General features: G+C 44.8%; 1 protein-coding gene across 3 annotated transcripts; it reads right to left on the bottom strand.

Moving 5' to 3' along the window:
• Positions 1 to 38,618: 38,618 nt before the first annotated feature.
• LOC147750577 (16 kDa beta-galactoside-binding lectin-like) lies at positions 38,619 to 122,345 on the bottom strand. 3 transcript variants are annotated; one of them, XM_086966997.1, is made up of 5 exons: positions 122,010 to 122,345; positions 103,782 to 103,861; positions 102,789 to 102,960; positions 44,635 to 44,689; positions 38,619 to 38,961 (listed from the first exon to the last, which is right to left on the bottom strand). In XM_086966997.1, exons 1-4 carry the CDS (start codon positions 122,028 to 122,030, stop codon positions 44,678 to 44,680), a joined length of 285 nt encoding a protein of 94 aa, XP_086823123.1. In that variant the 5' UTR covers positions 122,031 to 122,345; the 3' UTR covers positions 38,619 to 38,961; positions 44,635 to 44,677. The 3 variants fall into 3 exon arrangements, with proteins under 3 accessions (XP_086823123.1, XP_086823112.1, XP_086823117.1); XM_086966986.1 differs by lacking the exon at positions 44,635 to 44,689; XM_086966991.1 differs by lacking the exons at positions 38,619 to 38,961; positions 44,635 to 44,689 and adding an exon at positions 90,656 to 90,863.
• Positions 122,346 to 144,179: the final 21,834 nt, after the last annotated feature.

Below are 144,179 nucleotides of genomic sequence, written 5' to 3'. Positions count from 1 at the left end.
GTAGGGTAGGATTTTCCTGACAGTCTTAATAATGTTAAAACAGGAGGAAGTGACTGCATTAATTTGCTCCTCTGAGGATAATTTAGTATCAAAGTAAACCCCTACTTTTTTTGCCTTTGAGACTGGAGGTGGGATTTCTCCCAGGTCCTGTGGCCACCAGCTTGGTTCCCAAAAGAAGGTGTCACGACCAAAAAGAAGCACCTCCGTTTTTCCTATGTTTAGCTTCAGGCAGTCTTGGGACATCCAGTATCTAACCTCACTCATGCAGTCATGGAATCTCGATGTGGTATTGGTCGCCTCTCCTGCAAAGTATGCCACAATTTGCGTGTCATCGGCATTTGACACCATCTTAAAGCCAAAAGACATTATGAGTGTTCATCGGGGAGTGACAGAAAGATTGAAAAGGGTCAGACTCAGTGAGGAGCTCAGCGGCACCCCACAAGGGAATTTGAACAGAGGGGACCTGTGTCCACCAAGCTCCACCAATTGATCCCTATCACTAAGAAAGGACTTAAGTAGGTCCAAAGCTCTGCCCCTGATACCCACAGAAAAGAGTCAACTTATAAAAAGACTGTAATCAACCATGTTGAAGGTCGCCAAGAGGTCCAACAGGATCAACGCTGTCTTTCCTCCTTTGTCCAGGACCTTTCTAATTTCCTCTAAAAAGTTGATCAATGTAAGATCAGTGCTATCTTGAATTCTAAAGTCATATTGAGAGCTGTCTAGAAGTTTATTATCGTTTATAAACTGGGTTAGCTCTATATTCATTGCCTTATCTACGATATTAGCTGGAAAAGTAAGTGAGGAGATTGGCCTGTAGCTGTTTGGATATTTATTGTCCAGATTAGGTTTTTTTCAGCAGTAGGAGAACAGATCCCCTCTTCCATTGTAATGGGAAATACCTATCGGACAACATGCAGTTGAAGATATCTTTAAGATACCTGGCTAAGACCACAGGTGCCAAGTGGAGAACTTCAAGGGGGCATGGGTCCCAGGGTGATTTTGATCTTGCCTGACTGAGAATCATTATGACCTGGGCATCGGAGATGGGAATGAATGAATTAAGATGTACGGCCCACGAAACTGGCGACAAAAGAATTAATTGGAATTGAATTTGGCAAAACCTTCTGCATGTCCATAGTTGGATACAATTTAGCCATGAACCTAAGCATTAGAATCTTATCTGGGAATTTCTGTTCCCTGTGCAAAGGCGCGTCCCATGCAGGTAAGAGCAGGGGGGCAGATTCCACTTACTACGACAAGGGAAACTTAAATTTAAAAAAAAGAAAACCGTGGCTTCTTATTTTTTATTTAAGTTTCCCTCATCCTCGTATGTTGAGTTCTCACCCACCTTATCCACCCTCCCCACCACTCTTACCTGCATTGGCTGCACCTGCCTGTGCACCACCCCATGATACCTGGATGCACAGGGAAAACCATTTGTGCTGACTGCTGGAACTGATGCAAAAGACCAACACCTGAGGAAGAAAGTTCATAGGATTCGGGAGATTCCACATACTGAAACCCCATATTATGCTTCACATGCTCCAGAAGGTAAGGAAGTAAGTCTTTACCAATGTACTTCCCCCTTTACTCATCCAGGACTGCAGTTTGCTCCCCATCAGACAAAGAGGATACGTCAGCTGAACCATTGCCAAATACCTATTTTAGAGGCACTTTTACCACATTAAGCTCCAGCAGTGTCTCTGTTGTAAGTAGATTAGGTAGGCAGCAAGTCACGTCTTCATGTTATTAAGATAGATTTATTAAGTTAGCACAGCAGAGCAGTACCTCACAGCTGACCAGACCATCAACTGCCAAGGCTGGAACCTTCACATACAAGATAGAACACTCTTAGGTACTATGGGAGGTTGGGACGGTAGGAACACAAAGAAAGGGCTACTGACACCAAGTAGCCATATTGAAGGTAGTACAAATATACAACACATCTTCTCCCTTTACAGATAAAACAAAAATGAAAGACTCAAACACATAGTAAGAGTTAAAGCATGGAAAACAAGAAGAAAAAACACATATAACACGTAGGAGGTCAGCGACCTCTTGGACTTCCAGATCACGCAGGCAAATGGACAGGATCAAGACGAGGATCATGATGAGGATCATGATGACCCCCTTCTCCCCTTCCATTGACAAAAAACAAGAAGAGACAGTCCACTCTCTTCAATCTGTCATCGTGGCCAGCAAAAACGGGAAGAGACAGTTTACTTTTCTCCGATCAGTCTTTGTCCGCTCATTGTTGAAGATAGAACAGTTCAACAAGGGCCTCCAAGGCTCAAAAATTTCTGGAAGGATGTTCCCGAAGAAAAAGTTGGAGCCAGTTCTCTTACAGTCCAAGTTGAAGTTCTGGACCAGGTGTCTCGGTTCTGGTTCTTTTTCTCGAGTTATGGGCCTCTGGTTGTGGTTCTGCCCTCTAATTCACCTTTAAACGTTATTTCTTTTGTGAACAAACTGTCTCAGTACTGTGGGCTATAAGGCCCGGTTCAAATCGCAGGACATTTATCCCGGTTCAGAGAACCACCTTGTCACAACTTTCTGTTGTGGTACTATAACTCTTGTCTGTCACGAATCTCGGTTGTGAACTCTCCCGGTCCTGGGACACACTTTTTCCACTCCCGGTGCTGATTCTGGGACATCCATTGTCCCCTTCTAGTTCTGCCAGTCCTGGGACTCCCTTTGTCCACTCCCTGTACTGATTCTGGGACATCCGTTGTCCCCTTCTAGATAGGTTGGAACCTTTGTTCTCTCTCTCTTTTTTTTCTTCTGGAACCTTTGTCCCCTTTGTGGGCTCTCTGTTCCAGCTCTCCGTTGTGGTTCTGGGACTTTTGCCCACTGCCACCTTTACCCACTGCCCAATATGGGTCCTTTGTCCCCTTAGACCACAGGACTCTCTATCTCGGTCTACGGACACCATGTCGTGGCACAGGATGTTTTCCCACGCCTACATGTGCCAACTGCCGGTTTTGGAACTTTTGTGGGCTCTCTGTTGTGACTTTACGCCGTAGTTCAAGGACCTTTGCTCACTACCACATTCGCTCACTGCTCATTATGGGCCCTTTAACCCCTCTGACCACAGGAACCTCCATCAAGTTCTTCTGTCATGGTAGTGAGTTGACAGCTATAGTTTTTACAGTCACTGTCCCAGGAAGAATTTATAGGCTGTGATGGGATTTTACTGCTATGAAGGTATTACTGTTTTTTGTTTTTTTTGCAGTCTCCTTTGGTGCTTCAAAACTGTATGCAATTAAGCTTCTTCACATATAAATTCCAAGTAATGCAGTAATAAGTTTTATTTCATTTCAAATCTTGCTCTCACTTCACTGATGCTGCTTGAGATTCGTTTTGATTATAATAAGAGATCTAAATTGTGTACTTGCAATTCCAGATTTCATGAAGATAAACCATAAATCAAAATAATATATTGACCACAAGGTGGCACTCCTGTCAAGGGTTTCAAACAGTTACTGACTTTAAAAGCACTTACGAGTGAAGGCAACATCAAAACTATGTGGTTCAAGTTTTCATTTTCCGACAATAAAAAAATTTGATTTAGGTCCAGCAAAAACACTTTAAAAAGTTAGATCCCTTGACCAAACATAAGGAAAAAACGAACGAACGGTTTCTCTCTTCTTTTTAGGTGTGCCTGTTTGATGATGTGAACATGAAACAATCAGGCCTATGCATCAAAGTAAATACCGGGAGCAAATGGCTAGATTCTCAGAATCTGCCCCTTTGCTCCCGGTATTTTTGCATTTGGGATGCATCATCCCAAATGCAAAAATCGCAATTTAAGGAATCTCTAAATTGAGATTCCTTAAATTGCGATTGCATTTAAGGAATCCCAAATTGAGATTCCTTAAATGCAATTGATGAAAGTAAAAAAAATAGTGAATTCGCTAATAGGGGAAGCAAATTACCATGAAGTTGGACTTCATGGTAATTTGTAAAAACTTTGAAAAAAGCACTTTTGTGCATTTTTCAAAGTTTCATGTTGTGCACACACATGCCCTTAGGGCATGTTTGTGTGCAACATATGTGCATAGATCTACTTCAGGGGTGCAACAGGGTGTCATTTTGACACCCTTGCACCCTTGAAATTGCATGAGCAATTTGCGAGTACCTACTGGTACTCGCAAATTGCTCATGCAATCTCCAATACATTCCTATGGGCCTGTAGGCCCATAGGAATGAATGGGACAGCATTCCTTATTTGCGACTAGCAATTTGCGAGTAGCAATTAAGGAATGTGTAGGAATCGCTATTTTAATAGCGATTCCTACATGCATAGGCTTTTGCTATTCCTAAATAGCGATTCCTTAAAAATCGATATTTAGGAATAGCAAAAGGCTACGTTGATGCATCTGCCAGATAATTCCTTAACAGCGTGATTGTAAACTGGGCAGTACTACCGATGCTTAATGCACATTCTTTTCCCTTTCCAAATACATGCGCATAATACCGGCAGTGCATGCCCTTTGTGAGTCTTCTTAAAACACGCATCAATACATGTTGGCAGCGTGATTGTTATGTAAACTGCTGCTGATGCTTGAAGCGGATTCTTTTTCCTTACAAAATACACTTGCAAAATGCAGGCACTGCTTGCGCTTTGTAAGTCTTTTTTTTTTTTTATCTGAGTCCACTTACCAGCATCGGAGACCGGCACAACTGCGTGTGAGGCACAACTGCGTGCGAGGAATTTGGGGGCATATTACCAACAAGTAGCGATATTTATCGCTAAATAGGCTTAGCAATTATTTTTTTATCGCTGAGCATCGCCGGAATTTATCGCTGAGATAACGTGATATTAGCAACGTTTATCTCCAAAGCGATACATTTTCCGGCGATAGCGGCAAAATACGTGAATATCGCTGAGAATACAGCGATATTCATGCATTAGCGACGAAATGCTCTTAGCCATGTTATCCACCTCCCATTGGATAACATGGCTAAGAACTGATCTCGGCAAGTTTTAGTATTTGGAGATATTTGCGCTTAGCGCAAATATTTCCATCGCTACACCTGCCTTGCTAGTAGGCGATGGCGATGTTAGCGACTGTTTTCAGTCGCTAATAGTTTGAGTACGCCCACTTTGTATGTCATTAGCGATAAATATCGCTAACATGCAAAGCGGGCCCCAAACCGCTCGCTATTACCTAAAAGCTGTCGCTAACTGCTGTTAGCGACAGCTTGCTAATAGGGCGATAGAATTATCACCGCTTAGCGGCCGAAAACGGCCGCTAAAGCGGCGGAAATTCCCTATCGCCACCATTGATAATATGCCCCTTAATCTCTTCACTCAATTATGTTCAGTGTTGCCATAACTAAGGGAACGAGGCAACAAGATGGCTGCCAGACATGGCTTCATGACATTTAACCTTGAGTGATGACGTGCCGAAGAGACAGTCACTGCGCCAGTATCTATGAACATTCTACGAAGTCATCAGTGTGAGGAAGACAGCAATATGAAAAGGATCTCTCAGAAGAACAATGGTAAGACGGAGTTATGGACACGCCTGCATTTATCTTCACCAGACTCACCGATGCTGAGTTCCCTCACTCCTCTGTTTTACAAATGAATAATGTCATTCTTTACGCAAGTCACAAAATGTCTTTAAGATAGGTCTCACCGCTTGCCTCAGACAAGCATATCGGTTACTGCAATATGCTGTTCCAAACATGGGTTGGCTTAAGTTAATCCAGTAAAGCTTTGTGAAAACCCTTGCTTTATAATATGTCCATTTCCATTATACATATACTTTTCACACTTACTAACCACTTTACTGACCTTTCAGATAGAGTCAATATTCTTTTGGTGAAATAACTTCATGTCTGCGCTTTAAAGAGTAATTGTCTGTCATAACTGGCAAGTCGTCTTAATTCAGGGTTGAAAAACAGTGGACAGGTTTCTTGATATTTTCTAGTTTCTTTTACCAAATTCTTCTCACGTTACTCGGGTTAGCAGTTGCTAATATTACTGTTTACCAGTTTCTTTTCTTATAAGAGTTTTTCTTTGAGATGACAGTTTCTTTACTTCAAGGTTCTTGCTAAAGTGGCACATGATGTTTTGTTTGGGATTGTCGGTTACATGCAGCTAGTTTCTTCTTCCTTCTTACTTGCGGCAAATTTCTTGTGATTCTCGCGTTTCACAGGTTTCTGGTTTCATTACTTCATGTTTCTGACCACAATTTGGTGGGTTCTTGGTTGTGAGGTCTTGCTCGTGCTGCGCTGTTCTTCTTGGTCTTCTTCTATGGTCTGCCCCTCAGGTCTGGTCAGCGCAGAAGGCCACCAGAAATGTTGTAAGTAGATTAGGTGTGCAGTAGGACACGTCTTCAGGTTATTAAGTTAGATTTATTAAGTTAGCACAGCAGAGCAGTACCTCACAGCTGACCAGACCATCAACTGCCAAGGATAGCACCTTCATATACAAGATAGAACACTCTTAGGTACTATGGGAGGTTGGGACGGTAGGAACACAAAGAAAGGGCTACTGACACCAAGAAGCCGTATTAAAGGAAGTACAAATATACAACATATCTTCTCCCGTTACAGATAAAACAAAAATGAAAGACTCAAACACATAGTAAGAGTTAAAGCATGGAAAACAAGAAGAAGAAAACATATAACACGTAGGAGGTCAGTGACCTCTTGGACTTCCAGAGACGGTCATCATCCACCCCCCTGGCAGGACGCTTTAATGGAGGGGAGGCTGAAAGGGCCCTGGAAGAGAAGGCTTCAGCATGCCTCCTTTTTCTTGAGTGCTTCCCCATTGCAGCAAAACACAGCACTCCATGAAGAATCAAGAAATCACTGGTAGCAATCCACAAACACAAATCACCCAAACCCCTATGCCGATTTACTGTATTCCACAGCTTTAAGTACTGGCTCAGCCCTGGAAGAAGCCTAGCTCCTTCCATGATACCAACTTCAAACAGACGATTTGTAATCCATAATCCACTATCAGTGAGGCTGCTATACCCTTCTAAATCCACATGATGAATATCCACCTGAGGAGCCTAGTCCTGGAAGAGGCTACGTCGGGTGAGTACAATTTTCCTAAAACTGCCTTCTGCCTGACAGGAGTAGTATGTCCTTAGTTCCTGTTTCAAGAAAGACAGAAAAAAGAACAGTAGGAATGCTGGGTAAAGTTGCTAGGCTATTGCCAATTGGGGAGGGACACCTTTTCAGCATTTTTTTTTTCTATATTTGGAATATGGGTTGACCTCATGAGTAATGAATTAAACAGGAACTAAAGGACGTAGAGATAATAGGATTGAAGATGATATTGAAGACTGTATGATCACGAGTGTGTGAGTGCACAGAAGGGAGCATTAGTGAAGGTGAGTGGATTGAGTGCTTGAACACATAGTGCAAGAGGTGTTGAATCTAATTAAACACGTTTAGGCTAAAGAAAAGAGTTTGTTCTTTTCTGTGCAACCATTTTGGAGAATAAGAAATGTATTATCTATAGAAGATGACGTAGTGTGTCCTAATATTAAGCTAGTACGTCCTACGTATTTAAGATGCAAACATCTGGATCTTGACCATGAAGGAAATATTGGGAGACCATTAACTAAGGAGATAATGTGCCAACTGTTTTGGGGCATAGAATGGATTCAGAAGTCAATAGTTTTGTAATAGGTTAGAATAATTGCACATCTGCTGATAAGACCTTTAAGTCTCATGAAGTTCCGCTACTGTCTGTAGAATTTCCCATATTACCATGGCATACTTGTGTATTGATTTTGTAGGTCCTTTCACAAGAGTTAAGCCTGAAACAAGACTAAAATTGCAGTATTTGGTTATTACATAAAGTGGTTTGATTGGAAGTTTGCAGAATAGGCCAATAGTGACTGAATGTTTGGAAGGTGTTTTTGTCTGCGATGGTTGATCCTCCATTATCAAAAGCGATAATGGTGCCCAATTTCGTCATCCACCATGAAAGCATTTCATAAGGAATATGGGATTCATCACAGGCAAACTGCCTTTTAGCGTCCATAAGCTAATGGCATAGTTGAAAGACTAAATCACATTTTAAAGCAATGTATACAGTGGTCGATGACCAACAAAATTGAGATTACTAAAACATTGAGATTAATGACATTCATTCATAGGAACACTTCACATTCTTTCTCTTATTTATGAGAGGGAGATATTCTCAATCTTCATTATGTCCATCATGGATACATACGTTTTATAAGATGCATGAAGATGATGACAAATGAGTAGTTTGGTCCAAAACAGAAACACTGAATAAGGAAAAGCATAAAGGACACCGGGATAAAACCTGGTATTGTTAAACTTGATATCAAATCCTAAAGATGTAACCAATTCAAATATGTAAATGTTAGCTGGTTTTTGAGGCCATTCAAAGGCTCTAAAGTGGGAACAAATTCTGCATGGTTGGAAGATGGAGAATGAAGGAAAGCTAAAAGTTCATAAAGTGACAGCTAATTTGGCTTGTAATAACAAAACCATTTCAGAATAAGGGAGTTATGATTTCATTGATGATATGTACGTAAGCGAGCAAGGGGAGAGTGGTTGTGTAAGTTCTGACATTTGTGAAGAAGTAGAAGGAGGTGGTGTAGGTGCGCCCGATGTTGTCAATCTAGGGCAGATATATCTGAACCAAGTTTTACCCGTAGTGGAAACATGTTCAGGTTCCTGGTAGTCTTTGTAAGTCTGTCTCCAGTTGATTTCCAAGCTGTCTCCCATTATTTTTACGTAATTATGTTATGTACTTATGCACCATGCATTAGTTTGAACAAATTGTTGACATTTTGAAACTGTATCCTATTTATTTCTTATTTTTTATGTATAATATGTTAACATTTCTAGTGCCTCCTGAATGTTTTATAAGAAAATGGGTTGTGTCATAATGTAATTTTACTTATAATGGGAACCTTAAGCTCCGGATGTTGTGATGCATTGGGCCCCTCCTGTATAAAGTAGTTTGTGTACGGTTGGCGTCAGGTACTCTGTGCCCTGTTGCTGATCCTTTCACTGTCGTTACCTGATTGTAATACTATCAGCTGGTGTGTGAGACCAGTCTTTCAGTTTCTGTGAGCTGCCTGCACTCACAAGATAACACTGTAGCACTTCAGCCTCTGAGAAGGTTGTGTTGATGGAGTGTCGTGACTATGGTGCTATGGCGGCGGCTCTGTTGAAGATGTGAGGCAGGCAGGGGTCTGTGGGGGCTCCTGAATGGGTGCTCTTCATGGTTATGGTGGTATCATCTGTGGTGACCGGGGTCCAAGTGGTGATTGTGGGCTGACTGTCCTTGCTGGAGGGGATGGTAGTTTCTTGAACCTGCTCGCTGAATTTGTCGTAGAGTGTCTTTATTTTCAGGTGGAAGTAGGAGCCGAGCTTGTTGCAAAGGTCCTGGGAAGGTGTGGCGTCCATGGCTTTGCCGGGGGGTTTGGTGAGTTGCTGGATGATGTTGAAAAGTTCCTTCGAATTGCTGGAGTTGGTGAAGATTTCTTCTCCATGTCATGTGTCATGGGGCAGCTTTGTGTAGTCGGTGTTCATAGGCCTGAATGGTTTGTTTGTTTTACCAGCCGCCTTGCTTGTTGTTTGACCATATGCAGGGCAACCATTTTGTTCATCCAGCCAGTGTGTTTTTGCCATAAGCCTGTATTGTTCTTTGCTGTCCATGCCTCCTTGCTTGGTGTTGTTGCCAGTCCACGTAGCCACTTGACAAATCTCAGCAATTAACACATCCTTCGTCTCAGCCCAGGAGGAGGAAAGACTCCTATTGGAATGCCCCTTAACAGTACCCAGAGGGATAGTTAAGGGGGATGTGGATAGAAACAGAATAAGCCAAGAAAATGGCCTGTTTAATCCATCTACAAATGGAAATCAGGGAAGCTTTCTCACCCTTACGAGATGCCCCAAAGGAAACAAAACGGGAGTCAGATTTCCTAAAAGAAGGAGTCCTATCCAAATAAACTCTCAAAACCTTTTCACATCTAGCAGATGCGACCTCATCTAGGCAAAGGACCACACCATCCTCAAAAAAGTGAGAAAAGGCTCCCTAGCCTTAAGAGCCACCAATTCCCCAATTCTTCAGGCCGAAGTGATGGCCACTAGAAACACTGCTTTTAGGGTAACAAGCTTAATATTAGCCTGCTCAAGAGCCTCAAAAGGGGCAGGAGTAAAAGCGTTAAGCACCAATGAAACATCCTAAGAGACAGAAGTTTATTTAAAGGACTGGAATGAGAAAAACCTTTCAGTAAGCGAGATACCAAAGCATAAACATCTCCAAAATTGTTCCAGGGAGCACAAGAAGCTGGGATAGCAGCCAACTGAGTTCTAAACATGGACACTGACAAATGCTTTTTATACCCATACCAAAGGAATTGCCACACCTCCAGAAGGGGACAATTCACGGGAGAAACAGAATGTCCCCAAACCAAGGCTGTAAATGTACCCAATGCTGCCCAAAAGAGTGCAATGTGGAAGGTTGCTGAAAATTCTCCCTTACACTGCCAAACCCTCCTTTCAACCTCCAAACAAACAGTTGCAGCCTCTGGGATAGGACCATTGTTGGAAGTCAGAGAGGGAAGGGGGAGAGAGGAACGAACCAAGGATCCTGAAGGGCCAAGTACATGAGAATTGGAAACCATGCCATCCTTGGCTAAAAAAGAACCACAATGGTCATGAAACTCTCCTCCCTCATGAAGCTGTCAAAATGTCTGGGAATAACAGGAAAAGGAGGGAATGCATGTTTGGCCAAGAAACCAGAATAGCATCCACCCCGTGCCCCTCTAGTTGAGCCAGTGTACAAAACCTCCGAAGTTGGGCATTCACTCGAGAAGCAAAAGGATCTAGAAAAGGGGCCCTAAACCTCTGACAAATTTCCCTGAAAACAAACACCTTCAGAGACAGTTGCTGCGAGGGAGGGAAGATTCTACTGAGAGAGTGGGCAATCACATTGTCTACCCCGATGTGGACAGCAGAGATAGAAAGAAGGCTGATCTCTGCTCATGCCATCAACTCCCTGGCGACTAAATTCAGGGATCTTGAACTGGTGCCCCTGATTGTTTCTTTAGTTAACCATAACCATGTTGTCTGTCCTGACCAATACATGGGGTCCAAACAATACCACCCAAAAATGCCATAGAGCCCACGTGTCTGCTATTAGCTCACTCAAGTTTGACAACAGCTTGCAATCGGTCAGAGACCAATGAGCCGGAGTGGAGGACATCCCCAGAGTTGCCCCCCGCCCGAATCACTGGCATCTGTCGTTGAACCACCTTGGGGCCATTTGTAGCTCCACCCCTCTGGACAAAGACTTCAGCTAAATCCACCATGTGAGATCCTCTTTGATCTCTGGAGACCGTGGAACCATCATAGCATATTCCTCCGAAGATGGAAACCAAAATGCATGAAGATGGCTCCACTGGGGGCGAAGATGAAATCTGGCCTAAGGGATAGTGTACACAGTGGCCATAATATGACCCTGAAGGTGCAGCCAATGATGAAGAGAAAGAGAGGGGCTCTGAAGTGCTTGAGAAACCACTCCTCTCAGAGAACTGGCTCTTAATTCTGGAAGAACAACTTTGTCCAAGTCTGTACTGAAACAGGTTCCATAGAAGCTCCTTTCCTGCGATGGTTGGAGTTGCATTTGGTCCAATTGAACAGAAACCCATGTTCCTGGACCTGCAACAGCACCTTCTCCATGATTCGCAGAAGCTGGCTCTCTGAGGGGGCGTGGAGAAGACAGTCATCCAGATACGGGAACAGGCAGACACCCTGGAGATGGGAAGAAGCAACCAGCGGAGCCACCACCTTGGTGAAGACCCGGGGAGCCGATATCAGACCGAAAGGCTGTACACTGAACATGTAATGACTGTTGTTGATGCTGAAGCACAGATACTGCCGGTAGGACGAGTGGATTGGCACCTGGAACTACGCATCCTGAAGATTCAAGGTGAATTAAGATGTACGGCCCACGAAACTGGCGACAAAAGAATTAATTGGAATTGAATTTGGCAAAACCGTCTGCATGTCTGTAGTTGGATACAATTTAGCCATGAACCTAAGCATTAGAATCTTATCTGGGAATTTCTGTTCCCTGTGCAAAGGCGCGTCCCATGCAGGTAAGAGCAGGGGGGCGGATTCCACTTACTACGACAAGGGAAACTTAAATTTAAAAAAAAGAAAACTATGGCTTCTTATTTTTTATTTAAGTTTCCCTCATCATCGTATGTTGAATTCTCACCTGCCTCTGCACCACCCCATGATACCTGGATGTACAGGGAAAACCATTTGTGCTGACTGCTGGAACTAATGCAAAAGACCAACACCTGAGGAAGAAAGTTCATAGGATTCAGGAGATTCCACATACTGAAACCCCATATTATGCTTCACATGCTCCAGAAGGTAAGGAAGTAAGTCTTTACCAATGTACTTCCCCCTTTTACTCATTCAGGACTGCAGTTTGCTCCCCATCAGACAAAGAGGATACGTCAGCTGAACCATTGCCAAATACCTATTTTAGAGGCACTTTTACCACATTAAGCTCCAGCAGTGTCTCTGTTGTAAGTAGATTAGGTAGGCCGCAAGACACGTCTTCAGGTTATTAAAATAGATGTATTAAGTTAGCACAGCAGATCAGTACCTCACAGCTGACCAGACCATCAACTGCCAAGGCTGGAACCTTCACATACAAGATAGAACACTCTTAGGTACTATGGGAGGTTGGGACGGTAGGAACACAAAGAAAGGGCTACTGACACCAAGTAGCCATATTGAAGGAAGTACAAATATACAACAAATCTTCTCCCTTTACAGATAAAACAAAAATTAGACTCAAACACATAGTAAGAGTTAAAGCATGGAAAACAAGAAGAAAAAAACATATAACACGTAGGAGGTCAGCGACCTCTTGGACTTCCAGATCACGCAGGCAAATGAACAGGATCAAGACGAGGATCATGATGAGGATCATGATGACCCCCTTCTCCCCTTCAATTGACAAAAAACAAGAAGAGACAGTCCACTCTCTACAATCCGTCATCGTGGCCAGCAAACACGGGAAGAGACAGTTTACTTTCTCCGATCAGTCTTTGGCCGCCGCGGCTTCCCGCTCATTGTTGAAGATTGAACAGTTCAACAAGTGCCTCCAAGGCTCAAAAATTTATGGAAGGATGTTCCCGAAGAAAAAGTTGGAGCCAGTTCTCTTACAGTCCAAGTTGAAGTTTAAGACCAGGTGTCTCGTTTCTGGTTCTTTTTCTCGGGTTATGGGCCTCTGGTTGTGGTTCGGCCCTCTAAGTCACTTTTAAACATTATTTCTTTTGTGAACAAACTGTCTCAGTAATGTGGGCTATAAGGCCCGGTTCAAATCGCAGGACATTTATCCCGATTCAGAGAACCACCTTGTCACAACTTTCTGTTGTGGTACTATAACTCTTGTCTGTCACGAATCTCAGTTGTGAACTCTCCCGGTCCTGGGACACACTTTTTCCACTCCCGGTGCTGATTCTGGGACATCCATTGTTCCCTTCTAGTTCTGCCAGTCCTGGGACTCCCTTTGTCCACTCCCTGTACTGATTCTGGGACATCCGCTGTCCCCTTCTAGATAGGTTGGAACCTTTGTTCTCCTTCTGGAACCTTTGCCCCCTTTGTGGGCTCTCTGTTCCAGCTCTCCGTTGTGGTTCTTGGACTTTTGCCCACTGCCACCTTTACCCATTGCCCAATATGGGTCCTTTGTCTCCTTAGACCACAGGACTCTCTATCTAGGTCTAGGGACACCATGTCGTGGCACAGGATGTTTTTCCACTTCTACATGTGCCAACTGCCGGTTTTGGAACTTTTGTGGGCTCTCTGTTGTGACTTTACGCCGTAGTTCAAGGACCTTTGCTCACTACCATATTCACTCACTGCTCATTATGGGCCCTTTAACCCCTCTGACCACAGGAACCTCCATCAAGTTCTTCTGTCATGGTAGTGAGTTGACAGCTATAGTCTTTGACAGTCACTGTCCCAGGATTAATTTATAGGCTGTGATGGGATTTTACTGCTATGAAGGTATTACTGTTTTTTTTTTTTTGCAGTCACCTTTGGTGCCTCAAAACTGTATGCAATTAAGCTTCTTCACATATAAATTCCAAGTAATGCAGTAATAAGTTTTATTTAATTTCAAATCTTGCTCTCACTTTACTGATGCTGCTTGAGATTCGTTTTGATTACGATAAGAGATCTAAATGGTGTTCTTGCAATTCCAGATTTCATGAAGATAAACCTTAAATCAAAAAAATATAATGACCACAAGGTATCAATCCTGTCAAGGGTTTCAAACAGTTACTGACTTTAAAAGCACTTACGAGTGAAGACAACATCAAAACTATCAGCCTGATTCATCAAGCCGAAATCGGCTCGCCAAGGGCCAGATTCTGAGAATCTGGCCCTTTGCGAGCTCTATTTTTGCATTTGGGATTCATCATCCCAAATGCAAAAATTGGTAATAGCGATGTCGCAATTTTGCAAGGAATTACATTTAAGGAATCTCTAATTGAGATTCCTTAAATGCAATTCATCATCCATTAAAAAATTGCGAATTCGCAATTTCGGCCCGCTATTTACCGCGAGGTCAAACCTCATGGTAAATAGCGAAAACTTAGAAAAATGCTTTTAAAAGCATTTTTCTGAGTTGCATGTTGCACACACACATGTCCTTTGGACATGTGTGTGAGCTACACCTGTTTCAATTTGCATTTAAGGGGTGCTACAGGGTGTCCTTTGGACACCCCTGGCACCCTTTAAATCGCTATCTTATTCGCGATTAGCAAATTGCTAATCGCAAATAAGGAATACTCCCTATTCATTCCTATGGGCCTTTTGGCCCATAGGAATGAATGGGGAGTTATTCCTTATTTGCGATTAGTAATTTTCTAATCGCAAATAAGGATTGTGTAGGAATCGCAAATCTTTTTGCGATTCCTACATGAATCCCGTTTTGCGAGTCTGTAATAGCAATTCCTTATGAATCGCTATTATAGACTCGCAAAACGGGTCTATGATGAATCAGGGTGTATGTGGTTCAAGTTTTCATTTTCCAACAATAAAACAATTTGATTTAGGTCCAGCAAAAACACTTTAAAAAGTCAGATCCCTTGACCAAACATGAGGAAAAAACTAAAGAAAGGTTTCTCTCTTCTTTTTAAGTGTGCCCGTTTGATGATGTGAACATGAAACAATCAGGCATATGCATCAAAGTAAATAGCGGGAGCAAATGGCCAGATTCTCAGAATCTGCCCCTTTGCTCCCGGTATTTTTGCATTTGGGATGCATCATCTCAAAAGCAAAAATCGCAATTTAAGGAATCTCTACATTGAGATTCCTTAAATTGCGATTGCATTTAAGGAATCCCAAATTGAGATTCCTTAAATGCAATTGATGAAAGTAAAAAAAAATAGCGAATTCGCTGATAGTGGGAGCAAATTACCATGAAGTTGAACTTCATTGTAATTTGCAAAAACTTTGAAAAAAGCACTTTTGTGCAATTTTCAAAGTTTCATGTTGCGCACACACATGCCCTTAGGGCATGTGTGTGTGCAGCATTTGTGCATAGATCCATTTCAGGGGTGCAACAGGGTGTCATTTTGACACCCTTGCACCCTTGAAATTGCATGAGCAATTTGCGAGTACCTACTGGTACTCGAAAATTGCTCATGCAATCTCCAATACATTCCTATGGGCCTGTAGGCCCATAGGAATGAATGGAACAGCATTCCTTAATTGCGACCAGCAATTTGCGAGTAGCAATTGAGGAATGTTTAGGAATCGCTATTTTAATAGCGATTCCTACATGCATAGGCTTTTGCTATTCCTAAATAGCGATTCCTTAAAAATCGCTATTTAGGAATAGCAAAAGGCTACGTTGATGCATCTGCCAGATAATTCCTTAACAGCGTGATTGTAACCTGGGCAGTACTACCGATGCTTAATACACATTATTTTCCCTTTCCAAATACATGCGCATAATACCGGCAGTGCATGCCCTTTGTGAGTCTTCTTAAAACACGCATCAATACATGTTGGCAGCGTGATTGTTATGTAAACTGCTGCTGATGCTTAAAGCAGATTCTTTTTCCTTACAAAATACACGTGCAAAATGCAGGCACTGCTTGCGCTTTGTAAGTCTTTTTTTTTTTATCTGAGTCCACTTACCAGCATCGGAGACCGGCACAACTGCGTGCGAGGCATAACCGTGTGCGAGGAATTTGGGGGCATATTACCAACAAGTAGCGATATTTATCGCTAAATAGACTTAGCGATGATTTTTTTATCGCTGAGCATTGCCGGAATTTATGGCTGAGATAACGTGATATTAGCAACGTTTATCTCCAAAGCTATACATTTTCCGGCGATAGCGGCAAAATGCGTGAATATCGCTGAGAATACAGCGATATTCATGCATTAGCGAGGAAATGCTCTTAGCCATGTTATCCACCTCCCATTGGATAACATGGCTAAGAACTGATCTGGGCAGGTTTTAGTATTTGGAGATATTTGCGCTTAGCGCAAATATTTCCATCGCTACGCCTGCCTTGCTAATAGGCGATAGCGATGTTAGCGACTGTTTTCAGTCGCTAACAGTTTGGGTACGCCCACTTTGTATGTCATTAGCGATAAATATCGCTAACATGCAAAGCGGGCCCCAAACCACTCGCTATTACCTAAAAGCTGTCGCTAACTGCTGTTAGCGACAGCTTACTAATAGGGCGATAGAATTATCACCGCTTAGCGGCAGAAAACGGCCGCTAAAGCGGCGGAAATTCCCTATCGCCACCATTGATAATATGCCCCTTAATCTCTTCACTCAATTATGTTCAGTGTTGCCATAACTAAGGGAACGAGGCAACAAGATGGCTGCCAGACATGGCTTCATGACATTTAACCTTGAGTGACGTGCCGAAGAGACAGTCACTGGGCCAGTATCTATGAACATTCTACGAAGTCATCAGTGTGAGGAAGACAGCAATATGAAAAGGATCTCTCAGAAGAACAATGGTAAGACGGAGTTATGGACACACCTGCATTTATCTTCACCAGACTCACCGATGCTGAGTTCCCTCACTCCTCTGTTTTACAAATAAATAATGTCATTCTTCACGCAAGTCACAAAATGTCTTTAAGATAGGTCTCACCGCTTGCCTCAGACAAGCATATCGGTTACTGCAATATGCTGTTCCAAACATGGGTTGGCTTAAGTTAATCCAGTAAAGCTTTGTGAAAACCCTTGCTTTATAATATGTCCATTTCCATTATACATATACTTTTCACACTTACTAACCACTTTACTGACCTTTCAGATAGAGTCAATATTCTTTTGGTGAAATAATTTCATGTCTGCGCTTTAAAGAGTAATTGTCTTTCATAAATGGCAAGTCGTCTTAATTCAGGGTTGAAAAATCGGTGGACAGGTTTCTTGACATTTTCTAATTTCTTTTTCCAAATTCTTCTCACGTTACTCGGGTTAGCAGTTGCTAATATTACTGTTTACCAGTTTCTTTTCTTATAAGAGTTTTTCTTTGAGATGACAGTTTCTTTACTTCAAGGTTCTTGCTGAAGTGGCACAAGATGTTTTGTTTGGGATTGTCTGTTACATGCAGCTAGTTTCTTCTTCCTTCTTACTTGGGGCAAATTTCTTGTGATTCTCGCGTTTCACAGGTTTCTGGTTTCATTACTTCATGTTTCTGACCGCAATTTGGTGGGTTCTTGGTTGTGAGGTCTTGCTCGTGCTGCGCTGTTCTTCTTGGTCTTCTTCTATGGTCTGCCCCTCTGGTCTGGTCACGCAGAAGGCCACCAGAAATGTTGTAAGTAGATTAGGTGTGCAGTAGGACACGTCTTCAGGTTATTAAGTTAGATTTATTAAGTTAGCACAGCAGAGCAGTACCTCACAGCTGACCAGACCATCAACTGCCAAGGCTAGAACCTTCAAATACAAGATAGAACACTCTTAGGTACTATGGGAGGTTGGGACGGTAGGAACACAAAGAAAGGGCTACTGACACCAAGTAGCCGTATTAAAGGAAGTACAAATATACAACATATCTTCTCCCGTTACAGATAAAACAAAAATGAAAGACTCAAACACATAGTAAGAGTTAAAGCATGGAAAACAAGAAGAAGAAAACATATAACACGTAGGAGGTCAGTGACCTCTTGGACTTCCAGAGACGGTCATCATCCACCCCCCTGGCAGGACGCTTTAATGGAGGGGAGGCTGAAAGGTCCCTGGAAGAGAAGGCTTCAGCATGCCTCCTTTTTCTTGAGTGCTTCCCCATTGCATCAAAACACAGCACTCCATGAAGAATCAAGAAATCACTGGTAGCAATCCACAAACACAAATCACCCAAACCCCTATGCCGATTTACTGTATTCCACAGCTTTAAGTACTGGCTCAGCCCTGGAAGAAGCCCAGCTCCTTCCATGATTCTAACTTCAACCAGACGATTTGTAATCCATAATCCACTATCAGTGAGGCTGCTATACCCTTCTAAATCCACATGATGAATATCCACCTGAGGAGCCTAGTCCTGGAAGAGGCTACGTCGGGTGAGTACAATTTTCCTAAAACTGCCTTCTGCCTGACAGGAGTAGTATGTCCTTAGTCCCTGTTTCAAGAAAGACAGAAAAAAGAACAGGAGGAATGCTGGGTAAAGTTGCAAGGCTATTGCCAATTGGGGAGGGACACCTTTTCAGCATTTTTTGTTTTTTTTTTCTATATTTGGAATATGGGTTGACCTCATGAGTAATGAATGAAACAGGAACTAAAGGACGTAGAGATAATAGGATTGAAGATGATATTGAAGACTGTATGATCACGAGTGTGTGAGTGCACAGAAGGGAGCATTAGTGAAGGTGAGTGGATTGAGTGCTTGAACACATAGTGCAAGAGGAGTTGAATCTAATTAAACACGTTTAGGCTAAAGAAAAGAGTTTGTTCTTTTCTGTGCAACCATTTTGGAGAATAAGAAATGTATTATCTATAGAAGATGACGTAGTGTGTCCTAATATTAAGCTAGTACGTCCTACGTATTTAAGATGCAAACATCTGGATCTTGACCATGAAGGAAATATTGGGAGACCATTAACTAAGGAGATAATGTGCCAACTGTTTTGGGGCATAGAATGGATTCAGAAGTCAATAGTTTTGTACTAGGTTAGAATAATTGCACATCTGCTGATAAGACCTTTAAGTCTCATGAAGTTCCGCTACTGTCTGTAGAATTTCCCATATTACCATGGCATACTTGTGTATTGATTTTGTAGGTCCTTTCACAAGAGTTAAGCCTGAAACAAGACTAGAATTGCAGTATTTGGTTATTACATAAAGTGGTTTGATTGGAAGTTTGCAGAATAGGCCAATAGTGACTGAATGTTTGGAAGGTGTTTTTGTCTGCGATGGTTGATCCTCCATTATCAAAAGCGATAATGGTGCCCAATTTCGTCATCCACCATGAAAGCATTTCATAAGGAATATGGGATTCATCACAGGCAAACTGCCTTTTAGCGTCCATAGCTAATGGCATGGTTGAAAGACTAAATCACATTTTAAAGCAATGTATACAGTGGTCTATGACCAACAACATTGAGATTACTAAAACATTGAGATTAATGACATTCATTCATAGGAACACTTCACATTCTTTCTCTTATTTATGAGAGGGAGATATTCTCAATCTTCATTATGTCCATCATGGATACATACGTTTTATAAGATGCATGAAGATGATGACAAATGAGTAGTTTGGTCCAAAACAGAAACACTGAGTCAGGAAAAGCATAAAGGACACCGGGATAAAACCTGGTATTGTTAAACTTGATATCAAATCCTAAAGATGTAACCAATTCAAATATGTAAATGTTAGCTGGTTTTCGAGGCCATTCAAAGGCTCTAAAGTGGGAACAAATTCTGCATGGTTGGAAGATGGAGAATGAAGGAAAGCTATAAGTTCATAAAGTGACAGCTAATTTGGCTTGTAATAACAAAACCATTTCAGAATAAGGGAGTTATGATTTCATTGATGATATGTACGTAAGCGAGCAAGGGGAGAGTGGTTGTGTAAGTTCTGACATTTGTGAAGAAGTAGAAGGAGGTGGTGTAGGTGCACCCGATGTTGTCAATCTAGGGCAGATATATCTGAACCAAGTTTCACCCGTAGTGGAAACATGTTCAGGTTCCTGGTAGTCTTTGTAAGTCTGTCTCCAGTTGATTTCCAAGCTGTCTCCCATTATTTTTACGTAATTATGTTATGTACTTATGCACCATGCATTAGTTTGAACAAATTGTTGACATTTTGAAACTGTATCCTATTTATTTCTTATTTTTTATGTATATTATGTTAACATTTCTAGTGCCTCCTGAATGTTTTATAAGAAAATGGGTTGTGTCATAATGTAATTTTACTTATAATGGGAACATTAAGCTCCGGATGTTGTGATGCATTGGGCCCCTCCTGTATAAAGTAGTTTGTGTACGGTTGGCGTCAGGTACTCTGTGCCCTGTTGCTGATCCTTTCACTGTCGTTACCTGATTGTAATACTATCAGCTGGTGTGTGAGACCAGTCTTTCAGTTTCTGTGAGCTGCCTGCACTCAAAAGATAACACTGTAGCACTTCAGCCTCTGAGAAGGTTGTGTTGATGGAGTGGCGTGACTTTGGTGCTCTGTTGAAGATGTGAGGCAGGCAGGGGTCTGTGGGGGCTCCTGAATGGGTGCTCTTCATGGTTATGGTGGTATCATCTGTGGTGACCGGGGTCCAAGTGGTGATTGTGGGCTGACTGTCCTTGCTGGAGGGGATGGTAGTTTCTGGAACCTGCTCGCTGAATTTGTCATAGATTGTCTTTATTTCCAGGTGGAAGTAGGAGCCGAGCTTGTTGCAAAGGTCCTGGGAAGGTGTGGCGTCCATGGCTTTGCCGGGGGGTTTGGTGAGTTGCTGGATGATGTTGAAAAGTTCCTTCGAATTGCTGGAGTTGGTGAAGATTTCTTCTCCATGTCATGTGGCCAGGGGCAGCTTTGTGTAGTCGGTGTTCATAGGCCTGCATGGTTTGTTTGTTTTACCAGCCGCCTTGCTTGTTGTTTGACCATATGCAGGGCAACCATTTTGTACATCCAGCCAGTGTGTTTTTGCCATAAGCCTGCATATGTTCTTTGCTGTCCATTTCTCCTTGCTTGGTGTTGTTGCCAGTCCACGTAGCCACTTGACAAATCTCAGCAATTAACACATCCTTCGTCTCAGCCCAGGAGGAGGAAAGACTCCTATTGGAATGCCCCTTAACAGTACCCAGAGGGATAGTTAAGGGGGATGTGGACAGAAACAGAATAAGCCAAGAAAATGGCCTGTTTAATCCATCTACAAATGGAAACCAGGGAAGCTTTCTCACCCTTACGAGATGCCCCAAAGGAAACAGAACGGGAGTCAGATTTCCTAAAAGAAGGAGTCCTATCCAAATAAACTATCAAAAACCTTTTCACATCCAGCAGATGCGACCTCATCTAGGCAAAGGACCACACCATCCTCAAAAAAGTGAGAAAAGGCTCCCTAGCCATAAGAGCCGCCAATTCCCCAATTCTTCAGGCCGAAGTGATGGCCACTAGAAACACTGCTTTTAGGGTAACAAGGTTAATATTAGCCTTCTCAAGAGCCTCAAAAGGGGCAGGAGTCAAAGCGTTAAGCACCAATGAAACATCCTAAGAGACAGAAGTTTATTTAAAGGACTGGAATGAGAAAAACCTTTCAGTAAGCGAGAAACCAAATCATCAACATCTCCAAAATTGTCCCAGGGAGCCCAAGAAGCTGGGATAGCAGCCAACTGAGATCTAAACATGGACACTGACAAATGCTTTTTATACCCATACCAAAGGAATTGCCACACCTCCAGAAGGGGGCAATTCACGGGAGAAACAGAATGTCCCTAAACCAAGGCTGTAAATGTACCCAATGCTGCCCAAAAGAGTGCAATGTGGAAGGTTGCTGAAAATTCTCCCTTACACTGCCAAACCCTCCTTTCAACCTCCAAACAAACAGTTGCAGCCTCTGGGATAGGACCATTGTTGGAAGTCAGAGAGGGAAGGGGGAGAGAGGAAGTAATCAAGGATCCTGAAGGGCCAAGTACATGAGAATTGGAAACCATGCCTTCCTTGGCTAAAAAAGAACCACAATGGTCATGAAACTCTCCTCCCTCATGAAGCTGTCAAAATGTCTGGGAATAACAGGAAAAGGAGGGAATGCATGTTTGGCCAAGAAACCAGAATAGCATCCACCCCGTGCCCCTCTAGTTGAGCCAGTGTACAAAACCTCCGAAGTTGGGCATTCACTCGAGAAGCAAAAGGATCTAGAAAAGGGGCCCTAAACCTCTGACAAATTTCCCCGAAAACATACACCTTCAGAGACAGTTGCTGCGAGGGAGGTAAGATTCTACTGAGAGAGTGGGCAATCACATTGTCTACCCCGATGTGGACAGCAGAAATATAAAGAAGGCTGATCTCTGCTCATGCCATCAACTCCCTGGCGACTAAATTCAGGGATCTTGAACTGGTGCCCCCTGATTGTTTCTTAAGTTAACCATAACCATGTTGTCTGTCCTGACCAATACATGGGGTCCAAACAATACCACCCAAATATGCCATAGAGCCCACGTGTCTGCTATTAGCTCACTCAAGTTTGACAACAGCTTGCAATCGGTCAGAGACCAATGAGCCGGAGTGGAGGACATCCCCAGAGTTGCCCCCCGCCCGAATCACTGGCATCTGTCGTTGAACCACCTTGGGGCCATTTGTAGCTCCACCCCTTTGGACAAAGACTTAAGCTAAATCCACCATGTGAGATCCTCTTTGATCTCTGGAGACCGTGGAACCATCATAGCATATTCCTCCGAAGATGGAAACCAAAATGCATGAAGATGGCTCCACTGGGGGCGAAGATGAAATCTGGCCTAATGGATAGTGTACACAGTGGCCATGATATGACCCTGAAGGTGCAGGGAATGATGAAGAGAAAGAGAGGGACTCTGAAGTGCTTGAGAAACCAATCCTCTCAGAGAACTGGCTCTTAATTCTGGAAGAACAACTTTGTCCAAGTCTGTACTGAAACAGGTTCCAAAGAAGCTCCTTTCCTGCGATGGTTGGAGTTGCATTTGGTCCAATTGAACAGGAACCCATGTTCCTGGACCTGCAAAAGCACCTTCTCCATGATTCGCAGAAGCTGTCTCTCTGAGGGGGCGTGGAGAAGACAGTCATCCAGATACGGGAACAGGCAGACACCCTGGAGATGGGGAGAAGCAACCAGCGGAGCCACCACCTTGGTGAAGACCCGGGGAGCCGATATCAGACCGAAAGGCTGTACACTGAACATGTAATGACTGTTGTTGATGCTGAAGCACAGATACTGCCGGTGGGACGAGTGGATTGGCACCTGGAACTACGCATCCTGAAGATTCAAGGTGACCATCAAATGACCCCTGCACACCATCGGAATGATTTTTTGAAGTGTTTGTTCAGATATTTGAGATTCAGCACCATTGGGAATCCTCCTATAGCTTTCTGAACCTGAAATGTGCCGGAATAGAAGCCCCGATCTCTGGACAACAGGGGTACCTCTGAAATCACTTCCTTCTGCAGTGCCAAGCCTGTTCTCCTTGCGGGATGGCCAAGGGGTTGGTCTTATACTGGAATCCATGGGAGGAGTTACAAACTTATCCTATAATCTATCCTGATGATCTGGGTCACCCAAGAGTCTGAAGTAGACTTGCTCCAGGCAGTCTGAAAGAACCTAAGCCTGCCTCCAACCACATGGGGCAGGTCATCCTCTATATAGTCAGGAGCGCTGCATCTTTGATGACTTTTGCTTCTTCTCCTGCTTCTTCCTGGGGTGAAACATGTCCTGTCGGCCTGAATTCTGGTGATAAGAGGGCTGATAGACTGAAAAAGCCTTAGTCGGAGGAGGGAAGGAGGATTGTTTGAAGCAAGAAGAGTGCCTTTTCTCCTTAAATAATGTGTGCAATTTTGACTCTAGCTGAGCTCCAAACAGATGGAACCTTCAAAAGCCAGACAAAGCGCAGAAGTCCTTTGTCCAGAATCAGTGTTGCAATCTTTTAAGACCAAGTTGCGGCAGGCAGACCTAGATGCCCCAGCAGACAGGGCAGTGGCCGGACCACATTGAAAGAAATATCAGACATGTATTCCACCTGGCTTTCAAAACCCTCTATCAAGGAAGAGAATTTGGTCCCTTCTTCCACAGCCTTAAAAAGTTGTTTGAAATCACAGATCAATGATTGCAAGACATAAGTGCCATTGATATCATCTGGGAAAGCAAGATGTGCTCCAGAGTACACCTTATTCAAGGAAGAATCAACTTTCTTATGAGGCTGATCCCTAATTACAGAGTTCTCTGTCAAAGATGAACTAAATTTAAATTTGTAATGCGCGCTAATACCCAAGGGTGTGTAGACGTGGCGGCTCTGAAGAGATGGCTAAAACCAGAGGGGATGACGGTTTGTTGCAATCCGGCTAGTTATTAAAGAATCTGGTTTTAAGGAGCATGAGGAACACCAAGAGATAGCTTTCCATCTTGAATGCCAGGGGAGTGAGTTCTACAGTCTAGCTCTACCTACGACAAAACTTCTCCCCCCCTCCCAAATCAGGCAGTGTTGACCCTAGGGATTACCAAGTTTAAGAAGGCTGCTGAGCGGAGCTGCCGCTCTGGGACATACCACTTGAGACTGCGTGTAAAATAATCAGGGCCTAGACCATGCAGTGCTTTAAACGAGATGCAGAGGACCTTGAATTTGATTAGTCTTTTGACTGGTAACCAGTGCAGCAACCGTAGTGCATGAGCCACTGATTGATGATTCGGGATGGCAAGCAGCAGCCAGGCGGCTGCATTTTGGAGGATCTGCATTTTATTAAGGAATCGTGATTGTATATTAAGGAAAAGCCTGCTGCAATAATCAATTTTAGACAGCATAGGTGCTGCAACCACCGCTTTTTGAAGCTCCATTGAAATGTAGGGTAGGATTTTCCTGACAGTCTTAATAATGTTAAAACAGGACGAAGTGACTGCATTAAATTGCTCCTCTGAGGATAATTTAGTATCAAAGTAAACCCCTACTTTGTTTGCCTTTGAGACTGGAGGTGGGATTTCTCCCAGGTCCTGTGGCCACCAGCTTGGTTCCCAAAAGAAGGTGTCATGACCAAAAAGAAGCACCTCCGTTTTTCCTATGTTTAGCTTCAGGCAGTCTTGGGACATCCAGTATCTAACCTCACTCATGCAGTCATGGAATCTCGATGCGGTATTGGTCTCCTCTCCTGCAAAGTATGCCACAATTTGCATGTCATCGGCATTTGACACCATCTTAAAGCCAAAGGACATTATGAGTGCTCATCGGGGAGTGACAGAAAGATTGAAAAGGGTCAGACTCAGTGAGGAGCTCAGCGGCACCCCACAAGGGAATTTGAACAGAGGGGACCTGTGTCCACCAAGCTCCACCAATTGATCCCTATCACTAAGAAAGGACTTAAGTAGGTCCAAAGCTCTGCCCCTGATACCCACAGAAAAGAGTCGACTCATAAAAAGACTGTAATCAACCATGTTGAAGGTCGCCAAGAGGTCCAACAGGATCAACGCTGTCTTTCCTCCTTTGTCCAGGACCTTTCTAATTTCCTCCAAAAAGTTGATCAATGGAAGCTCAGTGCTATCTTGAATTCTAAAGTCATATTGAGAGCTGTCTAGAAGTTTATTATCATTAATAAACTGGGTTAGCTCTATATTCATGGCCTTATCTACGATGTTAGCTGGAAAAGTAAGTCAGGAGATTGGACTGCAGCTGTTTGGATATTTATTGTCCAAATTAGGTTTTTTTCAGCAGTAAGAGAACAGATGCCCTCTTCCATTGTAATGGGAAATACCTATCGGACAACATGCAGTTGAAGATATCTTTAAGATACCTGGCTAAGACCACAGGGGCCAAGTGTAGAACTTCAGGGGGGCATGGGTCCCAGGGTGATTTTGATCTTGCCTGACTGAGAATCATCATGACCTGGGCATCGGAGATGGGAATGAATGAATTAAGATGTACGGCCCACGAAACTGGCGACAAAATAATTAATTGGAATTGAATTTGGCAAAACCTTCTGCATGTCTGTAGTTGGATACAATTTAGCCATGAACCTAAGCATTAGAATCTTATCTGGGAATTTCTGTTCCCTGCGCAAAGGCGCGTCCCATGCAGGTAAGAGCAAGGGGGCGGATTCCACTCACTACAACAAGTGAAACTTAAATTTAAAAAAAAGAAAACCATGGCTTCTTATTTTATTTTTTAAGTTTCCCTCATCATTGTATGTTGAATTCTCACCCACCTTGTCCACCCTGCCCACCACTCTTACCTGCATGGGCTGCACCTGCCTGTGCACCACCCCATGATACCTGGATGCACAGGGAAAACCATTTGTGCTGACTGCTGGAACTGATGCAAAAGACCAACACCTGAGGAAGAAAGTTCATAGGATTCGGGAGATTCCACATACTAAAACCCCATATTATGCTTCACATGCTCCAGAAGGTAAGGAAGTAAGTCTTTACCAATGTACTTCCCCTTTTACTCATCCAGGACTGCAGTTTGCTCCCCATCAGACAAAGAGGATACGTCAGCTGAACCATTGCCAAATACCTATTTTAGAGGCACTTTTACCACATTAAGCTCCAGCAGTGTCTCTGTTGTAAGTAGATTAGGTAGGCAGCAAGACACGTCTTCAGGTTTTTAAGATAGATTTATTAAGTTAGCACAGCAGAGCAGTACCTCACAGCTGACCAGACCATCAACTGCCAAGGCTGGAACCTTCACATACAAGGTAGAACACTCTTAGGTACTATGGGAGGTTGGGACTGTAGGAACACAAAGAAAGGGCTACTGACACCAAGTAGCCATATTGAAGGAAGTACTAATATACAACACATCTTCTCCCTTTACAGATAAAACAAAAATGAAAGACTCAAACACATAGTAGGAGTAAAAGCATGGAAAACAAGAAGAAAAAAACATATAACACGTAGGAGGTCAGCGACCTCTTGGACTTCTAGATCATGCAGGCAAATGGACAGGATCAAGACGAGGATCATGATGAGGATCATGATGACCCCCTTCTCCCCTTCAATTGACAAAAAACAAGAAGAGACAGTCCACTCTCTACAATCCGTCATCGTGGCCAGCAAGCACGGGAAGAGACAGTTTACTTTCTCCGATCAGTCTTTGCCCGACGCGGCTTCCCGCTCATTGTTAATGATAGAACAGTTCAACAAGTGCCTCCAAGGCTCAAAAATCTCTGGAAGGATGTTCCCGAAGAAAAAGTTGGAGCCAGTTCTCTTACAGTCCAAGTTGAAGTTCTGGACCAGGTGTCTCGGTTCTGGTTCTTTTTCCTCGGGTTATGGGCCTCTGGTTGTGGTTCGGCCCTCTAAGTCACCTTTAAACGTTATTTCTTTTGTGAACAAACTGTCTCAGTACTGTGGGCTATAAGGCCCGGTTCAAATCGCAGGACATTTATCCCGGTTCAGAGAACCACCTTGTCACAACTTTCTGTTGTGGTACTATAACTCTTGTCTGTCACGAATCTCGGTTGTGAACTCTCCCGGTCCTGGGACACACTTTTTCCACTCCCGGTGCTGATTCTGGGACATCCATTGTCCCCTTCTAGTTCTGCCAGTCCTGGGACTCCCTTTGTCCACTCCCTGTACTGATTCTGGGACATCCGTTGTCCCCTTCTAGATAGGTTGGAACCTTTGTTCTCTGTCTCTTTTTTTTTCTTCTGGAACCCTTGTCCCCTTTGTGGGCTCTCTGTTCCAGCTCTCCGTTGTGGTTCTGGGACTTTTGCCCACTGCCACCTTTACACACTGCCCAATATGGGTCCTTTGTCCCCTTAGACCACAGGACTCTCTATCTAGGTCTAGGGACACCATGTCGTGCCACAGGATGTTTTCCCACGCCTACATGTGCCAACTGCCGGTTTTGGAACTTTTGTGGGCTCTCTGTTGTGACTTTACGCCGTAGTTCAAGGACCTTTGCTCACTACCACATTCGCTCACTGCTCATTATGGGCCCTTTAACCCCTCTGACCACAGGAACCTCCATCAAGTTCTTCTGTCATGGTAGTGAGTTGACAGCTATAGTCTTTACAGTCACTGTCCCAGGAAGAATTTATAGGCTGTGATGAGATTTTACTGCTATGAAGGTATTACTGTTTTTTGTTTTTTTTTGCAGTCTCCTTTGGTGCTTCAAAACTGTATGCAATTAAGCTTCTTCACATACAAATTCCAAGTAATGCAGTAATAAGTTTTATTTAATATCAAATCTTGCTCTCACTTCACTAATGCTGCTTGAGATTCGTTTTGATTACGATAAGAGATCTAAATTGTGTTCTTGCAATTCCAGATTTCATGAAGATAAACCATAAATCAAAATAATATAATGACCACAAGGTGGCACTCCTATCAAGGGTTTAAAACAGTTACTGACTTTAAAAGCACTTACGAGTGAAGACAACATCAAAACTATGTGGTTCAAATTTTCATTTTCCGACAATAAAAAAAATTGATTTAGGTCCAGCAAAAACACTTTAAAAAGTCAGCTCCCTTAACCAAACATAAGGTAAAAAAAGAACGAAAGATTTCTCTCTTCTTTGTAAGTGTGCCCGTTTGATGATGTGAACATGAAACAATCAGGCATATGCATCAAAGTAAATACCGGGAGCAAATGGCTAGATTCTCAGAATCTGCCCCTTTGCTCCCGGTATTTTTGCATTTGGGATGCATCATCCCAAATGCAAAAATCGCAATTTAAGGAATCTCTAAATTGAGATTCCTTAAATTCCGATTGCATTCAAGGAATCCCAAATTGAGATTCCTTAAATGCAATTGATGAAAGTAAAAAAAATAGCGAATTCGCTAATAGGGGAAGCAAATTACCATGAAGTTGGACTTCATGGTAATAAGTTTCATATTGTGCACACACATGCCCTTAGGGCATGTTTGTGTGCAACATATGTGCATAGATCTATTTCAGGGGTGCAACAGGGTGTCATTTTGACACCCTTGAAATTGCATGAGCAATTTGCGAGTACCTACTGGTACTCGCAAATTGCTCATGCAATCTCCAATACATTCCTATGGGCCTGTAGGCCCATAGGAATGAATGGGACAGCATTCCTTAATTGCGACTAGCAATTTGCGAGTAGCAATTAAGGAATGTTTAGGAATCGCTATTTTAATAGCGATTCTTACATGCATAGGCTTTTGCTATTCCTAAATAGCGATTCCTTAAAAATCGCTATTTAGGAATAGCAAAAGGCTACGTTGATGCATCTGCCAGATAATTCCTTAACAGCGTGATTGTAAACTGGGCAGTAATACCGATGCTTAATACGCATTCTTTTCCCTTTCCAAATACATGCGCATAATACCGGCAGTGCATGCCCTTTGTGAGTCTTCTTAAAACACGCATCAATACATGTTGGCAGCGTGATTGTTATGTAAACTGCTGCTGATGCTTAAAGCGGATTCTTTTTCCTTACAAAATACACGTGCAAAATGCAGGCACTGCTTGCGCTTTGTAAGTCTTTTTTTTTTTTTTAATCTGGGTCCACTTACCAGCATCGGAGACCGGCACAACTGCGTGTGAGGCACAACTGTGTGCGAGGAATTAGGGGGCATATTACCAACAAGTAGCAATATTTATCGCTAAATAGGCTTAGCGATGATGTTTTTTATCGCTGAGCATCGCCGGAATTTATCGCTGAGATAACGTGATAGTGCAACGATTATCTCCAAAGCGATACATTTTCCGGCGATAGCGGCAAAATGCGTGAATATCACTGAGAATACAGCGATATTCATGCATTAGCGACAAAATGCTCTTAGCCATGGTATCCACCTCCCATTGGATAACATGGCTAAGAACTGATCTGGGCAGGTGTTAGTATTTGGAGATATTAGGGCTTTAGCGCAAATATTTCCATCTCTACGCCTACCTTGCTAATAGGCGATAGCGATGTTAGCGACTGTTTTCAGTCGCTAACAGTTTGGGCACGCCCACTTTGTATGTCATTAGCGATAAATATCGCTAACATGCAAAGCGGGCCCCAAACCGCTCACTATCACCAAAAAGCTGTTGCTAACTGCTGTTGCGACAGCTTGCTAATAGGGTGATAGAATTATCACCGCTTAGCGGCCGAAAACGGCCGAAAACGGCCACTAAAGCGGCGAAATTCCCTATCCCCACCATTGATAATATGCCCCTTAATCTCTTCACTCAATTATGATCAGTGTTGCCATAACTAAGGGAAAGAGGCAGCAAGATGGCTGAAAGACATGGCTTCATTACATTTAACCTTGCGTGATGATGTGCCGAAGAGACAGTCACTGGGCCAGTATCTATGAACATTCTACGAAGTCATCAGTGTGAGGAAGACAGCAATATGAGAAGGATCTCCCAGAAGAACAACGGTAAGACGGAGTTATGGACACGCCTGCATTTATCTTCACCAGACTCACCGATGCTGAGTTCCCTCACTCCTCTGTTTTACAAATGAATAATGTCATTCTTCACGCAAGTCACAAAATGTCTTTAAGATAGGTCTCACCGCTTGCCTCAGACAAGCATATCGGTTCCAAACGTGGGTTGGCTTAACTTAATCCAGTAAAGCTTTGTGAAAACCCTTGTTTATAATATGTCCATTTCCATTATACATACACTTTTCACACTTACTAACCACTTTACTGACCTTTCAGATACAGTCAATATTCTTTTGGCAAGATAACTTCATGTGTGCACTTTAAAGAGTAATTGTGTTTCATAACTGGCAAGTCGTCTTAATTCAGGGTTGAAAAACAGTGGACAGGTTTCTTGATAATTTCTAGTTTCTTTTTCCCAATTCTTCTCACGTTACTCGGGTTAGCAGTTGCTAGTATTACTGTTTACCAGTTTCTTTTCTAATAAGAGTTTTTCTTTGAGATGACAGTTTCTTTACTTCAAGGTTCTTGCTAAAGTGGCACATGATGTTTTGTTTGGGATTGTTGTTAACATGCAGCTAGTTTCTTCTTCCTTCTTACTTGCGGCAAATTTCTTGTGATTCTCGCGTTTCACAGGTTTCTGGTTTCATTACTTCATGTTTCTGACCACAATTTGGTGGGTTCTTGGTTGTGAGGTCTTGCTCGTGCTGCGCTGTTCTTCTTGGTCTTCTTCTATGGTCTGCCCCTCAGGTCTGGTCAGCGCAGAAGGCCACCAAAAATGTTGTAAGTAGATTAGGTGTGCAGTAGGACACGTCTTCAGGTTATTAAGTTAGATTTATTAAGTTAGCACAGCAGAGCAGTACCTCACAGCTGACCAGACCATCAACTGCCAAGGATAGCACCTTCATATACAAGATAGAACACTCTTAGGTACTAGGGGAGGTTGGGACGGTAGGAACACAAAGAAAGGGCTACTGACACCAAGTAGCCATATTGAAAGAAGTACAAATATACAACATATCTTCTCCCTTTACAGATAAAACAAAAGTGAAAGACTCAAACACATAGTAAGAGTTAAAGCATGGAAAACAAGAAGAAGAAAGCATATAACACGTAGGAGGTCAGTGACCTCTTGGACTTCCAGAGACGGTCATCATCCCCCTCACTGGCAGGACGCTTTAATGGAGGGGAGGCTGAAAGGTCCCTGGAAGAGAAGGCTTCAGCATGCCTCCTTTTTCTTGAGTGCTTCCCCATTGCAGGAAAACACAGCACTCCATGAAGAATCAAGAAATCACTGGTAACACAAATCACCCAAACCCCTATGCAGATTTACTGTATTCCACAGCTTTAAGTACTGTCTCCGCTCTGGAAGAAGCCAAGCTCCTTCCATGATTTCAACTTCAAACAGACGATTTGTGATCCATAATCCACTATCAGTGAGGCTGCTATACCCTTCTAAATCCACATGATGAATATCCACCCAAGGAGCCTAGTCCTGGAAGAGGCTACCGTCGGGTGAGTACAATTTTCCTAAAACTGCCTTCTGCCTGAGAGGAGTAGTATGTCCTTAGACCCTGTGTCAAGAAAGACAGAAAAAGAACAGGAGGAATGCTGGGTAAAGTTGCTAGGCTATTGCCAATGGGGGATGGACACTTTTCAGCATTTTCTGTAGTTTTTTTCTATATTTGGAATATGGGTTGACCTCATGAATAAGGAATGAGACGGAGACTAAAAGACGTAGCGATAATAAGGTTGAAGATGATATTGAAGACTGTATGATCACGAGTGTGTGAGTGCACAGAAGGGAGCATTAGTGAAGGTGAGTGGATTGAGTGCTTGAACATATAGTGCAAGAGGTGTTGAATCTAATTAAACACGTTTAGGCTAAAGAAAAGAGTTTGTTCTTTTCTGTGCAACCATTTTGGAAAATAAGAAATGTATTATCTATAGAAGATGACGTAGTGTGTCCTAATATTAGGCTAGTACTTCCTACGTGTTTAAGATGCAAACATCTGGATCTTGACCATGAAGGACATATTGGGAGACCATTAACTAAGGAGATAATGTGCCAACTGTTTTGGGGCATAGAATGGATTCAGAAGTCAATATTTTTGTACTAGGTTATATTAATTGCACATCTGCTGATAAGACCTTTAAGTCTCATGAAGTTCTGCTACTGTCTGTAGAATTTCCCATATTACCATGGCATACTTGTGTATTGATTTTGTAGGTCCTTTCACAAGAGTTAAGCCAGAAACAAGACTAAAATTGCAGTATTTGGTTATTACATAAAGTGGTTAGACGGGAGGTTTGCACAATAGGCCAATAGTGACTGAATGTTTGGAAGGTGTTTTTGTCTGCGATGGTTGATCTTCCATTATCAAAAGCGATAATGGTGTCCAATTTCGTCATCCACCATAAAAGCATTTCATAAGGAATTTGGGATTCATCACAGGCAAACTGCCTTTTAGCGTCCATAAGCTAATGGCATGGCTGAAAGACTAAATCATATTTTAAAGCAAGGTATACAGTGGTCTATGACCAACAAAATGGAGATTACTAAAGCATTGAGATTAATGACATTCATTCATAGGAACAGTTCACATTCTTTCTCTTATGTATGAGAAGGAGATATTTTCAATCTTCATTATGTCCATCATGGATACAGAAGTTTTATAAGATGCATGAAGATGATGACAAATGAGTAGATTGGTCCAAAACAGAAACACTGAGTCAGGAAAAGCATAAAGGACACAGGGATAAAAACCTGGTATTGTTAAACTTGATATTAAATCCTAAAGATGTAACCAATTAAAATATGTAAATGTTAGCTGGTTTTCGAGGCCATTCAAAGGGTCTAAAGTGAGAACAAATTTTGCATGGTTTGAAGATGGAGGATGAAGGAAAGCTAACAGTTCATAAAGTGACAGCTAATTTGACTTGTAATAACAAAACTGTTTCAGAATCAGGAAGTTATGATTTCATTGATGATATGTACATAAGCGAGCAAGGGTAGAGTGGTTGTGTAAGTTCTGACATTTGTGAAGAAGTAGAAGAAGGTGGTGTAGGTGCGTCCGATGTTGTCAAGCTATGGCAAATATATGTGAACCAAGTTTCGCCCATAGTGGAGACATGTTCAGGTTCTTGGTAGACTTTGTGAGTCTGTCTCCAGTTGATTTCCACGCTGTCTCCCATTATTTTTACGTAATTATGTTATGCAGTTATGCACCATGCATTAGTTTGAACAAATTGTTGACATTTTGAAACTGCTTCCTATTTATTTCTTATTTATAATATGTTAACATTTCTAGTGCCTCCTGGATGTTTTATAAGAAAAGGGGTTGTGTCGTAATGTATCTTTTGTTATAATGGGAACATTAAGCTCCAAATGTGGTGATGCATTAGGCTCCTCCTGTATAAAGTTGTTTGTGGACGGTTGGCGTCAGGTACTCCGTGCCCTGTTGCTAATCCTTTCACTGTCGTTACCTGATTGCAATACTAGACTTGCTGACTTGTAACAAAATGTCCCCTTGTGTGAGGGGTGGTGAAGGGCCATGGATGGGTGGGACCTAGTGCTGAGCACACTGGGACGTCTTCCCACCTTTCCACACCAACAAAATGTTTCTAAGGCTGCTGCTGATGTCCTGATTAGGTTTCACTCCCCTTCATCTGCTGTGCAGGACCTCTGAACACAAGCTGGAACCTACACTGTGAAGGGGTTTCCAGATCATCTTTTGTTCTACCCTGTGATGCAGTGTGATGTCGGCTCTTCACCAGAAGACCGTAGGAAAGTAGTAGATATCGTGTGTCACACAGTGGCATCATGTGAGATGACAGGTCTGCAATAGGAAATCCAATCGCTCTATCCCCATCAGTATCCTCCTATGGCATGTGTTTTTCTCAGTCGGCCTTTTCTTTGGGAAAGTGGCTCCAGAGAAAACTATGTTGACAGCCCAATTTGTAAAAACCACAGTTGATGGACAGAATGCAGAACAATGTCATACATTCACCCCAGTACAGAGATCTGGGCCCAAATCCATCATTTTTTTGCACTCCACAACACCCCAGTTCAGACATGGCCATATGCAAATCAGTCTGACCCTGTGCCTCATGGGAACAATCCAGCCCGAACTGCCAAGCCATGCCTTCCCTGTGCCGGAAACAAGCTTCCGAGGAACGGTTTCTGGCATTCCAGCCGTCTTTAGCCCAGCTTGCTTGAATCCAGTGGTGTGGAGTGCATGGGACTCACGTCTGAGCATACCCTGCCAACTCGGGGTGGCAGCCCAATTTGTGCCTTATGGCAGAGAGAGGTCCTGCATGGGATCCTGGCTCTCAATTGCAGGGGAGGAGGCAGTTCTCATGGGCGTCCTAATTTCACGGGTGAGAGGCTACTCAATTAATCTCTTTCTTTTTCCTACAGATATTTGCACATTAGTTTCAACTATTATACATTTAGAACTACAAGTGCACAATTCAGGGAAAAACCTGGACTGCATGAACTACTCAAGCACTGAATATGAAAATGTGACACCTCTGTGGCACTTATAGGGCAGCCTGTGCCTTCTTCCAGAGGGACACCCTCATAGTGGTGCGTTGAGCATTGGCGACATCTCCTGCTCGATAAGTATATAGCTTAGCATTTACCACCGTCCTGCAAATAACATGCTCATAGGGACCTAGGAGTTAAATGGGATCATTTTAGAATCCACCTGAAGTCAGGTAGAAGCACAAGTGATAAGGAAAGTGGAAGTAGACGCTATTGAGGCAGTAGGGCAGAGAGTGCAGGCTTACTTGTGGTCTCCAATCACATTGTAACTCACACTTGGCATACTACTGGCACATATTACTGGTACTGGTATAATTGTGGTAATTCTTGCCAGTAGGTGAGGAAAATCCATGGCATTTTGACACACACTTTATCGTCTTGGAAATTTAGTGTACATGCAGGAGTTTTGCAGTTCATGCATCCTAGACCATGAACTTGTTGACCATACCGAGAGGGGGTGTCATTAAATGTGGTAGTTATAAATAATGGTTACTTGACAAGGTGGTAATCAAGTGCTTAATATTTGTTTATTTCACAGTGGCCCCTGAAGAAGGGACAATAGGTCCCGAAATGCATATGGCATCACACAATTAAGTGGAACATGAAATAAGAAGACTGTACTTTATTTTCATATTTTTGTACCATGTATCAAGTGTACTAGAATATATGGTGTAAATCAATTGAAATGGTTTTGAAATTTGTTTTGTTCCTGTGAAACAATGAAAATATTCCTGGACATACATTTTTGACGATGCTGTTTTTCTGTATGAACATTGTTTATCATCGTGATAATTACAGCTAATATTGAGATAAAAGAGTTAAACATTGTTCAAGTAGTGCACACAGTTATTATCTCAGGCAACTTTACTGCTTGATTCACTTTTATACCAATTATGACACCCACACCATGTTTACTGCTGTCTTTGACATAATGGTGACAATTCTTCTTATATTGTAGGTATCCCTGGTGCAATGGTGACCAGACCACCCCTCAGATACTCCTGGCCCTTCCATAATTACAGTAATTCACGGTATTGTGGGAATCCATAGCAGGAAACCGATTGCCCCATCATAATGGTCGGAAGTCCTTGCATATTGTAGGCATCCCGTGGTATAGTTTGGCCTCAGCCTGCCTAAAAGAACTACACTGGCTGCCTATCAGACAAAGAGCCGAGTATAAGCAATGCGCACAAAGCACTGTATAAACGTAGCCTGAGAATAGCGCACAACAAATTGGAATTCTATGTCCCCTCTCGCGACCTTAGGTCAGGCAGTCACGCTCTAGCCAAAACCCCACACATCAACGAGTTAGAGCAGGGGGTCTTTCCTTTACCTATCTGGCAGCTACCCACTGGAACAACCTCCCGTTATAGCTTCTTCTCACTGAGGATCACAAGAGTTTTCAAAAGAAGCTGAAGACATGTTTTTTTTCAGGACTCAAGTAGTGATGCTCATGGATTATGGCTCCAGACCTGATGTCTTTAGCATTTACCATATTTTCACTCCAAGCAGGTTCTCCGTCTATCCTAGCACTGTGTGCTGTCCCTTGGGATGAATGTTGCGCTTCACAAAATACAAATACAAATAGTTGTGCCCAACAAAGGAATAATATCAGCCCTAGCAACTATGGTGGTAATTGTTAGCATGCTCTTAGCCGCCATGTTGTGACAGTACACATTCCTGGATTAATGCTTGACCAGGTAGATTGGTAGTAATTATTGTCACAGTGTAGTCGCCTGTGGTTTTGTATACATTTCTTAGGTCAATCTGTCCTGTAAAGGCAGTTTTTGAAACCGTTTTCTGGAGGCAGGTGGACATTCAACACCCCTGCGGACTGTCAACTTTACTTGCCACATCTTGAAAGTATTGGAATTTTTCATAAGTGACACCTCGGAACCTATCAGTTTTCTGTATATGTATGTGACAGAAAATACTGTTCTAAAATGATCTTTTGGGATCCAGTTTTTCAAGAGCTTTTTTTAGGAGTACCCCACAGAAAGCACCCTTCAAGTAAGTCAGGTTTAGTCACTGCTTGGTGTCCAGATGGCATTTACACCACACCAATTTCAGATATCACTAGCTACCAATAAACAACACTGCATTGTCCCATAATGTTTTTTGTAACGACGTTCATGTGGGCCCTCGCTTAAACTTGCTCAAAGGGCAATTCTTTTCTCTTGCTGTCATCTGGGTCAGAAGCCACCTTATCTTTTCCACTCACTTTTCGAGTCACATTTCTTCCCATATGATTTTTTGGTGATGCCACTGTCAGGCCAAAGGTCAAGTAATACAGTTTCTAGTGATTTAGGGCCTGATTACGATGGCGGTAGTACAGCCACCGTCAGGTTGCTGGTGGCTGTCCCACTGCCATCCAGCCCATCTGATCTGACCGTCGTATTATGTTGCAGGCGGTCGGATCATGACTGATGGGGGAAAGACCGCTGTGTCCGACAGGATCAAGGTTCACATCAGTGCGGCGGCTGGAATGCTACTCCATACAATGGGCGGGCCTGAGCAGGGATTAGGATGTCCCTTTGCGGCGGCCATTTCATGGCGGTTAACCCGCCATGAAAAATAAGGCAGAAAGTGACTTGGGGGCCCCTAGCAGGACCTCTTCCCCCTTTACCTCCGCTTTGGGCTCTGGGGGGCACCTATGGGGAACCCTACATGTCACTTCACCATGTGGCCAGCACCAAATGAGGCCTACAACATAGTGCAGGGATATGTAAGATGTGCATATTTTGTAATGCGGCGTGGGCTGAAGTTCGCAGCACACGCCGCAAGGCAAAGTATACACATTGTGATAGCCGTTAAGGCGGTCTCTTGTAATGCAGGCAGTGGGACCGCCGACTACTAGTTGGGCCGTCCTGCTTCTACCACAGAACTGGTCAGATGTAAGTCTGACCGGCATTGTAATCAGGCCCTTAATCACAATGCAAATTATTTTTCTGAACCCTGAAAAATCCTGCGCTTTTTGTTCACAGAGTGTTAAGAACTCTGATGCAACCATTGCCTAAGTCACGTGCCCTCCTTCTCTGACATGACGCATCTGTGAATTGCTGAGTATACATGTAAGAACTCACAAACAAGATACTAACTACATCACAACCCAGGCTCCTTCTCCTCTGTGTCACTGACGTCCTCACTGAGTGAGACATCATGGGAGGACACTTCCTGTAATGACACTTCATGTGACAGTAATTCCTGCAGGTATCACATTTGGCTAAGGTAATGTTTAGTGAGTAAATGAATAATTGAATAATATTGTCACTTATTATTAAACTTAAAAGTTGGAACAATCAGAACAAAGCGCAAAAAAAGCTTTTCTGTCTTTCTGCCATTTGCAGATGCGAAATTACATCGTAGAGACCTTTTGCCAGACCAGAATCCATTTTATAAAGTGAATATGGCATCCCAAAAATAGATTTTTCAACCATGGCCAGGCAGCACATTTGCAAGGATAGTTGTAAGAGCAGAGATATATTTTTTAAGGTGTTGCCTTTTTAACGGTTACAGAAATAGATGGAATAAATAACTCTAGAAGCAACAATTTAATAAAGAAAAGAAAACTTTATTCAGAATACATATTCGTATACAGAGGACCTTATTAGAAAGAGATGACACCCCATGGGATAAGCTCAAACTCCACAGCCTCTCTAGATAACCGGGCCGACTTCCCACAGTCAGGGAGTTTCTGTGGCGTGTTCTCTAGGCTGTCACCACAGGCTTCAGCATTCTCCCGTAAGAATTGTAGCCACACTGTAAGAATGCAAGTCAAATCCAACAACAAGCAGAGAGTTGACCACATCCAGGCACAGCCGGTTTGGAAACTTAATCTTTACAGTATCCTGCAAAGTGATCAGCATTTGATCCATGTCGTATCGTATGGTTACCTGCAATGAATATGAAAAAGTAGAGTTCACTATTAGGGTAACATGCCATGCTTCAGTTTCTGCCAACCTGGATCTTGCCAGCATCTCAAACCCCACTGATTGCATCAGTCTCTTCCTCCAGCCCCACCCTTCTCTTCACCTCCACCCCAAAACCTCTACTAAGTGCTCCTCTAACTTTCTTTGACTCCTAGGTTCAATCAGGGCTCTATCATTTCCACCTGCTACCAGTTTTCACTAGAATTATCTTGTAATCTGTCCCAATTTTACTTCTAAAACCCCTTGCATAAGACAGTAGGAGTTGCAAATGCACAACCCTTCTAGAAGAGGATTGGAATCTTGTAAATACATGTCCTGGTAGAGGAGCACATGGGAAGCCCATAAACACACATCGCTGGTGAAGGAAGATATGGGAAGCTTGTAAATATGTGACCCTCACGGGGATTGATGTTTTCAAATGCTTTTCCCTAGTGAAAAAGGGGTGTACAGACAAAATATCGACTCCAAAATATCGACTGGACATAATATCGAGTTTTAAATATAGACTGGACAAAATATCGACTGGACATAATATCGACTACAAAAATATCGTTTTTCAGGTAAGTGAAGTAATATCGACTGTATAAAATATAGATAGCAGAAATATCGAATTTTTAATAATATATAATATTTTATAGTGTATTTTTATGTAATAATATGTGTGAATCGTGTGTATTAATGTTATAAAATATTTTATTAAATGAATTTTGTTTTTATAATAATTGCGTAATGTAATTCTGTAGCGGGTTGTGGGTTTATAGGGGAATAGGGTGGGAAGTAATTTAATAATAATCAATTAATTAATATATGTTTGTTAATATTTTTAATTAATAATTAATTGATAATTAATTAATATTAATTAGTTAATTAATTAATATAATTTTGAACATATTTTGTATTAGTAATTAATTGTTAATTAATTAATTGTAATTAGTTAATTACATTAATTAGAGTACATTTTTAATATATATAATTTTGTGTTATTTTTAAGTAATTAATTTGGAAAAAATAATATTAATTATTAAAATAATTACAGCTAATGTTCTAATATATTTACTTTATTGTTATTGTTAATTAATAATTAATTGGTAATTAAATAATATTGATAAATTTTGGGTAAAGGAGCATTTTTAGGGTTCAGGGTCAGTTTTCAGTTTTAGGGTAAAGGGGTATTTTTGGGGTTCAGGGTCAGTTTTCAGTTTTAGGGTAAAGGGGTATTTTTAGGGTTCAGGGTCAGTTTTCAGTTCATGGGTAAAGGGGTATTTTTAGGGTTCAGGGTCAGTTTTCAGTTCATGGGTAAAGGGCTATTTTTAGGGTTCAGGGTCAGTTATCAGTTCTTGGGTAAAGGGGTATTTTTAGGGTTCAGGGTCAGTTTTCAGTTTTTGGGTAAAGGGGCATTTTTAGGGTTCAGGGTCAGTTTTCAGTTTTTGGGTAAAGGGGTATTTTTAGGGTTCAGGGTCAGTTTGGGGTTTTGGGGTAAAGGGGTATTTTTAGGGTTCAGGGTCAGTTTGGGGTTTTTGGGTAAAGGGGTATTTTTAGGGTTCAGGGTCAACAAATAAGATTGTAAAACATTATTTTTATTATTTTCATCTATTATTTAATTATTATAATTTAATTTAAGTAGTTTTAAGTATATTTTAGTCATTAAAATTTAATATTAATTTAATTTAACACTGTTTTTAATAAAGTCGATATTTTTTACATCTATATTATTGTTAACGATATTTTGTACTCGATATTTTTGTACTTACCTGTTTGTAGATACAAACTCGATATTTTGACTGTCGATATTTTGTCCACGATATTTTGGCAAGTCGATATTTTGTCCCTCGATATTATTTCAGTGATCCTGAAAAAGGACATCGGCAGGTTGTAAATACATATGCCAGTTGGAAGAGAGCTATGGCTGCTTGTAAATAAATGTTGCTGGTGGTGGAAGATAGGGGATAAAATAAAAAGATAAATGCATGCATGGTGAAGGGGGATTGTACAAGTGTTTAAATACATGTTCACATGACTGTGGAAGCTGTTAAACTGCATGTCTCTGATGGAGGTAGATTGTGGAAGCATGTAATACAAGCCATTGATGGTGGGGGACTTGTAAAGCTTGTCCATTTGCATGAACTATGGTGCAACCACTGGGATCTGAAACCTAGGTCTAAGGTGCACATTATATTTTTTTCACTCCATATTTTCATTGTAGGAGAGTAGGGTCTGCAATCCTATGATCACCCAGATTTTTTGCTTTTGTTTCACTGGTTTACGACTTCCTCTGGCTGTGGGCCTGCCAATCAGACCCACAGCCTGGCTGTTCTCTTTCTAAATTACGAGATGTGCCCTAGGTGCATTTACCAATTGGTACTGGGCCACCTTATCAGACCCCGTAACGCAGGGCATAGGTGTACCCAGGGCCGCCAGGGACTGCAGCATGTATTATGCCACCCCTGGCTGGCCTCCTAAATTTGACACAACTGGCTGCACGACAGCTGGGGCGAAGTCATGTAATCACCCTTCGCTTTAGGTATAGTAGCTCTATATCTAACCATACAATGGACACCCGAGTCCCTATCAGTCACTCCTATGGCAGGCCTTAACAATCCTGAAGGCAGAGTGCGTGGACTCGTGTGAGCTAGGTTCAGGCCCGAGCCGAGCCCGGTTGCAGCTTGCGGAATCAAGACCCAATGGCTGTTCCATGATAACGCGTACCACATCGGTAACTTCGGTGTCGCGTTATCAAAACATGTCGAGTAAGGTGTCATACGAATCGGGATGCGGCCCCCTCACCAATTCTGGCGACGAGGTTAGCATTCCGCCCTTCTAGAGGGACACGACATGTACGTAACTGTGAACCCCGGTTAAAGTTAACTAAAGCCTCAGCTCCACAAAATGGATGCTGCCACCACAGACACGAGTCTGACCTCCTGCTGCTGGGAGTCCTTCTAGCGAGGAGAGCTTGGACAAAGGGTTTCCTGTCGAGGGCGGTGTTCGCACCGTCCCAGACAGGGTTTGTGTATTCTGGGTAGGTAGGGCTTTTGCGAGAAGGTGACTGCGGAGTGGCACCCCGGTGCTCACTACGCATCTGCCGGCCAGAACCAGTTCCAGGGGCGCCAGCCCTGGCCTGGGGAAAGCCCGGCAGGGGAGAGGGGTGTAACTACCCCCCTTCCTGGTCCCACCCTTAGGGCAGGACCTAGTCATGTACCCACCCCTTTCTTTAGAATAAAGGCCGGAGCGGGGACCCTTCCAAATTAGATCATCTTTGAATCAAGAACTACTTTCTACGAAAGGACACTCAAGACTCTTCTCAAGATTTCTCCCTTGTGACTAAGGAGTAGTCACCCTGCATCAGCGGGCACCATCTAAGAACTCTGCGGTTTGCTGTAAGTCCTTCCTCAAGGAATCCGACGGTCCAGCTCGACGAGAACCGGCTTCCCTGGCACCTCTGACCTCTACCCACGCCATCAGCTCAGCTGTGATCTGTGGGTGCGACGAGACTTCGAGGGACCGGCCATCATCAGAACCTGCACGCTCTTAAACCAGCACGACCATCGAAGCGATTCCCTGGTGAGTGCTCTGGGGTCCGAGAAGCCCCGACCCTGAGCCGCTCTAGCACCGAAGTGCAGTCTCCCAGCATCTCCACGATCTGCGTGGGGCCCTTCTGCTCGCTGCTCAGCCCGTTGTCTGGTCACTAGCCGCTGGCTTGTGCCCTTCCTTGACGACGACCGACAAACAACTCTGCTGGTCTGGTTGCTCCAGACTGGCCCTTGCTTCCATCTTTGCGAGGAGCACCCCGGACCCTCCTGGTCCACTCAAGACGCCATCTTAGGCCCACCACGTGGCCCTGAGATTTGCCAAGGCTTGTTGCCCCATCCTGGGCCCAGCGACGCCGACAGCATCATTCTTCGTGGGACAGCTCGCACCTCCACCGTGGTCGCCGACAACGCCTCCTGGTCCGTGAGACTGCAGAGCCTAGCGTCGCCCACTCACCTAGTCGAGGTGACGGCCAACCGGTGCCCTCCGGGTACCCTCCGACTACTGGCTAGTAGTACGAACTTGGTCCCCTCTGCTTTCAGGTGTCATCAATCTTTGATCCAGGCTTGGATCTCTACGAACTATTCATCACTGGTCGCCGGCCAGCAACTCCTTTTCTTCCGGCTCCTGGCTCGTCAGCGAAGACCCCGACGCCTGTAAGACTTGTGCAGCCGCAGCCCTCGTGGCTAGGTAACTCGGCATTTCGGTGCCTGCATAGCCTCTTTACTCTAGGGTCCTGAGTCCCTCGCTTCCGACTTGCCTTATCGGGTCCGCCCGAGACCTTAAACTTTCCGTGTCCTCGGACACTTGTTTTAACTGTGCACTTGAAGTATTTTCCTAAGAGATTTGGTTTGTGCTTAGTACCCTGTCCACATAAAGAGTACAGGGCTGTTGTGATTCTTAATAAATATCCTGTTTATTTTCATAACACTTGTGTGGTGTCCTTTCACTTGGTGTTCAAGGGGTACATGTGTGGTAAACAGCTGGCTTAACACGCCCTCTCGAGTCTTTAGCCTTAGACTGCTCGTATCCACGCTACTAGGATAGCTGGTCTATAGGTTGACTTACAACCAAACACCATAAGGGTCGTTGGAACGATACATAGCGGTCGCTAGAATAGCGAACGTTGCATATCGGGCCAACTTCTCACATTCATCCCTCTGCATTGTAAGTTGCACAACAGACAGGCCTTCTCACTGAAGAAACATTACATTTGTATTCTGACATCCACAACACAAGTAAGGCAGACAAAACTATTTTTGAAGAGGAAAAAGTTTAGACCAATTGCAATAATACAATTAAGGAAGGAGGACAAAAATAATCCATGTCACATTGCCCTCAGGGATCCTCTCGCTGCCCTTCCATATAAAAAGAGACGTGTCTGTCTAGGAGTATGCGAAATTCACGTAATTTGCTTTGTATAGTTTTGCAAAATGTAGACAAAACATGTGCAATTACACTTAATTATGCAAAATGCAAGGTCATCTTTTAGTGATATATTTTAGCATGAAATACGCCACATATAGAAAAGCACCACAAACAGCCACTCACGTTCAGATGTTCCGGTGTGCAAAATCGAAAGCACCCCAAATAACAGCCACTCAAGTTCCGTTCCATTTGTAGCACATTTTGAAGAGGCTTGCCTAATAACTGTGTCATGAAGTTCCTGAAATGACACCAGCTAATTTAAATTTAGCTCAGCTCTAGTCCCCTCGCTGTCAAAAAGGCCTATTCAAGGTGCAGTTGATAAGATCTGCCTTGAGGCTAAGTTAATGGACTTAGATGTCCAGAATCCACAATGTCCCTGCAGCTCAGCTAGACAGAATAAAAACTGAAGACAAAGCTAGGCCTGAAGTACAGCAGTTACATCTATTGTTTCCCCACCAAAATGTGTTTTGAGCGTAAACCATGGCCATCCTTCCCGGTTCTACAACCTCCATCCGGTCCCTTTGCTATTTTCTCTTCAAGCCTATCACTTAAAGCTGTACTTCATTACATGTGGCCAATTGTTTTGGTCTCAGGGCAGTTGATCTCTCCAGCCCTTAAGAATATGTAGATGATATCCTTTAAAGCTGTGATTAGACCAAAGACATAAATCCCATTTTTTACCTCAGTCGAGCTAGCCTTTGGCATCCACCATCCATTCGCTGTTTTATTGGAGCCCCTGGTATGGAAAGAAATTTGACTAAGATTACTACATTTTGAGATATAGACTTCTGAAATATGGTCTCTCCAAGGGTCATCAAAGTAGGTAAGGGATTCATTGAAGGCCCTGTTAACAGGATACTGAGAATCTGTTGGCAGTCTGAATATCACATGTGTGAGACCTTTGTTTGTTTTGTGGTAGTTTTTTAGGACATGAAGTTTTAGAATTGCTTTGACTGATATCTTAACATTAGAGTTTCAATCCACTGATTAATCTGGGCTGCCATCAGAGTCATTATATCAGCGGGAACACAGATCACATCCAAAATATACACTTACCATTTTTCTATCAAGCACAACATTTTAACTATTTACAATTCACAATAGTAAACTGAGGAGGCCTGACCCTTTTTGTGATTGTCTGCACAATGCCTCATAAGATAACACTAGGCTAGTGCTGAATGATATCTGAAAATGCACTCTCTAGCTTGTGAAACCTATAACCATATTTTTGGTTCTATCTCAGCTTCTGAAGGTGCCAGGCTCTGTGTCAGGAATTTTTGTGAGTTTCTATATCTATCCTATTTCTATTGGTCCTTTTCTGCTTATCTGTTCATATAGTATTATTATATGTTAAGTATTGGAATGTTGTATGACAAAATATTGTGAACAAAAATATCATGAGACGTGAATATTGTGTCAAAATAGTTTACCAAAATATTGCGTTTAAGTATTTATAATAGAAATGACAAAAATAGTGCGTCAAAAATATCGTAGAAGAGAATATCAGTCAAAAAAGGTAACAATATTGTTTTTATTAATAAATATTGACTTCAAAGTAATTTATTTAAAATAGTTAATTCTTTCAAGATAATATAATGTTAAATAGTTGAAATCATTCATTTAATTTAAATATATATATGTGTTAATATATATATATATTAATAGATATGTACATTAAATATATAACAATAAATAAACATTGTACATGTATTTAATTTAAATATTAACATTAAAATGAAGTGAAAATTAGCAAACATGTTAAACCAACATCAATAGCATTAATATAGTTTTATTCAATACTTTACACTAAAGATACAAATAATATACAACTATATATATATTTTAAAAAGAACACAATAACATTATTTTAATAATTTATACATTTACAAAAATAGTAATAACAGAAACCAAAAAATACTTACAATAATATATTAAATACAAAAATTAAAACATAATATACCCATACAAAACAAAATATACATTGGGAAAAATAAAATTAAACAACAAAATAGAAATGAATATAGATCCACTCTAAACAAAATCGGGGAAACTGTTTTGAGGGGTTAGATTTACTATTTCCACTCAAATCTAAGCCACGTAAGGGAAAGCAATGGACTTCGGTGTGGTTAAAGTTACTATTCTCACTTAAATCTATTCAACAGTAAGAAAATGGTTTTCATAGGGGTTACATTTACTAGTCCCATTCCAGTCTGCAAAGCGCTCGACTTCGGAGAGGTTAGATTTGCTATTCCCACTTCAATCTAAGCAACATTAGGGAAAGTCCAATTACTATTCCACCTCCAATGTATGCAACTGTAGGGTAAGTGTTGAAAACATAAATATTTTCTAGAAAACATTTAAATTCCAAACAACAAAACAATTTTAAATCATATTTTATAAAAACAAAAGCTGCATACAACATAAACCAAAACAATAAAAATACAATCATCTAAAAAATTAGTTAATTGATATTAAATTAAAGTAACTTCTTTCCCTGTGACCCAGAAAAATCACAAACACCAAACATTAAATAAATTAACATTTACATGAAATTATTACTTAAATAATACAAAATGAAAACTTAAAAATACCCTGGGCGTAGTGGCCGTAGTGGGGCTACGCGAAGCTTCGTGAAGTGGGCATGAATCTACGCCCACCCACGCGCTTTACGTAGCCCCACTTCACGCCGTCCGCCTCCCTCCCGCCCTCTTCTACAACCCTAATTTGGATTTTAAATAGGTTAAAAAGTAAAGAAAAGCACTTACCTTTTATGCGGCGTCCCGGGGCTTCATCTTCTTCTTTGCGCCGGCTTCTTCCAAACCAAATGCGCATGTGTGGGGGCCCGCGCATGCGCATTTCTCGCAAGAAATGCGCATGCGCGGGGCCCGCGCATGCGCATTTGGTTGGAAGAAGTTGGTGCAAAGAAGAAGATGAAGCCCCAGAACGCCGCATAAAAGGTAAGTGCTTTTCTTTACTTTTTAACCTATTTAAAATCCAAATTAGGGGTGTAGAAGAGGGCGGGAGGCGGGCAATTTCGCTCCGTCCACGGGTGTGCGTAGTGTTGCCTACTATGCCTACTTTGCGAATTGCGTAGTAGGCAACACTACGTGCACTCTGTGGGCAGAGCGAAGCACTCTGCCCAGGGTTACTTTAAAACACCTTTTACAAATATTAATTAGACAAACATGTAGCAATGAATTCGTCCTAACAAAAAACAAATAATTTAAATATTAAATAAAAATAAAAATATACTAAGTTAATTATCAGTTACAAAAGACCTGATTAATAATTAATTAGAAAACTATTATTTAATATAACAGTTCACTACTAAAATATAAATTACTAGCAGCCCGTCCCAACGTTGTCTGGGTATGAAATAGAATGTGTGTAATGTGTGTATTTGGCAAGGGCAATTTATTTTAAAATCTCGTGGTAGGCAAAAAAAATTGTTTCATTAAAATCGGGACGGAGAAGGCCCAGCTGCAGCCCTGGTTGATGTTAGCAGGCGCGTGTAACTGGTGTAGTGATCCGCCGCCTGAGCCCGGCTACAGCCCTGGTTGATGTTAGCAGGCGCATGTAATGCCGTTGAATGAGAGAGTTACCAGCCGTGGGTAAATCCTTTTAATGAGAGTTGAGTGACAGCGAGTAGGAGAGGCTGCAGTAATTGTCCCCGCAGACACGGTCATTTGCGTGTTCCACTGCTTGAGGCCCAGATGCAGGCCTGTTTGATGTTAGCAAGAGCGTGTTCCCCCGCTTGAGGCCCAGTGGCAGCCCTGGTTGATGTTATCAGGCGCGTGTATTTAGTGTACTGATCCGCAGCCTGAGCCCGGCTAGAGCCCTGGTTGATGGTAGCCCCTTGATGCGGCACAATTGCGTTGACATGACATGAAGGTCAGACACACGCCCCCAGCGTGCCCCTTCATGCTGCGCAGCAACGTAATTGGCGCTTGTATGTATGACTAACATGGCATGAAGGGCGGACACACGCCCCCAGCATTAGTCACCCCCCAGTCCACGCCCACAGCACAACGCAGAAACGCCCACAAGGGACTGCTTTGCTGGCACGGTTCTTTTGCCTTTTAAATGTATATGTTGGCCGTCTGCGTAGCCTATGTCCTTCTGCTGCAACTGCCCTTTCCAACGCTGTATTGGGTGTTGAGGTTGGTGCTTTGGTTACTGAGATTACCCGCCTCAAAGGTTTGGGCTCTCTCTTTTCATGATATTAGTATGGACTACATATATTTTAATTTACTATATGTGAGTATTGATGTATATAAGTGATTATACGTGAGAGTCTGAGAGATTGGAAGAGTTCCTGTATAAATAAGTATGTGTTTCTATAAGAGATTGTTTAAGAGAGTAAGTATGTGTACGTTTCTGTAAAAGTAAGTGTTTGATAGTTTATTTGCATGTGTGAGTATGTGAGTGAGTAACTGTATGGATGAATATCAGTGTGTAACAGGATGTATAGGTGTATAAGTACATATGATGAGTGAGTACATATATGAGTGACTATATAGAACTGTTGGTGAATGAGTGGATGTGTATGTAGATTTTAGAATTACTGAATAGGTTGTTCTAACTGGTATTGGTATCTCCATTTTTTTGAAAATTTTAGTTTCTATTTTTGAAGGTGTGTATCAAAGGTTATATTACGCTGAGAGGAGGTCTGCCACTCTTTCACAAGGATGATGTCATCAGTGATGTCATTTGAGATGTCATGAGAGATGTCACTGACCATGTCATGAGTGATGTAATATGTGACATCATCAGCAGTGCATTGCGGGTGCGCGAGTTATAGTTAGCTGAACTAACTATAACGGGGGAATTTCAATGGTTTTGTATGAGTGAAATCTCCAGCTAACTATAACATGTGTGAAACCTATGGTTTTTTCAGTGAATTTCTAAGGTTTTTTAAATGCTAATTCCCAACTATAACGTGGCTGAAACCTATGGTTTTTTCAGTAAATTTCAAAGGTTTTGTAAATGATAATTTTTAAATGTATTAATTGTTAATTTTTTATACTAATTTACTACATTGTTTTAAAGTATTTATTTTTAGATATTTTATGTTTTTAAATTACATTACATATTTTTAATATAAATTGGAAAAAAATGTTTTTAAAAATATTGAAATTGTAATAGTTTTTTATATAATTTTTTAATGTATATGGTGGCCGTCTGCACAGCCTATGTCCTTCTGCTGCATCTGACCTTTCCAACACTGTATTGGGTGTTGTGATTGGTGCTGTCTCTTTATAATATTAGTATGGATTAATATAAATTAAAATATTTCAATAAATCAATTACAATTTATTGATCTTCCCATCCTATTACCATACAGACCAACTACTACATTATAAATTAATAAATAATTAAAAAAAAACTAAATTACACATTTAAAATTACAAACTGGAATACAATACTAATATCTTAAAGTAATATACTAATGTATGTTAAATTAATTTAACAAACTACATATATTACAGCTGTATTGAAGTAATTGATATTAAATGCAACAATATTTACAACATTATATACCAACAAAATGATGGTATATCTATTACCTTAGATATTCTATTCTGCGATATATTGGTATTCACAATATTTTTGACATGATATTCATGTGACATGATATTTTTACTTTAATATTTGTGCCATTTACCTCATAGCAGTGACTGAATATTGAGTTTGGGTGTCATTCTGTCATTGGTGCTGTATTTTCGTTTCTAACCCCTTGTAGACTAATGATCTATTTTTAAAGTGTGGCAGAGAGGGTACTCCATCACAAACACAAAGGAAAAACCTGAACCCAAACCGTTGGTCTATGCACCTCATTTAAAGTTAGCACAGCTTCCTCTGATGGCTCAATTGAGTAGAGGATGTCAGAGGAAGGATAATGCACCACCCTTGCTATTTAGGGTGGACAGTGTAATGTCTTTTCTTTCTGCCTACCACTGCCAGATAAACCTGGTGGTGAGGGACAGAAAAAAAGCAGTAGCAAATTCCATATTTGGGAGAAAACTGCCAGAGTGTGAGAGTCATTAGTTCTTTGCTTTACAGAAACAACCTTCCACTAGGGGGGTTTATTTCTGAATAACAAAAACTTTTAAAAAGAATGGTAACTAGACATCAAAGCTGACGGTGGCTGTCCACCAAACTTTTTAAACATTGAAAATAACCACTTTAACAGCGGTTCCTTTCAAGGTATAGAAATGACGCTAGCTGGCGATCATTTCTAAATGTGGTGACTTATAGTCCATTAGGGTGGCAGACGTAATGCCCTCCACCACCCTGACAGATTGATTACAGTTTGTCACACCTTAAATTAGGCCCTAAATCTCCAATGCTCGACTTTGCTACCCCTGAAGAATGTGCTGAAAAGGAGTAATATGATGGCAGTCTTGAAACTGCTTAACTTCACTGCCCCTAGGGAGAAGTGCAGAACAGGAGTAACTTGATTACACAATATAAGTGCAAACAGAATAACTGGCAAGGAAACGCCACTGTTTAATGACTGTACACACTTAGGATAGTGAAGTTATGGCACATTGACCCAGGCCCCTATCAAAAGACTATCCTTGATGGATACGTGGCGGGGGTTACTAGATTTAAGACTTTAGAAGACACTTTATAGAGCATAGACATTCTATTTTGTCTGTCTCTATGAATTTACCTTGTTAAAAGGATTTGTGACATTAATGTATGATAATGACAAATGTGTGTTAGGTTACCAAGTTTAAAAAAAATGCACAAATGAAGCTTGATTTAGATACTGCATCATAAAAGCATTCAGAAAGATTGGTGTGGGTTTCTTATGACATTTACTCGTTGATAAGCTAATGTGAAGTTTAACAAAAAGATTAACATATGTTTTCTTTATGCATACATGAATGTAAACAAATGATAACATAGACATTTCTATATAAGAAAAGCCATTTTGTGTGTTAGGAAAATGGTTAATAACACTAGAATGTGTGATGTGAGCACTGACATTGACAGGAGAAATAGATGCTACGCAAGGTGATGTTATAATTTGTGCTTCGTAAAGATTTATTTTAAATGTGCCTATCAAATCCTGAATGATATATTAATCTATAATGTGTTGAGAGATTTACAAATTATATGCAAAATTATAGTGAAGTGTTAATATTTCTTTTATGGGCACCTTATACTCATATGATATAATTGCAAATCTCTAGTTTACCTAACTGAGGAACTAATGCCTGTTGTAAATAATGTGCAGTTCATATTTCAGCACAAATTCATCGTGCCCAAGCTGTGTTTCATGAAGGTCTCAAAAACTTGCTTTTCTTTCCTAGTAGGAACTGAATCGTCTGAAGCCTATGGGAACCTTCTGTAAAGTTTCTACTTGTCTGGTAACACTCAATGATTATTTCCACGTTTGTAGCTTACTTGACCAGTCTTGCAACAAAATTGGTACTTCCTAGAGCACATGCTTGGGAAAGAACTGACAAAGGATGAGAACATAAACTCGCCTACGACTTAAATCTCACAACCAATCGTATGACTAAAGTATAGTGGTGTTAAGGAAAATGCAAAGTAATGGATTACTTACTTAATTCTTACTGATTTGTAGACTTTAAATTACTACATCATCTCATCCTATCGAAACTGACCAATGGGATAGACTGGTCTGAAAATTTTGGTGATGTCAAAGGGTGTAAGCCAGAAATCGATGGAGCATAATTGCCTAAACTCTGGGCAGGGGTGGTTCCTATCTTGTCCATCTTTTCTCTACCCATCTTGTGGTGCAGAGGCTGATGACTGGTGAACACTGCGATATACTGAGTTTGCTGCCGGGTGGTATCTTTACAGCTGGAAGGGTTCCTACAAACAGCTGTGGCATTGACACTGTAGTATGGACAGGGGCCGACAACCTGTCCATGAACTGGAACTGGTCATTCCGTGACTTACGGAACTTAAATAAATAGGCTTTGTGTGAGAGATAACTGATTTCCTAAAATATTTTCTCTCATATGATAAAATCTCCCTAGGCTGAGGAAGATAGCTCTCTTCAAAATTGTGTCTCACAGGCTTGTTAATGCTTATTAAATCAGTTCAATTTCTAAAATTAGGTTTTTATGCTAATCATTTGTGTTTTGATAAAAAAACAAGTTGAGGTAAAATACTTTGCTGATTCCATTTCATTATTTGGCTGTGGCCAAATTAATCAGCCTTATAATTAACTGATCTAGAGACAGAATTACCTGGAAAATTCCATCAGTAATAAATTAAAGTTAACAATAATCTTATTCCAGGTCCTCATATGATAATTGTTCATCCCCTAAGTATCAGAGTCCTTTTCAGCACAGAACAAGATCCATCAGAGGACCTAAGAGATATAGTATGGTAGCTGAGGTTATTTTTTTGTTTAGAGTAACAAGCTCCTTATAAACATTTATAAGGTTCAGCACATTTACGTTACAATACACTAAATACCACTTAATAAAGTTCTGGACATTAATTGTAAGTGGCCAATTGAAATGGCAGATACAATGCAGGATGCCAGAATCATTAACCTGTAACAAAGTAATTCATGATCTTGAATAAAATATGATGGAAACAATATCTATGACTAGTGGATGGTTTGGGATATGACACAGGCGTGCTCTGCAGAGGCTTGTGGATTGATAAAAGGGTTAAGGGGTGTCTTTCTCTGAAGTAAAAGGAGAATTGGTGACAAACATAATAAGACATTTTGATGCTGAGTAGATTATCAAAGGGGAGAAAGGTAATACATGATCGTGGATAACATCAGGACCTTGTTGATGAGGATGTATGACATTACAACGCATGCTTTTACCATGCATGCTTTTACATCGCAACTTTTACAACTCATGCCTTTACAACGCATAGTGTTGAGGGGTGCTGGATAGTGAATAGTTTAATTTACTATTCCAACTCCAGTCCCCGTGGATAGTAGGGAAGGTGTTGGATAGTAAATTAAATCTATTCCCTATCCTAGAGCGCCCCCCAGCGCAATGCGTTGTAATGGTTTGCGCTGTAAAATTTGCGATGTAAAAGCACTGCGTGGTAAAAGTTGCGTTGTAAAGGATGTTTCCCTGTTGATGATGTTGAGGTATTGAGTTTCTTGGGTATTTATGTTCTCATGGAGTTGTGTACAAGGATATTTAAGGAGGTCTGTACTAAGGAACTTGAAGAGCTGGAGGTGAACTCTGTGTTTGAAAAAGGTTAACCCTGCAGCCACTAAAAGAGGTCACTTCATTGTCAACATCCTGGCCTGCTAGTTCAATCGAAAATGGGAGCCCTGACACAGGGACCAAAGGTAATTCTGATACTATTGACTCACATTAGGGAGACCGCAAACAGACGCCTGCATCCTTTGAACCCGGCCCCTGGCCCAGCCGTGCGCTCGCACATTGGCGCTAGTCCCTGGAGGGACCTTAAAACCAGCACGGCTGTCCCACAGGGCTGGAGACCGCAAACAGATGCCTGCATCCTTTGAACCCGGCCCTGGCCCAGATGTGCACTAGCACTTTGCCGCTGGTCCTTGTAGGGACCTTAAAACCAGCGCGGTGGTCCCGCAGGGCGGGAGACCGCAGACGCCTGCATCCTTTGAACCCGGCCCCTGGCCCAGCCGTGCACTCGCACTTTGTCGCTAGTCCTTGGAGGGACCTTAAAACCAGCGTGGTGGTCCCGCAGGGCGGGAGACCGCAAACAGATGCCTGCATCCTTTGAACCCGGCCCCTGGCCCAGCCGTGCACTTGCACTTTGCCGCTAGTCCCTGGAGGGACCTTAAAACCAGCGTGGCGGTCCCGCTGGGCGGGAGACTGCAAACAGACACCTGCATCCTTTGAACCCGGCCCCTGGCCCAGCCGTGCACTCGCACTTTGCACTAGCCCTGGAGGGACCTTACTTATGAGAATGGGTACAGTTTCGTTCACTTTCGGCATACACCATACGGTGACTCTCTGAATGATATAATGTTCACGTTTGATCTAGGTTTTGTCAACAGTCTGTGTTCACCCATGGTTCCTTTCTGCCCTACTTTTAATGCTCGTGGTACATTTTCTACCATAGATTTTATTTTGTCTTCATGCAGATATTCTTCGTGTATTAAAAATGTTAAGACACATGAGATTGCCTTAAGCGATCAGTTCCCTCTAAGTGTAGACGTGACAGTGCTTAAACAGAGCACTAACGCTAGAACTATATCCATAGACAAAGTTGACAATATTGCCATGAGAAGGCAAAATGGATATGTACTTAAATGGGCTACTGTAGACACCAAGGAACTTATTCCAAAAATTGTTCTTAATTGCAAAAACATGTTCCTGTCATGTCTGGATGAAAACACACCCAGTCAAGAGATTAGGGAAAACTTTTTGGCTATCTCAAATTACATAAAGAAATGACTTTTTGTTGAAACTAAAAGGAATGCTACTAATAATCAAGGATGGTTCGATTCAGAATGAACAAAGGCATATTCCAATCTTAAAAACTGTATACATGCCACAGTAAAAAATATCGACCATATTAGGGAGACAAGACGAAATTATAAAACTGTACTTAAAGCTAGAAAGACCATTTTAAAACAAGATACATGGCGGGCCTTACACGACGCTGGTGAAAGCAGAGACTTTTCTTCTTTCTGGAAAGTGGTGAATTCCCCTTTTCTAGCTAACAATGAGATGGCAGCCATGGAAATTGCCATCTTTGAATCAGAATGGATAAAACAATATTCAAATTTGTATAATAATCCGAGTGCAGAAGACCATGGCACTATAGCTAACATGGAGGCTCCAGTACAAGAACTAAGAATTAATTTTACACTCAATGAGATTACTGCAGCAATTAATTCTAGTTTGGGTGGCAAGGCCCCAGGGCCAGATGGCATTCCTGGGGACCTTTTTAAAACGAATCTAGCATTATGGGCCCGCTATTAACTCAGGTCTTTAACGCATGTAATAAAAGCTGCTTTTTACCAACTTGGCACAAATCTACGACTGTGCCAATTTTTAAAAAGGGAGATAGGATGAACCTGGCTTGCTATCGCCCGATTTCATTGTTAGATTCTACAGCTAAGATCATAGGGTGGGTTTTATTAGATAGAATGCAGGTCTGGGCAGAAGAACAAGATGTTATCAGTGATATACAATATGGGTTTCACAAGGGTCTGGGTACAGTTGAGCAGGGTCTAAACCTGAATATTTTATTGGACAAGTACACAAGGGCAAAAAAGGGTAGACTATTCATGACCTTCGTGGATCTAACGGCAGCTTTTGACTGCGTCATCCATGACAAGCTGTGGTTGATCTGAGAAGAATTAGGTGTGGATCCCTTGATAATCGCATTTTTAAGGGAGCATTACTCTGGGGCTAAGGCTAAGGTCAGATACCAGCGAGCAGGACAATGCATGAGTTACTTTAGAATTTGGAGAGGGGTGCGGCAAGGCTGCGTCCTTGCTCCATTTCTTTTCACATTATATATAAATAAATTAGAATCTATTTTAGTTAAAGAGTGCAGGAATTTACCGAAGGTTGCAAAGCTGTCTATCCCTGCACTCTTGTATGCAGACGATGCTGTTTTAATGGCCCGTACACCACTCGGACTCCAAAGGGTTGTCAACTCATTCTCTGGCTTCATGTCGAATTTGGGACTTACAATAAATTGTACCAAAACGTATACAATGAATTGTGGAGTCGGATCGAACAAGAGGGTCAAAACTCTATACATAGATGGAAGACCTACAGACTGTAGAAAAATATTTTCATACCTAGGGATTCTATTTGATAGAACAGGATTATGGTCTGAGGCGGTCAAAACCAGATGCCTGTTATTTGTCAAGGCATTAACAGCCTTATCAAATTTTAGTTGTAAATTAGGAAAGCGTCTCCTGGCAGAACTTCTACATATTTACAAGGCCAAATGTGTATCCACAACTACTTATGGAGCTGGCATATGGGGCTATGCAGACATCAACACCCTTCAGATTGCGGAAAATATTTTTCTTAAATTTCTTCTGGCTTTACCACAAAGTTCATCAAACTACATTTGACATCAGGAACTAGGCATTCCTTATTTGGAAGATGCTATTAAGATCCAGCCTGTCCTTTGGCACAGAATTTGGCTGTCAGATGAAACCGGTTTTAACCGCTACCTATTGGCAGATGCACTGAAGTCTAACGGGGTCAAATACATTAGATGACTGGGGTATGTGCAAATGTTCCTCACAAAAATAGGACATCCGGAATATTTCACAGAGCCTTCTGTGATGTGAGGTATATCTAGAAAAGATCTTAAAGCCATCTGTAGGTGTCTTCTGGATGAAATCAGAACCACAAATAAAATGAGAAAGCCCATGGCACAAGCCCACTACTTAACCCTGCTGACTCCATCAATCCAGCCGTACATATCCTTAATAGATCGAGACTTTGATCGTTTTTTGGTGACCCGTTTTAGATTAAATATTTTATTCAGATCCCTAAGTTTTCCCATAATGAACGACTGGTCTAGAGATCTGTGTAAGTGTCCGTTCGATTATGTTTCATCACAATCAACTATCCATATCATGTTTTTCTGTAAATATTACGCTGCATTAAGAAAGAAATGGATTGTACCTGTTTTAAAGAATTTTGGACTGAAACGCTGTTGTCCAGCATTTTTAGCATTGCAATTTTTAGAGAATGAATTTGTTATTGCATCTATTACCGAGTTCCTTAAAAATAATTTTAGTTGGGGGCGTGACCGAGCGGCACCTAAGATGGCCGCACTCTAACGAGGCTCCCATGAGGAACTCCCCCCGGCCCCGTAAATCTGTCACTTATCCTTTGGCCTGACTGTCCTAGAGGTCGGAATTGGGTGCAACGTGGGCTCTGGTTTCCGTGGACCCCTCCGCGGAGCTCCCGGTGGCGTGGGGACGCCGTGGTGATCATCGGCGATTAGAGGCCTGCCGCGGCCCGCTCCGTGGTGGTAACAACGTCAGACGCCAGGGGAACGGCCAGTCCAGAGGTGTGGAGTGGAGCCTGGGACGACCCGGGGAGTGCCGGAGTGGGCGTGCCCCTCCCCCGGGTGACAGCGGAGAGTGGAGACCCTGGGGCTGCGGATTGCGACGCAGGGGGAGCAGCTGCAACCGGTGTGGGCTCGGAGGCCTGGACCGGGCTCGGAAGTGGATCCGCACTCGTCGGCGATACCCCCTGGTCATCGGGCTGGGGGGGGCCACCTTGCTACACATCCTGACGCCCTGTGAAATGGCCATGGTGGCGGCTGGCTGCTGGATGGATTAAGTGGTGACGCAGAGAGGGAAAGGGGCCCTGCACCGGGGTGCGCGCCGGCATCTACCGACTGAGCTGACAAGGCGGCGAGGGCTGAGCTGGAGTGCAAGAGATCATCTGGTGAGCAGCGGAGGAAACCCTGACACCCCAGGCAGGGAGTGTTGGATAGCGGAGGGTAGCCGGCCCAGGCTACCTGTGCAGGCGGAGGACTTGGAAAAGGTGCTCCGCGTCCACATGCAGGTGGTGTGAGATCCTTGGATGAAGCCCGCCTGGTGAGTGGGTTGGAGGAGCGTCCGTCGCAAAGAAGGAGGTGGAGTGGACAGAGGGACTGATCGTGGACCTCTGGCTGGGCCCGCGTGGGATCTCCCGGGGACACAGGACCGCCATTTGCAGTTTGGGGTGCCGCTGTGCTCCCGTGGAGGACCAACATATCATCTGACGCAGCCATGAAACCCAATAAATTCACGACCACCCAGGCCAACGCTATAGACAACTACACGGCCACCGCCAACGGTGGAGGGGACGTGCAGGCCGGGTCCCAGGAGGGCGCACAAGAGCCATCCTGGCATCGATCATGCAAGCAATACAGTCGCTGGGAACCATGCTGGAATCGAAAATAGACAAAGTGTCCATTGAAATGACACTACTGAGTGCGGACTTAAACAAAACTTTGGAAAAGGCTACCCAGAACGCAGGTGACATTGCAGAACTCCGAACTACCGCTAAGCAGATGCAACAACAGGTTCAGCGCCTATCACAGCAACAGAAGGTGGTGATGGCTCTGCTCGAGGACCAGGAAGGACGGGCCCACCAGAACAATATATGCGTGGTAGGGGTGCCGGAGAAGATGGAGGGGCCAAGCGTGGATCTGTTTCTCGAGGACCTCATCCTCGAGCACCTGCAGCCCAAACGCCTCTCGAAGTTCTTCGTAAACGAGCAGGCTCACAGAGCACCGGTCCCCCCGCCGCGTCCAGGTGCCCCGCCATGGACAATAATCGCACAGATCCTTAACTATAGGGATCGCTACGCCATTTTGCAAGCAGCTCGCCAACAGGGAGATTTGAGGTTGGGCAATGCCACCATCAGGCTCTTTCCGGATTTCACGATGAAGGTACAGCGGGAACGTAGATCCTTCGACGGAGTTAAAAAAGTGCTTCGGGAAAAGGGCATAAATACATGTTTTTCCCAGCGAAACTTAAGCTTCTCAGGGGCCGGAAATCCTTCTTCTTCACCTCCCCGGAGGACGTTCACTCATGGCTGGAGGAGCACGGGGATGCGGCTGGCCCTGGATCAGAGGGAGGCTGGAGGGACACGGCGCCACAGTCTCCGACCTCCTCGGTTGGTTCTCTGGGGAGAGGGCAGCGGCGGCGGGGATCTCCTTTGCCTGCCAGCAGAAATCGGCCGCGGAGCCTGTCGGCCTCGCCGTATATGGGGTGAAGGAGCCCAGACTGGTCTGCTGTGAAGACGTTGACAGAGATTCATGTGACGTATAATATCTCCTATACGTCCCCTGGGACTGGGTGTCAGAGGTGATGTTGGATACTGTTTCGGGGGGGGGCCTTGCGGAGAAGCTTCTCGAGCAATTGCACTGTTTGAGATCATACTTGGACAGGATGTGGCTATTACCAGACTATGAAGTGGGGCCGAGGGAAGCCCTTAAGTTGCAGGGCTAAGTAGAGGTACTCACCCCCTTGGTTTCTCATTTGAAGGGCTACAGGCACTCTGCTCATTGGGGGATGTCCGGCCCTTTTGGGTTGGAGTAGCAGGGAGGGGGGTTAGGTCTAGGGGTAGAGGGGGATGGGTTTGTTTCAGTCTAGTTCCTTGTGTTTCCTTTATGATGCATCTGTTTTGGCACCTAAGGCACTATCGGTGGGAAGGCGGGATTGGGGGGGAAGGGAGGGAGCAGGCTTGCCTCCCCGATTGATTGTATCAGTTGTCTATCATGCCCATATCACATGCTAGTCACATTAGAATAATGTCCTGGAATGTTAACGACCTACAGAATAAGATAAAACGAACCATGGTACTCCAGTATCTGCATAGGCACGCACCGGATATTGTCCTGCAACAGAAAATACATTTGCTGGGAAACCATTGTAAGGCCCTAAATAGATTTGGCTATACGCTACGGGCACACGCAGGGTTCACCACAGGCTCAAGGGGGGTGGGGATACTCATTAGGAACTCCATGCCACTGGTAATTGGGAGACAGTGGCTAGACCCCTTAGGGCGCTATGTGGCATTGACAGCCCGGTGGGAAGGTAAGACTATTAATTTGTGTTCGTTGTATATACCTCCGCGACTACACAGCACCACCCTCCCAGATGTCGGTAAACTGTTGCTAGATATGACACCGGGGATTCTGATCCTAGGGGGGGACATGAATGCAGTAATGGAGAGGTACTTCGATAGGTCACAGATTCGATCTGCAGGGGGAGGGACCTGTCACCTCTAGGACTTTGTGCATGCTATGGGGCTGGTGGATCTTTGGAGGGCACACAACCCCCTGGTACCACACTTCACACACGTATCGGCGGCTCATGGGTCAGGATCTCAGATTGACTATATATTCACGCAGGTGGGCAGCATGGGACAGTTCCAGGGTGGGTGTCATAGAGCCAGGGGGATATCTGATCATTCCCCAGTGGAAGTGCAGCTCCGAGGCCCGGTCCGGATTTGGACTAACCCCCACAGACTTGACACGTTTTTATTTAAGGATTAAGAGTTCCAGGACGCATTCAGGGAACGAGTTGACCACTACTTCGCCGATAACATTGGCTCTGTCAGCTCACATAGTATAGTATGGGAGGAGTACAAGACAGTGGCCAGGGATATTGTGCAGGCGGAGGTTGGGAGACGCCGTAAAGACAAACTGGCGCACGTTGATTAACTGGAGCGCGTGTCTATGATTTGGGGGATAAGGCCAACAGAATGATCGCCTTGCTGGAGTACAGGGATCGGGACCGGAAATGGGTCCCGGGGATTGTACTATCGAACGGATCTATGCGCACCATGGGTCAGGAGATAGCGGCGGAATTCGCGGGATATTATGAGACCATTTATAGATCGCACACTCCCAGGCGAGAGCAGGAATGTCGGGACTTCCTGGCTCCCTTGCAGCTACCTGCGTTAGAACAAGCAGATATAGACATCCTTAAGTTGCCCATCACAGTTCAGGAAGTTGAGCATGCCATGGGAGATCTGCAGAAGGGGAAGGCGCCGGACCCCAACGGGTTTCCGGCGGAAGCATTCGGGTGTGTATCAAGTCAACTAGCGCCCCATATGCTGAATATGATTCAGGAAGCCAAACAGCGGGGAATCATGCCTAAGTATCTGCGGTCGGCAACGATCGTGGTCCTACATAAAGCCGGCAAACCGCAGGAGCGGTGCAGTTCTTATAGGCCCATCTCCCTACCTAATTTTGAAACAAAGGTACTGGGAAAAATACTGGCCACGAGACTGGGGGCGGTTATCCAGTCCTTGATCCACCCGGACCAGTCGGGCTTCATGCCCCATAGGAGAACACGTCTCAACTTAAGGCGGTTATTTGGGGTCCTACAGGGGGTGTCTGAGTGGCCTGGAGTGCCAGCGGCGCTGCTGTCACTTGACGCCCAAATGGCGTTTGACAGTATTGAGTGGCAGTACCTCTATGCAGTCCTGGAGAAACTGGGCTTTGGCGAAAACTTTCGGGCTTGGGTGCAGCGGCTATATACTGAACCGCTCGCTAGAGTCCGGGTAAATGGAGTGATGTCCAGGGAGTTCCGCCTCTGCCGGGGCACGCGCCTGGGTTGCCCCCTTTCACCCACCCTGTTCACACTGGCGCTTGAACCTCTAGCGCACTGGATACGTACGGATCCCTTGATGTGGGGTGTAGACTTGGGAGGGGGCTGGGAGGAGCGTATTTCATTATACGCAGACAACATCCTTCTATATGTCCAGAGGCCGGACGCTTCCATTCTGAGATTAATGGAAATTGTAAGCGAGTTTGGTACGTACACTGGATACCGTATAAATTGGGGTAAGTCCTTAGGTCATGTACTGGCGGGGCCGCAGCCATCGGCCGCCTTTGAGGGCCTGGCCTGGAAAGAAACCTTCAAGTATTTTGGAATCTGGATCACACGGTCTGACTCTGAGTTCTTGCGTGTCGAAGCAGCTAGACCGGCTCTGCGGTGATGTGGAGCACTGGAGGTCTCTACCGCTTTCTTTGATGGGACGTGCTGTCTTATTCAAAATGATGGCCCTCCCCCGCTTGCTCTACGCCTTGCAAAGTGCACCCTTCCTGGTCCCCGACCAGGTTTTTAGGACGATCGAATCGGAACAACGCTCCCTGCTTTGGGGCGGTGGGTGTCCCGGAATAGCCCTTAAGAAATTGCAGAGGGGGGCATACGAGGGAGGTCTGGCGTTGCCGGATGTCTGTCTATACTATTGGGCAACGCAACTAGTTAATGTAAACGGATGGGTGTTTGCCCCATTGGATGAACCATCCTACAGGGAAGATAGACTAGCATTTGGGAGAGCCACGTACTTGGGCGCCCTCTATACCAGGAGCAGGCGCGGCCGGCCTCTGCCTCCCCAAACTGCAGATGTGGTTGGGGTGTGGAAACGAGCTACAAGATTACTGGGATGGGACGCAAAGCTCACGGAACGGACTCCTTTGTGGGCTGGGACCTTCCTACCGGCGGTGGCGAAATTGCAGGATCTGAGCCGGTGGAGCCTCATAGGGATTGATGTGCTGGGGGATGTCTGGAAGCGGGGAGAGATGGTGGGTTTTGCGGAGTGGCAGACTGAGTATCAGATGGGAAATGGGGAGTTCCTGCACTATCAGCAGCTCAAGTTTGCTCTGCACAGGCATCTGACCCCTGGGGAAGAGTTGCCGGAATATGCCCCACTGGAGGCTAGATTGCTACTGGACCCTATGATTGACAAAGCGATCTCCCTCACGTACAGAAAACTTGTTAATAATGTTCCGGACATTTTGGGGCCCCTGCGGGAAAAATGAGAATCAGATTTGGGACTGCTGGAGGATGATGATTGGGGGGAGGCGTTACAGTGCCCCCGGGAGGTGGCGTTTCGGGCCCGGTTCAGGCTCGTCCAACTGCGTATCCTGCATAGATCATACACCCCGCGAACCACGCAATGCCTGATAGGGTATACAGACTCCCGCTTCTGCTTACTGGGGTGTGGGGAGGAAGGGACCTTCTTTCACATACTGTGGGACTGCGCTAAAATTAGGGCATACTGGTCCAGACTGATAGGCATTATGGGAGAAGTGGTGGGAGCGGAAGTTCTGTTGGAGGCCAGATGGCATGTGTTAGGTGTCGCCAATGACATCACCTGGCCGAAATGGGACAAAGTGTGGCTGGCCCTGGCTAGTATGGTGGCCAAGAGAAACATTGCAAGGTTGTGGGGTAGTGATCTGTCACCCACGGTGGAGGATTGGGAACCGGATCTGGACTGGTGTCAGCGGGCAGAAAAGGTGATCTACAAATGTCGAGGATGCCCCAAGAAATAGGAAAGAATATGAGCGGCTTGGAGGCGGTATAGAGGGGATTGGATGAACTCCCAGCCGAATGTAGAGTCACCATGAGAGAAGAGTAGTGTGAACCTTGTTGTCTCTGGCCTATGTCCTTCATGGCGGGGAACTGTAATGCCTGCCCCTGGGTGGGCTCCTGGGGTTGGGGCTGCATTAAGGAGAGGTGCTGCAGGGTTCCGGCTGGAGGGGGGGAGCGAGCGGGGGATGGTGTTCCCAAGTGTAGGCATTGATGGGTTACTGTTTGGTGGGAGGGTCTATCAAGGGTGGTGGGCTTAGCCTGTGCAATGTAACTATGGGTGATTTTATCTGTGATTGTCAATGAATTCCGGTTGGTAAACTGATGTGCTATGTTCTGGAGCCGGTTATTTCAATAAAAAGATTATTTATTTTTTTTAAATAATAATTTTAGATGCCGGAATAACATGATAATGTGATATGTAAATGCACTTCTGGCCAAGACAATATTTTATTCTTAACTTGTATTTTAATGTGTTTTTATGGTTATTGTCTACTATAACCGAATAAAGATATTTTGATTTGATTTGACTCAAAGTAGAATCGAGCATCTCAAATTTTCCTTCCCCGCTCAGCTTTGCCCCTTAAGGACACAATACCATCTAGTGTCACTTCCCTTGTGCGTCCTTCTCTGACTTCATCTGACTTCCAGGGACTCATGAGAAAGGAGTTCAGATGACAGACAAAAGGAGGTGTTAGTGTAAGTGTGTAAGAGAAGCTCGGGATCCAATACTTAAATTAGAAGGTCATGTTTGAGAGAAAAAGAGAGAGAGAGAGACTTATTCAAGAAAAAAAGACACTTGGAAGTGAAACAACTACAGAATAGGTACAGGAGGAGGACGGTGGATCAGATGTGACCTACTTAACTTCTGGCAGCCAGGGTCACTATTGTATTCAATGTAACTCCTCTGAATGCTGCTCTTCTCACTTATGTCCTAGTTTTTACAGATAGTTCCAAACCATACTGAGCTCTCAGATTGTTTTGTCACGGCTGGCAACTTTTGAGTTGGCACCTTCCATGCAGAAGACGAGTAATGAGGAGAAGCCAGTAGCACTTCGGAGACCTTTCCCTAAAGCAGGAACTTCTTGGGTTGAGTGAGAATGAGCGAGCCAAACGCTAATACAAGAGGAGCATGTTTCAGTGAAAGTTGCAAATAACCACATTTTTTTAATATGTATAGCTCAAAAAGCATAGGCCTACTTTCATGCCATGTTTGTTGTAACTGCACTGAAGCATTTTTGCTAAACTTACAACAGGAATTAAAATGAAAAATTCATCAAATAGCACAAACATTATAAAATGCTTCCAAGTCGGCCCTGTTGGCCGACTTGGAAGCTCTCCAACTTACTCAGCTTGTCACCCGTCCAACCCACGCTGGAGGCCATATCCTTGACCCCTTCTTTTCCACACTTGACGGGTTAAGGGTGTCAGATCCAAGGAGGATAGGGTGGACTGATCATCTACTAGTAGAAGCGCTCTGCCCGGTCCATGACAAGCCTTTCATATCCAGGGAAAGGCTAACTCTTAAAAGGCTGTGGCACAAACTTACGCTGGAAGAGTTCTACGGTACATTAGAGCGGAAACCTCTGAACAACTTCACTAATGTGGAACAAGGCTACCAACAGTTCTGTATGTGGATCACCGACGCCTTGGACTCTTTGATACCTTTACGCTGGGCGAAAGGCCGAACAAAAACACCTAGTCCCTGGTATAACGAGTCTTTGGCAGAACTAAAAAAATCCTGCCGTAAAACAGAGAGGGAATGGAGACGATCATATGACCCTGCTCTGAAAATCCGGTATTTCACTGAGTTGAAACTTTACCACAGAGCTATTTGCAGAGCTAGAGCTGCATTTTACGCTCAGGAATTTGCCACCAGTACTAACCGCTCAAAACTGATTTTCAAGGTACTGAAGGACCTTATGAAAAATAGATCCTCATCAGAGGCGATTTGCACAGATTCACACTGTGACAAATTGGCATCTTTTTTTGTGGAGAAAGTGGAAAAAATATATCACGGGTTCGACACACTCCACCAGGACCGAGAAGCCACTGTCTCTGATATATCGGATCATGAGCCTCTGGCTATCCTACCTGAACTGTCGGTTGAGGCCTTTGATAGACTCAGCCTCAAGGTCAAATCTGGCTCCCCGGCGGACCCGTTAAAGCCTGCCTTCATTAATACACTTTCTCCGCTGTGCCGTAACCCCGTACTGGATCTCATTAATATGTCTTTGTCTTCTGGAACTGTACCCGCGGCTTGGAAGCAGGCAGTGGTTACTCCCATACTAAAAAAAGCCAACTCTGACCCTCGACTGCCAGAAAATTACCGACCTATCTCCCTGTTGCCTTGGATCGCCAAAGTAACAGAAGCGCATGTCAACTCGGTTCTGGCTGAGCATCTGGCTTGCAACCAGATTTTGGACCCCAGCCAGAACGGCTTCCGGTCAGGACACAGTACCGAGACGGCACTACTTTACATCTTGGAACATCTTCGCCAGGTACTTGACTCAGGTCATACGGCAGCGCTTATATTATTAGACCTAAGCGCTGCCTTCGATACTGTGTCCCACCAAATACTTATCCAGCGCTTACAGGAGGCGGGAGTGACAGATGTCGCTCTCCAATGGTTTCGGTCCTTTCTGGCTGATCGTACTTTTAAAGTGGCTATACCACCTGGCCAATCCACCACTTACCCCCTGAAGACGGGGGTTCCACAGGGATCCTCGTTGAGCCCTACAATATTTAACCTCTATGTGAAACCGTTGGCTGGTGTCGTCAAACAGTGGGGTCTCACGATGGCCTCATATGCGGACGACACACAGCTAGCGGTGACACTTAGTGGAGACCCCGAGGTAGCAGCTCCGAGATTGCGTGCGGGTCTCTTGGCAGTAGCCAGCTGGCTTCGCTCCAACTGCCTCCAGTTGAATGCCATCAAAACGGAGGTATTGGTTCTGGGGAAGCACGCTGAGCTATGGGGTAACCAGTGGTGGCCGTCAGAGCTTGGTGTCACTCCTATTCCAGTGGCTGGAGTGAGAAATCTAGGAGTCTGGGTGGATTCTGCGCTCACCTTCAGGGACCACACCAAGAAGGTGGCGGCCACGTGCTACGGAATATTGCGTGGTATTAGGCCAGTCTTGAAGTACTTTGATCCCCCTACCAGACAGCTTGTAGTTCAGGCCTCAATACTATCTAGGCTGGACTACGGCAGCTCATTGCTGTTAGGGGTGAATCAAGCGGAGGCCTCTAGGCTCCAAAGAGTACAAAACGCCGCGGCACGAGCCATTGTGGGCCTTCCCAGACACTGTTCAGTGTCTGGTACCATCACGGCCTTGCATTGGCTTCCGGTCAGACAGCGAATCATGTTTAAAGCGCTGTGTCTGGCCTTCAAAATTTTGAAAACTTCTTCGCCACCGGCACTTGTCACTCTACTCACGCCCTATGTGCCGTCGAGATCTTTAAGATCTGAGGGGCTTCATCTGGCTGTCTGTCCACGCTTTAGGTTGAGCAGGATGGGTGGCCGTTCTTTCAGGGTACTAGCGGCAGGCCTATGGAACTCCCTCCCAGTTCACATTCGAGCTCTTGAGGATATGTTCGCCTTCAGGCAGGCGATTAAAACTTTCCTTTTTCCAGTTTCTAGCTAATTTCTTTTGTGTGTTATGTTACAGCATCTGTCAAAGCGCCAGGACGCCCCTTTGCTGGGGCAGCTGTGCGCTATAGAAATTTTAATAACATAACATAACATAACAAAAAAAGTTTTTTTTTAAAGCGGAGTATTATTCACAACTACACAGTTTCCTAACACGAGCCCTTTACATATAAAACTATACATTCCTTTATGTAATCATGTAAATATGGCCACATTTCCACGTGTTCCAACCTATGTGGGTCATACTCAAGGCAACCAACTATATCCAGACCCCGTGAAAGTACTTCCCAGTGATAGGCTCCCCAAATATGAATATCAATAGTCAAAATCAAGAACAAATATATGATGACATGGGGCCGTATTACTGAATGGTTTGTGCCTGGTGCATACAAATGTGTACTGTGTCATTTGCAAAGCGTCCCTTTGAATGTTTATTTATATTCTGTATTATGTTGCTGTGGCGCAAAGCCTTTCCATGGCGGTCATTAGAATGACGGTCGAAAAATCTCCCCGACCGCCATGGTAGCGGGAAAAGATCACCCGCAAGGACCGCGGCATAAGCGCCAGTCCAATTAGAAAGCTCGAAGTTGAAATATGACTGCGGCAGTCGTATTTTGGCCTTTAACATTGCGGCTGTCGCTGCTGCCAGCAGCACCATCGCGATGTGAAAAGGAGCATGTCCTGCATCTCCGTGCACTGTGTGGCAGGCACTGCACAGTGCATGCCACCTGGTACAGGGAAATGTAGGGGGCACCATGGGTACCCCCCAGTGCACCCATAACCCCCTAACACATTGGGGGCCCGCAATGGGCCCATGGACATGTCTCCACCACCCTTTCCATGGCGGTTCCAACACAGCGGAAAGGCTGGCTACCGCCAGCATCATAATCGTGCCGGCAGAGCCTGGCCCTGATCCGCCACAATTGTAGCGGTCCAGCTCTGCCCGTCAGGCAGGCGGGCGGACTGCTACCGGCGGAAAAGTGGTGGGTGGAAATTCACACCGCCGCGGTCATGACCGCAAAGCTAATCGGACCAGCGGTTTTCCGGGTTTCGATCGCAGGCGGTCATCCGTCTGCCATCCTAATGGACCCCCTAAATAGGAAACCGTTTGTGCACCCACACACACTGGAATGTTACAGCCAAAAATGCAGGTACACCAGTGCTAATACCATATGCGCACAGACGCAAACGCACATAAACACAGACCGCAAAGTCTTTGCCAACATAGCGGCGTATTACAAACTGATCCTCCATAATGGCAACAGATGCATACTCCCGCGCACAGTGACAACTAGCGCCGGTGCAGTCATGTCTAATACGGCCCATGGAGCTTAATATTCACAAGGAAGGCAGATTATCAAATTGCTCCAATTTGATGAGGGGGTCCGATCATTTTTTACCACTATATTTTCTTCTCAAATGTTTTTGAGCTTTTAGAACATGTGTATAATGATTTACAATGACAAATATTTCTGAGCATTCACGCCGCATTGTCACCTAGAATCATCAGTAGTTTTATTTTTAGGGCTCGTAGAGAGACCTATTGCCGTTGAACCAAGGCGGATTTTGCCGAGTGCATGTGTGTCCGTGCACGCGCTCTCCATTTGCTTCCCGAGCCTGCTTCACACAAGCCATCAGCCTCCCTCCCACATCCCCCCTAATTGCTTTCCCTTATCACGGCCGGGAGGCCATGAGCTACTTCAAAGGGATCCGCTCCCCGCCTCCCGCCCCCCCCTGCCGCTTGTCCTGTCTATTGAGGCTTTCTCACCTCTCTCCTTATCTCCTTTTCTCTCCCACTAGCTTCACTTCTGTGGTTTTCTGCTGTCAACCGTTCACACCTGCGAGCTGTCTGTTTAGATACATGTTGGCCAGCGAATCCTGCTCAGAGAGCTGTAAAGCCAGCAGGTTTAGTTTGTCATAGTGGAATTGTATCTGAATTCATAAATGGTAGTGTTTCCTGCCATGCGTGTTCTCACGGAATACATTTTTAAATATGCATGGTTTCATTTCATCCTTTATTATGCAGAATCCATTCTACCAGATGAGTCGTTCTGGGAAACATGTTACTGAAAACACCACTTTGACAACAGGATTGTAAAAGAAAGAAGGAAACGTGGTGTGGTGTTTCAGTACTTTTTGCTAAAACAATGAACTTCGACCCTGACACTTAAGAACTCCGCACGTTGCTCACTCCCATCATGCAGTGAAGCAGCTTGTGTTTCCCTCCCCCCCACTCACTTAGGAAGAACATGTGACACTTCTGCCCCTGCTTAGTGATGTAGGTTTTACTAGAAATACATTTCCCATGTGATTTTTACCAGCACATAGTTTTCTAGGACCGTCTGTTAGAAGGGCTGCTTTGATGCTTTTTCTAATTATGTTCTTTGATTCAGTGGCTTGCCTTCAGGACTATTAAACTGTTAAGGAATGTGGCCAATGATGCCATACAGATTCATCTCAGTCATAATAGCAGTAGTCGCGTGTTCCTGTATAGTCCATTTCATAAGAAGCAGCCATACTGCTCATGCTCCCTCCCAGAAGAAAAAAACGAGATCGAGGCTTGCTTTGATCTCTCTCCCCCACATCAACCGCTAGTGAAAGTCAGTGTTTTTGTAATTAATCATGGCATCATAATAACTACATGAGCCCAATGTCTTCTTGCCACAACTATATAATCAGACTGATAAGACTGGTAATGATTCTTGCTGCCTTTATTTGGGAAAAAAATGTGATCATCCTCAGCCTTTCTTTGTAATACTTTGGATTTGATGTTACAGTTTAAATCGCTTTATTGGCATTTTCATATGAAGATGGCAACAAGTAGAGCGCAGCACTGCTGAGTCCCGGCCTCTGTCTCATCTCGGACCCTGACCATCACCGGAGACTCGACCTCCGGCGCACTCACCTGCCTGTCACCTCTGAGTCAGAGCGCACTCTGCTGTCACTGTCCCTGCACTCTTGTCTCAGTGTCAGACCTCTCTTACTCTCGTCTCAGTGTCAGACCTCTCTCACTCTCGTCTCAGTGTGTGTCAGACCTCCCCCCTTACTCTCCGCTCTCATCTCAGTGTCAGACCTCTCTCCCCTCTCACTCTCTGCTCTCTCTTCCCACTCACTCTCCGCTCTGTCTCCCCTCTCACTCTCCACTCTCTCTTCCCTCTCACTCTCCACTCTCTCTCCCCTCTCACTCTCCACTCTCTCTCCCCTCTCCACTCTCTCTCCCCTCTCACTCTCCACTCTCTCCTCCCCTCTCTCTCCCCTCTCACTCTCCGCTCTCTCTCTCCTCTCACTCTCCACTCTCTCTCCCCTCTCACTCTCCACTCTCTCTTCCCTTTCACTCTCCGCTCTCTCTTCCCTTTCTCCGCTCTCTCTCCCCTGTCTAGGCTGCTCTCTGACTGTCTCCAGTGGCCTCTGTCTGTCTCCGGTCACCCCTCCTCACCATCACACACCCTCACATCCACTCACCCTCACACCCTCACCCTCACCCACCCTCACACCCTCACCCACCCTCACACCCCCTCACCCCCTCACCCTCGCACCCTCACCCCCTCACCCCCTCATCCTCACACACCCTCACTCACCCTCACACCCCCTCACCCTCACCCCCTCACCCTCACACACCCTTACCCTGACACACCCTGTCACCCTCACACCCCCTCATGCACCCTCTCAAACCCTCACTCACCCTCACACCCCCTCACTCACCCTCACCCTCACACCCCTCACCCACCATCACACACCTTCACACCCCCTCACACACCCACTCACCCTCACATACCCTTACCCTCACCCCCTCACCCTCACACACCCTCAGTCACCCTCACACCTCCTAACCCTCACCCCTCACCCTCACCCTCACACACCCTCACCCTCACACCCCCTCACACACCCTCTCCCTCACACACCCTCACTCACCCTCACCCCCCCCACACACCCACTCATCATCACCCTAACACCCCCTCACCCTCACCCACCCTCACCCTCACACCTCCTCACCATCACATACCCTCACATCCTCTCACCCTCACACACTCTCACTCACCCTCACCCACCCTCACACCCCCTCACCCTCACACGCTCACACCCCCTCACCCTCACTCACCCTCACCCCCTCATTCTCACACACCCTCACTCGCCCTCACACCCTCACCCCCTCACAACCCTCTCACCCTCACCCACCCTCGCCCTCACACCCCCTCACCCTCACACCCTCACCCTCACACACCCTTACCCTCACGCCCTCACCCTCAGTCACCCTCACACCCTCACCCTCACACCCCCTCACCCTCACCCCCCTCACCCTCACCCCGTCACCCTCACACACCCTCACTCACCCTCACACACCCTCACTCACCCTCACACCCCCTCACTCACCCTCACACCCCCTCACTCACCCTCACCCACCCTCACACACCTTCACACCCCCTCACACCCCCTCACCCTCACACCCCTCACCCCCCTCACCCTCACCCACCCTCACTCATCCTCACGCCCCTCTCACCCTCACACCCCCTCACCCTCACTCACCCTCACACCCCCTAACTCACCCTCACACCCCCTCACTCACCCTCACACACCTTCACACCCCCTCACACACCCACTCACCCTCACACACCCTCACCCTCACACTTCTCACCCTCACCCTCACACCCCCTCACCCTCACACCCTCACCCTCACACCCTCACCCACCCTCACTCACCCTCACGACCCTCTCACCCTCACACACCCTCACCCTCACACTCTCTAACCCTCACACACCCTCACTCACCCTCACACACCCTCACCAGCATAGCATAACAAAACCTAGCATAGCATAGCAAAACATAGCATAGCATAACAAAAGAAAGCATAGGATAGCAAAACCAAACCTAGCATAACAAAACAAGAAATAGCATAGCAAAACACAACAAAGCATAGCATAGCATAACAAAACACAACAAAACATAGCATAACAAAACATAACAAAGCATAGCAAAACAAAACATAGCATAACAATACACAACAAAACATATCATAAGATAAAACATAGCATAACAAAACAAAGCATTGCATAACAAAATATAGCAAAACACAAAGCATAGTATAACAAAACACAGCATACATAACAAAACATAGCATAACAAAGCATATCAAAACATAACATAACTTAGCATAACAAAACACAACAAAACATAGCATAACAAAACACAACATAGCATAGCATAACAAAACAAGGCTTAGCATAGCATAACAAAACATAGCATAACAAAACATAGCATAACAAAACATAGCATAGCAAAACAAAGCATAGCATAATAAAACACAACAAAACATTGCATAACATAACAAAGCATAGCATAGAAAAACACAGCAAAACATAGCATAACAAAACATAGCATAGCATAACAAAACAAAGCATAGGATAGCAAAACTAACCATAGCATAGCATTACATAACATAACAAAACACAACAACACATAGCATAACAAAACATAGCAAAACACAACAAAACATAGCATAGCATAACAAAACACAACAAAACATAGCATAGTATAACATAACAAAACAAAGCATAGCAGAGCATAACAAAACAAAGCATAGGATAGCATATCAAAACAAAGCATAGCAAAACAAAACATAGCATAGTATAACAAAGCATAGCATAACAAAACATAGCATAACAAAACATAGCAAAACACAACAAACCATAGCATAACAAAACATAGCATTACAAAACATAGCAAAACACAACAAACCATAGCATAACAAAACATAGCATACATAACAAAATATAGCATAGCAAAACATAGCATAGCATAGCATAACAAAACACAACATAGCATAGCATAACAAAACACAACACAGCATAACAAAACAAAGCTTAGCATAGCATAACAAAACACAACATAGCATAGCATAACAAAACACAACACAACATAGCATAACAAAACAAAGCTTAGAATAGCATAACAAAACATAGCATAACAAACATAGCATAACAAAACATAGCATAGCATAATAAAACACAACAAAACATAGCAGAGCATAACAAAGCATAGCAGAGCAAAACAGCATAGCATAAAAAACATAGCATAGCATAACATAACAAAACAAAGCATAGCATAACATAACAAAACAAAGCATAGTAGAGCATAACAAAACAAAGCATAGGATAGCATATCAAAACAAAACATAGCATAGTATAACAAAGCATAGCATAACAAAACATAGCATAACAAAACATAGCAAAACACAACAAACCATAGCATAACAAAATATAGCATAACAAAACATAGCAAAACACAACAAACCATAGCATAACAAAACATAGCATATATAACAAAATATAGCATAGCAAAACATAGCATAGCATAACAAAACACAACACAGCATATCAAAACAAAGCTTAGCATAGCATAACAAAACACAACATAGCATAGAATAACAAAACACAACACAACATAGCATAACAAAACAAAGCTTAGAATAGCATAACAAAACATAGCATAACAAAACATAGCATAACAAAACATAGCATAGCATAATAAAACACAACAAAACATAGCAGAGCATAACAAAGCATAGCAGAGCAAAACAGCATAGCATAAAAAGCATAGCATAGCAAAACACAACAAAACATAGCATAGCTTAACAAAACAAAGCATAACAAAACAAAGCATAGCATAGCATAACAAAACATAGCATAGCATAACAAAACATAGCATAACAAAACATAGCCTAACATAAAAAAACATAGCATAACAAAACACAACAACACATAGCATAACAAAACACAACAAAACAGCATAGCTTAACAAAACACAACAAAACATAGCATGGCTTAACAAAACATAACAAAACATATAATAGCATAGCAAAACACAGCATAGCATACCAAACACAGCAAAACATAGCATAGCATAACAAAACATAGCATAGCAAAACAAAGCATAGCATAATAAAACACAACAAAGCATAGCATAGCATAACAAAACATAGCATAACAAAGCATAGCAGAGAAAAACATAGCATATCATAACAAAACATAGCATAGCATAACAAAGCTTAGCCTAGCAAAACACAACAAAACATAGCATAGCATAACAAAACACAACAAAAAATAGCATAGCATAACAAAATAAAGCATAGGATAGCAAAACTAAACATAGCATAGCATAACAAAACAAAGCATAGGATAGCAAAACAAAACATAGTATAGCATAACAAAACATAGCATAACAAAACATAGCATAACAAAACACAACAAATCAGCATAGCTTAACAAAACAAAACATAGCATGGCTGAACAAAACATAATAGCATAGCAAAACACAGCATAGCATACCAACACAACAAAACATAGCATAGCATAACAAAAAATAGAATAGCAAAACAAAGCATAGCAAAATAAAACACAACAAAACAGCATAGCATAACAAAGCATAGCAGAGCAAAACATAGCATAGCATAACAAAGCATAGCATAGCATAACAAAACATAGCATAGCATAACATAGCATAGCATAGCAAAACATAGCATAGCATAGCATAACAAAACATAGCATAACATACCAAAACAGCATAGCATAGCATAACAAAACAAAACATAGGATAGCAAAACAAAACATAGCATAGCATACAGCATCACTCAGCACCACCACAGCATCACTCAGTTGCGCCACAACATCACTGAGCTCCACCACAGCATCAATCTGTGCAACCATTCAACAACAACTGGTTCAAATATGTTATCTCAATGTTTCAAGCTTTATTACAAATGTAACAAAAAGATGTTAATATTTGACATATGTTCTTGGATTTTCGTCACAATAAAATACACTGAACATAATCTTCACAAATGTTATTTACAAAAGTTTTAGCTATTGCCATTATAAATTACAATAACTTTTATTTAAGTATTATTTATTTAAAAAAATTAAAAACCATTGTTATTTGTAATGTCAATACATGTAAGTCACGTAAATACAACACATATTGCATTACAAATGCTATAGGTGTCACATTTGCGAAAGTTATAACTATTGGCATGGTAAATGACAAAGCTATAAATTTCGCTATTTCAAAAACAAAACCTAAATAAAAAAATGGTCATTTACAATACCAATAGCTCAAACTTTCCTAATACGAGACCTATTGCATTGCAAATGCTTGTTTAAGTGTCCGATCACTATACATCCTCTTTACAAAGATTGCATTATGTTCGGGTTCTGCTTGCTTTTAGCCAGAGTATGCTTCTTAAATCAAGAGCAAAATGTGAAGGTTTGAGAATAGTTTGGAACTGTTGTTATATATAGGCTGTATCATAATTTGAGACTAATTAGCTAGAGTGAACAAAGTCAGACTAGGGCTCCCAAAGGATGAAATCTGTATATCACAGGAGCAATGTAATATTTGCTAACTAACATAATATCCATGTGAAATTCGGATGTTTTTTAATAAAAGCACCCCGATGACTAGTAGAAACCCTTCTCTACTTTATATTCCAACATATCTTTGAGTACTGTCATACCCTCACTGTCAGTAGAGCAGCAGACATAGGACATTCTCTTGCACCTAATTTTGCAACGTGCAAGCTCAGTCGACACATTATTGCAGCTAGCTGCAAGACAGAGATGCCAAAAGCTTGTGGATTACATGCGCAAGTGAGCAGTGGCAACACTTTTGCTCGCAGACTATGGATATTTTTGTGAATAACAGACATAGCTTGCTATGCTGTAAACATCTGGTCAAATTGTATTATACCCCATGGATAATAGAAAACTTTGGTTTAGAGGTGGACACGTTTCAACAATCGGAAGAGGACTTCATACATCTACCATGGGCTAGCACCATGTTCCTAGACTACTAGTGTCGTCTTTATGCTCTCAGACATGATTGATAAACCTGTTGCTCTGTCTCACCTGTTGGCTGTGCTGAGCTTTTTGTTAGGAGTGTAGCAGCCTCAATGAGCTGTGTCTCAGCCGTGGCACTCATGCTGTCTATGAGTGGCTATTTGTTGGGGACAGGGCTCAGTGGCAGCTATAAAGCACTCCGTGAAAGACTTAGGGCCTGATTACGAGTATGGCAGTTCCAAGACCAGTGTACTCGGGGTGGCAAGCTGACCGCGGCTTCCTCTGTGGTCCGACTGCCGCCAGGATCTAGGATCCAGCAGGTGGGGCGGTGGGGAAAGGCGCGATCTCTGGCGGCACTGCCATCCAGATCATGGGCTTCCTTTCCGCTGACCTTTTCATGGCGGAAATCCCGCCACGAACAGGTTGGTGGACAGGAAGGTAAGGGGCCCCAAACAGGGCTCCAGGGTGATTCTGCCCAGTGTGGGTAGTGGCCAGGGGCACATACTGTCCCCTATGCTTCCACTGTCGTGGGCGCATGGTGCGCCAGGCATGACATGGTGCATGGCAACAGTGTACTATAAATCAATGTGGGTGAATGAATGCACACCTTTGTACTCAATCCGTTTCTTCTTTATTTAAATGCTCAATTTCTTCATCACAATAACGGCGTGCAAACTTGATAGCTCTTCGCCCAGTGCGCATGAAATACATCAAACAAAAAAAGGAGCCGGGGTAGATTCCATGCAAGATGCACAGCCATGGATGCATCAAATGAATCAAAGTCTCAACTTTAAACCTCTATTTTCTCTTTTTTAATCCATTGCTTCTTCAACCATTTGCTTAGTATTTTCAATTCATTTTATACATGCAACTCCCCTTGAAAAGGCCTTTTATAAAGAACAGAAGAGTAAAACGTTTCCACAAGTCACGATATTTATTGGTAATCCAATGCATTTCGGGACTATTTATCCCATGCTACCTCATACTCCATTGGAGCTTGAAACAAACTCTTTCCAGCGCTGCTGAACATTTTAAAGAAACTCGGGGCATATTATCAAGCCTGTGCGCTAAAATTATCGCCGCTTTATCGGCCGGAAACGGCCGATAAAGCGACGATAATGGGCTTGATAATATGCTCTGTGGGATTCCAATCGAAGCCCATGTTAGATGTGAAGACATCTAACATGGGCTTCGATTGGAATTCCACAGAGCATATTATCAAGCCCATTATCGCCGCTTTATCGGCCGTTTCCGGCCGATAAAGCGGCGATAATTTTAGCGCACAGGCTTGATAATATGCCCCCTATTGTTCCCACCTTCATTGCTTCTCAACTTTAACACGCAGCACCATCAACAGCATCAACAGTAGCAGCTGCATTTTGGGAACAAGAGTTTCTTTAAAATGTTCAGCAGCGCTGGAAAGGGTTTGTTTCAAGCTTGAATGGAGTATGAGGTAGGTATGTGATAAATAGTCATGATATCCCTGAAGAAGGGAACAGTTCCCGAAATGCATTGGATTACCAATAAATATCGTGACTTGTGGAAACTATTTCTCTTCTGTGTTTTATAAAAGGCCGTTTCAAGGGAAGTTGCATGTATAAAATGAATCTAAAATTCAAAGTAAATGGTTGAAAAAGCAATGGATTAAAAAAGAGAAAATAGAGATCTAAAGTTGAGACTTTGATTTATTTGATGCATCCATGGCTGTGCCTCTTGCATGGAATCTACCCCGGTTCCTTTTTGTTTGATACATGGCAACAGTGCACACACTACTGTGGAGATGGTGTAGTGCGGCAGCGTTGCTTTCAGGCTCTGTATAGGAGACGTAGCATGATGCCGCCACCGCAAGACCGCCGCTGGCACACCGCCAGCCTGGTGGGAAAGTCAAAATCCAGCTTTCCGGGATGCCTTCGGCTTGCCAACATTCTCCCAACTGCTGGCGCTGCAGTTCGACTGCCATGGTCGCAATCAGGCCCTTAGTGTATCTTAGTGACATTATCACCGCACTCAACTTGCCCTAGAGACATATTGCATGTTCTCCACAGGCACTTTCTAAAGGTAGGATCCATGGATGTACAGATGAAAGGGTGAAAGATGTGAGAGAGATGTATGTGGTGGCATCGAGCCATGGTGTACATAGGCCGACTGCAAGAAGCTACATCTATTGTACTGACAGATGTTAGATAGGACTATAAGATGAAATAAGAACTATAAGGGCAATTAACCTGTGAATATGAGGAGACATAGGCCCTCATTTTTGTGCTAATTCTGCCTTGTTTTAACAGCTTAATACTATACACAGTGTTGGGACGAGAATATCCCCTAACCGCTGAACAGTCTTGTTACTCTGCCTGGAATACTTGACCGCATTTACTGCATTTACCTGGTATCACATATTTTTCTTTGTGTTGGCAGTAGCCACACACTAATGTAGTGTGTCAGGGGCCACACCAGATGACATGACATGAGTGAGGTCCTGGAGCTGTCCTATAACCTGGAGGGGCACACCAAGTGTGCTCTCATTGTGAGAAATTGGACTACTATCCCTGTCACAGGTATAGTACATATAGTGTTGAAGGCAGCATTCAATGTTTTGTGAATCTATGCTTGTTTTGACCAGAAATTTTGATCTGCATCACTGGAGTGGAGGCCTACTGGCGTACTAGTGTAAAGTGCCACTTCTTAGCGCTAAAATCCCAAGTGCCTGAGATCAGTGGCAGCTGCCACCAAGTCACATGGGCGGGGGTGGAGGATAGGTAGGAAAGAAAACAATAAATTCAAAAAATTAGTTACCTTGCTCATGGACTGCCGTCTCGCCTTCTGTCATCCTCTTCTGCTCCTGCTTGAAGCATGAAGCACAAACAGCCTCCCTCAGCCAATCACAACACTGCAATGCAGCATCGTGATTGGTCTGAGCACCGTGGTTCGGCACTCAGACAGGCAGTGGTAGCCAGTGCATGTTTTTCACCGGGCTGTGCATTACAGCCTGGTGGGGAACATGCAAAGTGTGCATAACAATTTGGCCGGGCCAAGACGGCCGGCCAAGCAGTCATGCCCACTTAAGTGCCCACCACTCCTCCGCTTGCTGACTGTGACACCGCCAAGCCCCACCCGCCCAAGAAACCGAAAAAATAAAATGATAATAACATAGTGTTATTATCATTATATTTTTATTTTATCCACTGCTCAAAATGTAGTGGGGCGACGTTCCTCCGCCTTAGTGGTGGGGCCGCCGCTTCATGAGATGAATAGTCGCACATGTGGTCTGCATGGTACATGGATTGTGTGTGTGTGAGTGAACCAAAGTAATGGAGGCCTGTGGGATCCATTGTTGATGCCCCTGCTTTTGCCTCTTGCACAAGATGAAAGTCAGTTGCTTTCAGAGACAGTGAAAGTGTTTTGCTGACAATCCTGAAGCTGGAGAGACGAACTAGACAATGAAGTGGGTAAAGAAGAGGCAGGGATCCTTTAGAAATTCGATCAGGCCTTTGGCTGAGAGGAGCTGCTAATAAGTCTCTTTGAAGCACTACCGTTTGGTGAGGTGGGGGTCAAGGTGGGACTGTAGTCTCTTTTGTTCAAGGAAAAAGGGACCTCTTAGGTGAGGCCAGCCTTTTGTCTTTACCTTGGTCGCATTTCAGGGTGGCTGATGACAGCCAAGTGCAGAAATCTCACACCTTTTGTGCATATGTTTTGGGGTCTCAGGCTGGAGACTACCCTGCTCTAACAAGCATCACTCTATGTAAAGGCTGTGTCTGGAGAGCAGCATCAATAGGTCACTTGAATGGAGTACAAACGCAATCCGGTTCTGAATGTGCAGACAGTGGATACACATGTCCTGTAGGCTTTGTATTGAAGAAGGGTCCACAGACCCACTTGTTGTTCCAGTTCCAAGCTCTTAAAGATCACAGAAGGGAATGCCCAGAAGTTTACCTGATAGCTTCCCAAAAGTGAGGGGCAGTGAAGCATTGTAACCATTTTGTATCTTTTATTTTTTATTTGACTACACGTAATTGTGTATTACATGTAATCTTTGCTTGATCGCATTTCAACGTGATTTTACATTTTGAGTGACCTTAATGAGTGATTTTCACATTAAAAGTTAATCATTGTTAGAGTGTGTTCATGTAAAGGTAGCCATAGTCGCAGTAGTCCTTGATTTGGAAGCTCTATGTTAAATGAAATGCTGTGTTCTTTCTTGTGAGCATACTCTTTTTTTTCGGTTCAGAAAGCCAAGTCTTAGGAATATTCTTAATAGCTGTAATGTTATGGTTCGATTGTGCTCAAGGGCCACACAATTATATTTTAATGAGCTGAACAGTAAACCTTTCCACCTGTTCATGAGGGAAGGCAGTGGAGAAGAATCCCCACTTGTGGGATATTTGTGAACACCATGGTGTTGGAAAATCTTACATTGTATGATTCATGAGAAGAGGACTGACACTAATGTTTTTTTTTAATGTTTAGGTTTGATTGGTTCCTTCAAAGTGGGAACAGTAGGCATGGATACTTTGTCGAATTTTGCCTTTTATTTGTATATCATTGCTTTTAGTCAGTGTTGCACAGTCATCCTGTACCCTGGGCAACCCCAACTTTTTTGTTGACTTGTATTGGTGCTGACTCTGACTGATCCTGGGTTCTGCTTAACCAGGACCAGCGCAATGCTGAAAACACACATAGAATACAGTGAAAACACTTACATACACTTAGGTACACTATGGGTTAGGGTACCCCAATCATTGGCATTAACTTAACTCCCCTATAAGGCCCTAGTACATACTAGGACAGGTGGATTGAAGCCCCCTTTAAGTCCCTAGTATATATTAGGGCACAGCCGTTTAGAGGCCAGAAGCCTTTATGCATTTGCATGTGTGCACTGCAGAAGCCTGGATCAGTTTTAAAGCAGCTTTGTGTTTCAGGAATGGTTTTAAAATTGCAAATTGTGCCCAAACTCGACTTTGGTGTTAGGGGCACTTAATAATTATTAAAGTACAATTTGTTGGCTTATTGGGTACCCCAGGGACTCCCCTAGATGTCCCAGTGGTGGGTGGGGTCAGGTATTTATAAAGAGGGTCTTTATAAACTGATTTTTATATGCCCTGGGGTTAGTGCAATTGTACATTTCATTTCCCATATTGCTTCCCAAATTCAACTTTGGGCTAGGAGAACTGTTAAGTGAGGATCTGCAATATTTTTTCATATTCAGAACCCCTAAAGTTTCCCTTAGATGTTAGTAGGGGGGGGGGGGTCCTGTAGATATAGCCAGGGTCCTTATAAAAGATGTTTTAAAAGCCCTGGTGTTGGAGAATCAGCCCAGTTCATTTTCCCCAAAGCAAATTCCCAGCCACAAAAGTTAACATAGCAATAAGTTATTTAATAATAACTAATGTTAAGGTGGTGGGGCATATAAATATATATAAATATAGTTTAAAGACTTACTAGAATAGTATTGATAAATCCAACAATAGGCTAATGTTGAATGTATCCTAAAATGTACAGACAGGAAGTTGTAAGACTTTCTCGTCCGTAAGCCAACATTTAGCCTTCAAGTGTTCAGACCTGAAAGCCAGAGTTAAGTGGATTGGCTAGGCTGATTTAATGAAGGGTTAAAGAACCCCTGGGGGTTAGAGAGACATTCTGGGAGGGCAGGGTTCTGCTAAATAGGAAGGACAGAGCGGGGGAGGGGTCATAAACAATAATCTTCAATAAAAGGAGGCGACAGGCAGAAGTGGCCAGTTTAATTTACACTCCTACTCTTTGAACCCAGGCAGATGTAAACATTAAGGAAGGAATGAGCAGATGTAAGGGGGGGTACAGTATGGAAATTAAACATCCTGAAGGAGGGCTTAGCCAGCTCTTGTCCCTCTGCCAGAAAATCAGCCATGTTGAATTTTGGAGAAATAGTGCTCTCTGGGAGACTATAGTGCCACACTTTGGAGGGGATTGGTGTCAGTACAACGCGGATTTTTACATCGCATTCCGTTACAACGGAATTTTTACAACGCAGGATCCATTACATCGGATGCCATTACAACGCATGGCATTACATAGCAGATGGTATTACAATGCATGGCATTACATCGTAAGTATAGGTAAGTATACCTTTTTAAAAAAAATGTTATTAAGTTAATTTAATTAATTTAATTTAATTAATTTAATTAAAATACATTTTAAAATAGCCATTAATTTAATTTAATAAAATAATATCTATATAATAAATGTAATTTTAATAAAAAATGGAAATAATTTAATTTAATTAAAAAAATAAAATTAACTTAATGTACATATTTTTATAATTGAAATTAAATTAAATTAATTGAAATAATTTATTTAATTTAATTAATTTAATTTAAAAATGTAATTAATGTAATAAAATTAATTTAATTTATTAAATATATTTTAATTAATTTAAAAATGGTAAATATAATTTAATTAACCCAAAACACAAACCTACCCCTGAACCCTAAAAACACCCCTGTACCCCAAAACACAAACCTACCCCTGAACCCTAAAAACACCCCTGTACCCCAAAACCCAAACCCTGCCCTAAAACCTAAAAACACCCCTGTACCCCAAAACCCAAAACCCTGCCCTAAAACTTAAAAACACCCCTGTACCCCAAAACCCAAACCCTGCCCTAAAACCTAAAAACACCCCTGTACCCCAAAACCCAAACCCTGCCATAAAACCTAAAAACACCCCTGTACCCCAAAACCCAAACCCTGCCCTAAAACCTAAAAACGCCCCTGTACCCCAAAACCCAAACCCTGCCCTAAAACCTAAAAACACCCCTGTACCCCAAAACCCAAACCCTGCCCTAAAACCTAAAAACACCCCTGTACCCCAAAACCCAAACCCTGCCCTAAAACCTAAAAACACCCCTGTACCCCAAAACCCAAACCTTGCCCTAAAACCTAAAACACCCCTGTACCCCAAAACCCAAACCCTGCCCTAAAACCTAAAAACACCCCTGTACCCCAAAACCCAAACCTTGCCCTAAAACCTAAAACACCCCTGTACCCCAAAACCCAAACCCTGCCCTAAAACCTAAAAACACCCCTGTACCCCAAAACCCTGCCCTAAAACCTAAAAACACCCCTGTACCCCAAAACCCAAACCCTGCCCTAAAACCTAAAAAAAAAAACCCCTGTACCCCAAAACCCAAACCTTGCCCTAAAACCTAAAAACACCCCTGTACCCCAAAACCCAAACCCTGCCCTAAAACCTAAAAACACCCCTGTACCCCAAAACCCAAACCCTGCCCTAAAACCTAAAAACACCCCTGTACCCCAAAACCCAAACCCTGCCCTAAAACCTAAATACACCCCTGTACCCCAAAACCCAAACCCTGCCCTAAAACCTAAAAACACCCCTGTACCCCAAAACCCAAACCCTGCCCTAAAACCTAAAAACACCCCTGTACCCCAAAACCCAAACCCTGCCCTAAAACCTAAAAATACCCAAACACCCCAAAACATATACCTCAGTACCCCAAAACATATACTCATATACTCATACTTATTTTAAAAAATTACTTAAATTAATAAATTTAATTTATAATATTTAAAAACATAAATAAATATTTTTATTTATTTTTATTTATAATTAATAATAATTAAATCAATTATATAACATTAAATAAAATTAAAAAAAATTATATACTTACCAATACTTACGATGTAATGGTATGCGTTGTAATACCATCTGCTATGTAATGCCATGCGTTGTAATGGCATCCGATGTAATGGATCCTGCGTTGTAATAGCTGCGTTGTAACAGCATTACGACGTAAAAGTTGCGTTGTAAGTGATACACACCCTTTGGAGGTTATGGTCAACCCCTGGTGCGTTGCCCTGTATCTCATTGGACAGGAATGCCCTCCTGCTTGACCCAGAGAACTTGAAGTAAGTATCCGAGAGGTGCATAGCCTCTCAGATCTTCTGCTTGAAACAAAAGGAAGAAGAAGGGTTCCTGCTGAGAGGGTGGATTTGTACCAACCAGGCCCTGCACTCTGAAGACTGCACATGCTGCACAATCCGAAACTACAGACCTGTGGACTAGCTTGCTTCGAAAGGACTAAAGTGTGGGATCCCTGCAAACTACAGGTTAACAGAGCTCACCTGGAACGTCACCACCAGGAATCCTCAGCATGGAGTACTACCAGTGGATTTCTAAGGGTTTTGTCCAAGTGGATTGTGGGAAGTGAATTCCCAAACTCTAAAGGACCATCTTGGAGCGTCTAGACCCTTGGAGTAAGTTTTGCATACTTTGGGACCCTTTGGGGAACTTCAGGGAGAAGTTCCAGAAGTTTGGAGAACTTTGGAGCAATTTTGGAAATAAAGCTTCATAAGTGGATCGACTCGACCTGGCCAAGCTAGTGACACTCAACCGTGAGCCGACCTGCCTTCCAGGCTTGTCCCAATGAAATGCTCTGGAGGTCAGAATTCCAGAGTTGGACCGGGAGTAAGCTGAAAGCCAAGCCAGTGAACCCACACCGAAGCCAGCCTGGTGTAGAGAATTTAGGGACCCCTGAAGAAAAAGCTCCATAAAAGGTTCCAAACATAGAAGAGGTGACCGGGGACAACCGCAAGAGTCAAGCCGCCCATCTTTGAACCACGTGCCAGCCTGGATCTCTCTGGTTCGTCCTGCTGGAAATCTCCGGATGTCTGACTTCCATAAGTTTGACCGGGAGCTTGTCGCAAGGTACGCCGGCGAACCAGCACAGAATACAGACTGGCTAAAAGCTTTGAGTAACCCCGGAGAGAAAAGCTCCAGGAATGTTTCTAAATTCGAAAGTAAAAGCTTTGATCAAGACCTACCGCAAGGGATAGCCGAGCAGGACTCCATCGCAATCAGCCTGAATCTTTGACTTTGTCCTGGTGTAGCGTGACCAGATGTCCCAATAGGCGCTACAGGTCTCTGTGCTATTTAATGCTAAATATTTAAAAATCCATATCTCAGGTTCCCTACATTTTTTTTTTCAGTTTTGTGCCATTTTAAAGATAGAAAATATTTCCTATTTTTATAAATTGGTGTTGCATTTTTATTCTGTGTTGTGTCCTAATTATTTACTGAATTGGGTTTTTTAAATGCTTTACATACCCGTCTTTGAAGTTAAGCCTGCCCGCTTGCAGCCAAGCTACCAAGGATTGAGCATGGAAATAATTTTCTAAGACCTGTTCTGAGCCCTAGACTGTGTTTGTGGCCGTATTGCCAGTGACAGATGTGCATTTGCCACTGCTAGTAACCCACTTTCCAACAGTCAGTCAGACTTGCCCTGTCCACGCTTGGAGTCAGGCATCCCTCTACTGCTCTTGAGAGCCAATGCTTCTTTTATTTTTCATCCAAAAGTAATCAACATTGCATTCACCACAGAAGCAACCTTTATACCCAGAGAGGTAGGGGTATTGTGTAATAAAAAACAACAGCTATCCCTCTGGGTTTCATTCGACAATTAACAATAATAATCAATTTGATCATTATTGCAGAATAACTGGCAATGATAAACGTAAATCAATGTGATATGCTACATTCCTTTATGTACAGGAATCATCGAAGCAACTGATTTTTAGAGTTACAGGTCTGTACACAATGATCAACTAAAAAGCAATAATGCTGCTCTGTGAAGTAAAGGGATCACACAGTGCAAGTGGGTGCAATTGTGAAACAATACATAAAAGGTGATCATAAAAAGGTAGTACACAATGTTGTGGCCTATTTGAAGGACTACTACAATGAAAGTTCAAACCTAATTCGAAAAGAGTCCATAAACTTCTTAATTGCTCCTAATAGACCCTAGTATTTAATAAGCAATATCTTTATGCCCCAAACTGGCAAACCACATTTTTCATTCCCAAGTTATTCTGCCATAATGATCGAATGTATCTGATGTTAATGGACTAATATTGTTAAGTGTTAAATAATAACCAGAGGGATATCTGTTGACTTTTGATAATCTAAAGTAATCAACAGTGGTCTGACCAAGGTAGGAGAGTGAAATGGCATAATTTGCATTTATCATAACTAAATAAAAGTCTGGTAAAATTACACGTACTTATAAAGGATCAAAACCAGTCATTCAGTGCTCTGCATTAGGGTGAAATGTGTCCTTGAGTCAATTTTTGATAGGAGGACGCATTTCAAATTTTAAAAATAATGTAAAACAAAAGAAAGCACAGCTAGTAACAACCACTCGCATTCTGCTGTTTTCATAAGGCGTGTTCACTGTACCTTTTTACTATTAAAGGCATGTACATATGCAATGTGGCATAATGGCATAATATTAGGAATTTTGCATAACAAGCATGATGCGAAATTCCCCAAATTATGCAGATTACTCAGGCGTAATCCAAAATGTTACACTGGCAAAGACCTGAGTCGCTCCTCCTGAAGCAATGGACTGCAGCATGGCCGAAGCCACTGCGCCTGAATTCATCGACAGCGTGTGCCCGAGCAGTGCACACAGGGCTTTAAATGGGCCGGTACTCACAGGTACTGAGTACCGGCACTTCTAACTTTCTGGCACTTGAGTACCGGAACTTCTCTTTGTCCAAAGAGAGTACAGGTACTCATGGGGCCGTAAACCAAGCTTAGTGAAATTGTCTTTAACAAAGAGAAGCGCATCATAGCTGACAATGAGTAGGTCCGTTTTCATGAAGTGCTAATTGAGCGGCGCCCGTAGGCATTCCTTCTGAGCTGAAAGGAAGTTTGGGAGGGGTCCGAAGTGCACTGTGATTACTGACACTGTGTCCGCTCTGTGGAGACAATAGTCAGGGCTGTAAGTGGGATGAAATAACTGGGGGGTTTCTCAAAGGGACGTGACTGGTATAATTAAGGGCATGGCTTAAAAACACAAATGCTACAGATATGTGGTTTAGCATAGTGTGTCACCTGACTGGTATCTTGTTTGCGCCAGTGTGCTCTTTGTTGTTGGGGCATTTCTTTGAGTCCGATCCTTGTGCCCGCATCACCGCCACTCGTTGAATTGCCGCCCGGGGTCTCCTCCCGCCACCGCAGCTCCGCAACACTCGAGCGCGGCCTCAGTGGGGGAGACCTGCCCGGGGAAGGACTACGAGAAGCAGCAGCCTTTGCGGCCGGGAGCCGCCTTCACCTGTGCCAGGAGGCGCTTAAATTTCCTGCTACCCCCAGCGGAGCGGGGGACGTACCTTGTTTGCGCCAGTGTGCTCTTTTTTGTTGGGGCATTTCTTTGAGCCCGATCCTTGTGCCCGCATCACCGCCACTCCTAGAATTGCCGCCCGGGGTCTCCTCCTGCCGCCGCAGCTCCGCAACACTCGAGCGCGGCCGCAGTGGGGGGGGGAACCTGCCCGGGGAAGGACTACGAGAACCAGCAGCCTTCGCGGCTGGGAGCCACCTTAACCTGCGCCAGGAGGTGCTTAAATTTCCTGCTACCCCCGGCGGACCGGGGGACGTACCTTGTTCGCGCCAGTGTGCTTTTTGTTGTTGGGGCATTTCTTTGAGCCTGATCCTTGTGCCCGCATCACCGCCACTCCTTGAATTGCCGCCCGGCGTCTCCTCCCACCGCCGCAGCTCCGCAACACTCGAGCGCGTGGGGGGGAGACCTGCCCGGGGAAGGACTACGAGAACCAGCAGCCTTCGCGGCCGGGAGCCGCCTTCACCTGCGCCAGGAGGCGCTTAAATTTACTGCTACCCCCGTGTCGCGGGACCGCGCGCTGGACTGCGCCGGGCTAAGCCCGGGCAAAGGGCGGGCCCTCTGTGGCCCTCGGAGGCCCTCGGAGGCTGAGCTGGGCCAATCCCTTTACATCTCGCACCAGCCTACTAGAGACATTCAAGAGTTAAGGTACTTGGCCCTTTGACTCTGGACCCTATGAACATAACTACCTGCTATATTGCTTTTTGAAGGTGGGGTCTTTTGCTCACTTAAACATCTTTTTAAAAATCACGTATTGTCATAGCATAATTAGCAGATTATGTCACCAAGGGCCCCAAAGGGAAGGAAATCACTAGTGGGTGGGTCTGGTTACCATACCCAGGTTTAAGCTCAAAACGAAAGGTGGAAAAACCTTTTCACTCCTGGCGGCTAAGGCTTGGAATGGTCTTCCCTCTAACCTTAGGCACGCCCCTTCAGAAACCCTTTTCAGAAAACTTCTGAAGACTTGGATCTTCCTTCGACCCGACTCTTTGGTCCTCGCAGCCATATGATTCCCATCTCCATCAAGTTGAGTTCCTCTGATTGCTCAGCGCCAAGATGCTCCTTCCGGAGCGATAGTCGCGCTATATAAAAATTAATAAATATCAAATATCAAATATCTGTGAGGGGCACGCTCGATCAATTTATCACAAGGGCGGCTACCATGCTTGAGCATGAGATAGCCATAACCGAGTGCCGCATCTCAACTGAACTTCAAAATAAACATTCATCTTTAGGACCCCTCAACCTAGCGACTACCCCGACGCCTAATCCAGACAGGGAGAGTTCTTGGCACAGTAATATCAGCACTCCCCCCCAGCTTAAAGATCACATAAATCTATCTGAGTCCAACAGGTTATGTAGCAGTAAATATTCGAGTATAGAGCGTCCCTTAGTAATAACATCAGACGAATCTCTGCTACAGAAAACTCGAAACTCCATAGTAATTAACAAACCTCAGGCTCCAATACAAACAAAAGGACATACATTAAAGAGAAAAAGAGGTGGAAACAGGCATGGGGTAGACAGGCTAAAATGACTAAAACCAATCTATATCCCCCTCAACATCAAACCGTAGGAACCGAGATTACAACAGAAAAGTCAACTTCAGGTCTGGTTCGAATGTCTTCTACCTCAACACATCAGCTCATAGGAAACATTGAGGTCCTAGTAAAGTCTTTACTACTTCCACTTGTTGAAAGAGTTAAGAGGATAGCAGAGCAACTAGGTACAATTGAGGCAGCTGTTAAATTAAATACAGGCCTATTGAGGGATCTATCTAACAAAGCAGTTATCAAACATATTACAGTGGAACCTGGGATATTTAATACCAGTAAGACCATGAACACTTTAGAATATGCACATACACTGGTAGATAAAACTCAGATTCCAATTGCTGCTAAAACAACAACTAGAGCAGAGGGCCATGAGGGGAATGAAACCAGGCCTGTGGCAACAAAGGGAGATATAGGCAAAACCAAACTATCAAGGACAGAGGGACTAGTAAGACATGAAACTGTCTCATCTACCACACGAGAAAAAAATTATAGGGCCAACTTAGACAATAGCAAAAATATTCGCCCCATTGTGCAAATTGACCTCCCACCAGAGTCAGCCCCATACACTGCAGTATTAACCAGGGTCCCAGAACTACCAATAGGGAAAACTGAAGGTTACAGGGAACCTAAAAATAAAGTTATCTACTGGTTGAGAACAAATAGACCACTACCCCCTAACATTAATGGGGACATTATTTTTTCGAGAAGGCTGGATTGGGTGGGACAAAGGCCTAAAGACATCAGAGGTGATGTCGTAATAATTAACTTTAGGGACCGTAGGGTCATCCCGTACTTAAATGACTGGTACAATGAACGCAGAGGGGATGGGATCCAGATTCCCGATTTGAGCTATTTCTACCCAAGGTCCCTAGTACTTCAGGATAATACCATGAAGAACGCTTATCAGAGATTTCAAGGGGCCCCCATTTTTCACATCCCGATTGCTAATAGATATGATGCCTTTACAGGACTAGACGGAGTAGATTGACTTAATCGTGACAGATCTACGTCCCATGCTCACAGGATTATAGGGACAGCTCATCCTTTCCATCACAGTCTAATGAGGAATCAAGTAAAAGTTCCCACACTAGAGAGACCCTCATACAGGACGGTAGGAGAAGTGTTGGCATGAGGCATGGGAGCGAGAAAAACAATGTTCTTGATATAGCCTTGCCTGATTCAATGACCCCCGTTATAAAGGGTACTCTTGATAATAGCATTAGGAATTATCATTCGAATAACAATATTGCTAAACCTAATGCTATAAAACATCTTAATAAAGCAATCAGTTTTTTAGATAATCCCAACCAAATTCATGACATGGTTACCATAAACGTTTTACCATCTTGTATAAACCCACCTAATTGTGCCCAATCTCCTAACTGTACAGTGGGACTTAAGGGGCATGTACCTGTTAGACCCGGCCTCGTGGCGTGGTCCTCCCTGACCCGTAGCCACACCCTTCCGAGCTGTACCCCACCACAGACCCCTGAGTCCCCCGGCCTAGCCGACCCTTCCCTCCATGTTACACACACCCGTCGCCGGACTGCCCCGTCCGTGCCTCCATCTTCGTGGCCCGTAGACCCTGTGTGCCCACTTCCCGGCACCTAAGATGGCCGCCCGATCCAGCGCGGCCTAGGCCGAGAGGCGCCACCCTGGCTGGAAAACAGCGCGCTCCCCTTGAGTGAGAGAGGGAGGAGCAGTTTCTCTCACACCTCCGACCTCCCCTCCGGCCACCCTGAGGGCTGGCTCCATGCCTGCTGTCTGTCTGGGACTCCTCCCAAACCTAACATGAATGGATCAAAGGGCCGCGTGGCAGGAAACCCCAACAAGCGGCCCCCAGGTGCTAAGACCCCCGCATACCAGAACTCAGGAGATCAAAGAGGAGCAGTCCTATAACTGCTGACGTGGTCGCGGCTCGCTTGGCAGAGAAGGACTTCTGCTAGAACCACCTGAGCCCTGCTGAGTGACTCGAGGCTCCCTTGCAACTTTGGAATATCTGAGCCCTGCTGAGTGACGTGCGGCTCCCCTGCAACTGTGAAACACCTGAGCCCTGCTGAGTGACTCGCGGCTCCCCTGAAGATCGTAAGACCTCCGACATCTTGCTTGAGCCCTGCTGAGTGACTCGCGGCTCCCCTGAAGATCGTAAGACCTCCGACATCTTGCTTGAGGCCTGCTGAGTGACTCGCGGCTCCCTGACTCTCCTGGTCCGGCTGGACCCCAAAGATCGCATCGTATCCCCCGGCTCGAGGATTGAGAGCTGTGCGCCGGATACGCACCGATACTGACACTGAGCCCTAAGACTGTCCCGCTACCCCTACACTGACCGAGACTCTTTAAGCCCTTGCTCTATTTGTAACTACCTGCCTTTGCCGATCATAAAGATCCTTTGAATCACGAGATAAAGAAACGTTCTTAAGAAGCTACGGTGTAGTGTCTCTTTGTCGTGTGGTGCTGGTATAGTGTGTACGATCCTAGATTCGAGACTCCCCCCCTGAGAAGTCTCCCGCCAGTGCTCGTCTTTGTATTGAGGGAGGTGGGCCCTAGGGTGGTCAGGTACATTTCCTGCTCGCCCCTGAGGTCGCCTTCTAACAGTCCATACTGAAACAATAGCCCGCTCCGTGCTGGGCATAAACGAGTTGCACAGCTGTATACACTTAGTGTTCCAAATGATTCACTTTCAGCATAGTTTTTACATTTGTAATCCATTTTATTTCCAAATTTTATCCAAACTTCATAGTCACGCCAGGGATACGAAATTCATGGATACTTCTGCATTTAAATACTTCATGATTGCCAATCCAGGCTTAAACATGAGCATGTACTGAATTTCGTGTCCTCCAAATTATGTAAGCATTACATCAAACCCAATGCATTTCGCTTTACGCTTCATCAGGGGTATCTACGATAAAAAATTCACATGTTTCCATTACTGTTAATGTTACACTTTCAACATGTATTAACATTGTAGGTTGAATCTCCTCCCCACACCATAATTACAAGACAGTTATTCACTGCGCAAATACTTTCTAACTCACACCATGTTCTGTGTTTGTTTTCTAAAACCCTATTAGCATAACAGAACTACCCTTTTAACGTGCATCCTCTAAAATGATATTTGACTGCAACCTAAGTTGTGAAAAAACGCTATCTCAAACCTCCCCCTAATTAAAACCAATACTTTGCTGAAATCCCAATGCCGCATGAAATCACACAAACTTTAACTCTCTCCCGCTCACATTCCTACCCGACAAGCTCTTTAGTGTGATCTGTTTACACTTGTACCTGATGTCGACCTGCTCCATGACTCGTGCCGTGTTAACCTCCCTTTTGCCCGTCCACCTTCCAACTGCCCTATTTAAAGCTGTGTGACCCACCCACCTACGAAGCCTTCTAACAGTACCACAGTCAACTATAAATAACCACACAGTAATTTCACCAGCGAGCAAACAGTTAATTTATCCCAGCCACTAGTGGGTAGCGATGTTTTTATTCTCCCTGTACCCGTCGAAACTGATACTTTACTAGAATCTGTATCTTCCAGAAGTATTATAACCTGGAATGTGGCAGGTCTGTCCACCAAAATCAATGATCCGATGTGGCAATCACTGACTTTAAGTCATGGCATAATATGCCTGCAAGAAACATGGGCTAATAAAGAACTACATATGGTGGGATACAAAACTTTCTATACTCCAGCTATACCTAGTCAAAGTGGAAGACACAAGGGTGGTCTATGTACGTATATTTCAACTACTACTGGACCCTCCAATGTTAAATTCTCCCCTAATGATTATTACCAGATCCTAATTACATCATGGGGACACCTGCAAAATCTAGTGATGGTAAACTTTTATAATAATATTCCCCTGTACAAAGAGAGCATGTCATCAATAAACTCTTAAAGGACCTTATCAAAATTGAAGAACATATGTCAGGAGACATGGCTCTGTTGTGGGTAGGGGACTTTAATTGCTCACTATGTCCCCGAGGAGTAGCGGGTCTGTGTGGTATGGATGACGATAATGAAGAGGCTATGAGTCACTTTACCCACACCAAGTTAGGGGATATGTATAACATCATAACAGCTCAATTTTCTCTTTCTTTTATTAATGAATTTTGTTGCCCGCCCAAAATATTTAATCCAACTTTTAATGGGAGGGGGTCAAATTCGCCCATTGATTTCACTCTTTTGTCAACCCGCTATGCAGGTGTGGTGTCAAATTGGGAGACCATCGTTACTGGCCTTAGTGATCACTATCCCATCTCTGTAACATTGAAGGTTAGGGATGGTGATTCAAGCTGCAAAGATAATATCACATATGACCTAAATAAAGCAATACTTGCAGCGAAAAACGGGTTTTGTATTAAATGGGAAAAGGTGACACCGACGAATTTCCTAGAAAAACTCGAAGATGATCCCCATGCCATTGTTGGCTCATTCATAAAAATTTGTTCTAGCATAAAACAACTGCTTACTAGAACACCACAAAATCTCCCAAAGGGGTCCCAGGGATGGTTTGATGGAAACTGTACCAAGGCACTTGCTGCCCTGAAAAAAAGCTCTTTATTCTTGCCCACAATCTAGAGCAAGCATCCAGTTAGCAAGGCGCACCTATCGGACTGCACTAATAAATAGGAAAAAGGAGCTCAAATTGCAGGCATGGTCAGCCTTGCATGCAGCCTCTGAATTAAAAGATAATACTGCCTTTTGGAAGGCTGTCAACACCCCATTCCTCCAAGGCCATCAGGGCCCCCAGATAGATAACGTCATTACATCACAGGATTGGGTTAACCACTTTGAGGCCTTGTACAATGAAATAGACCTACCAGGAAAATCCCCAAAGGAGTCTGTGGCTCCGATGGCTGAGGAATTGTGTACTTCCTTTCCACTGGGTATTCAGTTTCATCTGGAAGAGGTGATCAAGGCTCTCAGAAAGTCCGGCGGGTAAGGCCCCGGGGCCGGACTGTGTCCCTATTGACATCTTTAAGAGCACACCTGAATTCTGGGCACCCGTGCTTACTAGAGTACTGAACTCTTAAAATAAAATTGGCTTCATTCCCACCTGGTCGGAGGCAGTAGTTGTCCCGATTTATAAAAAGGGGGACAGGAATGATCCTGCCTGATATCGGCCAATTTCTCTACTCGATGGCCTAATGAAGATCGCAGGTAGGATCATTCTAGCCCAAATCCAGGATTGGTTGGAAGAACAAGAGATACTTTCCAACCTGCAATATGGGTTTAGGATAGGAAGAGGGACAGTCGAACAGGGATCAAACTTAGCTCTAATAACAGCTAAGTACATTAATGCCAAAAAAAGCAATCTCTTTATAACATTTGTAGACCTTAGCTCTGCATTTGACTGTGTTGATCATGGCATGATGTGGCAAACTTTAAAGGACATTGGTCTGGACAATCATATCCTTACCTTTATTAGAGAGCTCTAAATTGGGGCTGGTGCACGTGTCAGATTCGGTAGGATGGGGGAGTGTTCCGACATGTTTAGTATCCGTAGAGTAAGACAGGGGTGCATTCTTGCTCTCCTGCTCTTTACTCTATACATAAACAAGATCAGACCCATCCTGACTGAAGCCTACCACGATTACCCTACAGTAAACAGGTTGCCCATTCCCATACTTCTCTATGTGGATGACGCGCTGTAGGAAATGGGACCCCCGGCCGGCCAGGGCTTGCGCCACAGCCAGTCAGAGACCGCCACTCCTATGTAAAGTCGACCCCTGCTCACCCTCTAGGTAACGCGGCGTGGGCAGTCAGGCCTATCTCGGAGGACATGTGTGAAGCATTTGCGCACGCACCCACCAACAACAACATCCCGGGCCTCCCACAAAAGGAACTCCACACCAAGTATATATGAAAATAGTTTTTGTATTAAGAAGGACACATAGGAACATACACTTTACAATGTGCTCGAGGCACGGCAGGGGTTACAAGGGAAAAGGGTACAGGGCAGGGCCCAAGGGCCCCTGCCGGGTGTAGACATATCGATTGGGAAATTCCTAGCACTAGCAGTAGAACCCATTCTGACCAGGAATCACATACAGGGGACATCGGGTATTCAGTAGGGAAGGGACAAGGTACATAACACAACAGAGGCCCCCTTCAGCAGGGCAACACATAATAATTCTCAGCATCACATTGATATTAGTCAGTAGCACCCCATAGGCCAGATGGCCTTCCTGGGGCAAGGGCGCCCAAGAGTCTCGATGTTCAGGGCGGGCTGCAGGTAGCCAGGGGCAAACCTAAACGTGGCAGCTGCCCACGAAGTGCTGGGCAGCTGAAGGGCATCGTGGGAGCCTTGCAGGCTCGGGGAGAAAAGGCGCCAACCAGGGGAGCCACTCGGGCTCGAGAACAGGGGGGCGGAGCCTCGCAGGCTCGGCAGGGCCAGGGACATGTGGTGGAGCCTCTCGGGGCTCAAGGAGACAAGGGGCAATGGTGGAGCCTCTCGGGGCTCAAGGGTACAGGGACGCGTTGGAGCCTTCCCGGCTCGGGAAGCATGAGGTGGACTGGGAGCCTCGCAGGCTCGGTGGGGCAAATTCCAAAGGTGGAGCCTCTCCGGGCTCAGGAAGAAAGGGTGTGGGCAGACGGGGCCCCCCTCGGGGGACCCGGCATCACTGGGGGCCCCCACGGGGCCACGGAGCACAACAGGGGATTCACTGGTGGGAAGGGGCGGGCACCGGCAATGTGCCCCGACGCCCCTCCTCTTTGCTGCACTCACCGGTCGGTGGACGCGCCGGTCTCTCCTCGCTCTCAGGGGCTCCCACTCGCCCCTGGGGGCCCCGGGGGGGAAGCGGCAGTTCTCCTGGGCAAGGGAGGAGCGCGGAGTCGGCTCCCGCTGCTCCTCCGTCGTCGCGCTCCATGGGCCGGCCTCTCTCCTCCTCTCAGCCTGGCAGCCAATCACGGCGCGGCCTGGAGGATGACGCTACGGTGGGATCCCGGGCCGGCGACCAATACCAGCGCGGCCCGGGGACGGCGTCACGAGGGTCCCGGGCGGCGGCGGTGAACTCGGGGGAAATGACGAGGAGTGGGCTCCCTCGAAGAACACGGCAATACGGGGGGATAAGCGAGGTAGGCACTCGCTAGGGGTGTAAAACCTCCGTGGAACGGGGCGGATGCCGGGTGGACACCGGCTTGGGGAATATAGCGCTCCCAGCGCTATTACACGAATGAAGCACCCCAAAGCGCTAGAGGGCAGGGATCAGCGCTTCCAGGCGCTGGGCAGAAGGGACAGCGCTCCCCCAGCGCTAGCTGCAGAAATACAAAGTCCATAGGGAGTCCAGGACCTCAGGTGGAGCACAGCAGCCCCTACAAGGGAGAAGACCATCAGCAGTCCAGGAGTAGGGCAGGGCCCAGGGAGGCAAGCCAACCCTGAGCCCAAGCAGCAGCAGCCCCTGGCAGATTCAAGTTAAGAACAAGAACAAGTCCAGAGTGTCACAGCACCCTTTTTATACACACATTCTTGGTCTGAAGGGGCAGTCAGGGAGAGAACCAGCTGGAACTGGTTATGGGGGGATTCTTTACACTGGCCAGGCTAGGAACATCAGCCGCACCCCAGGGGGTGGAGCCAGCATTGTCTGGGGAAAACCCAGCCTCATTCATGACACTCAAACCAGACAGTCAATCCACAAGCAGACCCAGGCTCACTCCTCCCCTCACATCAGCATGCTAAACACTCCATTCACCACCGGGGCAGACCCTCCCAGATCCTGGGAGCCAGGCTCACTAGCCAGCCTCGGCCAATCATACGCCAGGCACACATTCCACAAATATGCCAACTTCCAAAAGGGGGACTTCTATACTAGACACACTCATGCCACATATACCGTTGCGCAGCATTCAATCTCACGAGTTCATACATACCAGACTTGACCCTGCACACCCTACGCATCGGGAACTACCGAGGACTCATCCATTCCCTATGTATTCCTATGGAAGGGTAGGTCGCTCTCTCTTCACACGCACTCAGAGGGGGAATCACCATCCCCAGGTTACATATACCATAAAAACTTCAGGGGCGGACCTGCCAGACGGGCCAAGTCCAACACATGCCCCTCCCAGCCCACATGCAGGGTAGACCAATCACTACTGTGATGGACTTCCCTGCTGCAGGGCGATAAAACATGGATGCGGCCCGCACTGCCGGACACCCTCCAGTTCTACGCCACATGGACCGATAGACATACACAGACTAAAAATAATAAAAATAAAAAAATAAAAAAAAATTATGAAGACATAGGCCCAACCAGGCTACCCACCTGGAACTCCTTAGTTGTCCATGACTAGGACCAGGCCCTAGGCCACCCAGATACCACTGGTCCCTGCTAATCCGAAGTGGGGGGTGGTAACCCCTGGCCCACAATAGCCATTCTCCACTCCCTTTCTCAGTGTAGCCACGACTACCACTGTTCCTTCCACCTAGGGTCCGCACCCTCAGGCTTGCCAGAGGTCACGGGCAAGAATGCCCCACCCTACCTCTACTTCTGAGGTTCCGCGCTCTCCCAGGAGAAACACCCTCAGAACACACTCTCCTACCAGTCTTGGAACTTCCTCCCTCCACTGGTCTTCCACCTGGGAACGAAGCGTTCAGCTCTCCCCAAGGCAAGCCGCGGCCGAGCCAGCAGGTCTTCCTTGTCCGGGATACAACTTAACATAAATTCAACAAGATGAGCCGCGGCAGCGCCAGCAGGTCTCAGTGTTCAGCTCTCCCCAAGGCAAGCCGCGGCAGCGCCAGCAGGTCTTCCTTGTCCGGGATACAACTTAACATAAATTCAACAAGATGAGCCGGGCAGCGCCAGCAGGTCTCAAGGTTCAGCTCTCCCCAAGGCAAGCCACGGCAGCGCCAGCAGGTCTTCCTTGTCCGTGATACAACTTAACATAAATTCAACAAGATGAGCCGCTGCAGTGCCAGCAGGTCTCAAGGTTCAGCTCTCCCCAAGGCAAGCTGCGGCAGCGCCAGCAGGTCTTCCTTGTCCGGGATACAACCTAACCTAAATTCAACAAGATGAGCCGCGGCAGCGCCAGCAGGTCTCAGTGTTCAGCTCTCCCCAAGGCAAGCCGCGGCAGCGCCAGCAGGTCTTCCTTGTCCGGGATACAACTTAACATAAATTCAGCCAGGGCGACACCTGACGCCTAAAACACATTCAGCGGTGTACGGAACACATGATGCGTCAAACACATTTAGCGGGGAAAGAGGGGACACCTGACGCATCAAACACATTCAGCGGTGTACGGAACACATGATGCATCAAACACATTCAGCGGGGTAAGGAAGGACAGGATTATTGTTGATTCAGGAAGCTCCAAATCCCAGAGAACTTACACTCCATTACTCAGCACACCTCAACATTCATCCACACACCGTCCCCTAGACTGGTAAGACAGTTTTCCACCGCCCCTGATTCCTCAACCTGACCCTTGTGGCACAGGTACCATTACTCTAGGTAAGGGACAAGGACCATACACATTTGAACACAATTACGCAACCACCACTGGATCCCACCCTTCTGGTGAATCCAGAAAACCATATTGCACTAGGGAGATGATTTACCCTCCCAAGCTAGGGACACCTAACTCACAGTATACATGCACACATTTTTCCACGGAACAGACATTTAAGTAACCTTCAAAACTTTCCACAGAACGGGTATTTCTATTAATCTTTAAACATTTTCCACAGAACAGACATTTTTAGCAACCTGACCTGACCCCATGTGGCACAGGTACCATTACTCCAGGGAAGGGACAGGGACCATACACATTGAACACAATTACGCTGCCACCACTGGATCCCACCCTTCTGGTGAATCCAGAAAACACATTGCACTAGGGAGCTGATCTACCCTCCCGAGCTAGGGCCACCTAACCAGAACACATTTTTCACAGAACGGACATTTAAGTAACCTCCTAATAACAATAATCTCCTTTCTTTGCGACCATTTACAATACAGAGTTTTGTAGGGAGGCCAGTTATCGTTGTGGTACTGCGCAAACACAAGTCCGGATCCCACCGCTAGCCACCAGTGTAGGAAATGGGACCCCCGGCCGGCCAGGGCTTGCGCCACAGCCAGTCAGAGACCGCCACTCCTATGTAAAGTCGACCCCTGCTCACCCTCTAGGTAACGCGGCGTGGGCAGTCCGGCCTATCTCGGAGGACATGTGTGAAGCATTTGCGCACGCACCCACCAACAACAACATCCCGGGCCTCCCACAAAAGGAACTCCACACCAAGTATATATGAAAATAGTCTTTGTATTAAGAAGGACACATAGGAACATACACTTTACAATGTGCTCGAGGCACGGCAGGGGTTATAAGGGAAAAGGGTACAGGGCAGGGCCCAAGGGCCCCTGCCGGGTGTAGACATATCGATTGGGAACTTCCTAGCACTAGCAGTAGAACCCATTCTGACCAGGAATCACATACAGGGGACATCGGGTATTCAGTAGGGAAGGGACAAGGTACATAACACAACAGAGGCCCCCTTCAGCAGGGCAACACATAATAATTCTCAGCATCACATTGATATTAGTCAGTAGCACCCCATAGGCCAGATGGCCTTCCTGGGGCAAGGGCGCCCAAGAGTCTCGATGTTCAGGGCGGGCTGCAGGTAGCCAGGGGCAAACCTAAACGTGGCAGCTGCCCACGAAGTGCTGGGCAGCTGAAGGGCATCGTGGGAGCCTTGCAGGCTCGGGGAGAAAAGGCGCCAACCAGGGGAGCCACTCGGGCTCGAGAACAGGGGGGCGGAGCCTCGCAGGCTCGGCAGGGCCAGGGACACGTGGTGGAGCCTCTCGGGGCTCAAGGAGACAAGGGGCAATGGTGGAGCCTCTCGGGGCTCAAGGGTACAGGGACGCGTTCGTTAGAGCCTTCCCGGCTCGGGGAGCATGAGGTGGACTGGGAGCCTCGCAGGCTCGGTGGGGCAAAGTCCAAAGGTGGAGCCTCTCCGGGCTCAGGAAGAAAGGGTGTGGGCAGGCGGGGCCCCCCTCGGGGGACCCGGCATCACTGGGGCCCCCACGGGGCCACGGAGCACAACAGGGGATTCACTGGTGGGAAGGGGCGGGCACCGGCAATGTGCCCCGACGCCCCTCCTCTTTGCTGCACTCACCGGTCGGTGGACGCGCCGGTCTCTCCTCGCTCTCCGGGGCTCCCACTCGCCCCTGGGGGCCCCGGGGGGGAAGCGGCAGTTCTCCTGGGCAAGGGAGGAGCGCGGAGTCGGCTCCCGCTGCTCCTCCGTCGTCGCGCTCCATGGGCCGGCCTCTCTCCTCCTCTCGGCCTGGCAGCCAATCGCGGCGCGGCCTGGAGGATGACGGTACGGTGGGATCCCGGGCCGGCGACCAATACCAGCGCGGCCCGGGGACGGCGTCACGAGGGTCCCGGGCGGCGGCGGTGAACTCGGGGGAAATGACGAGGAGTGGGCTCCCTCGAAGAACACGGCAATACGGGGGGATAAGCGAGGTAGGCACTCGCTAGGGGTGTAAAACCTCCGTGGAACGGGGCGGATGCCGGGTGGACACCGGCTTGGGGAATATAGCGCTCCCAGCGCTATTACACGAATGAAGCGCCCCAAAGCGCTAGAGGGCAGGGATCAGCGCTTCCAGGTGCTGGGCAGAAGGGACAGCGCTCCCCCAGCGCTAGCTGCAGAAATACAAAGTCCATAGGGAGTCCAGGACCTCAGGTGGAGCACAGCAGCCCCTACAAGGGAGAAGACCATCAGCAGTCCAGGAGTAGGGCAGGGCCCAGGGAGGCAAGCCAACCCTGAGCCCAAGCAGCAGCAGCCCCTGGCAGATTCAAGTTAAGAACAAGAACAAGTACAGAGTGTCACAGCACCCTTTTTATACACACATTCTTGGTCTGAAGGGGCAGTCAGGGAGAGAACCAGCTGGAACTGGTTATGGGGGGATTCTTTACACTGGCCAGGCTAGGAACATCAGCCGCACCCCAGGGGGTGGAGCCAGCATTGTCTGGGGAAAACCCAGCCTCATTCATGACACTCAAACCAGACAGTCAATCCACAAGCAGACCCAGGCTCACTCCTCCCCTCACATCAGCATGCTAAACACTCCATTCACCACCGGGGCAGACCCTCCCAGATCCTGGGAGCCAGGCTCACCAGCCAGCCTCGGCCAATCATACGCCAGGCACACATTCCACAAATATGCCAACTTCCAAAAGGGGGACTTCTATACTAGACACACTCATGCCACATATACCGTTGCGCAGCATTCAATCTCACGAGTTCATACATACCAGACTTGACCCTGCACACCCTACGCATCGGGAACTACCGAGGACTCATCCATTCCCCATGTATTCCTATGGAAGGGTAGGTCGCTCTCTCTTCACACGCACTCAGAGGGGGAATCACCATCCCCAGGTTACATATACCATAAAAACTTCAGGGGCGGACCTGCCAGACGGGCCAAGTCCAACACGCGCCAATCCTGTCCCAGACTAAGGTTGGCCTACAAAAAGCGGTGTTGAAATTTGCGGAATTCATGAAAAATAGAGGACTCCGCGTAAACGTTTCTAAGAAGAACACCCTGTCTGATCTCCCTGGACGGTAGACGGGTAGAGCTTGCCGACAGATTCTGTTACCTGGGTGTACAGTTTGAGAGAAAGGGCTCATGGAAACCCGCAGTAACTGCCAGGGCTCTGGCATTTACCAGAGCCTCTGGCGCCCTGATAAATTTCGCTAAAAAACTAGGTGGTAGGCCAATAAGGGAGTTACTGCAGATTTTTAAGGCCAAATGTGTTTCTACCGGGACATATGGGGTCAGTCTCTGGGGGATCGAGCCATTGAAGGCTATACAACGTATTGAGAATCGATTTTTACGGTACCTACTGGCCGTCCCAAAGAGTACGGCAACTTATGTGGCACACACGGAAGTGGCTCTGCCATATGTTACGGACATCATCAAATTAGCCCTGGTCTTATTATGGCACAATGTGTGGGTTAATCCATGTACTAGCCTGAAAAGAGAGATAATAAAAGATTGTTTGGCATGCGATGGAGCCACTAACATCAAATGGTTTACTTATGTTAAAAATGTGTTGTATGAAATTGGGCATCCTGAATACTTCTCCAACCCAGATAGTATGGAGAGTGTGTCCAGAACTGCCCTTAAAAATCCCTCATACAACATCTTGAGAGCAAAGGATGGCGGGAAGAAAGATGCAAGAAGACAGTAATGGAGCACAATCTGATAAAAGTGTATGAGGGGATCCAGTTGTACCTTTTGATTGAGAAACCCCCTTTCCATCGTATGCTCCTGACCTACTTCCGTTTAGAAATCTTTTACAGACTTGTTACCTTCCCACAGTGCAATGACTGGTCAAAAGAGAAAATAACTTGTCCTTGTGATGATGTTTCATACCAGTCAAATATACATTGTATTTTCTTTTGCACTTTTTACAGTCATCCTAGGAAGAAATTGCTGAAACCTTTGCTTGTATTATGGGGCGTGAGGTCTTTTAGAGGGGTATATGACACATTAAGATCCTTAGACAATCAGTGCACCATTGGTATTGTATCCTCTTTCTTGAGAGCAATTGTTAGGTTTAGAAAAACGATGTTAACCGGAATTTTTGTACCCCTACGTCCCCAGTAGCAAAAATGCTCACAACCTAAAATGAATTCCTATACTTGTTAGTTGTATTTTTATTATGCTTTTTACTCTTTTAAAAAGTTTTTAACAGACTTTTTTGTTTTTTTAAATGTATAAATAATACGTAGTCATTTAAGCTGTATTAGACTAGTCTTTCATAAATGTGATTTTTATCTGTATGCTTTTATGAATTTGTTTCTACAATTCAAATAAAGCTTTTTGAAATTGAAATTGAATTGACTGGTATTTTACTGCTTCTGTCATTGCATCCAGAATCTGGTGTAATATTACACCTACATCAAGCCAGCACTATTCACTTTGTCAATGGCTGTAAGTTGCAGAAGATCAAAAAAGCAACAACTTTGGCTTTGTTGTATATAATATTGAAAATTCTCCAGTTCTAAAATTATGAGACTATGTAAGAAGTATAACGAGTCACTTTGAATGTACATCTAAGGCAGTGAAGGGTGGCCCTGCTGCAGAGTTAAGATAATTTTTTCCAACGAGGGTGAGGGCAAAAATGAATGGAGAGCCCGATAGAGACCCGTTCCGGCACCTGCTTTTTAGAACTGCTGGTGCTGAGCATCGGCTAGACCCGGCACACTTAAAGCCCTGACAAAAGCACGGTAGGCGTGTGGGCAGGGCCTGCTAACAGGCCTATCTCCTGACTCTTAGAAAATCGAAGGAAAGGCTTCCTGCTGGCATAGCGGAGTACAGCAGCCAGAGCGAGGAGGAAGGTGGTGACAGTGATGCTGTAGCACAGCACTGGGCATCAAGGTTTAGTAAAGAAGCCCACTTTAATGATAAATGTACCCTTTTGTACATATAAGTGAAATTAAATAATCAAAATATACCAGAAATACTTTAGTATCATTATGCACATTTGCATTCCAATTCAATCTCAATCACATTAAATGTGTGCCCCTGGCCGGATCCCTTTCACTGCCCATAGCCCACCCCCCAAAGCCCCCCCCCCCCAAGCCCTGCCCCCTGGTCCACATCTCAATTTGGTGAGTACCTGCACTTATTATTTTCCATTTAAAGCACTGAGTGCACTTGACGAAGATGACAACCTAGTGAAGTGTGAGAGGGCTAAAAGAGAGAGAAGGGCCTGTGTTTGGGAACATGTGGAATGCAGGAATTCAGGGCATGTTTGGCAGTCTGGTTCGGTTTCTAGCCTCTGCCACTACCCTGCCGTAACACTTACCCTCATTTTCTGTCCTTGACAGAAGGGGAAGACATAGGAGCGGACCTCTTCCGCCCAGTTGCCGTTGTGACGGGAGTTGAGAACGATGGTATTGATTTCGGCGCCTAAGTGGAAGCGAGCGTCGATGTGCAAAGCAAGGGTGTTGAGGTCCTGTCCAATGTTGATGTTAAAGCTAAAGGAGAAAAGATACTTTGCTTACATTTTGTCTCAAAATGTTTTTTTTCAAAGTTGTCTTTTTAGTGAGCATCAAATGTGACCAAATACAAAAGACTGCAATCTTAATAGTACAAAGGGCGGGCAACTGCCCGGGTGTCAACAGAAGCAGCTATGGTGGGTTCAGCTTCGCAAAGTCCCCGAGCTGGTCACCGTCCCGTACTGGGTGAATTATGCTGATGTCCTGAACAAGTAACCCCCCACCCAAACCAACAGTATCCCCCCACCCCCCTCCCGCCCCATCCGGTGGTGACAAAATAAAAGTAAAAGAAGTAAATTAGTAAATAACAAAGATAGAAATAGGCTGTGATATAGGCAGTAATGGCGGTGCACAGATAAGTCCATAATACATTCGGAATAGCTGCCAAGGCTCACCGTCTCTAAGAGGAGGCCGCTAAAGCTGTAATGGTGCATAGCCCGCACTGTTGGCGGACAAACTGCAGAAGGCAAGCCCCTGGATAAGTAGGCCACCAGTGGTGCCCAGCGGAGCGCAAAGTCTACGGAATCAATTTGGAGAATGTCCGCCAGGTTGGCTCGAAATTTTTAAGACTTTTTTACTCGCAGTTCACACCTCCTGCTTCTAAATACCCCAGCCTTTCCCCATTGCCCCTCCGGATGCCCCAAAATGCCTATCCCCTGCACGTCCATACTTTATCTTTCCTCACCAGACACAGATACATACTCTCCGCCTCCAGGTGTCCTGTCTGCTCCCTGCTTCCACCCCTCCCACCAACAGGCGCCAGCCCTCCACCCCTTCACCCCAGATACCCCAACTCTTACCGTTCGGTCTGACAATGTACAATGCCCTCAATGATTAGAGTCTTGCCAGGCCTCAGACAAAGTTTGTCGGTCACCAGTGTCTGTGAGAGAAGAGAAAACAAATTGAGACATTGGAGTGGAGGTGGTTGCTATATGGTTCTGACCCCCTCTATTACACTATGGTCGGTGGATTACACAATGTGCTGCCTCATTGACACCATATCAGTGGCTGAAAACAAAGGGCCTGGTTACGACTTTGGTGATGCTGCGGCAGCTTTGCTCTTGCACAGCACCACCGAAGCTGTGCATGGTCTCACCCGCCAGATTACGAGTACAACTTGTGTCTGGCGGGCTTTTTTTTTGCTGTGGAACGCAAAAGAATTTCCAGAACTGCATGGACTGTGAAGTCCATGCCGTGCTGGAACTTGGGGTGCATGCAAACAGAGGGGCACATGTTGTGCCCCCTGAATGCATTCTCATGGTGGCAAGGGCTTGGGGGCCCCATAGGGCCCCCTATGTTTCTCCACCACTAGCTTTTTCATGGAGGGCTCACCACTATGAAAATGTTGACGGTGGGGAAACTCGAAATATGCTCAGCAGACCGCGGCAGTCTTGCCTTCCATATTGGATACCCCTGTTCGCTGCGCCACCGTCAGGGAACGGCACTTCCTTTGCGCCACTGTGGATGGTCCAAATGGCGGCCTTGGAAAACTGCCATGGAGATTCCGGCAGTCAAAGACCGCCAGACTCGTTATCGGCCCCAAAGCTCCCATATGCTTCAAGTCATTGATTCAATACCATAATTGTCTACATTCTGCGACCAGGAAGAGGTAGGATTTTCCATGTTTTAAAACCATATTGGGGCATTACACAAAATGAGGACCAGAAGCAACATGACAAAAAGGCACATTACATGTGATGTGATGTGATCCGGATCACAGAAAAGGGTCCAAATGACTCCTGAATCAGGTGCATTACGAAATGTGAGTCAGTATCTCCAGCAGCGGCTCCCAGGCGTGCACCATGGGACACTGCGTGGATTTCAGGGACTTCCTGACAACTCTAGCCTTGCTGAGAAGTGGACTTCGGTCCCTGCCACGTGATGTGAAGAGACCCTCCATGAAGCAGCAAAACATGTCCACATCTGACATCCACTCACTGAGGACTGAACAGCACCTTCATTAGTGGAGTGTATTGTATGCAAATCGGTTGCACAAGTACTACTGTAGAGAACCCTCACAAGTGCAGCCCATTTCCTGCACCCCGAGTTTCCCCGGCAAGAAATGCACTCTCTCCTGGGCAGCATGTCATGTGCACTCCTACCACACTTAGAAGATTGAAAAACACTCTCACTGCAAGGCCACATCCTCTGAACCACTGAGACCCCCCCCATGGAAGACACTGAGGATTGTAGAACATCCTTACTTGAGCACCACGTCATGCACCCCTGAGGATTGAAGCGTCACCTTAATGTTACCGCGCAGTCTGCACCCTGGTGACTTCCTGGCACACACTAGGAACTGATAAACCATTAGGCCACGTTCACAAGAGCAGCACATTGTGTGGACCTCAGAGGGGTCCCTATCACACCCTGGGGAGGGAATCACACTCACTTGTGCTGCACGTTCTTTGCACTTCTCAGATCCACCGTCATACATAAAGGATTGAAGAACACCCTCATGTGTGCATCACATTCTCAGCTCCTCCCACAATTTAATAACATTCTGACTGTTGGAGCTCCTGCCTTGAACGGCCCCGGCACACGCTGAGAACAAAAAAGCACCTTCACTGGTGCAGTCATTAATTGCACTGCCCACGCTGAGGTCTGGAGAGCACCCTCACTTGTGCAGCATAGAATCTGTTTCCGTGACCACGTGTCACACACTGAGGTTTTAAAAGCTCATTCATTGGTGCACTCATTATGTGCACTGACTAGATTGGCTGTCACCCATCTAGCTTTGGAGAGCACCCTCGCTAGTGCAGCATATACCCCAGACTGTGTCACACACTGAGGACTGAAGAGCACCCTCTCTAGTGCAGCATATACCCCTGACTGTGTCATACATTGGGGTCTGAAGAGCACCCTCACCAGTGCTGCATATACCCCTGACTGTTTCATACACTGAAGTCTGGAGAGCACCCTCACTAGTGCATCATATACCCCTGATGGTGTCACACACTGAGGACTGAAGAGCATCCGCACCAGTGCAGCATATACCCCTGACTGTGTCACACACTGAGGACTGAAGAGCACCCTCACCAGTGCAGCATATAGCCCTGACTGTGTCACACACTGAAGTCTGGAGAGCACCCTCACTAGTGCAGCATATACCCCTGACTGTGTCACACAATAAGGACTGAAGAGCACCCTCACTAGTGCAGCATATACCCCTGACTGTGTCACACACTAAGGACTGAAGAGCACCCTCACTAGTGCAGCATATACCCCTGACTGTGTCACACACTGAGGACTGAAGAGCACCCTCACCAGTGCAGCATATACCCCTGACTGTGTCACACACTGAGGACTGAAGAGCACTGTTGGACTTGGCCCTTCTGGCAGGTTCACCCCTGAACTTTTTGCCTAGTGATTTCTGGTCTTTGCGCACTTTGACACTGTGGCGCAGTGTAAAGTGCGTGCTCTCCCTGAGTGCGTGTGTGAGATTGGCCTGCTCTCCCATAGGAATGCATGGGGAATGTCTGTGTCCCTGGTAGTTCCTGATGCGGGAGGCGTGCATGGTCAAGTTTGGTATGTGCGAACTCGTGAGAGTGAATGCTTCGCAACGATGTATGTGACATGGTTGTGTCTTGTGCGGAAGTGCTACTTCTAGACATGACTGTGTATGTGCTGTGAAGGTGCTGGCGTGTGATTGGCTGGAGCTGGCTGGGATGCCAGGCTCCAGGAATCTGTGTGGGTCTGCCCCGGTGGTGAATGGAGAGATTAGCATGCTGATGTGAGGGAGGGGCTGCGCCTGTGTCCTGAATGGGGCTGGGTTTTCCCCACACAATGCTGGCTCCGCCCCCTGTGGTGCGACTGATGACCCTAGCCTGCCTGATGAATGAAAGGGGTGGTTGAGCCATCAACAGTGCTCTCAGACCAGCTGCGACTGGTTCTGCCCCCACCCTGCACCCACAGACAAAAGGGAAAAGGTGTATAAAAGAGGGGCTGTGACCCCAGGAAAATGTTCTTGTTCCCAACTTGAATCTGACCAGGGGCATGCTGCTGCTGGGGCCCGGGGGAAGGCTTGCCTCCCTGGGCCCTGCCCAGCCCCTGGACTCCTAATGGACTTTTGCTGGACTGTGGAATGCCCTAAAGCGCCTGGGAGAGCTGCTCTTTGCCCTAGCGCTGTGGAGCGCGGTGTCTTGCCCTTATAGCGCCTGGAGGCGCTGGATTTTTGCCTATAGCGCTTGGGAGCGCTTGATCAGCTGTTGGAGCGCTGTATTTGTGAGAGCCGGTGCCCACCCGGCATTTGCCCGTTCATTTGCCGATCTTTTGGCGCTTCCCCGCCCCGCATTTTGCGTGGGGAAAGAAGGTGCCACCCTGCGTGTTGCCGCTGGTTCGCGGCTGCCTACACCGCACCTGTTGCCATTGTTCTTGCCCCCAGCGAGTGCCCACCTCGCTGAACAATTTAATTAAAGCCGGTGCCCACCCGGCATTGCCCCGTGTAATCACCGCCGCAGCCGCGGGCAAAACAGGAAGTCAGGCGGCATCGCGCCTGACTGTAGGCGGGACTTCCGGGTCGCTTCAGGAAGCCGCGCTAGGATTGGCTGACGAGGGCCCGTCCCGGCCCGAGGGAGGAGAGGTTGCCGAGTGATGGCTCAATGGCTGCCCGGGGCTCCCATTGCCAGGAGGGAGAGCCCCGTGGTTACCGGCACCGAGAAGCCCAGAGGAATCGAGCCGCCTCCGCCTGCAGAGCTGGAGAGCCCCAGGCTGCCGAGTAAGTGCCCGCGCTGCCTGGAGAGTGAGAGGAGCTCCCGCCCCCTGTCCCGGTGAGTGGGGGTGGGGGCCCGTGGTGTTTAATTGAAAGGGAGGGAGGGCGTCGGGACACATTGCCGGTGTCCGCCCCCCCCCCCCTCCATGTAGCCCGATCTTCGCCCCTGGGGCATCTTCGTGTCTGTGGAGCTCCCCGAGGCTCTTGGGGCCATCTTGTGATTTTAGAGTCCCCCGAGCGGGACTCCGACGCCTAAGCCCCCTTTGTTGATGGGCTCTGAGAGGCTCAAGGCGCATTGATGTTGAAGAGCCCGAGAGGCTCGTGGCGCCATTTCATTGAAGTAAGAGCCTGAGAGGCTCAAGGGGGCACTTTGATTACTGAGAGCCCACGAAGGGCTCAGGGGCCATTTGTTTATTCAGAGCCCAGAGAGGCTCTTGGGGGACAGTGCTTTTGCTCAGAGCCTGTGAGGCTCCCACGTTGGCCCATCCTTGCTTGCACCAGTTGCCCAGCACTTTGTGGGCAACTGCCACGTTTAGGACCCTGACTTTGGACACAGGGCGTCCTAGCCCTAGAGAGGCCAGTTGGCCTAGGGACTGCCACAGGTGGTGGCTAATGTGATTTTTGCTCTATTGTGTTGCACTGAGCAAGTGTGTGTGAGTTCTCTGGATGGGGAGCTTGCTGAATGCTTGTGTACTCTTGTTTTGCTCAGATACCAAAGTTCCGTGTGTTAAACTTTTCCCAAGAACGTCTGCAGACAGTGGAGCCTGCTTTTGATTTCTGTGGTCTATTTAGAGACAGATGTTTGGAGTTGGTAATGTTCTGGGAGGAGAGAGGCATAGGGGATGGAGTGATTCCAAAAGGAGTGGCTGAGGTGTCTTCCAGCCCAGTGTGGTGGAAGAGGTTAAGTGTAGCCCAGCTAGGTCTCGGTGTAGGGGCTCACGTCCTGTCTCAGAGGAGAAGGAGTGGGTGGGACTGCATGTCTCCAGGTGCCCAAAACCCAGTGTCAGGGCCTAGAATGTTTCTGAAGGGAACGTCAGGTCGGGGGCCTAGGCTGTACCAATAGGTCATTTGAGGAAGATCTCCCAGAGTGTTTGAAGAATGTAGAACATCAGTGAACAGGATTTCATGGGTGGGCCTGAAGCTCATGGGAGTTTCCCCTGCCCCTGTGCTATTGTGTTAATTGTTGGGGAGTGACCCTAAGGAAAGGTTCTGGTCTTCCAGCCCAGTGTGGTGGAAGTGGCTCAGAGGAGCACAAGCCTGGTCTTCGTAGTCTGGGTGTTTTCTTCTTAGGAACACCAGGTGAGGGAGCCTAGCATGTCCGTATGGAGCGTCCTTCTAGGGAGATCTCCCAGTGTGGAGAGAACGTGGAGCGCCTGTAAGCAGGGCTCTAGTAGTTCTGTTATCTGGCAGTACCGCTCCAGTTGGGAGGGTGCAGCAGTCCAGATGGAGGGGTGCGAGGGAGATAGGTTCCCCAGTGGAGTAACCAGTGGGTCAGGGGCCAACCAGAAGGGTTGTGTCGCCAAGGAGTGACCAGGGTGATGCCACTTCTGTCCTGAGTGTCAGGCAGACTTGTACACGACACATTAGTTATGTGTCACCCTCAAGGAAGTCCTGGTGCGCCAGGCATCTGACCAAAGGGGTACGTCCCTCGGTTGGGGAGCCAGTAGCCGGTGTGTCCGGATCTGGACGTAAGGGCAACTGTATGTAGTGTCCTGAAGGAACTCCTGCCTGAAGAGAAGGAACCGGGTAAGCTGTATGGGGGATTGACCTGCAGTGGTTGCCTTGCTGCTGAAGGAGGAGTGAATTTGAATCCCAGGTGGTAGACCAGTTAGGGGAGCTGTGACTCTGTCATGACCAGCCTGGTGTCCTGTAGGCCCCGCACTGAGCCGCGTCTGCCTTCGGCCGCGCAGCCTATGCCGCTTGCCGTCCCCGTCTCGACGCGGTCCGTGAGCCGCCGCCTGCGCCGCATCTGGCAACCCGCAAAGTGCAACGCCTCACTACACCGATCTTGTGCTGGTCTGACCGTGGTCACTGCTGCTGAGGGAGCAAGGTCCCGAACTGGTGGGAGAGTTGTGTTCTGGAGGGTGCTTCAGAAGTAGAGGTAGGGTGGGGCATTCTTGCCCGTGACCTCTGGTCAGCCTGAGGGTGCGGACCCTAGGTTGGAGGATCAGTGGTAGTTTGGAACTACACTGAGAAAGGGAGTGGAGAATGGCTATTGTAGGCCAGGGGTTACTACCCCCCACTCTATGTATTGGCAGGGACCAGTGGTATCTGGATGGCCTAGGGCCTGGTCCTAGCCGTGGACAACTAAGGAGTACCAGTGGGGTAGCCTAGTTGGGCCTGTTTTTTTTTTAAGAAGGTGCTTGTCTTACGGATAGACATGGCGTAGAACCGGAGGGTGTCCCTGCAGTGCGGGCCCGCGTCCGTGTTCTATCGCCCCAAGCAGGGAAGTCCATCACGGTGGTGATTGTTCTCCCCTGCGTTTTGGCTGGAAGGGGGTTGTGTTGGACTTGGCCCTTCTGGCAGGTTCACCCCTGAACTTTTTGCCTAGTGATTTCTGGTCTTTGCGCACTTTGACACTGTGGCGCAGTGTAAAGTGCGTGCTCTCCCTGAGTGCGTGTGTGAGATTGGCCTGCTCTCCCATAGGAATGCATGGGGAATGTCTGTGTCCCTGGTAGTTCCTGATGCGGGAGGCGTGCATGGTCAAGTTTGGTATGTGCGAACTCGTGAGAGTGAATGCTTCGCAACGATGTATGTGACATGGTTGTGTCTTGTGCGGAAGTGCTACTTCTAGACATGACTGTGTATGTGCTGTGAAGGTGCTGGCATGTGATTGGCTGGAGCTGGCTGGGATGCCAGGCTCCAGGAATCTGTGTGGGTCTGCCCCGGTGGTGAATGGAGAGATTAGCATGCTGATGTGAGGGAGGGGCTGCGCCTGTGTCCTGAATGGGGCTGGGTTTTCCCCACACAATGCTGGCTCCGCCCCCTGTGGTGCGACTGATGACCCTAGCCTGCCTGATGAATGAAAGGGGTGGTTGAGCCATCAACAGTGCTCTCAGACCAGCTGCGACTGGTTCTGCCCCCACCCTGCACCCACAGACAAAAGGGAAAAGGTGTATAAAAGAGGGGCTGTGACCCCAGGAAAATGTTCTTGTTTGCTGCTTGAATCTGCCAGGGGCGTGCTGCTGCTTGGGCCCAGGGGAAGGCTTGCCTCCCCTGGGCTCTGCCCAGCCCCTGGACCCCTGGAAGAACTTTTGCTGGACTTTAATAGGGCTTATGGTGCCTGGAGGCGCTGTGTTTGCTGTCTAGCGCTTTATCTTTCCCGCTAAGCGCTGAGAGCGCTTTGTTTGGACCCTTGGCGCCGGAGAGCGCTGTGCTTTTGGGCCGTAGCGCTCCATGGCGCTTTATGTTACTGATAGCGCTCCGAGCGCTTTATTCTTGGAAGCCGGTGCCCACCCGGCGTTTGCCCCGCTGGAGTGCCACCTCACCAGGGACCTGGTGCCGTTTTTATGCCCCCCAAGCGAGTGCCCACCTCGCATTTGTGCCGCTCGTGGCACTTCGCTCTTTATTTAATTCCCGAGAGAGGCCACCTCTCGAGAATCACCGAAGCAGCCCAGGAGTATTTAAAACGTTGCCGGGCCGCTGCCTAGAGCGACCCGGAAGTGCCGCCTCCTCGTCCCCCAGGGCCGCGCTGCTACTGGCTGCCCTCAGCAGCGCGACCCGGAAGTGCCCGCGGCCCGCCTGGTTGTAGGCGGGGCCTCGGGACCAAAGGCGAAGAGTGCGAGGGAGCCTTGGAGGCTCCACAGAGAAGGAGAGCCCCGGACCTCCGGCAAAGAACCCGGTGAGTGGCAGACAAGGGAGAGGGGCGTCGGGACACATTGTCGGTGTCCGCCCCTCCCCCGTAGCGCGACCTCGCGCTTGTGATTTCGAGCCCCGAGGCTCGTGGGGCCAAGTTCGAGTTGGGTCCCCCAGAGGGAGGGGGATCCCACCACGCCGCAGTTGTTGCCGGAGCCTGTTGAGGCTCCCCGGTCCAGGTGGCCCTGTCTTGTAAATATCCCTTGTAAATTCTGCCCGTGCCTCTGGCACAATGTAAAGTGTGTGTTTTATCTAATGTATGTTTATTGGAATACAAAGGCTATTTTTATATATACCCTTGTGTGGAGTTTCCTTTGTGGTGGGCCTTGGGTGTTGTTGCTGGGGTGCGTGCGCAAATACTTAACTCATATCGCCTCCAAGTTTAGCCTTGCTGCTCGCGCCACGTTACCTAGAGGGCGAGTAGGGGTTATCTTGGCGAGTAACTCCCTTGCCCTGACCTTAGGAATGGTGATCCCTGACTGACCTCGACGCGAGTCTTGGCCAGCCAGGGTCCCGTTTCTAACAAGCACCCTCACCAGTGCAGCATATACCCCTGACTGTGTCACACACTAAGGACTGAAAAGCACCCTACCTAGTGCAGCATATACCCCTGACTGTATCACACACTAAAGTCTGGAGGGCACCATCACCAGTGCAGCATAAACCCCTGACCGTGTCATACACTGAAGTCTGGAGAGCACCCTCACCAGTGCAGCATATGCCCCTGACTGTGTCACACACTGAGGACTGAAGAGAACCCTCACCAGTGCAGCATATACCCCTGACCGTGTCATACACTGAAGTCTGGAGAGCACCCTCTCCAGTGCAGCATATACTCCTGACGGTGTCACACACTGAAGTCTGGAGAGCACCCTCACTAGTGCAGCATATACCCCTGATGATGTCACACACTGAGGACTGAAGAGCATCCGCACCAGTGCAGCATATACCCCTGACTGTGTCACACACTGAGGACTGAAGAGCACCCTCACCAGTGCAGCATATACCCCTGACTGTGTCACACACTGAAGTCTGGAGAGCACCCTCACTAGTGCAGCATATACCCCTGACTGTGTCACACAATAAGGACTGAAGAGCACCCTCACTAGTGCAGCATATACCCCTGACTGTGTCACACACTAAGGACTGAAGAGCACCCTCACTAGTGCAGCATATACCCCTGACTGTGTCACACACTGAGGACTGAAGAGCACCCTCACCAGTGCAGCATATACCCCTGACTGTGTCACACACTGAGGACTGAAGAGCACCCTCACCAGTGCAGCATATACCCCTGACTGTGTCACACACTAAGGACTGAAAAGCACCCTACCTAGTGCAGCATATACCCTGACTCTCACCAGTGCAGCATATACCCCTGACTGTGTCACACACTAAGGACTGAAAAGCACCCTACCTAGTGCAGCATATACCCCTGACTGTATCACACACTAAAGTCTGGAGGGCACCATCACCAGTGCAGCATATACCCCTGACCGTGTCATACACTGAAGTCTGGAGAGCACCCTCACCAGTGCAGCATATGCCCCTGACTGTGTCACACCCTGAGGACTGAAGAGCACCCTCACCAGTGCAGCATATACCCCTGACCGTGTCATACACTGAAGTCTGGAGAGCACCCTCTCCAGTGCAGCATATACTCCTGACGGTGTCACACACTGAAGTCTGGAGAGCACCCTCACTAGTGCAGCATATACCCCTGATGGTGTCACACACTAAGGACTGAAGAGCATCCGCACCAGTGCAGCATATACCCCTGACTGTGTCACACACTGAGGACTGAAGAGCACCCTCACCAGTGCAGCATATACCCCTGACTGTGTCACACACTGAAGTCTGGAGAGCACCCTCACTAGTGCAGCATATACCCCTGACTGTGTCACACAATAAGGACTGAAGAGCACCCTCACTAGTGCAGCATATACCCCTGACTGTGTCACACACTAAGGACTGAAGAGCACCCTCACTAGTGCAGCATATACCCCTGACTGTGTCACACACTGAGGACTGAAGAGCACCCTCACCAGTGCAGCATATACCCCTGACTGTGTCACACACTGAGGACTGAAGAGCACCCTCACCAGTGCAGCATATACCCCTGACTGTGTCACACACTAAGGACTGAAAAGCACCCTACCTAGTGCAGCATATACCCCTGACTGTATCACACACTAAAGTCTGGAGGGCACCATCACCAGTGCAGCATATACCCCTGACCGTGTCATACACTGAAGTCTGGAGAGCACCCTCGCCAGTGCAGCATATGCCCCTGACTGTGTCACACACTGAGGACTGAAGAGCACCCTCACCAGTGCAGCATATACCCCTGACCGTGTCATACACTGAAGTCTGGAGAGCACCCTCTCCAGTGCAGCATATACTCCTGACGGTGTCACACACTGAGGACTGAAGAGCACCCTCACCAGTGCAGCATATACCACTGACTGTGTCATACACTGGGGTCTGAAGAGCACCCTCACCAGTGCAGCATATACCACTGACTGTTTCATACACTGAAGTCTGGAGACCACCCTCACTAGTGCATCATATACCCCTGACGGTGTCACACACTGAGGACTGAAGAGCATCCGCACCAGTGCAGCATATACCCCTGACTGTGTCACACACTGAGGACTGAAGAGCACCCTCACCAGTGCAGCATATACCCCTGACTGTGTCACACACTAAGGACTGAAAAGCACCCTCACTAGTGCAGCATATACCACTGACTGTGTCACACACTAAGGACTGAAGAGCACCCTCACTAGTGCAGCATATACCCCTGACTGTGTCACACACTGAGGACTGAAGAGCACCCTCACCAGTGCAGCATATACCCCTGACTGTGTCACACACTAAGGACTGAAAAGCACCCTACGTAGTGCAGCATATACCCCTGACTGTGTCACACACTGAAGTCTGGAGAGCACCCTCACCAGTGCAGCATATACCCCTGACAGTGTCATACACTGAAGTCTGGAGAGCACCCTCACCAGTGCAGCATATGCCCCTGACTGTGTCACACACTGAGGACTGAAGAGCACCCTCACCAGTGCAGCATATACCCCTGACCGTGTCATACACTGAAGTCTGGAGAGCACCCTCACTGGTGCAGCATATACCCCTAACGGTGTCACACAATAAGGACTGAAGAGCACCCTCACTAGTGCAGCATATACCACTGACTGTGTCACACACTGAGGACTGAAGAGCACCCTCACCAGTGCAGCATATACCCCTGACTGTGTCACACACTAAGGACTGAAAAGAACCCTACCTAGTGCAGCATATACCCCTGACTGTGTCACACACTGAAGTCTGGAGAGCACCCTCACCAGTGCAGCATATACCCCTGACCGTGTCATACACTGAAGTCTGGAGAGCAACCTCACCAGTGCAGCATATACCCCTGACCGTGTCATACACTGAAGTCTGGAGAGCACCCTCACCAGTGCAGCATATGCCCCTGACTGTGTCACACACTGAGGACTGAAGAGCACCCTCACCAGTGCAGCTACCCCTGACTGTTTCATACACTGAAGTCTGGAGAGCACCCTCACTAGTGCATCATATACCCCTGACAGTGTCACACACTGAGGACTGAAGAGCATCCGCACCAGTGCAGAATATACCCCTGACTGTGTCACACACTGAGGACTGAAGAGCACCCTCACCAGTGCAGCATATACCCCTGACCGTGTCATACACTGAAGTCTGGAGAGCACCCACACTAGTGCAGCATATACCCCTGACGGTGTCACACACTGAGGACTGAAGAGCACCCTCACCAGTGCAGCATATACCACTGACTGTGTCACACACTGAGAACTGAAGAGCACCCTCACCAGTGCAGCATATACCCCTGACCGTGTCATACACTGAAGTCTGTAGAGCACCCTCACCAGTGCAGCATATACCCCTGATTGTGTCATACACTGAAGTCTGGACAGCACCCTCACCAGTGCAGCATATTCCCCTGAATGTGTCACACACTGAAGTCTGGAGAGCACCCTCACCAGTGCAGCATATACCCCTGACTGTGTCACACACTGAAGTCTGGAGAGCCCCCTCACTAGTGCAGCATATACCCCTGACTGTGTCACACACTAAGGACTGAAGAGCACCCTCACTAGTGCAGCATATACCACTGACTGTGTCACACACTAAGGACTGAAGAGCACCCTCACCAGTGCAGCATATACCCCTGACTGTGTCACACACTAAGGACTGAAAAGCACCCTACCTAGTGCAGCATATATACCCCTGACTGTGTCACACACTGAAGTCTGGAGAGCACCCTCACCAGTGCAGAATATACCCCTGACCGTGTCATACACTGAAGTCTGGAGAGCAACCTCACCAGTGCAGCATATACCCCTGACCGTGTCATACACTGAAGTCTGGAGAGCACCCTCACCAGTGCAGCATATGCCCCTGACTGTGTCACACACTGAGGACTGAAGAGCACCCTCACCAGTGCAGCATATACCCCTGACTGTGTCATACACACCGAGGACTGAATAGCACCCTCACTAGTGCAGCATATACCCCTGACTGTGTCATACACACTGAGGACTGAAGAGCACCCTCACTAGTGCAGCATATACCCCTGACTGTGTCACACACTGAAGTCTGGAGAGCACCCTCGCCAGTGCAGCATATACCCCTGACTGTGTCATACACTGAAGTCTGGAGAGCACCCTCATCAGTGCAGCATATACCCCTGACTGTGTCACACATTGAGAACTGAAGAGCACCCTCACTAGTGCAGCATATACCCCTGATTGTGTTATACACTGAAGTCTGGACAGCACCCTCACCAGTGCAGCATATACCCCTGACTGTGTCACACACTGAAGTCTGGAGAGCACCCTCACTAGTGCAGCATACACCCCTGACTGTGTCACACACTAAGGACTGAAGAGCACCCTCACTAGTGCAGCATATACCACTGACTGTGTCACACACTAAGGACTGAAGAGCACCCTCACTAGTGCAGCATACCCCTGACTGTGTCACACACTAAGGACTGAAGAGCACCCTCACTAGTGCAGCATATACCCCTGACTGTGTCACACACTGAGGACTGAAGAGCACCCTCACCAGTGCAGCATATACCCCTGCCTGTGTCACACACTAAGGACTGAAAAGCACCCTCACTAGTGCAGCATATACCCCTGACTGTGTCACACACTGAAGTCTGGAGAGCACCCTCACCGGTGCAGCATATACCCCTGACCGTGTCATACACTGAAGTCTGGAGAGCAACCTCACCAGTGCAGCATATACCCCTGACCGTGTCATACACTGAAGTCTGGAGAGCACCCTCACCAGTGCAGCATATACCCCTGACCGTGTCATACACTGAAGTCTGGAGAGCAACCTCACCAGTGCAGCATATACCCCTGACTGTGTCACACACTGAGGACTGAAGAGCACCCTCACCAGTGCAACATATGCCCCTGACTGTGTCACACATTGAGGACTGAAGAGCACCCTCACCAGTGCAGCATATACCCCTGACTGTTTCATACACACTGAGGACTGAAGAGCACCCTCACTAGTGCAGCATATACCCCTGACTGTGTCACACACTGAGGACTGAAGAGCACCGTCACCAGTGCAGCATATACCCCTGAATGTGTCACACACTGAGGACTGAAGAGCACCCTCACTAGTGCAGCATATACCCCTGACTGTGTCATACACACTGAGGACTGAAGAGCACACTCACTAGTGCAGCATATACCCCTGACTGTATCATACACTGAAGTCTGGTGAGTACCCTCACCAGTGCAGCATATACCCCTGACTGTGTCACACATTGAGGACTGAAGAGCACCCTCACTAGTGCAGCATATACCCCTGACTGTGTCACACACTGAGGACTGAAGAGCACCCTCACTAGTGCAGCATATACCCCTGACTGTGTCATACACACTGAGGACTGAAGAGCACCCTCACTAGTGCAGCATATACCCCTGACTGTGTCATACACTGAAGTCTGTAGAGCACCCTCACCAGTGCAGCATATACCCCTGACTGTGTCATACACAGGGGTCTGAAGAGCACCCTCACCAGTGCAGCATATACCCCTGACTGTGTCATACATTGGGGTCTGAAGAGCAACCTCACAAGTGCAGCATATACCCCTGACTGTGTCATACACTGGGGTCTGGGGAGCACCCTCACTGGTGCAGCATATACCCCCTGACTGTGTCACACACTGAAGTCTGGAGAGCACTCTCACTAGTGCAGCATATACCCTTGTTGGACTTGGCCCTTCTGGCAGATTCACCCCTAAACTTTTTGCTTTGTGAATGTGAATTGGAGGTAGTGATTTTTGGTTTCTGCGCACTTTCACTGTGTCCCAGTGGAAAGTGCGTGCGCACTCTAAATGCGTGGAGTAAGGTTGTGCCTGGGCCCCACCTGCTGTCTGCACATACGACGACTCTTTCTATTGTACAGCGCTCTGACACCTTCAGATAAAGTCTGTGCTATATAAAAATGCATTCAATAAAAATAAAATAAACCCTAACCTGCGTGTGTGTGTAACATACACTAGTAAACCAAGCGTCACCCCCACCTACCTATGGAGTGAGTGCGACCAGACCTACCTGTGGGGGCGTGCACTCTGCACTGCTCACAAAGGCATACAGGGTCTTAAACTATCTGCTGCCAGTGCCACAAATGAAACCAAAAGCCAAGTAGCCAGCCAACAATGCTGTAGGCGCACAGTAGTGTAATTCTTACTCATCTAAATTTTACAGAACGCACTACAAAAGTACAGCCACATGGACTCATCTGCTTCAGGTTATGGAAATCCCGCTTGGTGGAAGAGTTCACTTAACTCTAAAATGTGGTAAATGCTGGCAAACATTTAAAGGGAACCACAAACCCTCGTGCAGTTTCAAAGAGTGAACCTGGAACATCTCATGTCCTCGTAGTGCTGTTTCATTTGGCCTTTGCAGGACTCGTATCAATCTTCAACGCATTTCTTGCCCCTTAATTTATTCCTCATAGTGAGGGTGAGGAGTTGCGAGTTGGGACTGCTGAAAGGTGGTTTGAGGATTGTAAATATAAGATGTTGTAACAGCGTGGGGGAATTCTTTGTAAAATGATATGCCTGAGAACAATCTCTTGATGAAAAGATATTTCAAAAATAAAAATGATAATCTATAATAAGACGGGCATTCTGATGAATAGCACTTGATTACGAAAAGGCACGAACTTTGGAACAGAGCCCTGTCCCCCTCCTCCCCTCAAGGCGACAGAGCTATGAAGACACCAGGGCAAGAAGGGGCGATGGCGTTAGCAAGGCGCAGCCGAGAGGAGGCCTCTGCAATGCCTTCGGAGACCATAAGCACTTTTAGCCATTCACTTTTGTATTTTTAACATGGTTGGTGGGGGGAAATGTCAGCAAGACTCTCTTGTCAAACGAGTCAGAACAAGCCGATAGAGCGAAAAACGGGTCCCTTCCATCTATATTTTATAGCGTAAGGGGGAAACTGCAAACTTGCATCAAATGTACAAATCCTTCAGCTACTGAGAACTTTTCTTTAGATGTTTTTCATAACCCCACACTAAGTAAATATGTTAAGCCTCCAAAAATGTAGTGGTTGTTCCTACCTGAGCAGGTCCGGTCCGCGCCGCCTCGGGTCAGTGTTGGCGCCTACACCCACTCACTCTCAGCCAATCCTGGCGCTGCCAGCAGCGCCAGGCTTGGCTTAGGGCACAATTACTACTCGCCCGCCCGCCCATTAGGAGACCGAGGTTTGAGCCTTTGCTCAACCCTCGCTCTCCTAATGGGCATGCGCCAGCTGAGCAGACACTAGTGCGCATGAGTGGGCACGGCACGAAAATTCGCCCTCCGTTCCCACTCATGCGCACTTGTGTTGTGCTGCTGCCTGTTGCCCCCCACTGGTCTGACAATCATGTCAGTGAACATGATGCCAGACCGCCCACTCCCTTTAGACTCTGAAGGGGGTGGGCGGTCCGACGTTATGCTGACTGATATGATTGTCAGTTCTCCCTCGGCATCTTTAAACTTAAGTAAATTGATTCAGTTTACTTAAGTTCAAAGACGCCGAGGGAGCTGCGGGCGGGGGGGCTACGCCCCCACGCCCCAATGAACGCACCGTGCCTGTTCACAACTGCACATGATCTTTTAGACCCCCCACAAAATGGATTTTGCAGTGGTCATAGCACGGAGTCGGCATTGATTGCCGCTGCAAATTCTGTACGCTGCCAGGTAGATCGGCTAGGTGCTGCTATTCTGGTAACGCTGGATCTGTCAACTGCATTCAATACGATATCCCACCTGGTGCAAAGACTGCATTAGGCAGATGTGAGGGATACGGCTTTGGAACTTTTAGAGTAATTTCTGACTAATAGGACTCATGCCGTCAGCTGTGGCAAGTTCAGGGCTGATCCTTTCCAGCTTCCCTGCGGAGTTTCAAAGGGGACCTCCCTCATTCAGACCGTTTTTAACACATATGTTGCACCCCTGGCCAGACTGGTGAGGTCGTTTGACTTCCAGGTGCTGTCTTATGCAGACGATTTGCAAATCATTGTTCCTTTTAACTGATGATTTGCCTGGGACAGCTGACAAGATTAAACTCTGCATGGTCAGTGTTAGTACCTGGATGAAGGAAAATCATCTGAAATTAAATGCCGATAAGACGAGATCCTGGTTTTTGGAGCACAGCAATCGGTATCATCAGAAATCTGGTGGCCTGAGATGTGAGGCCCATTACCTACCCCTGTGGCCTCAGGCAAAAACGTAGGTGTCATTTTTGACAATTCTCTCACTTTTGACACACAGGTCAATAGAACTGTAAGCTCCTGTTTTCATATAATCAAAATCCGTTAAAAAATATTTGCATTCCTTCTGGTGGAGCCTAGATTGGCAGTAGCAATTGCTCTAAAACATGAGGGCATATTAACAAGGGCTTTATCTCAAAACTGTTGTCCTATTTACTAGAGGGTGCTAACATGCATATTCGCATGTTAGCACCCTCTTTCCAGATGCCTCCCTTTGAGATGCAAAGTGGGCGTCACTGGGCGTACCCCGGATGGACTACCATGTAAAATATTGCTGATGTTTACATCGCAATTTTACAAGGCAGCCCACAGGATTCTAGCACACGTTAGATTTTGGCGAAAACTGTGGTTTTCGCCAAAAACTAACACCTGCTAAAATCCTGACTTACCTATGCTTAACATAAGGGGTGGAAAATGCTGATACGACCACAGGGTAGTATAAGCAATGTTATCGCCGTTTTACAGGGAATATCGCTGGGAAACCAGCGATGTTCCCTGCAAAACGGCGATTTCCCCGCTATCGCTGGATTTCTTATCGCTGTTGTGAAAAGCTTTGTGGATACAGCGCTATCCCGGCGATGAAATCCAGCGATAGGATAAATATTGCTAAACGCGCTTAGCATTGTTTATCTCTAATGGTTGTTGATATGGCCCATGGTGCCTTGATTATTGGAACGCCTTGTTATATTTACACATCAGAAGTGTCATCGCTCATCAAATTGCAGGTCACTCAGAATGCGGCTGCACACCTGCTTCTGAATGTCCCCAAACATCGCTCAGAAAGGGAGGGTTTGCGCTCCCTTCACTGACTTCCTGTTAGACATTCAAGGCGCTCTTCATGGTATTTCAGGTTCTACACCAGCAAAGGTCTGTGCCTCTCAGAACAGCTTTTCATTGGTACACTCCCGAAAGACAAAGACATCCGAGGTCATCTTGCCTTAAGAAGATGACTATCTATTCCAAAACTTAGGAAAGCTGGATGGGGCGACCGCTCCTTTTCTGTAGCGGATGCCAAAATGTGGACACCCTGCCCACTCAAATTGCTAGTCTGGACTCTTTTTATGCCTTTCGGAAGCAATTAAAAACGTGCTCTCTTCTATTCCGTAATAGCATGTTGTCTTTTCTCATGAATTTAGCGAATGCTTCTTTCTGTTGCTTCTAGTGCTTTGACGCCTTGGCATAATGCGCTATATAAGATTCTTTGCGTTCCATTCTTAGTGAAGCACACGCATCACAACCTCGAGCAGCACCTGTCTCACACCCAGGATAAGGTCTGAGGAACGCCACCATACACACAGAACATTGAAGAGCCCCGGCCCTCACTGATGCCACTCAAGCTCCACAGCCCCATCACACACGCAGGTGATGACACACCTCCACTGGAGGAAGCCATGGTCTGAAGACCCCATAGGCAAGTCACCAACCCCACACTGAAGAGTGAAGAACACCCTCACTCGTGCAGTCACTCCCACACACTTTTTCCATTGTTCCACTCACCTTTTCTATTGTGTCACTCACACTCACCTCTTCTGTTGTGTCACTCCCACTCACTTCTTCCATTGTCCCACCACCGCTTCTATCGTGTCACTCAAACTCACCTCAATTGCTTCACACTCACCGGTTTCCATGGGTCCTCCATGCTCTGCTGCTCAGACTGGATCTACTGCCTCTGCTGCCCAGACTGGATCTTCTGCCTCTGCTGCTCAGACTGGATCTACTGCCTCTGCTGCTCAGGCTGGATCTACTGCCTCTGCTGCTTAGGCTGAATCTTCGATCTCTGCTGCTCAGACTGGATCTACTGCCTCTGCTGCCCAGACTGGATCTTCTGCCTCTGCTGCTCAGACTGGATCTACTGCCTCTGCTGCTCAGGCTGGATCTACTGCCTCTGCTGCTCAGACTGGATCTACTGCCTCTGCTGCTCAGGCTGGATCTTCGATCCCAGCTGCTCAGGCTGGTGTTGCTCAGGAGGGTTCCGCCTTATATAGCTGGTAAGTGACTCATATAGATGGCGTGACCTCTGATTCTGAGGAAAATTACAAAAGGGTGATTGGCAGAGAACCCAGTGTGTAGGCGGGGAGGAGGGGCAGCAAGGCTCAAGGTTTCTTCCTAAGAAGCTTATCAACCTATAATCATCTATGAGAGAATTCAGTGGAAAGATAAATAAATAAAAGAGGCAGTGTGGGTGTGAAAGGGAACGTACAGAGTCATGTAGGGTTGACTACCAGTACCAGCATTCTCTCTATTAAAAAAACAGCTGTAGCCAGGGCTTTAAGTGGGATGAAAAAACTGGGGGGTCTCTCAAAGGGGCGTGACCACTAATTAGGGGTGTGGCTTTTAAACACTTGCGCTAAAAATCTGTGTTTAGTATAGTGTGCCAACTTGTATTTTGCTGTGTTTCTGTCATTGCATCCAGATATGTGATACAACAAGTAACATCATACCTACAACAAGTAAGGACTATTGGCTTTGTCAATGGTTATTAGTTGCATAAGATAAATCTGCAACTATATCTTGTTACATATAATATTGAAAAAGCTTCCAATTAAAGCCCTGGTGACCCCACCACAATGTTGCTGCTCTTGCATTTCAGAAAAAGAAGGGAAATCCAGAGAGAAAATAACTCTCTCCAAAGGATTTCCCTTCCCCCACAAAGCTCACCTGGCATGACGTCATGCCGTAACTTCTCCATCAGTAAGAAGTCAGCAGTGTGGGCAGCGCACATCCATGTGCTTGTTGTCTCGAAACGGGTCTCTATCTGGCTGTTTTGCGCCCTGGCACTTTTTTCCGGACTGCAGTGACAGTAAACGGCTGTCTCTGCAGTCTGGAAAAAAACGGACCGATTGTGCCAGGGCTCAAAACAGAGCCCGATGGAGACCCGTTTCGAGGCCTCTTTTAAAAAACTCCCAGTGCTCAGACCCCGTGAGACCCGGCCCACTTAAAGCCCTGGCTGTAGCAATGCTCTGTAAGAGGAATACGGAGCTTCATTTGTATTGGTGGAAAAGGGGGTGGGCAATGCAGGCTCGGGTCTTGGTCAAAGTGGGGCTGACCTCAGCTTCCTGGGCACTGCTCCATCTCTTTTCCCTCAGTAATTTAATCAAAGATCCTGGCCCGGACTGGCCTACGGGGCACCGGGGATTTTACCAGTGGGATGGCAGGGTGGGGACAGGTTTCACTATGGGTGGGGGCGATTTTGTTGATGGGGTGATCCCGTTTCCTGCCTGCACTGCATCTTTGTGTAATAATCAACAACACAAAACACATTTCTAAAGCGTGCCCATTCAGACCATGATCGCTTCAAAACCAGTTGTTTTTGCATTCGGGTGGTTCCGGTCTCCTGCAGGGTCACCACGAGCAGGGCTCACCTTCAGGGCGAGGTTTGGCGAGGAGTTTGCTGTTGCTTGGCTCAGAGAGCCCAGTACATATATGATGAAGACTCTTCAACTTTTAAAACTGTGCATTTCTTTATAATGTGAACAGTGCAACTCAAGTCAATTTAGTATACTAAATTATACCATTGCGTTGAGCGGCAATTGTTAAAAGTGATATATTATGATCATGAGCATGGAAACATTCTTGCACATGCTGCCACTGCCCTGGCGATGTGGTCAAGTGGAAGCCAGGATTGGTGCCAGGTTTCCCGGCTTCACGCTGTGCAGTTCAGCCACTACTTGGTTATCTCTTTCTTTCCCGCTTTTCAAATCAAAGCTTAATATTTGGTCTTGAGTTCTTTGAAGCACTGAGCCAGTGCACTATTTTACATACATCCAGGCATGTTTCATAAAGAGTGGTGGTGGCAGTGTTTGGAGAGGGTGAGGTTTGAGTGCGGAAGCAACAATGAAACCAGAGCACCCACCCTCGGTCATTGCATTGAGACCATTTGCTCACCGCAGCTAAAAGTCTGTATTCATTGTCACCCATTGTTGAATTTACTCACCCGCCCGCTCCTCACCATCCAACTATTTGTTCATTCAGACATGCAGCCCTGCCTCCTATCTCTATCCATCCGGTCAATGATTGGACAAGGATCTATAAAGAAAAATCTGTTGTAAAACACACCATATTTTCAATGTTTTCCAAAATTTCCCAGGGAGAGAAACCCCTCCAAACAGGGCTGGCTTTAGCATTTGTGTCATCCGGTGCAACAATCTTTGAAGCCAACCCTTGACCTCCTCCTTTACGGACTCGCCTACTTCTACCCGCCAATGGTGCCCCTCATCTTACCTGAGCCCCGCCCTCACATTTATTTATTTCATAGCGCTACTCATCTGAATGAAGGGTGTCAGAGCACTTTACATCACAAGCATATTACACAGAGACAATGAGTCATAAAAAGTAAATCTTTGTATAGTAAATGTTACTTAAGACAATGAGGACTTCAAGGTATAGTAGTCACATGTGATCCATTCGAGAAGGCGTCATATGCTAAGAGTGCTTGGTCTTGAGAAATGAAGGGCAGATTTACTACATTGTTCCAAGGCGCATTAACCAAAGTTGCTGAATTGCTTGAAAACGAGACAGCTCAACAGCAACATACCCAATAAGGTATGGCTCTGTGACTGTCTCCTCTAGCGCTGGATTACCATAGGCAACCGTGTGACAATGCAAACACCCTTGCACCAGAGTGCAAGGGTGTGAACGTGATGTAAAGCATAGGTTTTATTTTCAGAGTACCCTTCATTTTTTTTCATTTTTGTTTATTAATAGCTTGAAATGACAAAGGATTCAATATATCAACAAGGAAAAGTATATAACACAAAATAAACCACGACTTAACATTATACACATTGTACACAAAGAGAAGAAAAAAAGAAAAGAACAGAAACTGCAGTAAATAACTAAGGAGGGAAATTAAAACATAGTTTAACCCTAAACATGAAAATTACCCGAGGAGTGCATACAAAGACAAAAAAAAAAAACTGCCTGCCCTGTGCTTACTCACTGAGCCACTCCTCCAGAGGGGACCAGATCTTCCGGCCAAGCTCCCACCTCCTTTTACCCCACCTTTGAAAAACTGCTGAATCTAAATTATGGGGAGCCAAAATCCTTGCTCTCCAATTTAGAAAGGTGGGGGGCTCTGGATTGATCCATTCTGATTTTATACAGAGCCGCACTAACGACATAACTATAAAGAGAAAGGCAGAAGCATGAGTTGTCCTCTCAGATGTGGAATTAGTCTCGCAGCCAAAGATAACAAATTCTGATGAGAGAGTAACCAAGATGTCTAGTCTGGAATTAATAAACAATTCTACCTCCTGGAAAAAGGAATGTCTGACAAAATATCGAAATCCACAATATCGATGTACAAAAATATCGGAACAAATATATCGAAATCAAAAATTTCGGGTTCCTATACTTAACTAGATATATACACAAATATCGATTTTTTAATATCGATATACAAAAACATTGTTTACTGTGATATCGACGACATTAATATCGGAATACAAAAATATCGCATTCTACAAAAAATAATGACATTAACAAAAATATCGACTTCAAATATATCGTGCACATAAATATCGGATTATAAACTATATCGACTTTTTATAAGCATTTCTTAACATAATTAATTAACGCTTTATATGTTTTCACATCAAAATAAACATACAATACTTTCATTTATACTATAGACACACTATAAATTCATCAAATATTTACTATTGGTATAATTATATCACCTACACATATAAAAATATTCTATGCTAGTTTGTATACTTTTATAATTATTTTTGGTTTTTCAATTCTAATACAAAGTAATCACAACTGAAATTCAAATATACTAACTAACCAATCACAACCCTAATTTTTTAAATGAACCAATAGCAAAGTAATTACTACTGACACTCCCCTATATAAGCAATGAAAATGTAAGCACAAACTACTTGCCAAAAGTCACTGAAGGAGATTCATCTCTATCCGAATTGCTGCACAACAACTAGAAGAACCAGACTATCAACCTACTATTACATCTTCTAAGTAAGTAAATAAAATAGAAACAGCATTATTTGCTAATAGTACTTACTTACCTGCTAAATACCCAGTGCCCCTTTGCTATTCATACTACTTAACATGCTAAATAATGATATAAAAATATTTTTTTTAGATACTACCACTACTGATTATTCTACTCAAAATAAGTGTGAACAAAGCATAGGAATACAGATTCTAATAACTATGTAAGTAATTTCACATTGTTTCATTATGTGCACATTAATCTAAACACACAGAAATAATGACTTTTGCACACCATCTTTCTATTTTTCTGTAGATTCTACTACTGAAAACTGCACTACTACTGAACTAAGGACATCAGTACTATTTCTACAATACTTTTTACTAAGTAAGTAAATAAAATAGAAACTGCATAATTAGCTACTACTACTTAATTACCTGCTAAATACCCAGTACCCCTTTGCTATTCATTGTAGTTAACATGCTAAATAATTATCTACAACTATTTTTTAAAGATACTACGACTACTGAATATTCTACTCAAAATAACTGTGAACAAAGCATAGGAATACAGAATAAAAAAACTATGTAAATAATTTCACATTGTTTCATTATGTGCACATAAATCTAAACACACAGAAATAATCATTTGTGCCCCACATATTTCTTTTTTTCTATAGATTCTACTACTAAAAACTGCACTACTACTGAACTAAGGACATCAGTACTATTTCTACAATACTTTTTGCTAAGTAAGTACATAAAATAGAAACTGCATAATTTGCTACTACTAATTATTTACCTGCTAAATGCCCAGTGCCCCTTTGCTATTCATACTACTTAACATGCTAAATAATTATATAAAAATATTTTTTTAGATACTACGACTACTGAATATTCTACTCAAACTAACTGTGAACAAAGCATAGGAATACAGAATCGAATAACTATGTAAGTAATGTCACATTGTTTCATTATGTGCACAAAAATCTAAACACACAGAAATAATCAGTTGTGCTCCACATATTTTTATTTTTCTGTAGATTTGACTACTGAAAACTGCACTACTAATGAACTAAGGACATCAGTACTATTTCTAAAATACATTTTACTAAGTAAGTATTATGCAACTGAAATAAATGTGGAAAAACCATACAAACATTTATAACTGTTCTAATTATTTTCTATTATATATTGTTTATTTACAGAGCAAACACGGCGAATAGATATACAGACATCATACAGAACTTCACATTCTAAATAATACTGATAGAAATCACAAAGTAAGTATATTAAAGAACATATTTACCAGATAATGTTTTAAAAAACCTACCAACATGGTGATTAAGCTAACACATATGTTCCTTATTTTTTTAAGATAACACTACAAACTACTCTCCAGAAGCTGAAGAAACAATTATACTGCCAAATACCAACCTTAAAAAATATGTAAGTATCTTCACAATGTGAATCATGAAGATACACTTTTGTAGTAGAAATGAGCTCTAACATTGCAAATGTACCTAAACATTAATTAATAATATACTACTTTCATGTTTCTCATAACAGCTACAACAACATCACAACCATTTATCCCCAACTAAAGAAGCAAGAAACTCCTAAGTTTTGCTGTACATTCTAAAACACGTAAGTATAAACATTCCTACTTATCACTAACATAGATTATTTATCACATTTAATTTGACATTAACTATTATATATATGTTTTATAGATATACAAAGTACAAAATGACCGAAGGAGCCGAATTTGTGACCAGCCAAAAAGGAAAACTATTACTATGCTACATGGGTTACACGTACACACAAGAAAAGCAATATGGCATGAAAGTTAATTGGAAATGTTGTAAATATTATTCGAACAAGTGCTATGGAAGAGTAACAACTAGTGAAGCTACAGTACTATATACTAGGGAACACAATCATCCACCTAATATTACAGAAATAGAAGTTAGAACAGCTTTGGAAAATATAAAAGAAGCTAGTACAGGTTCCCAAAAGCAAACAAATGTCATTTTAAAAGAAGCCATTCCTAAAATCCCAAAAGCAGCCACAACCCAAATGCCAAATATCCTGTCCTTAAAAAGAACTATAGCACAAACTAAAAAAGCTACAACTGCTACAACACCATCTCCCAGAACATATCAGGATATAAATTTAACTGCAAACCAAATAATAACTTTAAATAAACAACCATTTATAGTTTATGACAACGAAAAACAATGACAAAAGGCTTATAATTTTTGGTACCAATATGAATTTAGTTAAACTGCAGCAAAGCCAATATTGGATGATGGATGGAACATTTAACATCTGTCCCAAACCATTTTTCCAATTATACACAATACATGGCCTCTACCACAACTGCAACATCCCTTTGCTATATGCACTATTGCCAAACAAAAACAATTCTACATATATGGAATTATTAAATATCATAAAACAAAAAACGAATCATTTTTCTCCAGAAAAAATCATTCTTGATTTTGAGCATGCAATGCTCTCAACTATTCTAAAAATCCACCCCCATACCTGCATTCCAGGCTGCTATTATCATTTCAACCAGTGTTTATGGAGACACCTTCAAAAAACTACCCTAAGTGTCGAATATGCTACAAATTCATCATTTGCTTTCCAAATCAAAAAACTAATTGCACTTGCCTATGTCCCAGCAACAGATGTAGCTGAACATTACAACATTATTATAGACAGTCCATTCTACAAACAAAACGAAGCTAGATTAAGTCCTTTTCTCGATTACTTTGAAGACACCTTGGTAGGCAGACTCCACAGATCTGGCCACAGACGAAATCCAAAATTCCTCATACCCTGGTGGAACGTGTACAATAGTACCCTTAACGGAGAATCAAAAACTAACAATGCCGTGGAAGGTTGGCACAATGCATTTGTACAATCAACTGGCAGAACCAAACCTACTCTAGAAAAATTCATTAAATGCCTACAGACAGAACAGAGCTATCAAGAATTTAGAATGGACCAATCTGTAACAGAACTTGTCCCAAAAACATCCAAGCAAAATAAACAAATGCACAAGTACCTGGAAGAACAAGTTAAACTTTACCCTAATACAAAAGGCATAGAATACCTAAACATCATAGCCAAAACACTACTGTAAATAATTCTCAAACTGTTATAAAACACCAAAAGTAGCACCTAAGTATGCAAAAATATGTAACGTGAGCTTCTAAAGTATTTAATGTATGCAATATATAAAGATATTATTATAATATATGCACACATTAAAACTAAATAACAAGTTAAAAACAATTCCACAATAAATATGACATTACCCACCCACACAAAAATAGAAAGCAATGACTTACCAATTATGTTGTCAATCCAATAACGTCCTTCTCCACCAAAGTAATCCAGGTAGTGCAAAATTAACCCAAAAAAAAATGTAAAAATACAACTGTCCCAAAATTAAGAAATCCACGTGGTCCTTAGCCATCGAATAACCATAAAAAACCCGAAAAAGTAGAAAAATAGAAAGAATCGCTCCTGGAAACCCGAAAAATGTAAAGAAGTGTTTGTAAATCAGTGTTGAATGAAACAAACAAACACTTCCTTTAAAAAAAAACGGAACTTCCGATGTAGCGTACACCTATGACAAAAACATAGAAAACAGACATTCCCACCCACATTAATTAGCTAGTAATTAGATACCAACATATTAACATTGATGATTTAATTTTAGATATACCCTAAAATACTAAAATTCACTCTATAAATAAATAGTTAACTAACTAACACGACGTGTATGTACCATACGTAAATATCTGTTTTCAAAATCTAAAACATAACTCCCTCACATTCAACAACACTAAATATAAGGTCACTAGTCTAAAAACATCATAAAAATACACATAAAACATATAAAATCAACCTTACCTGAAGCGACGTGAAGTGTCTCCCAACCACGATCAGCCCTTCTTCCAAATAACCCAAAACGACCTAACCCGGTTACAAAATAAAGCACCAAAATGCAATAAAATAGTCCCAAGTTTAAAATATAATATCTATACTGAACCAAATATGGTAAAAAATATATATTATTTTATGTTATTGGAAAAAAATATTTTCTTTAATCCTACAATGATTTCATTAACAAAAATGTACATGAATGTAATAATTAAAGATTATGAAAACAATAATGTTTATGTTAACAATGTTTATGAATATAAGTACATTGTCACAAAAGAAAATAATGTAAAAAAGTGTAAAAAATGTGTGACTTATATTATAAAAATTTGATCTTCACAAATGAAGCAGAAAAAAGCTTAATTGAAAAATACTTGTGATATTTATATATTTTTTCTGACATAACAATATGTAAAAGAGATAATAAAGAATGTTAATTTCTGTAAAAAAAGATTACAAAATAATAATGCTTCTGTATAGTTGTTTATGAGTGTGTTTATAAATTTTTTTTTAAAAGGAAATGTAAAATAAAAAATGTTTGTATGAACATTTTTTTTATTTTTAAAACATAAATAAAATAAATGTTTCTACAATCATGTTGAACAATTTGTATCATTATCTTACTAGAAAGTATCAATCTTATTAATAATTTTTCACTGTATATTAAATGTGAGTATATGTTGGACTCTAATAATGTAATGATTCATATACCAAATCCAGTGTACATAAAATTAGAGTAGGTGCTGCACACTAATGACATAATAATTAATATTCCTACTGCATTCTACATTAAATTTTAATATGTGCTGGACACTAATTAATTATAAAATAATATTCCAACTGCAGTCTACAGTAAATTAGAGTTGGTGTAATGTAATATATTTCTAATTTCCTTTAATTGATTGAATGTAAAATAATTATATTTTTACCCTGTACAACTGTACACCAAAAACACAAAACTGACCCTGAACCCTACAAATACCCCTTGACCCAAAAACAGAAAACTGACCCTGAACCCAAGAAATACTCCTTTACCCAAAAACTGAAAACTGACCCAGAACCAAAAAAAAACCCTTTACCTAAAAACTGAAAACTGACACTGAACCCAACAAATACCCCTTAACCCAAAAACTGAAAACTGACCCTGAACCCAACAAATACCCCTTTACCCAAAAACTAAAAACTGACCCTGAACCCAACAAATACCCCTTTACCCAAAAACTGAAAACTGACCCAGAACCCAACAAATACCCCTTTACCCAAAAACTGAAAACTGACCCTGAACCCTAAAAAATACCCCTTTACCCAAAAACTCAAAACTGACCCTGAACCCTAAAAATACCCCTTTACCCAAAAACTGAAAACTGACCCTGAACCCTAAAAATACCCCTTTACCCAAAAACTGAAAACTGACCCTGAACCCAACAAATACCCCTTTATCCAAAAACTGAAAACTGACCCAGAACCCAACAAATACCCCTTTACCCAAAAACTGAAAACTGACCCTGAACCCAACAAATACCCCTTTACCCAAAAACTAAAAACTGACCCTGAACCCAACAAATACCCCTTTACCCAAAAACTGAAAACTGACCCAGAACCCAACAAATACCCCTTTACCCAAAAACTGAAAACTGACCCTGAACCCTAAAAAATACCCCTTTACCCAAAAACTCAAAACTGACCCTGAACCCTAAAAATACCCCTTTACCCAAAAACTGAAAACTGACCCTGAACCCTAAAAATACCCCTTTACCCAAAAACTGAAAACTGACCCTGAACCCAACAAATACCCCTTTATCCAAAAACTGAAAACTGACCCAGAACCCAACAAATACCCCTTTACCCAAAAACTAAAAACTGACCCTGAACCCAACAAATACCCCTTTACCCAAAAACTAAAAACTGACCCTGAAACCAACAAATACCCCTTTACCCTAAAACTAAAAACTGACCCTGAACCCAACAAATACCCCTTTACCCAAAAACTAAAAACTGACCCTGAACCCAACAAATACCCCTTTACCCAAAAACTGAAAACTGACCCGGAACCCAACAAATACCCCTTTACCCAAAAACTGAAAACTGACCCTGAACCCAACAAATACCCCTTTACCCAAAAACTGAAAACTGACCCTGAACCCAACAAATACCCCTTTACACAAACACTGAAAACTGACCCTGAACCCAACAAATACCCCTTTACCCAAAAACTGAAAACTGACCCTGAACCCAACAAATACCCCTTTACCCAAAAACTGAAAACTAACCCTGAACCCAAAAAATATCCCTTTACCCAAAAACAGAAAACTGACCCTGAACCCAAAAAATACCCCTTTACCCAAAAACTAAAAACTGACCAAGAACCCTAAAAATACCCCTTTACCCAAAAACTGAAAACTACCCAATAACTCTCAACAAAATACTTTACCCAATATTAAACATTTTTATTTAATTACCAAATAATAATTAATTAACAATAACGTAAATATATGAACTCATTAGCTGTAATAAAAGAATTGAAATAATAATTTAGTTTTCAAAATGTAATTAACACAAAAATAAATTATATACTTTTAAACAATTCACATAATTAATATAATTTAGTAATTATTAATAATTAATTACCAATAAATGAGTAAATAATAATATATACTATATGATCTTAAATAATTAATTAATTAATTTACATTAATTACCAATTAGGTATAAATTAGAAATATAGAATAACATATAATAATTAATTAATTATTATTATATTACTTCCCACCCTTATCCCCTATAAACCCAATAACCCGCTCCTAACCCTAGATATGTTTTAAAAAATTTTTTTTTTATAAAATGTAAATTAACACAAAAAAAATAATATATGTTGAAAAAATTAACCTCATTAATATAATTAACTAATTATTATTAATTAATTCCCAATTAATTAGTAATTAATAATATGGACTATATGATCTTAACTAATTAACTAATTATTAAAAATTAATTACTTGATCTGATCTTGAAAAATATGGGGTAAAAGTCTGGCTGCAGTAAAAGGTGTATAGTAGTTAATGTTGGGAATCAACCATTTGTGCCAGAACTTACGCCACACTGAGAACATTGATATGACCACCTTGAACTTAGTCTTCTTATAATAACTGGGTTCCAGAACCCGAAGCAAAATCCTCTTAGCCTCTTCCCCTAGTCGGAGAATTGGCCATAATGTTCTGCTAAGTTCTTACTTGCTTGAAAGGCTGATGCTACATGGCTGGTCAGAACTATGATATCATCGGCATATGCCAACACCTTGTATTCTGATCTATTGATCGTAACTGACGGTATGCTCAGAGAGCTCTCAATTTTACTCAAAAAAGGATCTATGTACAAAGCAAACAACAGGGGCGAGCAGGGACAACCCTGCCTGGTGCCCCTGCTGATGCTAAATGGTCTAGATGCCAAACCTGATATTGACACCGTAGCCACTGGAGCAATATAAAGTAACTGAACTGCTTGGATAAATTCAGGGCTAAACCCCTTCCAATGTAAGACTGCCCATAAAACCCCCCAGGCGACCCTGTCGAATGCCTTTTAGGCGTCCAACAGGATAGCACCGAGGGGAGAATGTGTAGCTTGAGCCCAGTCCAAAAGTGCAATTACATGGCAGACATGGTCAGCCGTGTCCCTGCCTGGAATAAAACCGTGCTGGCGCAAAGAAACTAATGGGGAGATCATCAAGGCCGATCTAGTAGATAGAATTTTCGAGTATATCTTACTGTCCGTATCAATTAAAGATATCGGATGAAAAGTAGAGGGATCTAACTCCAGTTTCCCTTTTTTCCTAATTAAAATATTAGTGGTATGGCGCCATGTTTCTGGTATACACCCAAGCTGTGCCCCTCTGAAAGTTGCTAGCAGATCATCCCGGATCTCAGAACGAAAAAGACTGTAAAATTCCACAGGAATGGAATCCGGGCCAGCAGCTTTACCCTTAGCTAAAGAGCTGGAGGCCAGCTCAACCTCATCCCAATCTATAGGAGCAAAGAGAGCATCGTTCTGCATCGCAGTGACCTGAAGGGTGCTAAGGTCTTGTAGAAAAGACTCAATTTCGAGAACTTGATTGGAGTCCCTAACTTACTCTGTATATAAGGAACTATAGAACTGGCAGGAAACCTCCATCACTTCCTCCGCTGTATCATGAACTTGGCCATGTGAATCCTGAATTCTAGTAATCCTGTTAGCTAACCCCCTATTCTGAAGTCGCTTGGCCAAAACCCTGCCTGATTTGTCACCAAACTCGAACATCATGGAGCGGAATTGCAAATACTTAGCAGCAAGGTCCTGGCCAAAGAACTCCAACAGGGAGGCCCTAACTCTAGCTACCTGTGCCTGACCCTCAGCCGTATCCCGACCCTCCTTGTTCGCTGATGTAAGTTGGAACTCCGCAGCACCCAATTCAGCGATTCTCTTATTAGTTTGGTCCCGAATAGCCCTCTGTCGAAAATACGAAAAGCTCTTTGTTTCGCCCCGGACTGCTGCTTTTAGCGTATCCCAAACAATAGTGCCAGAGGCAGTCCCTCTATTAATACTTAAAAATTCCAAAATCCAGTTCCTCATATGATCTATATAGAATTGTTCCAATAGTAGCTTCCTCTCAAATGTCCAAGTACTAGGGACCCTCGTTGTTTGAGTAAGTATGCAGTCGAGAATGAGAGGATTATGATCTGATAAAATCCTAGGGGCGACTGCGATAGATGTAACATCTGCTGATTGCTCGGAAATGAAAAAATAGTATAAACGAACCATCTTGTTGTGAGGGGCAGAAAAATATGTATAACCATCAAGGAGTTTATTATGGTAAAACCAGAGATCTGCCAAACAGTGCTCTTGAACCAGAGCTTGCAATGCCCTATGTACTCTGGGTTTCTTGCTAACATAATTTTGACCCCCAACTAAATTGAAATCGGCAGCCAGATTAATATTCAAGTCCCTGCAAAAACAAACAGGATGGGGCCATAGAGCCAATTCAACGTTGAGGTAATGCAGAACAGTCGGGTCATCCAAATTTGAGGCGTAGACTGTGCAGATGGTTAAGGATCTTCCATTTATTAACAACTCATTGATTACCCATCTCCCGCTTCTATCCTGAGAGGTGTTCCTGCGTGACTCTGATCCATGTTTTAATAGAACTGCCACCTCTCTGATCCTTGGAGTCTGACGAGAGCACCCAATTAAGTTAAAACCAGGAATTTTCAAATAGTCGTGATCACTCCAGGATACGTGAGTTTCCTGAAGACAAAGAACTCAAAAACAGACTATCTGTCTCAGTTAGGTGTGGAAGACATACCCCCTCTAACCAGTGAACTGCATCTTCAGCTGATGTTTTATCGTTATTCCCCATGTATAAGTTCTGCATATATGTTTTAACTTCTCCCAAAATCTCACCATTATCAAATGATATATCCCCAGAGCTCTGTATCCTTAATCTGCTTATCTGATTCCTAGTACGATCAGACCTAGCCTTCCAAGCCAATATTCGGCCGCATTTCTCCCCATAGGAAAAGTTCTGCAGTCTGCTTGCATCCCATCTGTCTTTGATAATTTTATCTAGATCAGCTTGATATTTAGTTTTTAGACTCTCCAGCTCCTTCTGTATGGATATCAGGTTAATCTGCTGTTCTAGGGGAGGCTTTCTGTAGTTCTTGCTCTTTTTGCTTTATTTTAGACTAGCAGCCCGTCCCGACGTTGTCCGGGTATGAATTGCTGCCGGCCAGTAGTATATTGTTTTGTAGGATTTCGTTTTGATAGCATTTCTTATCTGTGACAGGCCTGTGAAACACTACGATTCACAGTGCGCTGCTGATGCACTTAAGAGTGCGCGTTCAGTAGTGTGTGAACTCGAGTTTCCCTACTTTATTTTTCCTTGCAATATTATATAGCGCAAACTTGACAACATGGCATGAGCACAATTTACATTACAGAAGAACACATTCAATTGTGGTAGGCACGGGGAGACAAAGCGATTTGCCTGGAATCACAGGATGTTGAGCTGATGCCGAGATCGGAACGTAGCTCCCCAGCTCTAAAGTTCGCAATTCTAGAACTTGTGGCGGGAGGTGTGTCTAAAAGTGTATGTCGGTGCTGGCCATCAATGAGAGAGACCTGTGCATTTTTCAAATGGGTGGTGAAAAAATATGAGTATGTTGCTGGAGATGTGGGCCGCCGTGCCACCAATGTACTTACCGGGGGAGGGTAAACACCCATTATTTCGCAACTTTCTTTCCGCATACCATCACTCCGCATACTTTCATTACGAAAGTACCATGACTCCGCAATGCCATTATAACGTATGGCATTACATTTTATATGCTTTTACCACCCATACATTTACAACAAAATTCGTTGTAACTGCATGAATGGTAAAAGCATGTTTTTTTTAATGTTTAGATAAGGTAAGTGTGGGTATAGGGGTATATGTTTTGGGGTACTGAGGTATATGTTTTGGGGTGTTTGGGTATTTTAAGGGTTTAGATATAGTTTTGGGTTATGGGGTATAGGGGTAGTTTAGGGTTTAGGGATAGGTATGGGCTTCGAGGTACGGGGGCATTTTTAGGGTTCAGGGCTAGGTTTGGGTTTTGGGGTATAGGGGTATTTTTAGGGTTCAGCTGTAGGTTTGGGTTTTGGGGTACAGGGGTATTTTAAGGGTTCAGGGCTAGGTTTGGGTTTTGGGGTACAAGGGTATTTTTAGGGTTCAGGGCTAGGTTTGGGTTTTGGGGTACAAGGGTATTTTAGGGTTCAGGTGTAGGTTTGGGTTTTGGGGTACAGGGTTATTTTTAGGGTTCAGGGCTAGGTTTGGGTTTTGGAGTACAGAGGTATTTTTAGGGTTCAGGGGTAGTTTGGGTTTTGGGGTACAGGGGTATTTTAAGGGTTCAGGGCTAGGTTTGGGTTTTGGGGTACAGGGGTAGGTTTGGGTTTTGGGGTGCAGTGGTATTTTTAGGGTTCAGGGCTAGGTTTGGGTTTTGGGGTACAGGGGTATTTTTAGGGTTCAGGGGTAGGTTTGGGTTTTGGGGTACAGTGGTATTTTTAGGGTTCAGGGCTAGGTTTGGGTTTTGGGGTACTGAGGTATTTTTAGGGTTCAGTGGTAGGTTTGGGTTTTGAGGTACAGGGGTATTTATAGGGTTCAGGGCTAGGTTTGGGTTTTGGGGTACAGGGGTATTTTTGGGGGTTTAGGGATAGGTTTGGGTTTTGGGGTACAGGGTATATTTATAGGGTTAAGATGGGTTAGTGTTTAAGGGTGTTGGGGTTTTTTAAGGAGTAAGGGTGGGTTATGATTATGGGGTGCAGGGGTATTTAAAGGGAGCAGGGTGGGATTAGCACACGTTATGAGACATGGCATGAAGGGCGAAACGTACCACACGCCTCCAGCGTTTTTTCAGCCCCCAGCACACACCCACAGCACAACGCAGACACGCCCACAAGGGACTACTTTGCTGGCACGGTTCTTTTACCTTTTAAATGTATATGGTGGGTGTGTGCATAGCCTATGTCCTTCTGCTGCAACTGCCCTTTCCAACGCTGTATTGGGTGTTGTGATTTGTGCTGTGGTTCCTGAGATTACCCGTCTCAAAGGTTTGGGCTCTCTCTTTATTATATTAGCATAGATAAGGAATCTTCCTCTGCCTTCTTCCTGATTTTATTTCTCCTTATCATTATAGCTGTAAGTATCCCCCTTAGAAATGACTTGAAAGCTTCCCATATTATTTGATCTGATGCAGTAGCTTTCTTAAATTCAAAATACTCAGCCATAAGTTTCAACAGATCATTCTTTAGCTCTTCCTGTAGTAATAAGGATCTATCCAGGGTCCACCGCCTGACTAGAGTATTTTGTGGAAGTTTGGCTGTTAGTTCTACCAAGGAATGATCAGATAATATTGCCAGGATATAAGTGGTAGACTGAATCTCAGGAAGCAGACTTTGATCAATGACGAAGAAGTCAATACGTGAATGAAGTCTGTGTCTATGGCTATAGAATGAGTAGTCTCTGTTGTTCTAATTCTTGACCCTCCAGACATCTAATAAATTAAAATCTCTCATGATATTTCTAAGCTCTCTTTTAGATCTACGTAGGGGGGGCGAAGCAACCTTAGAAGTATGGTCCAATTTTGGATCAAGTACAAGATTAAAATCACCACCTAGAATGATGGGAGCATTTAAATCAAGCAAACTGGTTTTTAAACTAGTCAGAGCCTCTGGAGAATCCTGATTTGGTCCATAATATACTGTGCATGTCAACTTTGTATTTTTTATAGCTAATGATGCAGTCAGCCATCTACCTGTGTGATCAGTTTCGTACTTCTCAACTCTTATCCCACTATTGATTCTAGTAATTATCGCCACTCCTCTGGTGTTACCGCTCTGTTGTGAGCAGAGGAGGTCCTGTATCCATTTCTGATTTTTAAAAGCTATCCTACATTCCTGCTGTTCAAGGTGGGTTTCTTCTAAGAGGAGAATATGGGCCCCAGACTTATTTAGGAATTCACAGATTCTACCGAGTTTCTTACTCTCCCTCAACCCGTTAACATTCCAATTTATGATTTTAATTTTATTCTCCATATTCCTTGTTTGTCACGGAGAAGAGATAATCGGTTGTATAGTTAGCTTCATTACCTGCCCGATATCTGCTCTAATTACAAGATGGTTCATGCCTATCTCATCATTTCTGGATATATGAGGAAAATCTTTTCTCTTTAGTGCCCCTTCCCCCCCTCCCACCACCCTCCTCCCCCCATGAGGAACCACCTCTTATTACCTTTGGCGATTGTATCGCCATTTCGGGGCCCTTCCCCCCAATCTGGATTCTGGTCTTAGCTGTGCTCACTATATATAGAAGATGTACCTACACCCATCTATCACCTTGAGTTATATTTTTATTTTTATTTTTATTTATATAGGGTTTTTTTTCTGCTTTTCGTCTGTGAATATTTTGATCAAAGAGGGGGAGGTTCATGATCAACTGAAGAGAATGGCTAGGGGAAAGACTGCCGGCCCAGATGGGCTTCCAGTGGAAATATATCAAATAGGGTCTTATATCTTAGTTCCCATTCTCACGGCCTTATTTAATAAAATACATCTAGCAGGAGAGTCTACTCCCCCGAGCTGGTCTGAGGCTACGGTCACCCTAGTTCTAAAGCCAAATAAAGACCCTACTAGAGTCGAGTCGTACCGGTCAATCTCACTGCTAAACACTGACTATAAAATCTTTGCGGGTGTGTTGGCAGCGAGATTGGCCAAAGTAATAAAGTCTGTGGTCCATGAAGACCAGAGGGGCTTCATGCCTGGCAGACAATTAAATGAATTGACTTTTCAGGCAATTGCGGCAATCGATTTTGCTACAGAGGAAAAATCCCCATTAACTATTGTAGCTATCGACGCCGCCAAGGCCTTTGACCAAGTTAGCTGGTTGTACTTATGGGAAGCGATGTCAAAGTTTGGTGTACCAACTAATTTCATAACATCTGTGAAAGCATTATATCTCCACCCTAGAGCCAAGTTTCTTGTAAATAACTTACTTACAGACTGGGTTCAAATTACACGCGGGACCAGGCAGGGATGTCCCCTCTCTCCCTTATTGTTTAATTTATATCTAGAGCCCTTAGTTATCCAGTTAAGATCGGATGCTCTAATCGAACCTTTCCGCTTGAATGAACTAGATTTAAAATTTGCTTTATATGCGGATGACCTTTTAATGTTTAGATCTAATCCCGAAATATCAATCCCTCAACTATTCTATCAGGCAGAAGCCTTCGGAGAGGTCTCAGGATATAAAATTAACAAAGAAAAAACCGAGGTCATGCAATGGAATCAGGAGGATCGATTCCCTGGAACAAAGTCTCGGATGAGATATCTAGGCGTACACTTGGACATCCAAAGTAAACTTGGATAGAGTACACAAGGACATTAATGTACTCTTACATCGCTGGTCGGGTTTACCATTGAACATCTTCGGGAGGGTGAACCTAGTGAAAATGGTCTTTTTACCAAAGATTACCTTCCTTTTTAATTCGATACCCCTGTCATTCAGTCATAAGGATATCGCAAAATTGCAGGGACGAATAGGATCTTTTATCTGGAATTCTAAATTGCCAAGGATTTCGATGAAAAAATTGAGAAGGAAAATGAAGACAGGTGGGCTTGCTATGCCAGATATTCTTCACTACTGCCATGCCTTTCATTTTAAAAACTTTAGGTCAATGGCCGATAAAGCTGATACATCCTGCTTGGGTCGGCTATTTCAGGCATTACTACATAATATTCCTCTAGGTCATTAATTTTTTTTGTTTAAGTTTGGGGATCCAAAGTTTTACAAGAAGGTCAGACTAAAGTTCTTGGGCACGGCTCTGAGAAACTGGGGGTTTATCAGAAAAAAATTAGGTATCCCTTATTATACACCTCTTGCTCCAATATGGGATTCCCCGGAAACACCCGAATGTCTCTGAGATCAATTATCGCTTCCCCTTAAAACAGCTGGTATCATTCAGTGGCAGGATATTCTTGATGGCTCAGAATTATTGGGGTGGGATCCACTTTCTCGGCTGACAAACGGAACTCTCACTAGGTTCAAATTTTATCAACTATCTAGCTGGTGTAGCACCATATCCTGGGGCTTTACAACTAACCCTAAATTTGAACTTGTAAAGAAAAAAGGGAGTTGGAAAAAGGAGATTTCCTTTTGGTATGAGGCATTAAACGAGAAAGATGAAGTCACAGAACTTGAACTTAATAAACTATGGGGGGAAGCGGCAGTTGTGCAATGTGATAATTTACCAGGTCTTTGGGGAGATTCTTTTAAATTACTACATATAGTGGTGAAACCAGCCCCTTTAAAACAAAATCATTTGTTCACCTTATATATAGTATACATATTCCCCAAGAAATTGGCTAAGTTTACGAATCTCGAATATTGTTGCCCACGTTGCAAGATTTCCGCTGCGAACGATTTGCACATGTTTGTCGAGTGTCCAAGACTATCTCTCTTTTGGTCTAAAATCGAAGAATTTATAACAGAAGTCTTGGGTATACATTTTGTTATCATTCCCATGACTATTCTTTTTGGCCTAGAGATAGGGTACCAGCTTAAGGAGATGAGGACCAAATTCATATTTTATGTAATGATTTTAGCTAGACGGGAAATATGTAAGTCCTGGAAGTCATAGAATGCTCCCATCTTTGCCGACTGCCTTAGATATATTATATATATCAGCGAGTCTGACATTGCATGCGATGGCTCTAGCCTTGTTAAGACCTAGGCGGCCCTAGTGGCTTGGCGGAACAGTTGAGAAATATTCCTATATTTTCACCGGGGTACTGTTGGCGCTTGGTCTCCAACCCAACCGAGGGTCGTTCAGATTAAAGGGTATGGAGTGGACCTAGCAAACAGCTGAGCCTGGAGGGGGATTCTCTTTCCTCTCCTACTCTGGACTGAATTCTTTGAATTTAGTCCTTGAGGTCGGAACATCGTAATTTGGAGAGGAGGAGATACCCTATCTAGAATACCCATTATTGGTATATGAGGAATACAATTATTTTTTTTAAATAAAAGGTAAATAAGTACAAAATTTAAAAAAAAGTTTAAAAAAAAAGTTTCCTGAAGACAAAGTACGTCTAAACACAATGACTGAACTACTCTCGAAAACAGTGTCCTTTTTTTTACCCTAGTTCAAACCACAGATATTCCAGGAACCTATATGGAATTTACCCTGTGCCATCTGTACTCAAAAAATATAGACAGACACTAAGTAATACCAATGGGACAGTAGCACACCCCCCTCCAAAAGAAAAGAATCTCCTACTACTAAGCTTATTAGTCAGTGAGCCACGATTAAACTGTAAATTCAAGCTTTTTTTAAATTTTCTCCATCCTTCCCACCCCCCAACCCGCCCACCAACACCCCCCTTGACCCACCGCCCCCCATACAAGGCAACAGGACCTAGGTCCTAGTGATGGAGGGACTGGAAAAAACTCTCACCCCCCCCCCCCCGAGGACGTTGCCAAACTAGAAAAATCAATGGAGGATATGCCCAGGGGGATAAAGAGCCTGAAGAAGCAAAAAACAATTAGAAATATTCTACCCCCCACAAGGAGCAATACCCCCCTGTTAGAAAGCCGCCAAGGGATTTCCCAAAAAGACCTATAGAGGCATATCCATATATCTTATAGTTTAGTTTTCAATATAACGATGAAAGTAAGTCTTTATCAGTGTGAAGTCTAAATTGAATCCAAGAACTCTTTGGCCTGGACTTCGGAGACAAAACATCTGGTCTGGCCTTGATGAATAATTTTGAGTTTAGAAGGAAAGAGAAGAAATATTTGGGCTCCCTTAGACTGAAAGGGAGCAATTAGCTGCCGGAGCTGCCACCTCCGTTCAACCGTAGCCGGGCAAAAGTCTGGCCTAACAAAGAACTCACAGCCCTTGCCTGACCGCCTCCTGTCTGGTCTTGCCAAATCGTAGATCTTCTCCCTGGCTAAAAAGCTACTTCAACAGATTAGAATAGCACGAGGTCTATTATTCGTTTGTTCAGAGCGATGTTTCAACTTAAATGGAAAACGATGAGCTCGTTGGATTTCAAGTTGCCAGTCCCATTGTTTAACCTCCGGGAATGCCTCGATAAACAGTTCCACAACAAATTGCCTGATGTCAGACCCTTCGAACCCTTCAGGAACTCCCAAAACCTTAAATTATTCCTCCGAGATCTATTTTCAATATCGACGAGCTTCCACTGGATATCGTCCCTTTGAGATCTGATCAGATCTAACACCCTTTTGGGTGGCCAAGTCGTCTTCGAGGGTAGAGATCGTTTCTTCTGATTCTCCGATTCTGAAAGCAATCGCTGAACACGTCTTGGCGACTCTGAAAATAGAATTTTTAACCCTACGGCATGCCCCCTGAGTTCTAGCACTCTCCTGCCGGGTCTCTTCGCGATGTGCCATGATCGTCTGATAAATTATTGCCAGTGTCATCTCACCAGAGGGTAAAGTAGAATTATTATCAGCTTGATTTATAGCATCCCCCTGTAAGCCAGACTGTGTGGAGAATGAATAATCCCAGACTAAAGAGCCAGTGTTGGAGCAAGAAGCTGACGGGTCCTGATCTTTGGGTGTCTTCTGTACAGTGCAGAGTCCCTTAGATATATCATTGGAAGTCAATACTTAATTGATTCTCCAATCACCCAATTCACTGCCTTCATCATCAGTCCACTCTTTGTCCAGGGCGCAATCCTCCTCCGAGGACCCAATGTGATCAGATATGGAATAGAAATTGTCCCCATCTGTATCCCCGGCGAGGTCCGCTGTAGCTGTAGCGTTGCATAATGGAGCATGAGGCACTCCTCAGCGAATAGGCTTGATTTGCTGTAATGGGGGCGCTGAAGTCTGTTCACTGGGAGTAGTTGCTGCCGGAACTACATCTCCCATCAACCCACTGGATTGTAGTGTGAAATCAACCCGGAGATCAGTGTTGGGGAAACTCCCTGGAATTTTCTCTCCTACCCCCCTCACTGCCTACAAGGCACTTACGTTGTCCAGAGGGTGCCCTTCATCCATAGCCGAGGTCAATGCCCCCGAGGAGTGCAGGGAGGAAGTACTGACAGCGTTATCAGCGGCAGTAGACTTAGTAGAAATCGAGGATGAGGAGGTTTTGGGAGAGACAGCTGGTTGCTGGGAACGTTTAGCCTGTTGTGCTTTATTTTTCTCAGCTAGAGGCTTAAACATCGCCGGTACAGACTGCTTATCTTTAAGTATTTTTGGCGCCAAAGTATCCACCGGTGTTCGTGGCCCCTCCCCCTGGAGTGGTGGCGTTGTTTGCGGTGCATGGAGCCTGAGTAACAGGAGATT

This window comes from Lissotriton vulgaris, chromosome 1_1 (assembly GCF_964263255.1).
Source record: "Lissotriton vulgaris chromosome 1_1, aLisVul1.2, whole genome shotgun sequence".
In the NCBI taxonomy this organism is placed as follows: Eukaryota; Metazoa; Chordata; class Amphibia; order Caudata; family Salamandridae; genus Lissotriton; species Lissotriton vulgaris.
This window is presented reverse-complemented; position numbering and strand designations above follow the sequence as displayed.

Bases quoted from the DNA above. Each gene is read 5' to 3' on its own strand.
- LOC147750577 (XM_086966986.1), bottom strand. From the start codon at position 122,030: ATGGAGGACCCATGGAAACCG. The intron at 103,862-122,009 runs GTGAGTGTGAAG...CTTCTCTCACAG, and splicing joins TGGAGGACCCATGGAAACCG to ACACTGGTGACCGACAAACT. The intron at 38,962-102,788 runs GTAAGTGTTACG...TATTCATTGCAG, and splicing joins GTCAAGGACAGAAAATGAGG to GTAACCATACGATACGACAT.